Source organism: Molothrus ater, chromosome 4 (assembly GCF_012460135.2).
Source record: "Molothrus ater isolate BHLD 08-10-18 breed brown headed cowbird chromosome 4, BPBGC_Mater_1.1, whole genome shotgun sequence".
NCBI classification, from domain to species: Eukaryota; Metazoa; Chordata; class Aves; order Passeriformes; family Icteridae; genus Molothrus; species Molothrus ater.
Window position 1 is genome coordinate 27,576,678 of NC_050481.2, and position 131,814 is coordinate 27,708,491.

Here is a 131,814-nt window from a genome sequence, read left to right on the forward strand (position 1 = left end):
AAGCCTTAAAAGTTCTGGCCATTACAAAAAAACAGCTTCAGTTTTCAATGATTTAGTGGATTTGATATCAAGGCAGGCTGTGATGGACCCAGAAGCTAATGGGACTTTGAGAAAGAAAGTCCCATTGTCTAGGTGGGACACAAGTCCAAGTTTTAAACTTCTTATGACTTTTTTGCCTTTGAACAAGTAATTTCAGATTTTACTCAGGATTCACTGCAATATTTAAAAGCAAGAATTCAAACAGAAACTTGAAATGCTTTAGACGACTAAAGAAAGCTGAGGTTTCCCAGCCAGTGTCCAAAATGACAGGGTTGTATCTGCTATCTGTGAACAGAGGAGGACTGAATTTATCTACTGTGTAATTCAAATTTCAACTTAAGGTTTTTCCAATACCACATGGCTTGGTGCAATCTGTTTAGAGTATTGTTACTTTTATCTTTTGGTTAGGTATGAGAAATTAATGACTGAGAAGTAAAAGACACTGAATCTTATTCCGTGTTCCCCAACTATACTAAGACCCTCATCCATAATTATTATATGGAGGGTAATATATATGTCTATATCCCTGTATATTTTTATACAAGAATTTATTTCTTAAGGCAACAAAGTAAGCATTTCAGGGAAGAAGAGAAGTGACAGGTGCTAACATATAAAATCACGAAGTTTTCCCTTCGAAGATCTAAAATGCTACATTCATATATATGCAATTTGGGAAATGACAGCATTCAACAGAACACATCAATTTAGGCAATGACGTCTTAAAATAACGTTACAGATTTAAGATTGCTGCAGCTATTTGGAAGAATTGCCATCCAAAGACCTAAGTGCTCCTTTAGGACTTAGGAGATCTTGTTATAATTCCCTCTTTCGTCAGAGGCTCTCTGTAAACAGATTCACAAAATTATTTAGTAAATCCAAATTAATGGAATAAAGACGTTTAAAAGCATCTCATCTTCAGTGCCTCATTTTTTTCAGTGTTCACAGAAAGATGTCATCTAAGCATTCTCCCATTTCACCCGTGCTAGGAGGGAATAAATATATCAGAGAGTGAAAAGTGTTCATATCATTTGAACACATTATTTTATGTATAATAATAGGAACAAGCATTCCACGTAATTTGGAATCTTACACATGTTCCAATGCAGAGGAAATAGCAATTAGAGCCTTACTATGAAACACTGTAAACACACAAATCACGATATGGTTCTCTATGAAAGAATTCCAGTGCCAGATGATGCTCCTGCTATTATTTATGCACAGCCATAACTCTAAGAACATAAGTAGTCCATTTACTGATTTATGACTCCAACAAGTGTTTCCACAATCAAATCCAAACTATTTGATGACAGGCAACAAGTGGATTACCACCCAGACAGGGAGAAATAATTTCTGAATCATTTCTGAGCTGAAGCACATTAATAAAATCCCCTTTAAAACATTTTCATTTTGATTTCCCAAGAGACTACAAAATATCTATGCACCCAGGTTTTGATTTAACAGGATTCTAACTAGCAGTCTCCCAAATGCAATAATGGAATTCTCTAGCATAGAAGCTAATTATCCAAAATACTGCTAATTGTGACTTTTATGCTATACTAGTCAAATCAAAAAGAGTTCTAATTAATTCGTATTGCCCTGGAACTTGTCTGCACACAAGCAACGAAGGAAGATGCCATGTGGCACCAATGAGTATTGAAAGGAGAATTACAGCACCCCCAGCTGTTCATCCACAGATAAGCTCTGCTCCTCAGGACACAATGCTGCATGGGGACTTGTCCTCTGACACTTTGTTGACACCAACACCTTTAATAATAATAACACCTTTATCTTCCACAACTGATGTTCAGATGTCAAAGCCTAACAAATCTCATAATGAGGAAAGAGGCTAGGAGTTCTATTAATAAGACTCTTTACTGCTCTATTTATACTCATCAAGAATGTTGCAATCCCTAATTTTCACACCAACCTTTTCCAGTAAGACCATTTTAAAACTAACATATGTTCACATCATATAAACTATGGTCAGTCAATTTTCATAACTTTAAATGCATAGATGTTTTAGCACTTGTCACAGGGAGCTGTAGTAGTGTATTGGTTCTGCAATGCTTCAGAGACAACTCAAGAAATTCTGTAACACACAGTTATCTAGTAGCATCCAAGTACAGATGCTTACTTCAGGTTAGTTTATGTCATCAGTCACAAGGTTGTGAATTTAAGCCAATTCAACTGGCCTTCCCACAGCTTTTCATCACCAACCCCATACGCTTCACTTTCTCCACAGTTTCAAAATGCAGTTTACACAAAGCTGTAACTCAGCCTATCACATTCAGGCATTTCCTTGCTTTCCTTCCTGTCTTTCAAGTCAGGATTTCATTCTAATTCATTCAAAATACATTATTTCCTTTTTGTGGTTCCAGTGAACACAGCTACTCTAAAAATAAGACCTCCAGACTTCCATCTCCAAGTGTGAGACTTTTAAAAAACAAGCTCACTCAACTCCTGTTGCAAGATGAAACCAGCTTGTATACGTGACTACCCACTGAAAATTTTTTCACTTATATTTTTCATACTGTTGCTGCTTTTTGGGTAGACCATTAGTCTGTTCTTTTTCTAGTATTTACTTCTCAAATTACCTCTTTTCAATTAAAAAAAGTTACTGAAATATAAGGAACCAGGGATGGAGAACCATCATACATCTCAATATACTACTTCAAGGGTGCATTTTTGTAAAAAATAAGAGAACAATTACAAGTAAATAGCTTACTTCAGAGCTGTTAAGTGCCTTGACAACACAAACACACCAGGCCTTCCTTTTCCTATGTTTTCCCTCTCCCTCTTTGACAATTTTAATCTACAGACAGCTACAGAACTACATCAATGTGCAGTGTGGTCACTGCAGTGGCTGCACAGGTCAGTAAGAGAGGACCCCAAATGTGACTTCAGGACTCTCAGATGATTCAGGACAAGTTTCCCTGCCCTTCATTCTTGTGGCTTCTGCTGCACAAATCTTTGTGTGTTTAAGTATCAACAACTTAAATGTTGCTATGCTTTAATATGTTAAAATAATTACACCCAAAAGCATCAAATATATAGTATCTTGATAAGACAGGAAGTTTACCACATGAAAAATATTCACAGTAATTTTTCCAAAGAATGTTCTTGAACACATTATAAATTAAATGTTTACAGATGAAGTGTCAGAAAGCAAAACAGAGCAGAAAGGCCATAAAGGACTAGAAAAATTAAGTTTACCAAGTACAGCAAGTAGAATCTCATTTATTTCACCATTTTTACGAGATTTTTGAGCTTTCTAGTAGGCAAACAGAAACCACTATCTGATCTGGACATTTCAGAGAGCTCCTTGTTTAGTTCAGAACTGATTTCTACTGTTTGTAATTATTCCATCCAAAGATCTCAGTAACATCTTCTGGAAATACTGAGTTCTCAATATGCCTCCCCTCTTCCAGGCAGGCAGAAAACCATGAGCTTCAGTAATCAGTTACATGTAATGACTTCGCTGCATTTAAAATTCACTCCTTGCAACTAACCCTAATAAACCTTACCTGCCAGTAAGGTCAAACCATGGTCAGCTCCAATTTCTGTCTGTTATCCAACCTCCCCTGGAGTGAACATCCAGAAACATTTAAAATTCCATCCTAGCTCACTAACCAAGTGAGAAATACAAGGCCACAAAAATTGTAACTGAAAAGTAATTCAGTACTAACATTGCCAAATAATCACAAAGACCAACACAAAACTTCCACTTTGTTTTATCCATGGACAAATACAAATAAACACACCAAATATACACCATTTTAGCTGCCTGCTGGTACACCACAGTGAATAATATACCACAATACACAACATTCAACATATACTCTGGAGCAACCAATGGCAAACTCCATGCAAACATTTGGCATAATCTGACTGCTTTTGATCAAGCTGAACTGAGACTTAAAAATGTGAGAAAAAAAGCCTGTTTGTTTTTAAACACTTCATTTTCTTTGCATATATATTAAAGTCAATATGTGTTAGGTAGTCATTCAAACATGGAAATGAAATATGCAAGAAAACCTGAACAACAGAGCAGGTTGCACTCTGCTTTGACATGGCCCTGTCTTAGGAGGCATCTTGCTGAGGAATACAGATTGCTTTTATTTAGTTCAAAACTTGATAAATCTGGTAAATAGGTGATGCAATTCCCATTTCTTACACAAAGTAAAACTAAATTGAAAAAATCAAAGGTCAAATTTATGTATTAGTTTTATGTTCACGCTTCAAAGTGTAATACAACCCGAAGCTGACAGTTCTTATGTGACATACTTTTAATGTGTCCAGGGGAGCATAGAAAAATACATTATTATATTGATTTTTTTAAAATGTGTTAAATACCTGCCCACTCTGAATAACTTAACTCCATCTGGCATTTTAACTGCTGGAAAACTGTTCTGCTCTCCCCTCCCTCCATACTGCAAGGGACTTCACAAAGACAACATGAAGGAAAAGACTAACTTTCCATGAGTATGGATCAAAGCTTACTAAACTTTCAGAGTCTTTTGCTACAAACTCCACAGCAATATCTTTAGAAAGCCAAGAAACAGCATTAAAGCCATTTTCCCAAGTCACTGATAGTCAAACACAACAGCACTGGAGAAACAAAGAAAACAGTAAATCAGACTCTGTGACTGAGAAGAAACACCTGAGTTTAACACCACTTTAGCACAACTATTGACATCTCTTATTCTTTGCTTTCAGCAGCATGCAACATTTTAAAGAACCAGAACCTGAGCCAAGGGTAATGACAAAATGCTGTCATCCCAATCACATTTTGGCAGAAGGTCTTCACACCTTTTCTTATCAACTTAGCCCAAATTCTTGGCACCCTTTCTCACAGGCTCTTTTATATTACACTTCTCAGCTTGTCTACTCTTATTAAAAAGAATTATCTCAGCTACAAGCTCCAGTTGAAGGTCTCATTGAGATCTATTTGCTTTACACCACCACTGGACATGAATTCATTAATAGCAGGGATGAGAAAGCAACCTGTATGTGACCAGCAGTACTAACTGTGTCTTGCAACACTTCCACATTCCAAGGCAAGATGGCACCAGTAATATGACTTAGTAACACTTTTACCTTGTGTGGAGTCCAAAATCAGCCAGCTATGAGAAAGCAGCAAAGCAACACTTTTTTCTTCTAAGCTACATGTATAGAGAAGCAAGTACTAATAAATTTAAAAGGCTGTAGTCTACAGACAAATAAAAAAAATTAAAAAAAAAAGAAAAAACCCAACAAAACTGTTGTGTCTGTACGTGTTCTTTTGATAAAATGCATCTCTAAATTTGAAGATTTGATCAAATATCCTGCCAGCTTTACACAAAATTTGGCAAGTACAGAGCCTGAAAGCTGACAGCAGATAAAAAAATATCAGCATTATTTTGTATTTTACTCCTCTTCTGAGAAAACTCAGTTTGTATCTTCCTCGCTTGCAAACTACTAAAACCCATGAAGTTTCTTCAGGAGACTCTTCCTGGGAAACAAAAGATTCTTTTTTAGAGTAGTAGAGTACTTTGGTGGTGGGGCAGGGAAGAAACTGGATGATAGGTATGTTATTTTGAAGTTTTTTTATTCCTACCTAAGTTCTTGTCAAAACTAAGTTTCAATTTTCTAGCAATTAGGAGATTTAGGATATGTTTTCTTTCCCTTTCCTCCTCCCCAAGACACCATGTGGCTAATTTCCTTCAAGCTTCCAAGTCCTCAGCTGAGTGGCTCTGCTATGCCAAGTAAACTGTGCATAATAAGTTTATGCAGCTCAAAAGCAGTGAGGTGATCTATCCTCCCTATCCTGCAGGAAAAAATGAAATACAATGTATAGTGTGTAGTGGTTAACAAGTAAAATTTCCCTACAGCATTTCTATCTCAACACAAGAAACAGCAATCGAAGATTGGCCATGGCTCCTGGTAACATAGGAAACATGTTACCATAGGCTTTATTCGGATAGGTAGACTAGCAACCAAGTATTGATTACATTTTTACCTCATCTGTCCTTTTGAAGAATAAGCAGTTTCAGCAAAGAGACTGGTTTATTTCCAAAAGGGAAAGAAGGAGTGAAAGCTACACAAACAAAATGTGGCAGTCACTGGAGAATGACCTTATTGGGTCTAGTGTTCTTTCTGACCACACTAGAGAAATACCCAAAACCTATATTCATGGTGCCACAATATCTGTTCATTGCAGCACACTGCTTCAGTGGAATTATTTCCATGCTTCAATTTGAGTGAGGGGATGCCTGACTGATCTCTCCCAAGCTGACATTCTACTCTGTCTGTGCTCTCTGGACAGTTCTGCTCACATTAAGCCAATTGTGCTATGCGTAGCTGTGTGGGTGCAGCTTTCAACCATAGCCTGTGTACCCCTGAATGAGGGTTGTTGGCTCAGGCTCAGAGCCACCCTCATGGAAGGATATTGCTTTGGACAGCTTGAAGGGCACATGGGGTGAGACTATCTCCAGGCAAATAACACCATGGACAGAGTATTATGTTAGAGTAAGACCACAGATCTGGCAGATCTAAACTCTACTTTTCATACATCTTGCCCCACAGGCAAAACTGTACATACATCTAGAGTTTATAGATGCAAAGTCTTCCTTAATCTTGGAAAATTACCTGTCAGTCCTAGGACAAAACTCATGATGGTCTTAACTTTCTTGCTGGAAATACTAATCAATCCTATGGCTATAACTTATATATTTTTAAATTGCTACCTATCAATTGCTGCTCAGTGCTGCTCAGTGCTATCAGAATTGCAGCCCTACCCTTTGAAGAAGTTTGTTGGAACCCAGGAAATTCCTCTGGCTGGCCTGGAGGACTCGAGTCCCTGCCCAGGGGGCTCAGAGACCTTGGCACAGAGCCCAAGACCCCTGTGCCTTTGATTTAGCCCTTGAAAAAAACAATTACCAAACTTTATATGAAGAATTACAAGCCACAAAATTTTAGGTAGAATGATAGTGAAGTTACCACGGGTGAAAAATAGATTTTTGGGGGGTTTTTAGAATGGGGGTTCAGGGGGCAATCTGATGGAGGAAGGCTGGACACACTCAGATTTCTCCTTCTTCTTGGCCTCCATCTTCTGCTGTGATGTTGGCACTTACAGCTTGGTTTAGAGAAGAAGCTCACTGTCTAACATAGGTGATAGGTATTGGAAAGTTATTGTAAACATTGTACATGTAGTTTTTAGTATAAAAACATAACACCGCCCCGGGGGCAGGCAGAGTGCCTTAGGCTGTCTTGCTGAGCAGACCTCAGCTGGACAGGAGAAAACATTTTATAGATAAGGAACAATAAACAACTTTGAGACCAAGAACTGAAGAGCTCCGACTCCTTCTTTGAGCACTGGGCTGGGAAAAGAGACTTTCAAACTTTTCTCGGGGTCTCTCTGACCAGCTAGAGGCCCCGAGAGAGATACACAACCATATGTATCTCAAATTCAAGGAGAGCAGCCACATAAGCTTATGAGTCCCTGTTTGATTAAACAATCACCATGATCCACCACCACTAAAAAACTGCTAATTTAGTTTAGGGCAAGTTTGAACTTGGAAGGATCTATTACATCAATTTCTCTAAATTAGGGAGACAACATAATGCACACAAGCAAAAATTTTGGCATTGGAAAAAAAAATTCAAGAGGTTTCATTTAGCAAAAATTTTTAAATCATACAACAATCAATCAAGATAATTAAGGACCTAAAAGACCGCATTAGTGAAGCTCAGGAAAATTTAAGAATTGTTTTCTTTCAGCTGGGATTCTAAGAAATTCAGTGTGTTCGTAAAGAAAGTCAGGATCCATACTATTATCTAAAAAAAAAAAGCTTGGAACTAGAGTCTGCACAGAAGACTTAAGCTATAGGTGTAAAAAAAAATCACAGCAGTCACCTGATGCTGCTAGTGCCATTTCTCAGTGTGATGTTCAGATTAATGCCCCACACATGCAGAGAACTGAGCAAGGCAGTTCAAAATTTTTGTACAAAGCCCAGGCAGTAACTGTGCTTTTTCCTGCCACTCTGCCACTGAAGTCCTCCGTGAAGTCTCACGGGGAAAAGTATGAAAGGAAAAAGAAGATAAATTAAATAGATTTTTTTTAATTCTAGGGAGAGAGTGCTTTCTTCTATATTGATCTTCTGTCAGTGTTCTTTTATTCTACACCAATTTAGATTCAGAATCAGTTCTTAGCCCTGCCAGAGCTGACTATAAGGGAGACACATTAAATTCATTGCTGAGATTTGTAGGCACAGATGGGGCCTGACATTTTAAAAGCAAAACAGAAGTTTAGTGTATTCAAGTGCAAAGGCTTCAGGACAAGCTTAGACTTCAGCTTACACCCCAAACATCCATGAAAGATACAGCAAAAGCCTCCTCTCCTCCCCAGCAGAATTAGGGCTCTAAATTATCCTGGGAGACTATAACCAACACAGCTAAGAACAGAAAATAATCACATAATTCAAACTCAAACCAATTGAAAATGTTAGAAGGCAGATATTGTCTAACCAGAGGACAGCTGTGGACCAAAGAAAGGAAGACTAGGAAGGAATCATCAAATGAATTCTCACATCATAATGGTACAAATAAATAACATCTGGCCACCCACATCTGATTTTTGTGGAAGAAAAACATTTTCCTTCCAAATACTTTCCCCAAAAAGAATAGTGCTCCTATCTCTTTTAATGCTTCTTTTATGTTCTGTGACAGCATTCGATATTTGTACAGACAAATCAAGGATCCTCAATATTGGATTAAGAGATTATGTGTAATGGGTTTTGCAACCATTTTAATTTTCTCACTCCTATCATACCAGAATTTGCCAAGCTGATGTGGGCTGGAGGCAAGTTCAATTTCCATCTCTGCTCAGGGGAGTTATTAAATTTAGCTGATGCTGAGAAAAGGAAATTCAGTGTGATGAACACAGCAAGACTTGACTTGCAAGCCTGTGAGACAGGATTAGTACCACAAGCAAAGCAGAGCTACTAAAACACCAGCAGAAAATATGGGGACTTACGCTTAAAAATGGCAGGGGAAAGCAGGAAGGAAATAGAAATTTAATCTTAAAAAAAAAAAGAAAATCAAACCCCAAACACTATCAGCCCAGGACTTAAGCACAATGAACTCAAATCTGTATTTCAATACCAAAGAGCATTCCAGTAAAATTTTAATTTTGTGAGAATCCCCTTTAATTTTGAGACAGTTTGGAATACAATGTGAGCTTTGGATTATGTGGCTAATATGCATCTTTTAACAGAACTGAAATGGAAACCTAAGTGAGATCCACTAGTGTTTGGAGCTAATTCAAATTTTACAGGATTTATTTATTCCTGGCAATAAGACATTCAATAGCTGCCTCTGTTAGGCAGAACTATTCAAACATTTGCTTATAGCAAACTGGAATAACCTTTCCTATAAACTGAAACAGCAGGCATCTCTTCCCTCAGAGAGAAGAATGAACGCTTCAAAATTAACCATGGCACAAAAAAAAATTTCTACTCACACAGCCAACTGTACACCTTATTTTGGAGTTATATATTAGTCCAATTCCTTTTTTTTAAACTTAGATTCAACTGAGAGCACCACCTTGTTGAGACTGACAAAAAAAAAATGTACTGACCCAGCACAACCATACTCAAAAATTTTCACTATTTTTACTATTTAGAAAGAGCATGGTGTCATCTTAATAATATGATGTTATCCCTCTTGTCAGAATGAAGGATTAGAATGTATTTTCCAAGACTGAATCAAACATATGGAAAGAAGGGATTTTTTCTTTTAAACGCTGCTTTTCCTCAAGAAGGGAAGCACAAAGGTATTTTGGAATTCTCTTAGTTTTTTTTTTTTCTTTTTTATGAAAACAAGCACATCTTCTGGAGCTGAAGCCTGTTTACTTGAGTAAAAGCTAAGGAATAAAACAGGTCCAAAATTATTTAATTCAATTTTCACTAACTGTTGATTTTGAATCAGTTCAAAACTTTTCAGTTTTGAATTAGGAAAAAGATACAAGTAGTTCAGCTTAATTAAGATATAGTTGAAAATTAGATAATATTTTTTATATTAGTATAACAACTATGTCAGATACCAGCACATTAATATCAACAAAATAACCCTGTTCATCACAAACTGCACAGAACCATTTTTACTTAAAAGCACATCAATTTGATGAATTACCATCCACAATATGTATGTGCATTTGTGTGTGCATTAAAGAAGGATCATATCCACAACTAATTTACTAGGTTACTGGTTTAATAATTTTAATAGTAAAACTGTATTACTGCATGGCCCACCTGCCCTAAGCAGAGTTACATTTTGCCTTTTCATTTATTCATTTTAGCAAATTCACTTGGTATGGGAAAAAACAATTAGCAGAGAAAAGAGTTCAGTTCAGCTGCACCTTCCAGATGGTTAATGTTAATATCAGCACATTGATACTATCTGCTCTTCACTTAAGACTCAAGAATTAGACTTGAAGATGCTCGAAACATTGACCATTAATCAACCATAAATCAATTCTTGCTACCATTTTGAGAATCTTGCACTCAAGAGTAAAGCTATTTCACCTGAAACTAACAGACAAGTAACAGAAATTATATATATCGAGTATAAAATATCTTATACAACAGGAGCTGAGTATATTAGAGTATCAGTATTCTAAGTCATATAAAGAGTGTTCCGGCCATAAGTACACAATCTCAACACAAGAAAATGCCCCATGCTAACACAGGTGCCAGTTGGCCCAGCACCTGTTGTAAAAATGAATTCCTACCTTCTACAGGTAAGATGTGGGCTGGTGTTCCCACCTGCATGCACATTACCACCAAAAACTAAAGCAAATATGCCTGTAATCACAACACAAAACTACTTAATGACAAAAGGATAAGAGCTCCTTGATTTTGCATGCAGAGCCATCTCAGAAATAATGTTTGTTCTTGCAGCTCCCCAAAAGCTACAGAGTTTTCCTGACTGCCCTCTATATGAAGTTCAGAAGTACATCTCTAAAGAAATGTCTCTAATTTCTGCAACTCATCTTGTTGGAAAAGAATAAAATATTTCAATAATGAATTCTTGAGTCACAAACAGCACCATCAGTCAGATCTTTCGCTCCTTATTTTATCTCACCGGTGTCTCATCAGACAGCATCTAGATTATATGCCATAAATATATAAATCTCAAGTAACACAAGGAAATGTCCTTCCACTTTTCCCAGGAGGTTGAGTGAACTGTCCACTGGTGAGGTTTTTACAGCATAAACATTTGTGACATCAAACCAGACAGTGAGCAAATGCTGCCCTGGTGTGCGATATTTACAAAAAGATGAAGGACAGAAAACGTTTATTTAGTTTCAGATTTGCTTTCAAGTTCCAAAACTCATTCAGTCACAGCAGAATCAGCCCACACTTTTAAATCTAGAACTAGAGCTAATCCTCTACAAGGCTTTACTCTCTTTGGGGATTCAAATCTCCCATACAAATAGGCATACAATTTGCTAGCCCAGCTACTCCTTCACATTAAGCAAATGGGTAGTGTCAAATTTTAGAAAAACCCAAAACAGTGATTACAGTGAAGTCAAGGAAGGGAACTGTAAGAGCAAACATTCTAATTGGCTAAAAATCTAGACTAAATAAAAACTAAAATAAAGGCTGACATAAAATCCATAACAGGTAAACATTTTCACACATAACTATTCCCTGTTATATTTACTCGTGTGTATGTTAAATTAAGATTGAATACTTCCAAGCAGCTGATTTCTGGGGTTTGAGTTTTGGGAATCAAATAATTTATTTACTATTCATTTGTTAAAACATTTTCCACTCTTTCCCTAAAGGTATTAGCGAAACAATCTTCAAGATTTTCCTTTCAAAGGCCCTTCTTCATAGATGAGATATAAAAGCTCCATCAGGACAAGCATTTGATACACAGAAACTAATGAGCTATTATTTAACTTCAGCCTAAGTGTCAGAAGCCTAAAGCAAAAGGCTTAATTAAGATGACGTGTGCCCCAAGTCTTCTCCCAGGAAACAGGTGAATCACAGCAGATTCCCATCACTGCCAGATACATGCACAGAATTATCTGAACACATCTGTCATCAATATACGAATGGCATGACACCTCCTGCTGTGAATTCAGACTGATTACTTGTTAAACACATTTAATTGAGGCAGAAGGGAGCTTAACTGATGTTCACATAAATATATTTAAAATAATGGAGAAAAAGTACTTGCAGCATTTAAAGAGAGACTGAAGGACTGTTTGAACATCAGATCTTACACATGTTCAGATGCAACACATGAAATAACCAAATAACCTGGAAAATAATGTTTCCTTTTTCTCTTTTACTGTTGTGTACCTACTGATTTAACAGATCAGTAGGTACACAACAGTAAAAGAGAAAAATATTTGAATAATATAAACTAGACATGGTAGACCCTTTATTGCTTCTGACAAGAAATAAATTATATTCCTTCATCAAGCAATGACTGCTTCTAAACCCTATTACTTCACTCTACAGGCTGTTTACAGAAACAGATGCATTACTAGACAAAACTTATGCTCCTGAAAATACATTACACCTAACTAGAGAAATGTTTTCTAAACCTTTTGTGTCCTGTGTTCATTGCCCTTTCATTCAATCTCAGAACCAGAAGGGATCTAGCCAGCTGAAACTGAAAGACTGCAAACACTCAGTGAGAGTCAAACCAGGTCTTTTTCAATTTTTGTAAACTCACCACGATTTTGCCTTGATCCCTCTGGGAAACCTACCAGAAAAGTCTCAGCTTCCTCTCTGGTAACTGTTGTTTATGTAGAGAGCTCTGATTCAGGAAATCCATTTTAGGAACACAGCTATTGTCGCTGCAACCCCAACCTCTTTCAGCAATGTCCGCTCTACAAGTAAAATAACTATTGCCTTTATCTGCTGACTTTTAGGCACAGTGTTTCAATGTCTTCTGGAATATTATTAGTCAAATCTGTTTGCCTTTCCTGAGACTTTATCAACTTGTTGATTAGTAAAAATCCATCGCTTTTGCCACTTTAATCTTATCTGCTCATCTCAAAACACTCTTGAGCCTTCATTTTAGAATTAAAATAGGTCAAGAAAGTTGGAAGGGAAAAAGATAGCAAGACAGTATTAAGAATACCACAGATACCACAAGAGAGATTTTCATCTCCCAAAGGGAGATGAAGTTTTACAGATTGCAATAGAGCAGTTCTGATTCAAACCTGTTGAAAATAGCCTTCTAAGTACAGCTATAGCCATATAGAAATTATTACAACTATTTCTCTTCCTCTCCCTATCTTTGTCCAAAATAAAACATATAAATTTATTTCAGTTACAAACGGAACTTATTTAAATACAGTATCTTCAAATAGTGACACATTTCGTGGTTTTTTTGCTAAGAAGTGCTCTTCTGTTTTCCCCATAACTCAGGCAGTAACCTCTGTATATTAAATGAATGAAAACAGGCAAGCTTTCTGAATGATTTTTCTTTTAAAACTGGATCAAAAATCTCAAATCAGGGCAAAAGGTAATTTGTGATCTTACTGCAGGAAGAGATGAGAGAGGACAAACTCCATAACAGAGTAACCGAGCTCCCCCCAGCAGGAAATTAATTATTAAACTTCCATTCCTCTCCCCACAGACCCCAGGTGAAAAGAGCTCACAGACCCTGAGTTACCAGCTCTCAGACTCACTCGAGGGTAAGTTCCACAGTCGGGAAGAGGAGATGGAATGGAAGATAGTTGTTGGTAAATGAATTTATAGCACATGCTTAGAGGAAATGAACAGCCTATCAGCTGCAGATGGAAGATACACCTGGGTCAAGAGAGGCAGCTTTCAAGAAATGCCTAGGGCCACAAATGAAAAGGAGAGCAGGTAAGGCTTGGGAAAGAAATACAACTTCTGGAAAAGATCCAGAATTTCAGAAACTACACTGTTTCCCAAAAATTAGATCCATGGCAATTTGGCCATTACTGTGTCTTGATTCTTATTATATTTGGATTTCTGTGTTTCTCATAACACAGCCAGAAACCTGTAAAAATGTTAGGATTGAGAGATGTAAAATTCAAAGTACTAATACTTGTATTTAGAAGCCTTTTCCCCCCCATTTTTGTTGTACTTCAGTATTAAGCAAATGAAGAGAAAGGCAACATGAACTATACAATTTAATACCAGACCCGATTTTTTTTTCAGCACAACATCAAAATAATCCAGTTTTATTACTAATAATAATCCAGTTTGCTTAGTTATCAATGGTTAACTTTCTGATCACAAAATAATTTAACACACAGAGTGAAAGGCTGATTAAGAATAAATGGCAAGAGTTGCTCAATTAATAATCATACAGATCAATACAAAATCTATACCTCATTCAAATAAATTTCAAACTCTGGATTACATATTAAAAGAAGCTTTGAGTCCCTAAGATCTCAGGCCGAAGAAGTAGCTTTTAAAAACAGGTCAAGCATTCACAAACCTGGTAATGAAACCACCTGGACACTATTGTCATCTCCACAGAAAGAAGAACACTTATACAATGTGTCTTCAAGTGCTGGATAAGCTAATTCAGTGTCATATGGCGCACAATTAAACCTGTTAACTCAGAATTCCACAGCCATTATATTCTTTTGAATACAAATAACAAAGTGTCTAAACCTATTCACAAAGGTTTTGATGCTTGTCTCAAAGCAGCAGGTAAAGCAGCACCTCACAACACTCAGTAGTACTTATTAATAATTATCTCAACCCAAAGCACCAATTACCATGAGCTGTCAACAAGAGTGGAAATGCAAGGTATCAAGCATGTTGAGACTGCTGCAAGTTTTCCTGTTATGATTTATTTTCAGCTGTAAATGCACCACATTGTAAGTAAGAGGCATGGTTTTCTTTTTTTAAACTCAAAGCATCATTCTTGTTGCTTCACACTTATTTATAACTGTACAAAAAGCTAGTTTTTTGGGTTTTTTTAATGCATGAGCTTAGTATGTTCTTCTGTGAAATATCATAAATGAAAAAAACATAATGCAGATTCCTTTCAGACAAGATTTCTGAGCCATAACTGTCTCTCTGAGATAACTAAGGAACTCTACAAGGCAGTTTGGCTTTCTGAATGAAATCATGGTCACTTCAGGAAGCAAACCACTGCTGGACTAACAGACAGTGCTTGGACCTAAATTCCTTACAGAGAAGGTTATTTTATTGCCTGGACTTTTTGCTCCCCATGTTTTCTCCTTACAGTTATGACTCTATCCTGGAAAACCACTGTTGGCTGTCAAGTATTAGCACTCATTGTTTTCATCTTGTCACTGATGGTACTGCAATCTCCTAAGAAATCACTCATACCTGTAGTCCATGGTCAGGGTTTCACTTCATCAAAGATGAAAAGAACAACTTGGAATATTAAGCTAGGGAAAGGTTAGCAGAATTTTGGAGTGTACCCAAGTCCCCTCCAAGAGATCCAGTTCCCTTATTTAGATGAGAGGAATATGGTTTGAGTCTTAGCCTGAAGGGAGCCGAATTCAGGTCTCTTCCCCTAGTGAGCTCTACCCAGGCAAACAAAAAGGGTTTGTGCCCCAGCACCTGTTCTTCAGAAAACAAGCCCTACTCATTTCTTTGGACACTAAAGGAAAAGGCAGAAAGTTGCCTTCTCCTTCAGCAGAAGATCAGTAAATCTGGAGTCTGAAACAGATAATCGTGACCCCTTTCTGGTATAGGAAAGGTGACTAGAGCCTGAAGAGATGCATAATTTATAGCATACGATGACAATTTCCCAATCATTCACTTAAGCAATCCTTGCTCAGTGCATGGATTGCAATGTCTTTTTAAGTTCCGAACATTTTACCCCATGCATGTTAACTCCAAGGATCAAAGAGTTCTCAGTCTCACTCCAGACAAGTGAAATGTCATAGCCCCAAAGTTTTACATACTTAAGGGCACATTTTCCAATGCTTTTACGTTTTATTACTTGGAAACAATGCTTTTTCATATTTTGACAAAGGAATGCAAAAAAAAATTATGGTTTAATATGAATGCTTTGAACACTTATTAACACTGGCAGCTAAAGAAGCTGTTTTCATCAACAAAGCATAGATGGAAACAAGTTTCAAATGCAGGTGAGCAACATACTGTTTAGAATGGTTCTATAAATATTTTGCAAGAAAAACAGACTAATAGAATCTGCAGTACTGCAGTACTATCTAAATTCACACCATATTTTCTATGGAAAATGTATATATATGTAAAACAGGATGGAAAGACAAGACATGGTAAAGTTGTTAATATAAAGTCAGGAGAAACATCTCTGAGACACTTCATAGGTACTCTTGTTTACTTCCCCTAAATATAGTACTTTGAATGCTGATGCAAATTTTTGCTTTGTTTATCTTGTGCTTTTCAAAGAAGAGAAAAAGGACATGGTGACTAAACAACTAACTGAAAATAAAAGCTGTGTCCAACATAATAAAAAGGAAAACAAAGAAGAAAACAAAAGCAGTTTTCAAGTGAGCATGTTTGTTACTAGGAGAAGATTGTTCACAGGAAGTTCTACAAGTCTGGAAAAAAGAAAATGGGACAAAATTGTCGGCAACAATGGATACTGATCACAGACATCAAATTTACAAAGAAAGAGTATTTGAATTTGTAGAAATTATTTCCAGATAAAATGACTGATCTAATGGCATTTAGTAAAAGCTCAAGGATAAAGATGGATTTCTCTTTAGTGGAAATCAAAGTCAACTTTATAGGCTTACTTCCCCATTACACTTTGAGTATTATTTCCAATTAAGAATGCAATTGGATTATTAACTCAGTGAATACAATTTAAACACACTATTTTGAGTATAGTGCTATCCTCAAACATGTCCATTATTATGCATCACACAGTCAAAACACTGTAATATAGGACAACTTGATTGGGTGTTTATTGAAAAGCAACATGGCCTGAAAAGTTGAATTGCTTTAACGTCATATTCAGTAGCATGAATTTCATGACAGGACTGCAATATGAAAACGGATTTTTGAGTAGAATGTCATATTCATGGAGTCTAACATGGCAAGCTCCTCCTGTTAAGAATTACGTTGAACTTACATATATGACTAATGCTACTGAAATACTTAAACCTCCTATTGTAATACTTAAACCTCTTCTATATATCCCTAACTTCCACAAAACCCTGTAGCCATTTATTTCCAGTTTCCAATGGAAACAATTCCATCTACACTTCTGAAGGATTTTGGTTTTAGAATATTTATTTTATAATTATTTGATAAATAGCAAAGAATATGCTTCTCTCCTCCTCCTAACAGTCTGAAAGGGGAAAGTGTCAGGACTGGTTCTCTATTTCCCCACGATTTAGATAGTTTTGGTAAAATATTGCTGAATCCTTATACCCTGTTCTACACCACTGCTGCAGACTAGAGGGCTTACCATAGTAGGGGGGGAAATGAAAGAATCCATTCTCTCTACAATGAAAGTGCTGTGACACACAGCTAGGGAAAACCAAAATAAGGAATGAAGTTTTTAATCATCTTGAAGTACTTGCACTTGCTCAGCTTCATGTAAGAATAAAATCTTTTTACAGAATCATTGTAAATTGAACACAGTATCTAATAAATATAAAAGATGGCTCAGAAATACAGCAGAGGTTCCAGATCTGCAAAGCAAAAAGTGAACCTCCCTTCCAGTAATGACAATTAATTGACTCTTCACTGAAACAAAATCGCCAAGAATTTCCACAATGAACAAAACCTCCCCTTCCCTCTCCCATGTCCTCCAAAAAGGAGAAATTCACATGCACAGCAAGGAGAAAACAAGCCTGGTAAGGTTTCACAAGCCTTCAAGCAGAGGAGGTTATTTGAAGTTAAAATCCACCACACTACTGCTGCAGCAAAGATCCTAAACTCCCATAGTCCAGTTTTGCACTGTTGCAACACAATGATCTTTAGGATCTATATTGCTCTGAGGAACCCAACTGGGTGTCCTCAACATGAACCACAGGATCAGTTGAGGCAAACAGTCCTGCAACACACAATTATGCATAGTCAGAACTTTCTGAGGGAAAATCCCATCCTACCAAGACATTCAGAATTCTCTGCACACCAGCTGACAAAAACATGTAGCAGAAGCTGAGCTGGCCCTATGTGGATCCAAAACAGGCCCATTTGAACCCTGTATCATGTCTGTAACATACTAGCAAGAATCACTCTGCCTTTCTTCCCACCCCAGAAAGTGTCACACAACTCCAAAACCCGCAGTTGTGATCTAAGAGACTTGTAGGAAACAGACAGCTCTGAGCACCAGCACAAAGCACCTCGGCTGGCAGCAGTTAAACTCAGCATTTACTTAAAAGTTTGATGCACAACTGCCACAACCTCTTTGCCAAAAAATTCAGCTTTCTCCTCTTAAGTATCAAAACCCACCATGCTTTGATAGTACCAGCAGGTAAGAAATGATACATCAATGAAAATTATTATAAATTATAAAACACAGCATTCCATGGGACACTAATCATGCTGTCCCATGCAATTTTTAGCCAGTTATACAGTGACCAAAGCCAGAGAAATGTCATCACCTTCAGCAATAGAAATCACATACCCAAAGACTTGACATACCACAGTCTAAAAATACTATTAGCATCAACTTCCTGCACTTCTCCTAAAAAAATCCTCACCATGTCACTGCAATAACATAGTTTGAACAAAAGCTTACCTTACAACAAAGCTTTAGAACTCAGATTACCAGGTGACTAAAAAAAATTTTCCCCCTGGTCCATGCCAATGCTGCTGCCACTGCACCGCCACTTGTAACTTGTGGTGATTTTCTGAACTCAGGGAATGTAAAATACAAAATTCACACATCAGGATGCAAAGTCACACTCCACATTAACCACAGGAACTCTCCACCCTAAGTCAAAATTAAACCCAGTTTGTCTCGCAGCATATATCCTCACCTATGTTGAAACATGAAAATGAAATAACAAAGGACCTAATCTCACTTTCACAGAAGTCAACAGCAAAGCTTCTGCTGACTTCAATAAGAGCAAAAGCCAGCACTAGATCTCCAAAAATCATTATTATTTCCTTCAGAGCACCAAATGCATTTCCTATCAGTCCTGTGCAGAAGGATGATGGTCTCTCAGCTTTCCAATAATATTGAAAATCATCTCAGACTGCCAGTACTAATCTAATGTCTATGACCACCTGAGGAATACAGTTTTGACTTCAGCACACAGCCCAAAGAAAATGAAAGAATCAATCTCCCTATGAGAGAAGAAAGATGTATGCCTGCAGTAATGACTCTGTGAAAACTTTGGAACCAACAAAAAAAAGTTTGTCATATTTTAAGGAGAACTTGTATGAGTATCTTTTCCTCTCTGCACCATACACATTTAAGATTTGGGGAATAATATTTACTTTTATAGATACAAGAACTTCCTTAGATATTTAGCAGGAAATCACTATCAGAAGTGACATACAAAGAACTTTGACTCAATGGAAAACTATGAAAAAGAAATTAAAAAGTAGCTATGTAGTTAATAGACTTTTAACAAGAATAAACAAAGGTAGCAAGACAAGATCTGTACTTTTCAAGTACCTTTCCTCTTGAAGTCATTTAGAAGCAGTCAGAAAACACATAATAATTTAATCCCTAAACACAGTGAAAAGGAAAAGCTGAAGATAATCTTCAGACCCTCGGGAACTGGAGTCTTGACCACAGCATGCAGTTTGAAACCTATACCACAGGAAATCCAACAAGAACCTACTAATCATGCCACCCTTTTTAAAGAGCAGCCAGCACACCTGGCAGCTCTTTAAGAACAAGCTCTGAGCAGAAAGCAACAGCAGCTGCTTCCTATTATATAGGCTGGAATTAAGTTAAATTTGCCTTGCCAGCTACACAGGAGAGACCAGCTTCACCTCATTACTTACAGGTGCTACTTAGTGGTCTGGAGATGAAGGCATTCTTCTAAGAAGACACACGTGGGACCTGAATCTGGGCTTTCCAATTCAATACTTGTTTGCAAAGAAATCAATAGAGCAGAGAAGGATTATCAGCTGAAAAGGGAAGCTTTCTTCACTATGCCTGTTATTCCCTTCCCAGTGCAAGATTCACAAATTAACCTGTATGGAAATGCAACAGCTGTCCAGTTCTATGTGCAACTTTTTTTGGATCTTCATTTCAAAGCCAGTAACAGGTAGGAGTTCAGTTTAGGAGAAAAAAAAAAAGCTACTGAAAAGCAGAATTGATTCCACTGGACAAGAAACAATGGCTACCTGGGCACAGAAGAGACAATACAAACCTCCTTTGGAAAGGGAAAATGTTACTACTTTAGTTACTGTTCTGCTAATTAACCCATGCTACTGACAATGATCAGAGTATGATTATGCTGCAGTATTGCACATATCCATTTCCTACTTTTGTCTATCAACAAAAGACCATCATAGCACCTTGGTGAAACATCCTTCTGCACTGACGAGTTACTTATCCTGAGCCCTTACACATTTCACATGTATCCTAACTTAAACAACTGCAATATAGGTGGCCCCAGTTTTCTCTCTTTGCTGAATAAAATTGAAAAGACAAAGCATTAACCTTTTCTTCACTCAGCACACAAGCAGAAAGGTAACTTAGTTCATACGGTTTTAATAGAATTTAAAAACTAAACAAATTTTCCCTCCAAATATAAGATACATAACTGAAATAAAAAGGAATCCACAAGTAATTTGCAAGTACTGTATCGCCCTCTGCAGTCAATGGGGAAGTTCTGCAAAGTGAGCCTGGGCACATTCCTTGCAAAGATCAATTAAAAAACCTCTACAAGTAGAAACCCAGCAGAACTAACTTTTTTATCATGTCTTACCTGTTGGAATCATAGGAACACAATGCAGAAACTTTTTAGCTCTTGATATAAATGCTCCACCCGTTAAGGATGTAGAAAAGTGTCTTCTGCTGCTCCTTCACAATGGGTCAGATGCCTCAATGATACTTCTAGCATTTACTCTCTTGGAATGTAACAGAAGTTTGCCATAGCTATTTCATTTTTTTCTGGTTGATTCTAATAAATAATATTAGAAAAAATATTATTTTTATCCAAAATAAACTATACTTTTTAAAAGTTACATTAGCTGATCCATCAATGACACAGAAGTGTATTTTACAGTTCAGGTATTGCACTACTTTATTTAACACAACTTATAACATTCATAGGGCACTCAGGTGAGATTTTTACAGCACTGTATTGGTTTCACCTTGGCTGGATGACAGGTGTCCCCCAAAGTTGATTTTCTATCACTCCCTCTTTTGAACTGGAGAGAGGAGAAGAAACACAACAGGTCAAGATAAGAGCAGGAAGATCATTCACCTATTACTGTCACTGGCAAAACAGACTTGCCTTGGAGAAACAGACCAAATCCTTTACCAAAGAAATCAAAGTAGGATAATGGGAAATAACACCAATTCTTTAAACAGTTTGAATACTGTTGCAAACCCAAGTTAACTCAGATTATGGCCACCTGCTGCCTTCATTCTTCACTTTCTTGACCTGTGACAGGACTCGAGGAAACAGCATGGAGATGAGTCAGGGGAGGTTTAGGTCAGATACCAAGAAAAGGTTTTCCACCCAGAGGGTGGTTGGACATTGGAACAAGCTCCCTGGGGAAGTGGTAACAGCACTGAATCTGTCTGAGTTCACAAAGCATTTGGACAATGCACTGGGGCACGTGGTGTGACTCTCAGGGTGTCCTATGCAGGGCCAGGAGTTGGACTAAGTGATGGGCCACCTCCAACTCAGTAGATTCTATAATTCTCTTATTAACACTGATTATGCTTTCTATCCAAGCACCTTCATTCCAACTTAACTTATAACTGCTTGGGGTTTTTTCCCCTTGGATTCAGGAATAGAAATTTTTTTCTCTTAAAAGAAAAACCCCTGTACTCTATGAACAGCATATCACCACTAAAACACATGAAAGCTATGAAGGCAAATTAACAATCTTTCAAAACAATATTAAACTTTTGAAGAACCACTCTTTTGATCTCAGCAGACAGCTGAAAGACTCATACCACAAACGTTCAAGGGAAAGCATTAACAGCATTTCATGGCTTTACAGAACAAGACTGGTTTGGGTTGGAAGGGACATTAGCCATCACCTACTTCTCACCTGATGCCTTAAGCAGGGACGCCATTCACTACACCAGGCTACTCAGAACCCCGTACAGACCAGGCTCAAGCACCTTCCTTTCGCCATAACCCCATGGGTCGCTCTGAAAGTAGCGAAGAAGGGCGTCAAAGCGCTCTGGAAGGGGACGCGGCAGCTGGGGCGGGTCACTGGGCTGCCCTCCCTGCCCGCGGCCGCGTTCCCCCGGTGACGCCCCGCCCGCCGCCGCCGTTGCCGCTGAGGGGCCGCGCGGAGTCGCCGGGCCGGGCCGGGCCGCACCCCGGGCCCCCAGCGAGCCCTCGGCCAGGCCGGCCCGCGGGAAGGGCCGCAGCGAGCCCGCCTGTGCTCCGGACACAGCTCCCACGCTGCTCACCCGGCCCAGCGCGGCCCCGGGCTGCCGCCCTCCTCAGCCCCAGACTTGGGAACCGGGACCGGTTCCCTGGGAATAGCAGGAGGTAAAGTGAGGGCTGAGAAGCATCTCCCAGCCGCCCCAGGACCCGCACCGAGCACAGGAGCGCAGGGGACGTGCCGGCCGCCCCGGGCAGCAGGACAAGCTCGGTGTCGGTCACCGAGCCCCGTTGTGCACCTCGGCCCCCCAGGGCCAGCAGCGCAAGGCGCTGAGCAGCTGCAGGTGCCACCGCCAGCCATCAGCCAGAGACGCGCCGGGACAAGGCTCCCAGGGCACCGGGGGCACGGCACAGCATGGATCCGTCGCCAGAATCAGACCCTTCACACGAACCACACAGTGCCTACCTCGAAGATGCCTATGAAGGTGGCCATGGCCCTTACCAGCCACACGAACCGGGTTATGGTCTTGACCAGCCCGGATACAGCCCATATGAGGATGAGATTCCCGATGCCCAAGCCCGGATGCTGGCAATCAAGAATGCGAAAGCCTATTTACTGAAGACCAGCACAAAATCTGGCCTGAACTTGTAAGTCTGAAAAAGGATCACAATCAAATAGGGTAGGAACTATGAGTGGAGAGAAAGGTAAAAGGACAAAGGAAGGTACATATAGAATGGCATAATGTTATACATGCAATATTTCATCACTAGTGATACTTGCATGCTAGTGTCCAACATCTTTCAGAACCAAAATCCCTATTGGAATTTTATAGAGAGTTCAAAAAACAAGTTTATATGATTGAGAATAAGTTTAAATTCAGATTCAGCTCATAGACAGGAAGGGTATATACTAGAAATGGAGGATGGGACAGCTCTTAAGTATAATCAGACTAGTTTTAACCCTAATTTGCCTCAAGGCTCCATGATCCCCTTTCTTCTAACTGTTCTAATGATTTCTCCAAAGATCCAATGATTAGCCTTTACTTTTTTTACTAAAAGTATAATGTTCTAAGACTTTTGCATAGTAACCCAACAATATTTACATTTATATGACAGATATGATCATTTTGCTACTATACTAACAAAGATCCTGGATGAACAGCCCGCAAATACAGTAGACATAATTGAGACTATCAGCCAGGATGTGAAGTGGGCACAGTTTCGGAAAAAAATGGACACTCTTCGAGACGAACATCTGATCCCTCCAACATTTGAAGCTGCAGAAAAGTGTAAAGCTTTGTTCATCAAGGAAGCTGGAGAAGAAGACCATGAAGAACTAGATGAAGAGATGGTGAGTTATTATCGGAGTGAAACAGATAGCAAATATACCAGGGAAGGGGTGGGCGGATGGTGTGAAGGGGAAAGAGAAAGGGAGGAAGTTGTCGTCTCTTCTGTAGTGCTGCCTCTCCTGGCCGTACAGATAATTGCAGTCACAGCACGATGTAACCTCTTCACAGCTGAGCTCGTCCCATGTCTAGTTCCGAAGAAAAAAACCCATCTGGTTACTTAGTTGAGATTTTTTTCCTGTAGTAAATCTAATATCCTGAGCTGTTATAATCAGGGATGTTCTAGAGGTGATAAACAGAAAGTAAGGTTTGTAACATCTCCCAAATGCCAGTTCATTACGGAATATTGCATCCAAGTTAATTTCTTTTTATAAAAGGAAGGTTTCTTCACCTAAAGTGACCATAATTCTTGATACATTCTTCGATGTACATTCTTCTTTGAGGTATATTCTTATTGACATATTCTTCGACAATATTGTGCACTGCTGCTGCTGTAAAATAGCAGAATGCAGAATGTTGGGATTCTTCCAGCTCCTGGTGCAGTTCCAGTCTGTCCTTCTCCAACTAAAACAAAATAGGGTTTTAATGGACAACTAATACAATTGAAAAGCCACTTCTTAAAACAGGATTTTTGATGATTCAGTTGCTTATATGCAGAAGCATTTGTACCCAAGGAGAAATGAGAAATCTTATAATGAGAAATAAAAGAATATAAACAAGAATTGTAATAGCCAAGGGAAATCATTCAACAAGATGCTGATTTTCATATGAAGTTAACCAGTATATATTAAATTGAATTACCATTGCAGAGTACAAATACCAACCACAGAAGAGATAGTCCTTCATCTTTGCCATACCCTGTTATGTATCTTACATAAACAGTATAATATGCTGAAAATGGGAAAAAAGGGTATTTCAGAAAGGAATTCTGAATTTTTCACAATCCTATCAATCTTCCTTTGTTATAAGAAACCTGTCAGATCCAAAGAAATTCCACATGAAATTAGCACTAATTCTTCAAAATTCCCTACCCTGTCATGTCCAACTTCTAATAACTCTGTCTGTGTTATATGATAACCTGCCCCCATAAAATGAGAGATGGGTGGTACAGCAACTGGAAATACTTAATTATTGGCCTAGTTCTGCTTTCACTGAAGCCAGATGGAATCTTACAACAGACTTTGATAACAGAGGGGGCAATAGTTTAAAAACTGCAGGGAGCTGCAGTATGCCAAGCAACATTCACCCCAGAGAAATGTTGTTGCTCTGGTGCCTAAATATATAAAATCTATATTATCTACAACACGGCAACACAGTGTCACTGTTTGCAGGCATCAAAGGCCTCTTAGCTGACATGCCCTAGCACTGAATTGAATCCCTTGTAAATCTTGTGTAAGAATGCTGACTTTCCTTATTTTGCAGTAATTAGGAGTTTAAATTTTGAAACCCTGTGCTCTAAGAGCTGCCGTTCATCTTCTCTTCTTTGCCACTAAAATACTTCTAATTTTTCTAAATGATAGTAAAAAATGTAGTGACTGAATGTCTGCAAAGCACTTTGACATGATGAGTGGCACTACAGGAAAGTGAAGTATAATTATCTAACTCAGAATCTTCTTTCCTAGGGAGAGCCTGCTCTACCAAATGTGATGGAAACAGCCTTTTATTTTGAACAGGCTGGAATTGGCCTGAGCAAAGATGAATGTTATTACATATTCCTTGCCTTTAAAAACCTAATTAGTGTTCAGCCAATCCAGACCTGTCGCTTCTGGGGCAAAATTTTGGGCCTGGAAATGAACTATATTATAGCTGAAGTACAGTTACGGGAAGGGGAAGAGGAGGAGGAGGAAAGAGAAGAGGAAGAAGAGGAAACTGTTGCAGAAGAGAAAGAGATGGGTGAGGGTGAGGAAGAAGAGGAACAGAAAGAAAAAGAACCTGAACCACCAAAGTCCACCTATAAACCCCCACCTGAGATCCCAAAAGAAGCAAATGGGACTGGGACGAATAAATATGTCTATTTTGTCTGTAATGAGCCAGGCAAACCCTGGGTGAAGTTGCCTCCAGTGACACCAGCCCAGATTGTCTGTGCCAGGCAAATCAAGAAGTTCTTCACTGGTCGCTTGGATGCTCCTATTGTGAGCTTCCCTCCTTTTCCTGGAAACGAGGCCAATTACCTGCGCGCGCAGATAGCGCGAATCTCAGCAGGAACCCACGTCTCTCCCACTGGATTTTACCAGTTTCCAGAGGACGAAGAAGAAGAAGAAGGAGGAGATACATATGAAGAAAACCCTGAGTTTGAGCCTCCTCCTGTGGCTGAAATGGTGGAGTCCCTGGCCATGTGGGCACACCATGTCAAGGGCATTCTAAAGCAGGTGTGTGCCACCATAGCTCGCATGGGCCTTGGGTGCTGCTCACACTGCTGTGCTTGTGGGGTAACAGAGTGTGAGTTACACTCCCCACCTGCACATGCAAACTACTCACCAGAAATGGTGTTGGATTGAAAGATTTTTATTTGGAAAATGCATTTTATATCATATATAATACCAAAATATCTTATACATAAAACATGTACTTTTATATGTTATATAACATATAACACATATATATATATAAAACATATATACGTGTTATATAATACATAAATATCTTGCATGTATTTACATATACCATCTATTTTTATGTGTATGTATATATATATATATATGTGTGTGTATATATATATATATATTTAGGAACCCTCTAGGTTTAGTGCTTTTTCCAGTGATGTATGCTTGAGATTGAAACCTGTCTTTAAATAACAGTATGGAGCTAGGCCCTGATAGATAACAATCATTTCTTGCAATCTTTTGTATTAGGTTTTCTGTTCTGAGATCCTTATTTGATTAAAATGTTTAAAATTCTCTTTTCTTGGGTAGGATGCTAAAACCCAGACAGCTTATGGTTGTGTGCGAAATGAAATTTACATGGTGTTTTCCTCTGGTTAATTTTTTGTTTTATACTTTCTGCTATGAAACATTTGAATGAAAAAAACTTTAAAACATGTTCTATCAGACTACTGCTAGAAAGAGGTAGTACTAATTTGGTTTTTATTGCTGGATGATTTGATGGCCAGTCTACCAATTCAAGAATGCTAGTGTAAAATAACAGCAAATTGTAGGAAATAAGATTTAAACTTACTACCAGCAAAACAGTAGTTGTAAAAAATAAAATTAGTATGCAATAGAATCTTAAGAACATTCTGTTACATTCCTCTGACTGGTAGCCAAATAACAAGGCATATTTTAAAAAGAAGGAATAAGTCCATAGTTTGCAGTAACTAGTAATCTAGCAAGGATATAAACCAAACTGGCCAGGAACTGAAGAATACAAAATGACAAAAAGCTGATGACAGAGGTATAAGGTTATTCTCAAACAGTAAGCAGGAATGAATGAGGGGAATATTCTGCCTAGAGGATACAATATTTTGTTAACAATATTCCAGTTAAGGAATATGTATTTTTCTTCTCCCTATCCCTTAACTGTGTGTGAGTCTGAGCCAATTGTTTTAACTAGTTTTAACTTGCATTCTTTCAATGATTGTTACATGTATTTATTACTTTTCCACATCAATTATAGGGTCGCTGTGTTTGGATTAATCCTACTCAAAAATCAGAGGAAGATGAAGAAGAAGGTGAAGAGGAGGAAGAGGAGGAGGAAGAAGAGCACCAGGAAGAAACAGGACAACCCCTTCTTACTCTGATCTCTGAAGATGAAGGTATTCTTCATGGAATATGAAGTTTATGATAGAGAGTCACTAGGAATGTTGTCATTTAGCAGTAAATATTTGAAGTTAAACTCTGACACTTCTTGGAGCAATATGCTTTGCCTCTGTAGGGTAAACACATTCTTTTACAAAATCAATCAAAAGCAAAATGGTTAATAGTATTGACATTAAAGCTGAAATAATCAGGTTTACTAGGCAACCATCTTGTTGAGATTAAAAGGAAAAAATAATTTAGACTTGTCATGTTATTGCAAGTTCAAAACAGCTTACTACATAAAATACACTCAGCTATTTTTATCTCATCTTTTTAGGAAAAAAGAAAAATGTATGTTTATTTGTAAGTAAATAGAATAATTAATATGTACACACATACACTGATATACATTACTTGTATAAGAATTTAGATCTTTTAGCATATCACTGCAGCACGGGAATAAGGGAGCCTCAATATTAGATTACCTCAATATTTGATTATTTTTCTACTCTCCCTTCTTTAATCAAGGTGAAATATAGCTATACAATTTATCTGTAAATGATAAAAAGTCCTTGATAAAAGACCCAGGGGTGAGTGCTACTGAATTTTTTCTGTACTTGGGGGGTCTATCAGCATTCCTGTGCAACCTACCCACTCATGCAAACCACCTTTTGGAAAATAGTGCCTACACTTAGTGTTTCTGACTTCTGGCTCTTTCTGTTGTGCAACTTAACATAAACCTTGCTTGAATTCTGTGCAAGTCTTGTAGCTCAGTCTTAAGTATTTTGTAGAGGCTCGTCAAGTTCATTTATTCATAGACAGTATGTGTTTGGCTGTTTCCAGGCATGAAAAACATCCCTGCTTGGACAGCTCAGGCTTCTACAAACCTGATCCCAGAATATTCAATTGCAATCCTGCAGTCTAACCGATGGCCTGGAGCTTATGCCTTTGCATCTGGCAGGTGAGAGTCCACCTGACATGGTTACAACACTGACTGGATGTGCTACACACAGGGGCCTCTCTAATGCAGGCAGAGTTACTTTATTATTAATTCATTAACTGAGTTCCAGCTATTCCAGAGACTGATGGAGAAGGCCACTTAAATATGCACAGCAACAGTAAATAGGTATTTAAGACTGAATACAATTAATTATTGGAAAGGCTGGCATAAAGTTAATGGATATAAATGCTGAATTAGTATTTGAGCACAGTCCTTGATTTAAAACACATACTCTTGTGTTTGTGGGACTTTTTACAAAACCAGCTACATTCTGTGGTTCTAATGTTTGTTTGTTTGCACTACACGTGGTTATTACCTCCATGTAGATTTCCACTACACAGTACTGCAGTGCAGTGCAGTGACACTTTTTCACAGGCAACTTTTATGAAAAATCCTTTCTTTAGGATTTTTCCTCCTGAGAAGCTGAGAGGCCTCAGGAACAAAATGTAAACATTGATTGTCTGCTGCTGTGGAATGCAACAGGTGGATCCGTGATTGGTCTCATAGAGTTGTTTCTAGTTAATGGCCAATCACAGTCAGCTGGCTTGGACTCTCTGTTCGAGACAGAAGCTTTTGTTATCATTCTTTCCTATTCTATTCTTAGCTAGCCTTCTGAGGAAACCTTTTCTTCTATTCTTTTAGTATAGTTTTAATGTAATATATATCATAAAATAATAAATCAAGCCTTCTGAAACATGGAGTCAGATCCTCATCTCTTCCTCAATCCAAAAAGTGTTGTGAACACCGTCACAACACTTCATCATTTTAAACAGAAGATGTGTTAATAACCATTAGGGCAGTTAAAAAGAGGTGTCGTGTTTAAAATTCTTCTGCTGTAGGATAACTGCACTACAGTGACTTCTTGCAGGTTTTTAAGGATGCCTGACAGTCTCTCTGCTAATATTTTGCCAGGGAGTGAATATGTGATCTTTCACTTCTCTTTCTCAGGAAATTTGAGAACATCTACTTTGGCTGGGGTCACAAATACAGTCCAGAAAGCCACACTCCTGCACTGCCCCCACCAGCAGAAGCAGAATTCCCGAGTGAGCCAGGAATCACTGAGGCAGCAGACCCCACTGTGGAAGAGGAGCTAGCTTTCAAGTCTGCGCAGGAAGAAGCCTTAGCTGAAGCTGAGGAAGAGGAAGAAGAGGAAGGGGAAGATGATTAAAATATGGAAGAAAACAGATTGTTTTAAAAGTTTGAACATAAAAAGTGTTTTTGTAATGTAGTAATTTTTTTGCTGACCTCAAAAAAAATTATTTTTTGAGTGTGCCTTCTTTTTTGATTTCTGTAGGCTTTTCTTTGCAGCTGTCTTTCTCTCCTTCCCCACCCCTCAAACCTGTCCACACTGGCATGAAGGCTTTTTCTGTTTGTTTGACTAAGCAAACATAGTCTGCTTCTTAAAATGATGCTGCTTTGAACGAAGAACTACCACCCACAAGATGTTCACACTGTTTTTCTAGCCCTCACTTCAATACATTTTACTTAAATAAACTTTTTTTAAATCCCATGTCAGTGTCGCTCTTACGTGTAAAAGCGTACTATTCAGAGTCAGTGGGCAGCTTAGTGAGGCACTGGGGGCTGAGTGCACGGCAGTGATGCCGCTCATCATTGGCACTGGGGGCTGCACCTCCAATCCTGTGTTCTGGGCCCCTCGCTGAAAGAGACGCGGGGATGCTCGATCGCATCCAGAGAAGGGCAGTGGAGCCGGGGAAGGGTCTGGAGCACGAGTCCTGTCAGGAGCTGCTGAGGGAGCTGGGGGAGCCTGGAGGAGAGGGGGCTCGGGGGAGACCTCATCCCTGCATACAAGTGCCTGACGGCAGGGTGTAGCCGGGTGGGGTTGGCCTCTTCCCCCCAGTCACAAGCGACAAGAGTAAACAGCCTCAGGTTGCACCAGAGGAGGTTCACATAGCATATTAGGAAAAAAATCCTTAATTGAAAGGGCTCCCAGCCTTGGAACGGCTGCCCAGGGAGGCGGCGCAGTCACCGTGCCTGGGGCTGTTTAAAAGGCCGGCAGCTGCGGCTGTGAGGACAGCGTTCTGTTCCCCGGGCACTGCCGGCAGACGCGGGGGGGAGCGAAGGTGTCTCAGGAGAGCTCGGGGGCTGCTCACCCGTCTGCTCTTGGCCGCGCTTCCCTCGGCCGCCCCCCCACACCTCCCCGCCAGCTTGTGCGAGTGGTGCGCTCCACGCACGGCGTGCGTCCCTCGCGGCCAATAGGGAGCGGCTGCGGGCGCAGTTCAAACTTCGGCGGCGGTTGGGGCCGGCGCTCCTGGCTCTGTCCCTTGTCCCGGCCTCGCTGCTCCTGTCCCGGGCGGGCATGGCGGACGAGGGCGCCGTCACGGTGTGCGTGCGAGTGCGGCCGCTCATCGCCAGGTGAGCCGGCAGGAGAGGCTCCCTCCGCAGCTCTGGGTGCCGCCGTGCCCCGCAGCTGGGCAGGGAGGCGGACGGAGGGATCCTGGAAGAGGGGTTCGCGGTAAGGGGCCCGCGTTTTGGGAGCAGAGTCCTCGCCCAATAAAGGTAACACAGTGTTTTTTCTTTTAGAGAAAATGCCTCAGATAAAGTGTCCCTGCACTGGAGAAGTGAGAATAATACTGTTTCCGACGTGAGTGGTACCAAAACATTTAGTTACGGTAAGAATGTGGAAGCAATTGCTTTACGTAGATGCTTACGCGGAAGTTTGCTACTGTTCTCTTGAACGTGTCGACTGTGGTGAATGCCCTGAGCTTCTTGAAATGCCCCCCAACCTTCCCAGCTTCGTAATTCCCAAGGAGGGTCATTGGGGCACACGGGATTTTTGGTGCAGGCAGCACTGGGATGTGCTTTTGAAGTCAGCTTCCTGATGGACCTTACTTTCTCTGTTCTGGTTCATGCCATAGTGGCTTTGGAACACGTTTTATTGATCTGAAATCCAGTTACAAGTGGAGTAAACAAGGGCTAGTCCAGAGAGCATTTTGGGAGAAGGGTCCCAAAATGAGCATTTTGGGAGAAGGGTCCCATGGGAGAACACAGTCCCAAAAGTGACTAGTGTGAATGTGGGATCCTCGTAACTAACTGGCTCCCTTTGAGTCTTTTCCTACTGGTCAACTCTACTTATTAATGTGAACGTAGCCACTACAAATATTTTTCCCAAAATACACAGTAAAAGCATGCACCAGGCTAGGAGTTTAACAATTAGCCTGTCTTGTCAGGCTTACCATCCTTGTAGATAAATTAGCCAAAACCTTTTAGGATTAAATGGGATGATTGTTTAACTGTGTTCATCATTCTTAGGGTTTTTTTACTTGTCTATCATCTGTGCATTGTGTCGTTCTTGATTTTGTGTTTAATATTTATTTTAAAACTAAATTTTAAAAGCTTGCATTAGTGCTACTACAATGATATTTATATTGGAGCTAACCTGCAGATGATTATGCAAATGTACTGGATTTGAAGTCAGCAATACTGAATGACACCTTGTTTTGACTTGCAATAGAGTGGATTCACATCCTTTTTTTTGTTTTTAAGATCGTGTCTTTCACTCAAGTGACAACACTCAGCAGTTGTATGATGGTGTAGCTGTTCCAATTATACAGTCAGCTGTGCGAGGCTATAATGGTAAGTTTAAAACTGTGTTTAAAAAACTTTTGGAATGTATTTCAGAGGTACTTAGTAAAACTTAACTATCTTTCTAGGCACAATTTTTGCTTATGGACAGACTGCTTCAGGGAAGACTTACACAATGATGGGGAATGAAGATTCTGTGGGCATTATCCCTAAGGCAATTCAACATGTGTTCAAAATTATTTGTGAGGTGAGCAATTCTATTAAATTGAAGTGACTGAAAGGACTAGTAATATTTGTGATGGTTACATAAAAATTAATTTTAGTATCAAGAGGCTTATGCAGGAAATTAACTTATATTGGACTAAATGTTGCAGTTACTTTGCCAGCCTGGCAAAGATGGGCCAGGCTCATCTTTTGATTTCAAACAAAAAGCTAATGGGACTCTATTAGTTAAAATCAAATCAGAACAAAACTGAGGAGGGTTCTGAGACATGAGGAGTCAAAAAATTAACTTTGAGTATAACCTTAACCTTCCAAATATGTTAAACTGATTACAAATACAAATAGGGACTTGTCAGGACCCAGGACATCCCTCTGGCTGTCCTGAGCAGTCAAGACTCCTGCCAGGGGTCTCAGAGACCCTGGCACAGAGCCCAAAATGCCTGTGGTTTTGATTATGACCCATGGAGCAAATTACCAACCTTATATGAAGACTAGCAAGCCACAACAGTTTAGGTAGAATAATAGTCAAGTTATCACAGGGTGGAAAAGTAGATTTTGGGGTTTTTAGAATGGGGGTTCAGGGGGCAAGATGGAGGGAACTGGGTGTGTCCAGCCTTTCTCCTTCTTCTTCTTCTTGGCCTCCATCTTCTGCTGTGATGTTGGCACTTACAGATTGGTTTAGAGAAGAAGCTCACTGTCTAACATAGGTGATAGATATTGGAAAGTAATTGTAAACATTGTACATGTAGTTTTTAGTATAAAGACATAACACTGACCCGGGGGCAGGCAGAGTGCCTTAGGCTGTCTTGCTGAGCAGACCTCAGCTGGACAGGAGAAAACATTTTGTAGATAAGGAACAATAAACAACCTCGAGACCAAGAAATGAAGAGCCCTGACTCCTTCTTCAAGTGCCAGGCTGGGAAAAGAGACTTTGGAACTTTTCTCAGGGTCACTCTGACCAGCTAGAGATCCTGACAGGCAGTCACTTATTAATGTGGTAGATAAGATAATGTGAAGCTTTGTGTTTATTCTGCTATTTTAAAAGTCTGAAAAACTAACAATGAAAGACTTCTTTTTAGTGGAAGAATATGACACTATATTTACTTATTTCAGGCTTACAAAAGAATTGCTAATTGCTCAATATTAATAAAAGTAAGGAGAAAGTGTACATTAAAACAGTGATTTCCAAATCATGATTTGCAGAGTGCTTGCTTCTGCCTAGAGGGTTTCAGGTAGTTGTTACCAGTGAAGTGAAATGGTCACTGCTCCTTTAAGGATATGCAGAGTATCCTTAGAGGGTTTACAGAAGTAACTAAAGGCAAGAAGATTTTTCTGGAGTCCATTGTGCAGCCTTTCCTCATTCCAACATTCTCCACCAAGGAGGCAGGGGAAGAAGCAGCAGCAAAATAAATCCAAGCAAGCAAAGAGAAGACAAGGTATACAGAGAGGAAAGAGCCTAAGCAGGAGGAAATTGGTAATGGAAATGGCATTTAAGTAGGAGAACTACTGTCATGCTTCTGTTGGGCAATTATCTTAATGTAATAACCTTAGAAGTGGTATACCATTAATGCAGCTGGAAAGAGGTGAGATAGAAGAAAAATTATTCTGTCTTGTTATATCCAAACTTTTATCTCCAATTTAAGAATATTTGTATTAAAAGATGTCCATCGGTTAGTCTGTTAATTTGTTTGATTTTTTTTTTCCCTTCCCCTTTCAACATTAGATTCCAGACAGAGAATTCCTGCTAAGGGTTTCATACATGGAAATCTACAATGAAACAATTACTGATTTGCTTTGTGATAATAGGAAAAAGAAGCCTCTGGGAATTCGTGAGGATGTTAATGTAAGTGGATGTTATGTATAAGTACTGTATCTGCTTGGAGTAAAAGAAGTTGGGGAAAAAAGCCTTCAGAACCACCCAGTGGAAAACTTTTCTGGGACAAACTGTAATTGTATCTTCAGCATTAGCGGAAGGACTCTTGATGTAGTAGAATAACAGCAGTGACTTTGGGTTTGCTATTGCTAATTCATCTTTGTAAATCTTTATAAAAGTAGACTTAATCCTCAAGGTTTCCAGGATGATCTATTTTATTTAACTTTGACAGTAAAACCTCAAGAATTGTTTAGTTAAGCTCTATGTGTTTCAAGTTTCTGACAGATATACAAAGTTACTTTAATATCATCTTTGTATCATCTAGCAAGTGGTATACTGCTGTGATCATAGAATAACCAAGTGACTAGAGCTATTCAGTGAGATGATCACTTATAGAAAAAGAAATCTGTATTAATACCATCTTCAGTTTCTTTATAATGTAAGGTTTTGTAGGAAATAAAAATTGTTGGCATGGGTTTTGGGGTGTTTTTTCCTTTGGCTCCCTTAAATGGTCATGGTTTTGGAACATAGGAAGAAGGGAAAATTCCGTTGTATAACTATGTCCTTAGAAGAGTTACTGAGAAATATACTCCTAAATTCCCTCAAAAAATGACAAGAAGGATATTTCACACAGCTCTTCTGTTTTTAGAAATCTTTCTAAATCTATTGTTTGATTCTTGTGCCCTTAGGCAACAATTGCCTTTGACAATTTTGGTCAAAGTCTAAACTTTACCCATCCCTTGTGTTTAGAGTAAAAAGACATTCAGCTGTTGAATGAATACCATAATAATTGCTGGTAATGTTTACTTTATGTATTGAAGTGTGTTTTGGAGTTCAGTAAAATTTATTACTGTGTTTATTCTGTAGAGGAATACATATGTAGAAGATCTGATTGAAGAAGTGGTGGTTGCCCCAGAACAAGTTATGGAATGGATCAGAAAAGGAGAAAGTAAGTATTTAGACAATGTCAGCTGATAGCATTAAAAAGTTTTGGTTAATCAGGTATATTTAGAACCATGGGGTATTCCTTAGGCTTTATATTCATATACCAAAGTTTTTCAGAGAGTTTTAAAATTGTGCTTTTTGTCCATCAGATTATAAGCAGAAGTATTCTAATGTTGCTTTTTGGCAGGAAATCGTCATTATGGAGAAACAAAAATGAATGAACACAGCAGCCGTTCTCACACTATCTTCAGAATGGTAAAAACTGCTTCACTACTGGGAGTGGTTTTATTGTTTTCAAAGTAACAAAAACTTCATTGCACTTCATTGTATTTCTAGATCATTGAAAGCAGAGAACGAAGCGACCCTGCAAATGCAAACTGTGATGGAGCAGTCATGGTTTCCCACTTGGTAAATGTCTATTTAATACCTTCTTGGAGCACAGGTTAACTAGAGAATTTGCTGTTACTGCTTGTTTGAGAGACTAATGGTACTTCATAATGACTTACAAGAGCTCTTTGTTGTTAACTCTAACAGATGTTTCTTAAGTATAGAGGGAGACTCCTCTGGCATTATCTAGAGCAGATGTTCCCACCAGAGGGAGTTCAACATGAGAATTACTCATGCTGGATTGGGTAGTGTTATGTGCTATGACTTTCTTGGAGCATAAGGGATTATGTCAGAGTGCTCTTGCATTTTGTTAAATAAATCTTCCCTACAATTGTTTCTGACCACTGACAAGTCCAGTGAAATAACCTGTAAAATGGGTAACCTTAAGACTTCCCTTATCCTCAAATTTAGTTTCTTGTTAAAAGAACGTATGGCCTACATCTGCAACGGCCAAAAGAGTAATTTTTTTTAGAAGTAACCCCTCTTAGCATCTCTTTGGTATATGAAATACCACAAACTGGGGGGAGTACCACTGGACATCTCTAGAGAAATGTTAAGCCTTTTCTACAGCCTTTTCTTGATTCTCATAAAATTATCTGAAACAACAGGAATGGAATCAATATGAAACTATTTGAGCCTGCTAAAATCTGATGAGCACTCTTACTCAGAATTGGAAACAGCATTAAGTTAATCACATGCATTGTGGAGAGAGCTTTCTGTTCTGGCTTCATGTGAAAAAGATCTGGGGTCTGAGTGTAAACACTGCTCGTGCAGTATCTCAACAAACAAATACCTACTTTTTGTGCTTACCATAACTTAGGGTATCCACTCTTCCTGCTCCGCCCCCTTCTGCCCCATCTCAGTTCCAACTGACTTTACAGTAACCACGAGTAACGGGGTGATGGGAGAGGGATTTTGGTCTCCTGCTGCTTGGTGGAGTTAGTATAGGATTTTACTCCTCTGAAGCAAAAATTAATTAAAGTGAGGGCTAATTGCTCATTATGGGGTGCCATAATGTTCTAGTTGGCTTTTAACCAGGTTCAGAGTGAGGCTTTTCCTCTGGTAGTTCATTTATTTATTTTCCTTTTCTCCACAACGATAGGCACAGAGGGATGTACAGCCAGCTCAGGACAGGACACTAGATCATCTCACCTAGGCTCTTTCCCATGAAAGATTCCTACAGCTGGATTAGTAGTTAACACTTCTGTATTGAGAAACTGTTTATCTTTTTGCAACCAAGGGTAGAGGTTGTTGCACTGCGAGTTTGAAGCACTATTTGGGGTGGAATAATACAGTTCATACAAACTTACTCCACACCCTTATGTACCTTTGAAAGTATTGGTTGTGTGTAGTAGCTATGCATTAATTCCAGTAATGACAGACACTTTCCTTTTTTTTTTGAAGCTTAACTTTAGTTTATGAAATTCTTAGCGGAGATTTAGAATTATGAAGACTTAAAGTGAATTGCCTCAGAACTAACCAGTGAAATATTTAATGCATTTGCAGAACTTGGTAGATCTGGCAGGCAGTGAAAGAGCTAGTCAAACAGGATCTGAAGGTGAGTATTAAATGAGGCTCCACTGACAACAAAGTCTGTTAATTAACCCCTATGAGAAACTATGATAGGAAATTATTTGATCCATGTGCTATTGTGTTTATACTGTTTATAAATAAGGTCTTTCCCCCTTGGTAGGACAGGATCTACTCAGGAAAATACGTAAATGCTGTAAAGTGCAAACAGTTAAATAGTAATATGCCTTTTCTAGAATTGCAGGCCTAGCAACAGTCCTGCACTGAGCTAATACAATGGGGATGACTCAGTGAAGATGCACCTGTAATAACAAAATCACAATAAGCTTTTTAGGGACCTGTGTGTCAAGGTGAAGAGGGACTAGATGGCTCACTCTTTAGTTCAGAGGAAGCTCATCTGTTAACAGTGACAGCATGAAGCTGCACAAAAGTGCCTTCATCAGAAAAAAAGTGATCTGAGAGGGACACAAGTAGTAGTCTCTCTTACAGAGTGACTAACCTAAAACTTGTATCTAAGTCAGGTATGTTGTATGTGTAAATGTGGGCATTTGCAAAATTTAAACAGGAAGCGAAATTGTAGTTCTTATGGCCTCAGATGCTTACTATGTAAAGGTTCCAAATGTTTATTTTTGGTTACTGTTTTATTTCAAAATTTGGCTATCATAAAGGATTGGGTACTGCCTGCTACTGGGTCAATAGTGCATTGTGGCACTTAAGGTTTAACTCTTGGACAATCAATCCCTCTGAGCATAACATAGCACAAAAGCTTGACAGGTTGAAAATGTATCTTAGTATTGTTATAAATTTAAAATAGTACTAATAAAATGTGTGGTACCTAGGTGTTCGACTGAAGGAAGGCTGCAATATAAATCGGAGCTTGTTCATTCTGGGTCAAGTTATCAAAAAACTTTGTGATGACCCCTCTGGGTAAGCAACTGTTTGTACACCTGTTATAAGATAAGGTGCTACTAAACTAAGCACCTTAAACTAAATTAAAATCCTTTCTTTATAACCTTATGTAGATAACTGTTTCACATAACCTGTTACCTCTAGAAAATGTATTTGTCATGTTTATGCAGAAATCTGACTTTTTTTGTTGTTGTTGCCTCTTTTTTATTAGCTTCATAAATTACAGAGACAGCAAGCTGACTCGAATTCTGCAGAACTCCCTTGGAGGAAATGCTAAAACAGTTATTATTTGTACTATTACTCCTGTTTCTTTTGATGAGACACTCAGCACTCTTCAGGTAAAGCTTCTCACCTCTTCTCCAACACTAGTGATTGTAGACAGATTTAAGGAGTGGAAATGTAATCTCCTGGATCTTTAATGACTTGGATCTTCTGAAGGGCTTCTGTAAACTCAGAATTTGAAATACTTTTTTGTACACAGCATCTCTTCCCAATCATTTTGTGCTAGGTTGTCTACCTAGAGCTTTTTGGAAGTTGGAACAAAGCTCCTTCTCTGACTTTGCAGGAAGGAGATAACCACTCTTATCTCATTTGCCTTTTCCAAACCTAGTTAGAGAAGTCTTTGCTAGCACAAGATGTTAGGCACTACAGGAATTGAACTGTTAATAAACAGTATACATTCTTTAGGTAGGATTGTCCCCTTTTTTGATGACCTTTTGAGCTTTTTATTAAATAAAAAATAACTTGGGATACTCTTACTTAAATGTTATGCCTCATGCTTTAGGTATTAATATAAAGAAGGGAAAACTTCACCTTTTCAAAGCTTAGAAGACATTAAAAATAAGCTAATTCAAATATTTGTGTCCTATTACATGTTGCTCTTTATCTAATAAACTCTCCCTTTAATTCTTTTGGGAACTATGGGACACAATAAGTCTTTAGATATTTGTTCTTCAGCTATTATCCATGAAAGACTGTTCTTCCAGTTTGCCAATACAGCCAAAGGAATGAAGAATACACCAAAAGTCAATGAAGTTCTTGATGATGATGCCCTCCTGAAGAGATACCGCAAAGAAATTCTGGACTTGAAAAAGCAGCTGGAGGAAGTATGTAATAAACTTAAATAAATCAATCCTTAGTACTGATAGCTATTTGGAGACCAAAATAAATCAATCCTTAGCACTGATAGCTATTTGGAGACCAGCTGTTTTAAACCAAAACCAGTTAAATTTGGAGGAGTAGGTGAACTCTTTGAAGTGGTATTTGCCATTTTTATTGAGAGAATAAAAATTGAATAGGTGATGAATAGTCTAGAACAACTAATGATAGTCAACATCTGTGTGCAGGCTAAGGCTAAATGAGATCAACTGACAGAATTGTTAATTGGTTACATCTAATTAGTACGTTAACATAATTAAAAAATAGAAATTTGTGATGCCTTATAGCACACTTTAACTGATCAAAAGAAATAATAAATCATATAATTAATGATCAAAACAAATCATATAACTAATTAATCTAAGAAGTGATTGAATGTCTCTCTAAGATCCGAACTTCATATTATTTCCTTCCTTAATGATGTCTGACTTCAGTTTGAGTTGCAGGAAGTTGCAACTGCATGAATATCACTGACAAAATTTAGGTCATGTATAGGTGGAAGTTGCATTTAGAAAATGAACAATAGTAACTTCTCACCAAACAATGTAGTCTTTGATGTTTTTCCTTCTCTAAAAATCTATGGAGCTGCAAATCTTGCCAGTCTTGTTAAACCACAGATAATAAAACATAAACCACAGGAAAATGACAGTGCTGACCATACTGTTCTAGTGCATTAAATCGAAGAATGCATGTTTTTTATTGCAAATCATAAATATAATTTAAAAAAATTTAGAACAATTATTTCTTATTTTTAATGATACTGAATTTGCAACATGAACTTGGGAGTATGTTTTGTATCTTCTGTGATAGCAGGTAGTAGTTATATTTGGGAGAATGCTCTTTTTATACCTAGAAAAATCTGAGGCTGTGTTGTTTCTGGGAGTTTTGACCACTTTTAAATACTAAGTCTACAGTCAAAATGTAGACTAAACTGTCATTTTCATTCTTAAGGATTAACGACCTCTCTTCCAGACTTAAAGGAGTATATGTATGTAGTTGTTTTTAAGTATCAGTAATTGTGTATCTTCTGTAGGAGTGTTTTCTGCTCTTAAGATGTCAGTGTGATTACTATTCTCTTTTTGGAAGGTGTCTTCAAAAACTCAAATTCATGCAATGGAAAAGGACCAACTGGCCCAGCTGTTGGAAGAAAAAAATTCTCTTCAAAAAGTACAAGAGGACAGAATACGAAACTTAACTGAGATGCTGGTGACTTCTGCTTCCTTTGCCTCAAAAGAGAATGTTAAAGTAAGCACCTGTTCAGATCTTAACCTGATAACTCTGAAATACTTTACAAAAAGTGACATTACATACATAGGCTTAAACTGATGATGAAGAGTAAGTGTATGATGGGTAATTTTCACTCTTTTTTCATATTTTTAAAGGGCTAATTTTTAAGTTCTGTCAATTCAATGTTGCTTTGTGGTGAATAGACTGCAGGGACTTTTTTGCTTTCCAACTAATTTTGAGGAAATGGCAAAATGCTGTCTAGTTAACTGGTGATACAGGTACTGATACAGAGCTAGCCTGAGGCAACATTTACTCTCTGCCTAGTGGTTTGGTTTTATCCTTTTTTCTGTAAATATTTTTTTAAAGGCCAAGAGAAGAAGAAGAGTTACTTGGGCTCCTGGTAAAATAAACCAGGCAAACGTGAGCTTTTTTGAAGACTTTGAAAATGCAATGCCAACTGAAACAAAAAAAATGAAGTTGTCTCTGCCAGCAGTACCAGATGTGGAGGATTGTAAGTAACTACATGGTCTTTGAGGTCCTTTCCAACCCAAACCATTCTATTTCATTTTCTGTGAAATTCCCAATAAATAACTTTGCAAGCACTGCATTACATTTCCCAAAGGGAATAAGTTGAACCTTTGATAGCACAAATATTAAAAAACAAATTAATCAGACTCCAAGGGTTGATGTACACTTTTCAATGAAAAGTGCTTCTACTACCCCAGCTTCACTTGATATTGAGCTTTTAATTCTTTAAACCAAAGAGGGAGAGCTGTGAGGTAAATGGCAGGGTCTATGAACACTTGCCATGCAGCCTTCCCACACCCCCTAGTATTTTGGGAAAGTGTTCCTTAGCAGACTATCCATTTCAACCCATGTTCTCCTCCCAAAAATGGAGAGGTGTGTGTGTAAAATCCCCAAATCCTAAACAAGAATAGAAAGTCATTACTCAAAAATCAGGTTGAGACAGAGAAATTCAAGGATTCATAAGGAGTGAACTGAAAATTGGAAAAGAAATTTTCTAAGAAAATTGAACTGAAGACAAGAGCACAATTTAGCAGTATTGATGCTGAATTACATCTTACATCCTTATTACCTCTCCTGTCAAACATGTATTTGCTTGTAAGTGGATTGTTCTGGGCTTTTTTTTCTGTATGAGGGTGGGGTGCTTTTTTTTCCTTATATTTTGCAGGGTATTGTTGAGTGGTTCTTTCCTTGACACTCAAACTTCTCCTAGTCTGTACTTAAGCATATATTCTGGATTTGATTTAGACTTCATGATGAGATGGTCAACATAAGTATAGGGATTGGACTTTAGTGGTGTTCCCTTTCATAACAGAAAATCATGAGAGTCAAAAGTCTTATCTTACTCAGTGTGCTGTGGTTTTGCCATTGAATGATTGTTTCCAATGTAGTAAAATTATTTTATGAGAAAATTTTTGATGCTCAGTTTAAAATCTACTGGTACTTTTGTTAATACATCTTTCTTTTCAGCTACCTTAGAGAATTCTGGGTATGACAGCCATTGCCTGATGGTTCCTGATCAAATTTCAGAAGCAGAATGGGTTGCTGGTCCTAACATGAATTGGGTAACATCATAATCTGTTTTGACTTTTTGATACTTCACATATGCCTAATATGCTTCTCAGTAAGATCAGCCTTACTCTTGTGTAGAACAGCAGTGTTCTGTGTCTGCAGAATTATTGAAACTGGCTAGAAAGTCTCTTGGAATCTCTGTGAAGCTGTGGTATGGTTCTGTGGTTCTGTGGGCAAATGATCCAGTCAACGTTGGTCTTTAAACAGAATTAGCTATGTGCTTTACAATCAACAAGGAATACAATAGTCCACTTGCTTGATCTTGTAGATCTGCTAACTGAGGGTGTTTCTTTATCTAGACCCAGAAAGACTTTGAAGAATCTGTGCAACTCTGTGAAGCATTAGCACTAGAAAAGGTAGGTCTGTTCTGAATTTTCTAGAAATAAGGCTGATATTGCAGCAGCTTCTAAAGTTTCTTGTGCCACTTCTTCAGGATATTGCTGTAAACGAGGTCAACATCCTGCAAGCTAACTTTGATAATCTAGTGCTGGAAAATGAGCAGTTGAAGTCAGAAATAAATGAACTGAAAGAGAGACTGAAGGAAAAAACAGAAATAGATGAATTTGAAGCACTGGAAAAGCAAACACAAAAAGATCATGAGGTAAGGTGCATTGAAATAGAGAGAGATGAATCCTCTATGCTCAAATGCTTTCTGGAGTGTATTCAATGTACATAGCCTTGCATGCTGATTCACAAACAGATGGTGTTATAAGCTACATTCAGCAACAGAATGAATGAACGAACCCAGCATTTAAACTGGATTTACTTGGAGTGCAGAATTCAGACAAATTTTTGGAGAGTTACATACTGAAGCCTGGTTAAACATGTATTTATGTGTAGATGTTATTTTTATAATCTGTGATCTGAATTTCACTCTAGACTTCTGTGTGGCAGTTATTTTGCTGCTTAAATACATTTTAGAACTGTTTTGAAGTTCAAGTATGGTTGCTGAACCATATTTCTTGTATTTCTTGTGTGAAACATCTTGTCTTAAATTCCAAGATAGTTCATTTTGGTAATCCATGAACTACATGAGCATTAACTTTGAACATATTATTTAGCTTAGTCATGAAATTATTTTAAAACAATAGTAAGAACAGCAATAGTAAAATCAAACATTGTATTTTGTGCCAGGAAGCCATAAAAAATGTGACGTTATCTACTGGGTAACTTAGAATATAGGAAATGCTGACTTTCAGTTCTCTTCACTCTTAGTGTGGTTACTAGAGCTGTTCCTTGTTTATCCAAATGTTTATGTTCTGATTCTATAGCCTAAGATAGTTACTACTTGTATTAGGTTCTACCTGCCTAAAGGCTGGACTGTGAAATAAGTTATGGCAAAAACGACCCCAGACAAAACCAGTAACTTGAGGTCTTGAGACATGGATGTATAGTTCCATTTCTTTCCTGATACCTTTGCTGGACATTACTTGTGCACGTTAGTCTGTGTAATATCTTCTGATCATGACGCTAATGTTGAAGTTTGTTACATCCTTTTGCATTTTTATTTCAGGTTACAATTTAAAAATGCCACTGCTTATTTGCATTGTGTTCCCTACAGTGATTTACAGATCTTAAAGAAATTGGCTCTATAAAATATTACCATTTAGCTTATATTTAAGATTCTATTTAGAAGACCCTTTGTATGTGCTATCTTCTTTAGCTAATGTTTAACAAATCCTAAGTTAGTTTTCCCTGCAAAGTTTTTGGGTATCTAATAGATACCGAAAACCAAAGTTTTTGGGTGTCTAAAGTAGCTTCCATTGCAAGAACTGCTTTTTGAATTATTTGTTTGCAGATATCTGAAGACAGTCCATAGAATGTAAGCATTTATTGATACCTACGTAGTAGATTACTTGTAGCAATACTGATAGGTCACATACATCACCAAATACATTAGATTAAATATATCAGTTTATACAGGTAAATGACATAGGAATACTCACAGGAGGGTGCTTGTTTTAAAGCTTTTCACTAATATTAAATTTGCAGATTGCTTTTCTTACCTTTGCTCGTGACTATACATAAGTATTTGTAGATGAGTGCTCATTGTAAAATTTTCCTAACAAAGACCAATAGAAAGAAATGGAAAAAGCACCTATCTGGTCTTCTACTTGTGACTTCTTTCAGAGAATGCCACTGAATGTTCATGGCTTGTTTTAGTTCCATTTTGGCACCTTCTCATTCCTGTCAGTGAATAGATTAAATCATAAATATCTGCACTGTGTCATAAAAAAACTGCTTAACATGACTAGAATTTGAAGTGTCGTATCTGTACAATTTCTGCATTAATTGCTTTGATCACATTGCTCTTGCTTGTCAAACTATTGCAGATTAAATGGTACTTGAAGCCTTTCTAATTACTGGGGAGCTAAAACACAGAGCTTTGCATCTCACATATCCATTTTGAAAGAATATGTAACACCTTGCTTTGTAGCTGTTTAAGTAGGTGTGAGTATATAGTAGTAAAAAAGAAAACACAAGATAGACTGGCTTGTTTTCATGGTGTTGGCAGCTAAAGCTACTGGTGTGGGTGCTTTCTAACAGCCTCTGCAATTTTGCTTTAATTTGCTCCACAGATTCAACTAATGCATGAGATTACCAACTTAAAGAATCTAGTTTCAAATGCTGAAGTGTACAATGAGGAACTTGAGGTGAGCCTCTCCATGAATTTACAGATAGTAAGACTTGTGTGAAATGTGCTTGGTTTGTTTAGCTTGAAGTACCACATCTGCTGATGCCAAGCTAGACATTGTTGTGCTCTGGTTAATCTTACCAGCTGTGAGGAGGATATGTCTTAGAACCATGAATGCTTTCTGTGTAGGTTTTGATAAATTCAGATCTGAAAATCCAAACTGAACACTCCAATCTTCTTTCCTCCTTTCTTCCCCTCCAACTTTTAGGCAGAAATAAATTCCAAACTGGAACAGCTGAAAGAGAAAGAGAACAAAATAAAAATATTACAGAATCGTGTGGAAGAACTACAAAAAGCAGAAGTAGAAAAAAAGGAGACCTCTTTTGCACTGGTAAACATGAGTTTTCTACTGGGTTGAGAGACTACTTTGTTCTTCTGAGTTGGATTAAATTTAGGTATAGCCTTAGTATGATGAACATCTGCTTCACTACAGGTCTTGGGAAATTTTGTTTTACAAAGTTTAAAATGTTAATTACTACATATCATACAGCAGTAGTCTGGAGAAGTCAAGCTATGAGAAATGCTGCTGTTTATCCTGTCTCTCAAACAACCTACTACTCTTCCTCTTAAAGTAAACTTACTGAGTTTTCTAAGCCTGCACTTACATTTTAGCCACATTAAAATGAACACATCAAGTTTATTATGGCTCTATCGTTTTTTGCTTCTTTGAGTGTTGTCTTTTTCAGGGAGATTGTGATAAACTAACTGAAGAAATTCAGCAGCTGAATAAATCCCTCTTAGACAGTGAAGCCATAGCCTTGGATGCCAAAAAGGAATCTGCTTTTCTCAGAAGTGAAAATTTGGAATTGAAGGAGAAGATGGCAAGTACATGTTGAACTGCATTTATAGCTGCACCAAATGCTGTTAAGGGGCTGTCTGCTTCCAGGCTTGAGAAGGAGGCCATCAGTGTGGTGGAACACTCATCATTAGCTTTCTCCAAATACTCTTAAGTAATACTTTTATGATGCAATTTGTGCAAAATGGGTCTTCAGGAAAGAGATAAAAAGAAAGTAAAGGCTTTTTCCATAGGAGTGGGTGGTTAGTTTTAGGTTTACCAGGAGAAAGAGATCGAAGAAGCAGTCTTTAGTGCATTATTAGGACATAAGATTTCAGACCTAATTTTACCAGAGAACAAAGGAGAATAAGACATGTGGACTCAGAAGTAGGATGGAGCTTACTTTGAGCTTTCCAAGAGTAAAGACAAAGTAGTAGCAGCAGTTATGGCCCTGAACTCTAAGGCAGGTTTTCTTAGAGGACTCTGACAGGAATGCAATGAAGTTGTGCCTTAGTCTGCCATATTTATCGAGGTCAAAGCTGGTCAGGGTGACAACAGAAAATGTACCAGATGCATTATTTAAATGTCAAGTACATAGACTTTTACTCTGTGTGACTTACATGTTGTATTGTTTTCCTGAAGAATGAACTCTTAAATAACCATAACCAAATGCAAAAGGATGTCCAGTTATATCAAAGCCAAATAGAAGCGGGAAAAGCCAGTTACCGAAAAATGCAAGCTGACTTGCAGAGAGAGCTGCAATCTTTATTTCAAGAAAATACAAGACTAACTTCACTGATGGAGGGTAAAGTTCCAAAAGGTACTGTTCCAGGTGGTGCCTTTTCCCTGCTCCCTCTCTCCTCCCCTTGCCCTATAATGGTGGGAGGATAGGCAAGGCTTTGGCTCATGTCTTCTTCAATATATGGAGACTCTGGTTAGTATAAAGCAACCAAAGTATCTGGTATTGCTGGCATGGAGTAACTACTTGAGCACTTCCTTGAACATTCTGGAAAATTGCAGCTTGCAAAATATTTTGCACTGTCAAGTTAATGAAGATTGTTAGAGAGAATCTAAAATAAACTGGATATCAACCTAAGAAGTGCTGACAGATTTTCTGACCAGGAGCTTAGTCTTTTAATTGTTGGCAACAGTAAAATTACTTTTCTGGAATTAAAATACTATAACATCCAGAATGAAATATAAATATTTTGCTTAAATTAAAATATGCTTTTTCCTCTTGCACTTGCTTATTAGTTTAAACTTCATTTTCTAGATTTGCTTTCTCATGTGGAGCTGGAAAAAAAGGCAGCTGACTTAAAAGGAGAACTAGAAAATGCTTTGAAAGAGAATGCACTTCTACAGAAACAAGTAAATGAGCTATCAGAATTTCAATCGCTACCAAATACTGTTGAGATGCAAAAGAAAGAGGTAAAAAAAAAATCTAACCTTTTTTCTTGGTTTTGTATTGTTCTTCACTGGTACTAATGGAGGCCTGTTGGATATAAAGCTTTAAAGCCAAAAGTTGTCATGAGTCAACCTGAGATTTTACATTTAAGTTTGTTAAATTGTTGCTTCTCAGATATTTGTACTGAGGAATAAGTTTGTTTAGAGACTTCCTGGGCTGATTCAGCCCTCTGATTATTACTCACTGCTGATACTCCAGGCTGGCAGTGATGAGATTGAAGAGGAGTGTCAAGGCAATTAGAAAGGACTTCAGGGTACTGGGTCAGGTAGTTGATAGGGCAGGAGCACAGGTAGTGTTCTGCTCAGTCCCTTTGGTGGCAGAGGAGAATGAAGAAAGAAACAGGAGAATCCGCATCATCAACAAGTGGCTTAAGGGTTGGTGTCATCAGCAAAATTTTGGATTCTTTGATCATGGGGAAACTTTTACAGCATCTACTCTGCTAGAACCAGATGGGGTACATCTCTCTGTTAAGGGCAAAAAGTTTTTAGCTCATGAACTGGCAGACCTCATTGAGAGGGCTTTAAACTAGGTTTGAAGGGGGAAGGAGAAGCAGCCGAGCTATCTGGAAGCAGGCCCAAAGGGTTGCAAGGCTAAGTCAGGGGCAAAGTCAGTAGCCCAGCTGAGGTGCATGTATACCAATGCACACAGCTTGGGCAACAAACAAGAAGAGCTGGAGGCCGTGGTGCAACTGCAGAGCTATGATGTAGCTGCCATCACAGAAACATGGTGGGATGACTCGCATAGCTGGAGTGCTGCACTGGATGGATACAAGCTCCTCAGAAGAGACAGGAAAGGAAGAAGAGGAGGAGGGGTGCCCCTTTATATTAAGCAGACTTTCGATGCTGTAGAAATTGAAACTAAGGAAGATGGAGTTGAATGCCTATGGGTAAGAATTAAGGGGAAGGCCAACAAGGCTGACACCCTGCTGGGAGTCTGTTACCATCCACCCAACCAGGAAGAAGAGGTAGATGACTTATTCTATGAGCAGCTAGGTAATGTTTCAAGATCATCAGCCCTTGTTCTTGTGGGTGACTTCAACCTACCAGACATCTGCTGGGAACTTAATAGAGCAGTAAAGAGGCAGTGCAGGAAATTCTTAGAATGTATGGAGGACAACTTTCTGTTGCAGCTGGTGGGTGAACCCACCAGGGGAGGGGCTATGTTAGATCTGCTGTTTGCAAATAGAGATGGGCTGGTGGGAGATATGGTGGTTGGAGGTCGCTTGGGGCAGAGTGATCATGAAATAATAGGAGTTCTCAATATTTGGTGAAGTCAGGAGGAGCACCAGTAAGACTCTTACACTGAACTTCCGGAGGACAGACTTTGGCCTGTTTAGGAGACTTATTCAGAGCATCCCTTGGGAAACAGCCCTTAAAAACAAAGGAGTTCAGGAAAGGTGGGCATGCCTCAAAACAGAGATCTTGAGGGCACAGGAACAGACTGTCCCTGTGTGCCGAAAGATCGGTCAACAGGGTAAACGTCCAGCCTGGCTGGGCAAGGAGGTTTTGGAGGTACTTAGGAATAAAAAGAGGATGTATCAGGATTGGAAGGAGGGTCAGGTCTCTAAGGAAGTATTCAAGAAGGCTGCTGGAGCATGCAGAGAAAAATTAGGGAGGCCAAAGCTCATTTTGAACTTAGAATGGCGACTTCTGTAAAGGATAATAAAAAACGTTTTTACAAATACCTTAATGCTAGAAGGAAGGGTAAGACCAGCCTTTGTTCTTTATTGGACAAGGGAGGGAACTTAGCATCTGCAGATGAGGAGAAGGCAGAAGTGCTTAATGCCTACTTTGCCTCAGTTTTTAGTGGGAAGATGACTTGCCCTCAAGACACCTGCCCGCCTGGAATGGTTGATGGTGTCAGGGAGCAGAATGGTCCCCCCATTATCCAAGAGGGGGCAGTCAAAGAACTGCTGAAATGCTTGGATGTTCATAAATCTATGGGACCAGATGGGATCCACCCCAGAGTAATGAGAGAGCTGGCAAACGAGCTTGCAAAGCCACTCTCCATCATTTACCAACAGTCCTGGCTCACTGGTGAGGTTCCGGATGACTGGAAGCTGGCCAATGTGATACCCATTCACAAAAAGGGTGCAAAGGAGGATCCTGGTGTAATTATAGACCAGTCAGCCTGACCTCAGTACCTGCCAAGATAATGGACCAGTTTATATTAAGTGCCATCACACAGAATTTACAGGATGGCCAGGGTATCAGACCCACTCAGCATGGGTTTAGGAGGGGTAGGTCATGTTTGACCAACCTGGTCTCCTCATATGACCAGGTAACCCGCCTAGTGGATGCAGGAAAGGCTGTAGATGTTGTTTATTTGGATTTCAGCAAGGCCTTTGGCACTGTCTCCCACAGCACACTCCTAGACAAGCTGGCAGCCCATGGCTTGGACAGGAGCACTCTTTGCTGGGTTCAGAACTGGCTGCATGGCTGGGCCCAGAGAGTGGTGGTGAACAGTGCTGCATCCAGCTGGTGGCCTGTCACCAGGGGTGTCCCTCAGGGGTCTGTGCTGGGGCCAGTTCTGTTTAATATTTTTATTGATGACATGGATGAGGGTTTAGAGTCTTTCATTAGCAAATTTGCAGATGACACTAAGCTGGGAGCGTGTGTCGATCTGTTAGAGGGACGGAGGGCTTTGCAGAGGGACTTGGAACAGTTGGATGGATGGGCAGAGTCCAGTGGGATGAAGTTTAATAAATCCAAGTGCTGAGTCCTGCACTTTGGCCACAATAACCCCCTGCAATGTTATAGGCTGGGGACAGTGTGGCTGGACAGTGCTCAGGAGGAAAGGGACCTGGGGGTGCTGGTTGGCAGCCAGCTGAACATGAGCCAGCAGTGTGCCCAGGTGGCCAAGGAGGCCAATGGCATCCTGGGCTGTGTCAGGGATGGTGTGGCCAGCAGGAGCAGGGGAGGTCACTCTTCCCCTGTACTGGGCACTGGTGAGGCCACACCTTGAGTGCTGTGTCCAGTTCTGGGCCCCTCAGTTTGGGAAGGACATTGGGGTGCTGGAGCATGTCCAGAGGAGGCAACGAGGCTGGAGAGGGGCTTGGAACACAAACCCTGTGAGGAACGACTGAGGGAGCTGGGGGTGTTTAGCCTGGAGAAAAGGAGACTCAGGGGTGACCTTATCACTCTCTGCACTCCCTGAAGGGTGACTGTGGTGAGCTGGGGGTCGGTCTCTTTGTCTGGGCAACAACAGAGAGAACAAGAGGACACAGTCTCAAGCTGCACCAAGGGAGATACAGGGTAGAATTAAGGAGGAAGTTTTTCACAGAAAGAGTGGTCAAATACTGGAATCATCTACCCAGGGATGTGGTGGAGTCACCATCCCTCGATGTGTTTAAAAAAAGACTGGATGTGGCACTTGGTGCCATGATCTAGTTGAGGTGTTAGAACATGGCTTGGACACGATGATCTTAAAGGTCTCTTCCAACCTAGAAATTCTGTGATTCTGTAATATGTTTAGTCACTGACTACTATAATTATGCATTATTTTCTAGTCCAACCTTTGCATGTCTATTTGCTGTGGTCACCACTGACAACTGAATGTAGAAATATAATGGTGTTATCCTGGGCACTATTTTAGGACTGATTTGGTTTTTTTTGTTTTTTTTTTTTTTTGGTTTTTTTTTGTTTGTTTTTTGTGTGTGTGTGTAACTGGGCAAAGAGAAAATGTCAAGATCTCTTAGCAGAAATTCTGCTTGAGAAGTTAGAGATGTACCTTGCAAATTCTGGAAAACTTGTTAGGAAACTTTTTTATTTCCTAACAGGTAAGGGATTAGTAGACTATGCTGTAAAGGTTTTAAAGGTTTAAAGGGTTGGTGTGCAAACACTTTCTAGCTTTCTTTGTTCTAAGAACCGCTTGCACAGTGAAAATTATTCAGGGCAAGTAATCTACAAACTCATTAATGCTTTGTCTACTCCCACTAATCAACAAAATGTAATTAAATGTTAACAATTTTCTCTCTGTTGATGCCTTAAGGTTTTAGCGTTTATATTGTTCAGATTCTGTACTGCATTAGTGTATAACCCTGAACTCTATATGAAACACTAGTTAGCTTTCTTCACATTTTGGTCAGACTGAACAATCCTTCTGGGCTTGGGAACCAAGGTCACACCATTTACCTCAGGCCCTGGAAAATATAAACAAAAGTGAATCAGGGAGGGGAGGGAAAGGCAAACCAGGGGAATGTGACTTACCTGAAGCTATAGTTGGACAATTAACCTCTGATATGCAAACAGACCAAACTTCTATCTGTCTGAGAAAACTTGTGACTGTTGTTCATCTTGGGTGTAGCCTCTGCCAGTCCTTTGCACTGCCCAAGGTGAATCCTTCAAAGGCCTTTAATAAATACCTACTTTATTCTCTAACTCTGTCTTGCCTCTGTTCTAGGTAGCCAGTCCAAGGCATCAGTATCATCAAGAAAGTATTGATAAATGTAAAAATTCAGTTTAGGAGTCCAGTCTTGGCTCAAACATAGGAAATAGGAAGTATTGAAGAACATCTAAAGAGTTAGAAGAGAGATTTCAGGACTTGGGAATCCTTCTCTTTTAAGGATTCTTTGCTAGACAGCTCTCTCCCAACAGAGCAAAACCCAATGTATTGTGTATGTTTGCCTGTACTTTATTTCCTACATCTTCACATGTACCTGGTTTTTATCATTTACTTCTGACAAATACTGATTTAGAAACCGCTATATATTAATATTGTTTTCTGTTGGCAGATTGTTGAAAAATGTGAGGAGTTACGCTTATTAAAATTGGAAAATGAAAAGCTGCTTTCTGAAGTAGCTGATAATGAAATGAGACTTAAACATATGTCTGAAGAAATTGAAAAATCACAAGACAATCTCACAGATTTGCAATTGAAATATACAAAGTCTGATGACGAATATGTAGCACTTAAACAGCTCCATGAAGAAATAGAACAAAAATACGTCGCTGCATCAGAAACTAATGAACAAATGAAGCTCCAAATAGAATGCCTATCTAAAGAAGCACAAGAGTCTAAAACAATTTTGGAGGAAGTGAAATTAGAGGTCAGTGTCAGCTTGCTCCTTTTTACATATGAGACTTGAGGAATTAATTCATAGTGCTAAAAAAACTGTATAAAACGTTTTTGGAGAAATACTCTGAAAGGTATAAATGACATGATCACTGGCTTCCTCTGGCATGAGTGGGTGCTACTTACTCTGTGCCAGGACTATATTGAAGGCTTAGTCAGTTCAATGGACTCCTCTTGTAGGAAAAGAAATATAATTGCTCTAGATTCTTCTGTAATTGACCTTTTAATTCTTCTTTTTCCATTCTTAAGTAATACCTTTATTATGTAAGTTTTTTTCTATCAATGCTGCTCTCACCTACTCTATATAAAAGCATAGAAACAAAGTTTCCTCATTGGGAACTGGAGACCTTTTAGAACCTGAGTTCTTTCAAACCAGAGAGAGTAGCAACAGAAATTGACCATTTGGCCAGAATAGAAAAAGAAATACAAAAAAATTTTAAAGAAAGGGAAGTGAACCATACATATTTTTGACAAAGCTTTGGGCACTGCTTTGGTTGTCATATTCCAACTATGGTTTTGATAATTCCTAAGCTATGCTACAGTTTGATGTGTATGTTTTAGTAAGACTTCTGCTACTAAGGAGCCATCACAGGAAAGTTCCATAAACAAATGCTTATTTATTGTGGGCAAGAGTATAAGTAATGACTTACAGAGAAATTATGACCTTGCTAGCTAGCATCTTTCTTCCTTTCTAAGCTCATAAAAGCTCATTATATGTACTGTGAGAACATGTACATATAATGGAGCTCTGCATTACAATGCGTCTGTCCTTTTCCTTTGCAAACTAAAGCTCTCTAGCAAAATGAAAGAACTGGAAGAAAAAGAAGCAGGGCAAAAACAACTTCTTGAGCTAAGAGAAAATCTTGTTCGGACTCAGCAGAAGTTAAACGAACTGGAACAATTAAAAGAGAAGGAAAGGATTAGTGCAGCGAGACTGGAGGCCAAAGATTTGGAGATCCAGGCAGTCTTGCAGCAGCTTACAGAATGCCAGGAAGAAATAAAAGCTCTAACCCAGGAAAGAGGTGACCTGAAGCAAAAAGAAGAGCTTCTCCGAGCTGAAACAGAGCAACTCAGAGAGGATATAAAGGACACTGTTTCAATGGTAGGAGAAGGACTTTTAAACTGTATTAATATTTAGGAGAATATAGGAGTGGGAGTTTGTGTGGTTATTTTTAATCAAGGAATGCTTACTAATATTACAAAATACATGTATTTTCTTTGTGGATTTTCTCTCTTGTATTCTAAAGAACATCTTGGCACATGAAGATCTGAGAAATACACAAAATTCTCTGAAGGAATCCCAAAAAACTGTCAAGAAGTTGGAACAAAGTATTTCTGAAAAAGAATCTCAGATTCTGAGTGTGGAAGAGGCACTAGGGAAAACCATTAAAGAACTCCAAATACAGGTAAAACTTTATGCAATAATTAAAACAAGCTCAGTTAATCTGCTTCTAGTCTCTTCTGCATCTCTCTTTCTTAAAAACTTTCTGGGCTCTTGATAGCAAGTGGGCAGGAAAAGAGTACTGCCTAATCCAAGTCTTGACCAGCTGCTGCTGTTTCTGTAGAGCTTCAAGGGGTAATGTACATCAAATTAACTTGCTTAACTTGTGTGCCCAATGGTTGTGGATTTGAGTGGTGGCATTGGATAGGAAATGGAAGAGGAGATGAGAGTTACTTAAGTGTAGAAATGAGGCTGATTCATATTTAAAATAGAAATTTCATTATTTATAACAATCCCAATGAGAACTGCAAGCCAGGATTGTCGATGGCAATCAGATCCCATCCCAATGTATCACAGAACCCTGTTACAATATATACTGTAGGAGAGTGAATCAAACAAAACTTTGGCATTTAATTTTATATTGAATTGATGAAAACGCTGTCTTTGCATATTTTTTTAATAGATCTCAGAAATGACAGAAGAAATGAAAATCATCACATCAGAGAGAGATCAGCTTGCTGAGGAAAAATCAGAAAGTAATACCTGTAGAGAAAGTGATCAGCTTCAGGTGCAAAAGGATCAAATCATTTTCCTTACACAAGAGAACCGTTCATTGCAGGAGAAGCTGGACAGTTTACTTTTGAAAACAGAGAAGTTTGGGGAAAGAACTTGGGTAATTATGCTAAAGCTGTAATGGGAAGCTTGCTTATTTAAACTTTTGCTTGAGTGAAATAATTGCAAAACACACAGCAGAAAATGGTCGTGGTACTTTACTGCACCACATTAAACTCCAAGTTTATTATGGTTTACTTGAGATATAGGCCACCCATATCGTTGACATAAATATGTATATATGTACATATATGGACATCCAGTAGGAGAATGACTATAAATAGAACATTAACTTGATACACGATAGTAATGATATGTACGGTTCTGCACAGGAATGTTCTATAATTAAGTAGATGAAGCTAAAAACTCATTTGAAAAGGGTGGAATAGCTCTTCTAAAGCAAAGGTAGAACTTGCTTTTTTACTGACACTGAAAGGGATATTGCACAGATCACTTCTTGTAATTGTAATTGGATGTGCTGATTGCACTTCTCTGTGTGTGCTTTTATAGCAATGATTCTGATTGTTGTACATAATCAACCTGTCAAAGGTGTCAGATACGTTTTTCCTAAAGCTGCATTCTGAATATGTTTATTTGAATCTCTTACAAAATAGATACCACCGATTCAAGGACAATCTATGGAGCAAGAGTTATTGCTTCTGAGAGAAGAGCTGAGCCAGGCACAACAGAAATTGCATGAAATGGAGGAAGCAAAGGCCAGTGAATATCAAGGGGAAACTGAAAAAATGGAGAGAACAGATGTTATTCCAAAACCACATGACTCCCAGGAAATCAGCATCCAGACTGAAAGAGATGATGATGAATTTAAAATGCAACTGGAAAATCTCCAGAATGAGAGAGACCAGCTAAGAGAAATGCTACAGGAGACAATTAGCAAGGTAATAAAAGTAGCTCTCTTCCCATAGGAGAGCAGCTCTAGTAGATTTCTTTGATTTTTTGCAAGTGTGGTTCAGGTGTCAATGTGTTAATGTACTTTAATTGTGTCCAAAGAACTCAGAGATGCAGGAGGAGTTGAGATGTACTCGTGAATCTCTCGCACAGCATCAGGAGAAGATTGTGGAGCTGAAAGGAAGTATTTCAGAGAAAGAAAACCAGCTCTCAAAGGTGCAAGATGCACTGAAGGAAAAAACTGATGAGCTGCAGCAGAAGGTCAGAAGCAGTTTTGTCAAGAAAATTACAAGTTCTGCTGGGTTTGGTACTCCATGTCTACTGCAAACTCCAGTTTGTAGGGCTCCAGTAGATGTACTAAAGGAAACCCAGTATTTATAACTGAAGATGTCTTGGTGCTAAATGAATGAATATTATTTAGAATCAACAATGCACTTTAACTTCTCTCCATTTTCCTAGTCTTAAATTTTATGCATTCCAGTAATGTCATTTAGCGATCTCATTCTGAAAATCTGTGAGCAACTTTAGGAGAGCTTAGGTCCTGCTTATTAATTTATTTACTCTATTATCAATTGGTTCTCCACTTTTTGTTTTCATGTCTGAAGCCAGTGTGGATGGTAGGCTTCAATTTAATATATAGAAATGTCTCCTTTCTACTATGGATAGAGCAACTGAGGCATTTTTATGGATTTAGAATGTCTTGCATGTTTTCCCACATTTTACTTTTGCCTTCCACTGAGACAGAAGCACTGACATTTGATGGCTCTTAAGCAAAATTGGGTATTTTTTTGTTTTTGGCTTACTATAGCTGGAAACCACTGGGGATTAAAACAATCAATTTACAACAACCCATATGTACAGACACTGCTTCTGAAGGATGATCCAACAACACTCTTCAATCTAAACTTCATTGCTGGGACAAGAAACCTTAGGAACATATAACGTTACTGGTTGTATTTTCTCCAAAGCATCAAGTTATTTTTGCCTGTGCAAGAGGTGATTACAAATACCAATCCTGCTTTGGATTTGTTCTTTCCAGCTCACTGAAGTCACTGAAAGCCTGACTCGTGTCTCATCTGAGTATGGTGACCTCCTGGCAGAAAAGCAGCAAACTGAAAGGGCAATGAGTGAGCAGCTTGAGAGAATCACTTCACTTAACAAGGAGAAGGATGAGCTTCAGCACATGGTAGAGACTTGTAAAGAAAGGGAAGAACACTTGTTAAAGGTTCAGAGGCAGGCAGAGATTTTGAAGGACAGCCTGACAAACAAGGTGAGGAGTTTTGCTGTTTAGTCACTATTTTGTATTCTGATGTTTTCTCAATGGTGTGCCAAATTCTTGCTCCACTTAAATCCTATTTAATTCTTAATTCTGAGAGGATCATCTTTGTGTTGGCAAGCAAACGTGAACCATGGGCAAAGGATTTTCTCTAAGTTTGTTTTCTCCTGATATTTAGCAATAACATGCTCAACTTGTCTCAGCCTTGTAACCCATTGCATTGGTCCTTCTTTGGAATGGATGTGAATTTGCCTGAGTGCCTATTCAGTACAATAATCAGTAATTGAACGCATACTCCACCTTTTTAAAAGGCACTGTGTAGACAGCATGAACCAAACAGGGTTTTGAATCCTTAGTGCTTTGCATGCTCTTTGAATAACAGGTTTGGTTTGGAAGTTGTTCTTCTTTGGTTGTACTGGTTTAAAGTTAAGAACACTGTAGGAGAGTGAATCAAGCAAACTTTGGCATTTAATTTTATATTGAATTGATGAAAACGCTGTCTTTGCATATTTTTTAATAGATCTCAGAAATGACAGAAGAAATGAAAATCATCACATCAGAGAGAGATCAGCTTGCTGAGGAAAAATCAGAAAGTAATACCTGTAGAGAAAGTGATCAGCTTCAGGTGCAAAAGGAACAAATCATTTTCCTTACACAAGAGAACCGTTCATTGCAGGAGAAGCTGGACAGTTTACTTTTGAAAACAGAGGAGTTTGGGGAAGGAACTTGGGTAATTATGCTAAAGCTGTAATGGGAAGCTTGCTTATTTAAACTTTTGCTTGAGTGAAATATCTTGTAAAAGCTGCAGACCATTAAAGAGCAAATTTATTGTTCACTTAAGATATAACTCCCCATATATTTATGAATGGACATCTAGTACCAGAATGTGACAGATGTTTTTGTCAGTAAAGTATTGACTTGATTTCCATGCACATGGATATAGTTCTTATAATCAAGTAAGCTGAAGCTAAAATCTGCTCATCTGTAGAGTAATTCTGCCTTTTTAAAGCATAGCTAGAACTGACTTTGTCCTTTTTCAGTGGAAGGGACATAGCAACCAACACTTTGTATAACTGCGTGTGCTGATTTTGTACATTTGTGGGCAGGGTGGGTGTGTATATATATATACAAACACAGGCACACACACACATATATATATAATGTAAACTTCAAAAGAAAAGTATTGTATGTGCATTTATTTTAATATTGAAGAGGCTGTGGACAAATTTCAAGTAAATAATTTTCTGGGCCAACCTAGCATGTTATACTTTTGAGACTACGAATAAGGATAAGGTCTCTAGTTTTAAGATGGGAGAGGTTTGTTGTTGGGCTTTTTTGTTGCTGATATTCCCCCTATGCTTAAACTATGACAGTGAAATACTACTTCTGATAACTTCTAAAAGAAATTTTTGCTTCAAGTTTTATTTTCACATGTCTCTTATTTTATTCAAGAACCTTAAATTGGATATGGACTTTGGTCAAACTGTAATATTCTAAAAGAAGTACTAATCTGTCTAAAGCAGTGTTGCTGTCTGTTGTACATAATCAACCTGTCAAAGGTGTCAAATACGTTTTTCCTAAAGCTGCATTCTGAATATGTTTATTTGAACCTCTTACAAAATAGATACCACCGATTCAAGGACAATCTATGGAGCAAGAGTTATTGCTTCTGAGAGAAGAGCTGAGCCAGGCACAACAGAAATTGCATGAAATGGAGGAAGCAAAGGCCAGTGAATATCAAGGGGAAACTGAAAAAATGGAGAGAACAGATGTTATTCCAAAACCACATGACTCCCAGGAAATCAGCATCCAGACTGAAAGAGATGATGATGAATTTAAAATGCAACTGGAAAATCTCCAGAATGAGAGAGACCAGCTAAGAGAAATGCTACAGGAGACAATTAGCAAGGTAATAAAAGTAGCTCTCTTCCCATAGGAGAGCAGCTCTAGTAGATTTCTTTGATTTTTTGCAAGTGTGGTTCAGGTGTCAATGTGTTAATGTACTTTAATTGTGTCCAAAGAACTCAGAGATGCAGGAGGAGTTGAGATGTACTCGTGAATCTCTCGCACAGCATCAGGAGAAGATTGTGGAGCTGAAAGGAAGTATTTCAGAGAAAGAAAACCAGCTCTCAAAGGTGCAAGAGGCACTGAAGGAAAAAACTGATGAGCTGCAGCAGAAGGTCAGAAGCAGTTTTGTCAAGAAAATTACAAGTTCTGCTGGGTTTGGTACTCCATGTCTACTGCAAACTCCAGTTTGTAGGGCTCCAGTAGATGTACTAAAGGAAACCCAGTATTTATAACTGAAGATGTCTTGGTGCTAAATGAATGAATATTATTTAGAATCAACAATGCACTTTAACTTCTCTCCATTTTCCTAGTCTTAAATTTTATGCATTCCAGTAATGTCATTTAGCTATCTCATTCTGAAGATCTTGAGCAACTTTAGGAGAGCTTAGGTCATGCTTTAATTTATCTACTCTATTATCAATTGGTTCTCCACTTTTTGTTTTCATGTCCGAAGCCAGTGTGGATGGTAGGCTTCAATTTAATATATAGAAATGTCTCCTTTCTACTATGGATAGAGCAACTGAGGCATTTTTATGGATTTAGAATGTCTTGCATGTTTTCCCACATTTTACTTTTGCCTTCCACTGAGACAGTAGCACTGACATTTGATTGGCTCTTAAGCAAAATTGGGTATTTTTTGTTTTTTGGCTTACTATAGCTGGAAACCACTGGGGATTAAAACAATCCATTTACAACAACCCATATGTACAGACACTGCTTCTGAAGGATGATCCAACAACACTCTTCAATCTAAACTTCATTGCTGGGACAAGAAACCTTAGGAACATATAACGTTACTGGTTGTATTTTCTCCAAAGCATCAAGTTATTTTTGCCTGTGCAAGAGGTGATTACAAATACCAATCCTGCTTTGGATTTGTTCTTTCCAGCTCACTGAAGTCACTGAAAGCCTGACTCGTGTCTCATCTGAGTATGGTGACCTCCTGGCAGAAAAGCAGCAAACTGAAAGGGCAATGAGTGAGCAGCTTGAGAGAATCACTTCACTTAACAAGGAGAAGGATGAGCTTCAGCACATGGTAGAGACTTGTAAAGAAAGGGAAGAACACTTGTTAAAGGTTCAGAGGCAGGCAGAGATTTTGAAGGACAGCCTGACAAACAAGGTGAGGAGTTTTGCTGTTTAGTCACTATTTTGTATTCTGATGTTTTCTCAATGGTGTGCCAAATTCTTGCTCCACTTAAATCCTATTTAATTCTTAATTCTGAGAGGATCATCTTTGTGTTGGCAAGCAAACGTGAACCATGGGCAAAGGATTTTCTCTAAGTTTGTTTTCTCCTGATATTTAGCAATAACATGCTCAACTTGTCTCAGCCTTGTAACCCATTGCATTGGTCCTTCTTTGGAATGGATGTGAATTTGCCTGAGTGCCTATTCAGTACAATAATCAGTAATTGAACGCATACTCCACCTTTTTAAAAGGCACTGTGTAGACAGCATGAACCAAACAGGGTTTTGAATCCTTAGTGCTTTGCATGCTCTTTGAATAACAGGTTTGGTTTGGAAGTTGTTCTTCTTTGGTTGTACTGGTTTAAAGTTAAGAACACTGTAGGAGAGTGAATCAAGCAAACTTTGGCATTTAATTTTATATTGAATTGATGAAAACGCTGTCTTTGCATATTTTTTAATAGATCTCAGAAATGACAGAAGAAATGAAAATCATCACATCAGAGAGAGATCAGCTTGCTGAGGAAAAATCAGAAAGTAATACCTGTAGAGAAAGTGATCAGCTTCAGGTGCAAAAGGAACAAATCATTTTCCTTACACAAGAGAACCGTTCATTGCAGGAGAAGCTGGACAGTTTACTTTTGAAAACAGAGGAGTTTGGGGAAGGAACTTGGGTAATTATGCTAAAGCTGTAATGGGAAGCTTGCTTATTTAAACTTTTGCTTGAGTGAAATATCTTGTAAAAGCTGCAGACCATTAAAGAGCAAATTTATTGTTCACTTAAGATATAACTCCCCATATATTTATGAATGGACATCTAGTACCAGAATGTGACAGATGTTTTTGTCGGTAAAGTATTGACTTGATTTCCATGCACATGGATATAGTTCTTATAATCAAGTAAGCTGAAGCTAAATTCTGCTCATCTGTAGAGTAATTCTGCCTTTTTAAAGCATAGCTAGAACTGACTTTGTCCTTTTTCAATGGAAGGGACATAGCAACCAACACTTTGTATAACTGCGTGTGCTGATTGTACATTTGTGGGCAGGGTGGGTGTGTATATATATACAAACACAGGCACACACACATATATATATATATAATGTAAACTTCAAAAGAAAAGTATTGTATGTGCATTTATTTTAATATTGAAGAGGCTGTGGACAAATTTCAAGTAAATAATTTTCTGGGCCGACCTAGCATGTTATACTTTTGAGACTACAAATAGGGATAAGGTCTCTAGTTTTAAGATGGGAGAGGTTTGTTGTTGGGCTTTTTTGTTGCTGATATTCCCCCTATGCTTAAACTATGACAGTGAAATACTACTTCTGATAACTTCTAAAAGAAATTTTTGCTTCAAGTTTTATTTTCACATGTCTCTTATTTTATTCAAGAACCTTAAATTGGATATGGACTTTGGTCAAACTGTAATATTCTAAAAGAAGTACTAATCTGTCTAAAGCAGTGTTGCTGTCTGTTGTACATAATCAACCTGTCAAAGGTGTCAGATACGTTTTTCCTAAAGCTGCATTCTGAATATGTTTATTTGAATCTCTTACAAAATAGATACCACCGATTCAAGGACAATCTATGGAGCAAGAGTTATTGCTTCTGAGAGAAGAGCTGAGCCAGGCACAACAGAAATTGCATGAAATGGAGGAAGCAAAGGCCAGTGAATATCAAGGGGAACTGAAAAAATGGAGAGAACAGATGTTATTCCAAAACCACATGACTCCCAGGAAATCAGCATCCAGACTGAAAGAGATGATGATGAATTTAAAATGCAACTGGAAAATCTCCAGAATGAGAGAGACCAGCTAAGAGAAATGCTACAGGAGACAATTAGCAAGGTAATAAATGTAGCTCTCTTCCCATAGGAGAGCAGCTCTAGTAGATTTCTTTGATTTTTTGCAAGTGTGGTTCAGGTGTCAATGTGTTAATGTACTTTAATTGTGTCCAAAGAACTCAGAGATGCAGGAGGAGTTGAGATGTACTCGTGAATCTCTCGCACAGCATCAGGAGAAGATTGTGGAGCTGAAAGGAAGTATTTCAGAGAAAGAAAACCAGCTCTCAAAGGTGCAAGAGGCACTGAAGGAAAAAACTGATGAGCTGCAGCAGAAGGTCAGAAGCAGTTTTGTCAAGAAAATTACAAGTTCTGCTGGGTTTGGTACTCCATGTCTACTGCAAACTCCAGTTTGTAGGGCTCCAGTAGATGTACTAAAGGAAACCCAGTATTTATAACTGAAGATGTCTTGGTGCTAAATGAATGAATATTATTTAGAATCAACAATGCCCTTTAACTTCTCTCCATTTTCCTAGTCTTAAATTTTATGCATTCCAGTAATGTCATTTAGCTATCTCATTCTGAAGATCCTTGAGCAACTTTAGGAGAGCTTAGGTCCTGCTTTAATTAATTTATTTACTCTATTATCAATTGGTTCTCCACTTTTTGTTTTCATGTCCGAAGCCAGTGTGGATGGTAGACTTCAATTTAATATATAGAAATGTCTCCTTTCTACTATGGATAGAGCAACTGAGGCATTTTTATGGATTTAGAATGTCTTGCATGTTTTCCCACATTTTACTTTTGCCTTCCACTGAGACAGTAGCACTGACATTTGGCTGGCTCTTAAGCAAAATTTTGGCTTACTACAGCAAGAAGCAACTGGGGGTATTATTTTCCCTAAAACAATCCATTTACAGCAACCCATATGTACAACACTCTTCAATCTAAACTTCATTGCTGGGACAAGAAACCTTAGGAACATATAATGTTACTGGTTGTATTTTCTCCAAAGCATCAAGTTATTTTTGCCTGTGCAAGAGGTGATTACAAATACCAATCCTGCTTTGGATTTGTTCTTTCCAGCTCACTGATGTCACTGAAAGCCTGACTCGTGTCTCATCTGAGTATGGTGACCTCCTGGCAGAAAAGCAGCAAACTGAAAGGGCAATGAGTGAGCAGCTTGAGAGAATCACTTCACTTAACAAGGAGAAGGATGAGCTTCAGCACATGGTAGAGACTTGTAAAGAAAGGGAAGAACACTTGTTAAAGGTTCAGAGGCAGACAGAGATTTTGAAGGACAGCCTGACAAACGAGGTGAGGAGTTTTGCTCTTTAGTCACTATTTTGTATTCTGATGTTTTATTACTCATATGCTAATCATTTGCACAAACTCTTTGATTTTTATTCTCAGCCCATCAGCTTTATGGTTGGTAATCATACATGAACCATGGGACAAGGATTTTGTCTACGTTTCTTTATTGATTTTTAGGAATAACATTGTCCACTGCTCTCAGCCTCGTACCCCATTGGGTTGGTCCAGTTTTAGAATGAACTTGAATTTATCGTATGTGTGCATTTTTAATATAATTATCAGTAATTGAACATGCCTTCCACCGTTTTTAAAAAGCACTGTGGTAGACAGTGTGGACTTAACTGGGTTTTGAATAGTTGGTGCTTTGCACACTTTCTGAATGCCAGACAATGTTTGAAAGTCTTGCACTTAGTTCTGGCCTACTCATGCTTTTCATAGTGTTTACTTTGCAGCTTTTCACCCATCAATTTTTTCTTTTGTAGATCAAAAAGTATAATTGAGGATTGCTTCAGTTTAGCAAATATTACTCTCCAGTTGAGGCAGTATAAAGATATTGTCCGTCTTTTGTGCTCATCTTCTATTTATTTTAATTTTCTTATATAGACATAGGTTGCCTTTTCCTTTGATTCCACTTGAACTTTGAGAAAACCAAAGTTGACTGATGTTAACTTTTTGGGTGTCATGCTGTTCCTCTTCCTTGTAAATTTTTTTCTATGTGATTAGAACACCAGAATTATTTTTCAACTTTTTTTTTTCTGCTAGTATGAATTTTAGTAATTAAGAATTCTGATTTTTGTATTTGACACAACTGATTTTACTACTTCATAGGGTGTATAAAGACCACAACCACCAAATTGTTATTTGCATTTTTCTCCACTGTTCACTGTAGATCCAACAGTTAACTGAGACGTTAAATAGTGTCTCATGTGAGAAGGACCGGTTATTAACTGAAAGAACTAATCACTATTTACAACTTAAAGAACAAATCTCATCAGTTAATCGAGAAAAAGATGAGCTACAAAAACTTCTTCAGGATGCCAGGTCTGAGCAGGACCAGCTCAAGACAGAATTGCAAAGAAATTCTGAGATGGTGAGTGTTGCAATTTGCATACTTGAGTTATGAATAACTTCTCATCTCAAGTGGTACTTAAATATGTGGTTTTATTTTAGTGTGTTGAAACAAAGGCACAACTGGAAGATGCTTTAGAACAACTGAAGCAGAGTAACCTGAACAATAACTCCATTCAGGTAAACCCAGTGGATATTGCAGAGCAGGTGGCCAATGACAGCTTGACAGACAAAACCTTGAAAATTAAGGTAAGCTTATTTTTCTGTTTGTTTTAAGGATGCACATAGAAACTTAATGACACTTGTCATGGAGCATAAGCCTTTTGTGCATTATGTAAAACGTGGTTAGAATATCTTGCTAAGACGCTGCCTACCATGGGATCAGCTGATTTGCTGTTGTTGTTCAGTAGTTGCACATCAACTTAATGCTCACAGAATATCTCACTTGTTTTCATTACTGTGCAGCCACCCCAATGAAAATAACTAGTCATACAGGCTCATAGAATCATTTAGGTTGGAAGAGACCTCTTAGATTCTAGATTTCAGCCCTTAAACCAGCACTGCCATGATCACTGCTAAACCGTGTCCCTAAGTGCCAGGTGTACACATCTTTGAAGTAGCTCCAGGGATGGTGATTCCACCACTTCCCTGGGCAGCCTGTTCCAGTACTTGGCAGCCTTTTCAATTCAGAAATTTTTCCTAATAACCAGTCTAAACCTCCCTTAGTGCAACTTATCACATATTATTGAAGCGAAGAGGCTGACCCCCAAAGAGGGCTATGCCCTCCTTTCAGGCAGTTGTAGAGTGATAAGGTCTTCCTGCAGTCTCCTTTTCTCCAGGCTGAAGCACCCCCAACTCCTTCACCCACTCCACAGGACCTGTGCTCCAGACCCTTCCCCAGCTCCATTGCCCTTCTCTGGACACTCCCCAGCACCACCATGTTCTTTTTGTAGTGAGGGGCCCTGAGCTGAACACAGGATTTGAGGTGTGGCCTTGCTAGTGCTGATCCCTTTCACAGTCCTGCTGGCCACACTATTCCTGACACAAGCCAGGATGCCCTTGGCCTTCTTGGCCACTGGGGAACACCCTGGCTCATGTTCTGCCAGCTGTTGACCTGCACTACCAGTTCCTTTCCTGCTGGGAAGCTTTCCAGACATTATTCCCCCAGCCTGTAGCACTGCATGGGGTGTGTTGTGACTTTGCAGTTCAGCTCTTGAACCTCAAACAGAAGCACTTTGCCTGGGTAATTATCTGGGTTTGTGCCTGGATTGGTGTTTTTGTCATATCCACATGGCAAGTCAAAACTGAAGTCTTAATCATAATAACTTTTCCTGTTGTAAAACCAGTACATACTGTAGGGGTTAGTCCTGGAGTCAGGTAATTTATTTTATGTTTCTGTTTATAGCTAATCACACTTTTCCTCATTGTGAACAAATTAATTTGTTTCTCTTGCATTTAGGAGCTTCTTGAGAAATTCCCAAGTATGGGGAAGAGATATGAATGTCTCTCTACAATGTCTCTTAAGCTAAAGAGTGAACTGAACAGGCAGAAAGCACTGATAGCTGTGATACTGCCTCAGCTTACACTGGAGCAGAGTAAACAAGTCAAAATGCTTCAAACTAAAAATGAGGAAATGAACACTCGTCTCCAGAAATTATTGACCAAATTGAAGGTATACCAACTTATCATGCTGAATATGTGGATGCTTCATATTGTTTGGATTTGGGTTTGGGGTTTTTTTTAAATAAACTCTCAATGGTAACAGCTAGGATTCTATATACTCTAGCTTTGGGTTTTGAGAATCCATACATTGGAGAAAATATGCTGAGAGTAATTGCTTTACAATCTTAGAAAATGTAAATCAAACTTAGTTTTTAACTGTAGTTCAGCTGCTTTGCACAGAATTATTTCATTAATATTATTCAATTTTAATTGGAAAATGGAATTTCCTTTCTGTACTCTATAAATCAAATAATAGATGACTATTTCTCTGTGGGGGAAAGAGACATGCAAGGTGGCTTGGAGATGCATCCTTACTCTGCAAAACTGCCCAGGTAGTTTGATTTTACAGCCTTCCCCAGTTTGGAATCAGTTTCTCCATTGGGATAAAATTATTAGCAAAAAGGTTAAGGGTAGTTGGGGAAGAATTCCTGTTAACATATGCAGAAGTACAGTGAATGACAGAGTTTCTTCTGTTTCTTTTATTTACCATGAAATATTAAGGCCTGGGTTTTTTTTGATTGGAGCATGGAAAGGAAACATGCACAGGCCTAGAGAGAGGGGCTGAGGTTCTTGAGAGTCAGTCATGTCTACAAATAACCATTAACTTGGAGGCTGAACTAATATTCCAAAGGGTCTCATTTTATAACTTAACACAGCCATTTTAGGTTTAATTTTTTCCATAGCTGGCTTTTAACTTTCATGGTTAAAGATGTTTAAGATTCAACTAGTGAGCTCTGCTAGAATAAAGTTTTAAATCAGCACAATTACAATATTCTTATAGATCCATCTGCACCTTTCACAACTCCAAGAGAAAATAAATATAACAAAGAAGACTTTGTTTTTCAAAGTTTAGATTTGTGTAAGACTGTCTAGGGCCTTTTAGACTTCTTGGCTTTTTTGGAGTCTACAGCAAAAAGCATACTGGAAAAGTGCTATATCAGCTAAAAGGCTACATGTCATTCCTATAATGCACATGTGAACCTGCTTTTCTTAGTCATGTGTTAGTTATCCTGGACATTTAGAGGCTCAGAGACTAAGTAGAATGAATTATAAAATACTGTATTTTAGCTGGATGCAGGGTACCATTTTAAAACAGGCTCACTGATAGATTCTGTGCTTCTGCAACAGCTTCTGTTCAGCTCTGTTTGCACAAAGAGAAGAGAATATCACACTACTGTTCACAAGTATGAAATGGAATTGCTGGAGGAAAAGAGCAAACAAGGTCACCTACAGTCCCAGATTCAGTGTCTCAGAAGATTAATTTGAAGCAGAATGAAGTATCATCTCAAGAGTTAAACAGCTGTGAAGGACTGCAGAGTTTCCACTTGGATGCAGAGGTAATATTTTGGGGAAAAAAATAGACAATAAAAACCCATTCCAAGGCATGGGGTCATGTGGTGGTGGGAATCTAATGGCATTGGCTTTATCTGGCATTCTGGGAATCTAATGGCATTGGCTTTATCTGGCATTCTGGGAATCTAATGGCATTGGTTTTAACTTCTCTTAAGGGCGGGGGGGGTGAAAGAATAGAGATATTTTTTATGCTGCTAGTTCTATAATAAGAAGGTTTTGCTTCATAAAGCAGCTGAAAATAAAATTATTAGGTTAGAAAATAGTTGGGACTGTTATTTACTTATTTGCCCTCTACAATGCATACTATTCAATACCAAGATGACTTGTTCTAAAACAATGGAATAAACTTTTGCTAATAAGCACGTTTTTTTTCCCCTCCTTTCCACCTGCCCCAGGAACATGGATTGTCTTCTTGCTTTCCCAATAGGGTGTAATTTTAAGTCTAGCAAAACTCCTTTTATATGATAATTAGATGCTAAAACAGACTTCCTGCTATACTGATAAGTGAGAGGAAGAAGGTATATTTAGACATGTGATAATCAAAACAGTACTTAAATTTTAATTCCCTTTTTTTTTAAGAGCATTCTCAAAGATGTATCAGAAATGGAAAACGAACTTCTCTGCATAGAAGCGGAGTTAGAGCAGGAAGAAAGTGCTAGAAAAGAAACAATACAGTTCTGGGAAGCTTGTTCAGGAACTCACTGGGATACAGAGGAACTGAAAGAAGAACTAAAGAAAGATAATGAAATACTTCTGCAAGTCTTTAAATTCTGGACGCCTAAAGTGAAGGTAAAATTAAATGTTATAGAATCAGAGATGTATTTTGTGTAAGCACTCTGCAAATGCCTATGATTGAAAACAAAACACAAAAAAGGCTCTTAAATCATCATTGATTTATTATCAGCATTTACTCATACTTAACTGTAAAATGTAGGAATATTTAGAAGATTTTCAAAGATTTTTTAAACTTGAAAAGTTGCTTTCTAAAAGACTTTCTAGATAATAAATGGGAATAGGGTTGTTTATTTGGGGTTTTATTACTCTGAATTCTGGAAAATGTTGCTTTTCTTGCCAAACTTTATCAAAACTACTGTAGCCATTTTTAACTCAGTCAAATTTCTATTTGCATTCCTTTCTTTCTCATGCTTACTGCTTGCCTCTTTTGGAAATCTGGAGAGCATTTTTCAGGGTTTAGTGCACTATGAATAGGATTTCTCAATATTTCATCTTTCTGATTAAATCTTAAGTTTAGCCTATTTTTAAAAGTTTCTTCTGTAGAATCAATAGTCTGTCTTGACATTTTTGGGATTTTGCAGTGTTGGCAAGGTTTTCACAAGAATTCCCTACCCTAATATTATGTAGATCAAAGCTATTAACAAACAACAATCTAGTAAACATTGTCATTTCCTGACAATTGTGAAGTTTTTATTTATCTGTCATGTTAAACATGTGGGTTTCTAGGATAGTCCAATGTGTAGGTTTAATTTCCTTTCGTCAGTGAATACATTCTAGTAAGAAAAATCTGTGAATAATTATGGTTTTCTCTGGCTGACTTTCAAGAAGTCTTCCCATTATAGTTCATTTTGTTTCTTTAATATTAGAGTTTGAGTTAATGCAGAAATACTGGTAAACCTGCAATACATTATCTTGTCTTGTGCCCCTTCCTGCCTCCTGTTCTTCTGTAAATGAAACTGTTCTTTGAGTGATAATGATAGTATATCTGACAGCAAGCATTGTCAAATGGGACACTGAAACAAGAATGTGATAATAATGCAGGCTAAGGTACTTCCTGTTTCTTCACTTGCCATATTTCTAGCAGATTAAAAAATTGTTCTGTGTGATGCTTCTGATTTTCAGATACTCCTTGAACTTTCTTCAGAGCTGGATGCCAGAACTGCTGATTATAGTAAAAATGCTGATGTTGAATTAAAACAGAGAAAAGAAAAAAATGAAGAGTTGCTTCAGGATCTAAACACTCTAAAAGAAAAACTGGCCCCTGGTGGCTCTGCCAGTCTGGCATTAGAAGAAGAAAATTATAGGCTTCATAATAAATTAAAGGCTGCAGAACAAGATAAAAAGGTACCAATACTTGCTTCTAAGGAAAGCTTCTTTAATGCTTGCTTTCTAAGGAAGAGTACTCCAAACTGAAAATAAGGATTGATGGCAACTGTAAATCTATGCCACCACAATACAAATAGAGTACACTTTATTTCAGTAGCTCTTTTATTTCCAAAGTGGAATTTTGAGCTCTTGCCTGTAACATGATTATTTTAATGTCCTGATTTCTGTACACAAATAGATGTTGAATTTAGAAATTCATATGAAAGCTTTTATTTGCTTTTGAAGTATTGACTTTAATAGGGTGATACTCTTGATGCTTCCTGTAAGTATATGGTATTCACTATACATGAAGCTGGAGAAGAATTCTCTATTTAATCACAAGAATTGAGAATTCATTTTCTCTCTTTTTTTATGCCACAGTTACCCTTCTCCAAAACACTTTTTCTTTTCTTAGACTTGAGTGTTCTAGACTATTAAAAGGTGACATAAAACAGTGACTTGGACATGAAGAGTTGCTATAGAGTTGGAATCTGTAGTGTTGGAATTTTTTGTGTGGTTTGGGTTTTTGCTAGTTCTTGCTAAGAGTATGACCATGTGCTTTTACTGTTACTGCTCATAACTGATTGATTGATGTATCTCAATAGGCTATGGAAGTAAAAATTCAGAAGCTAGAAAATGTAATAAATGAAGTGGGAGAAAGTGTCAAAGAGAGAGATGACAGGATAAGCAAGTTACAAGCACAGATAAGAATAAGAACAGAGACAAGTGAGCTCACCCAACTGCAAGCCAGACTGAATGAGGTGGATAAATGCCTCAGGACTGCCTTAACAGAGAAACAGAGTCTTCAGGTATGAGCAAAATACTTCACTCTTCTCTTTCTCCTCTGATTAAAGACACAAAGCATGCTTGACAACAGTTGTAGGTGAAACATAGCTCTCCATATCTCCAGTCAATGTATTTGTTCTGTATGGCATTCCTAGAGTAAATTCCACTTGCTTGTTTAGCAGCCAGTTTCACATTCTACCAGTGCAACAATCAGTGGCAACATTTAGAATCCATATTACAATACTAGAAACTAAATGTGTCACTTGTATGTGATGCATTTCTGAAACACTTGAAACATCTTAAAACTTTTTAAACTGAAGCATGAGCTATTTACTCAACATTTGCATGCTAATTTAGAATTCCCAGATTTATATCTCTACAGAAGTCAGCAAAACTTCCTAAAATATGGTAGCAGGTATAGTGTAGGATACCAACTGCTACTATAGTGCTAGTTGGTAATGTGAGCCACCTTAGTGGAAAATAACTTCCTGCTCCTAGTCTTGTCCTGCAAAATCTAGCAGATCATAGTAAAGATACAAGGTAAACATCCCTTAATTTCATTGCTAAGTAAAAAGCCCTTATTTGTACTAAATATTTTATTTTCAGGCAAAATTAGATAAAGGTGCTGAGCTGTACAAAGAAGAAATTGATCATCTCAAAACACAATTGGTAAAATGTGATCTGGAAAGAATGAAACAATCCAACTCCTTTGAAGTGAAGTAAGTTCAAATTTTATCTTACAATTCTCAACTACTTCATTCTTAGCTTCTACTTTGCTCTTTTCCTACATAATAAGTAGTAAGCATTCAGCTTGAGGTGTTGTAAGTTTTTATAGTGGTTAGAGAAAGTAAAATCTCTGCATACCTTGGGTTGCTTACAAAACTTCTTCCCTATACACCCACCAAAATTTCTCAGTCAACTGTGTTCAGCCATAAATGAAATAACTGTTCTCACAATAGAAGGTAAGGGGACAGCAATAACTGAAAGCACTCTCTACTTCACTAGAGAGAAGGATACACCAAAAATAATTAGTCCAACTTTTGGGTGCACTTTCCAAAATCTAACTGACAACCAGGTTTATCTAGTTTTTCTTGTAAAACATGGGTGTGTCTTGTATTTGATAGCTCATTGGAATTCAGCTGAAACTGTAATAACTATTAAACTGAGGTTTTCTGTGTTTTTTTTTTCCCCTCCCTTTCTGCTTCATATAGACTTGCTAATTATAAAGCCCTTGCAGAGCACCGAGAACAGCAGTTAACAAAGCTAAAAGAAGAACTGAGGAGAGCACACCAAGAGCAAGATGTTACTGGTAAATTCAAGATAAATAGAAGGGACTCTTTCATGTTAAACTCTGAGCTTTGAGGCTAAATCTTTGAAGACCAGATTGAGATGCCTAGTACTCAAAGGGTATGAGGAGAACTGGGTGCATTGGAAGATGAGATGGAAAGTAGATTCCATCAGCTGCATATGAACTGCATTACAATCACAGCAGCTCTTGTGTTTTTCTCCAGCCATGTTTGCCCTTGTGGAGGGATAAGCTGCAGTGGTGGTAGCTCATGTTCCCACTTTCTCCTTGACATATGAATACCTAGTTCTAATCAAAGCTATGACATACCTGGAACAATAACTAGTTTACCTCTAAGTGGCCCAGTGAAGAATCTGTCATGTTTCTTATTATCTCCCTGGCAGTGTGAATAGTGAGTGGGAGGTGTATTTTTTGTAGAAAAAAGAGTAAGTGTTGGAATGGCACTTGTAACCCCATGAAGTTTGACATATAAGACACAAGAAGGAATAGGCTAAAAAATGTATTATTGGTTTGATTTTAAGCACTCTCCAAATTATGCGCACACATATGTATAAATCTGTTTTCTAGTGCTGAAAGAAGCAGATCCTCAGCAATCCCAAATACCCCTTACTTGTGGTGGTGGCAGTGGTATTGTGCAGAGCACACAAATACTTGTTCTAAAATCTGAACAAGCCAAGCTACAGAAAGAGAACTTGCAGCTGAAGAAACAAAATGACCTTCTATTGAGGTAAGTGGACAGCTGACTAGCAGCATGTCAAATCATTTATGTACACTTATGTATTTATTTATTTATTTATTTATTTATATACATTTATGTATTTATTAGTGTTTGTTTCTAGGAGACCTATGGAAGTGAGTAACCATTAATTTTGTATTCCACGTCATAAACTTTTATTTAAAGCTAGTATTTTATGGCTTATAAAGCCATAAAGGCCTTTTGAACTTTAAATTGCTTACTTTCTTAAGAATCTTTTAAATGATGGAAGCTACACTTGAATTGTACATTGGAAGGAATTTCAGTTTAAAAAAAATCCTCTGAAACCAAGACACACAACTATTGTACTGCCATGTCTGTCACACATCATCTGAAAATACAGGAACTCTCTGTTCTTCAGGAATTTTTTCTTAAAGAAATTGCTGTAAACTTTTCTTAATTGAATGCTGGGGTTCTTTTCTTTGCAGTGATGAACTTCAACTGAAAGAGGAACTCAGGAAATGGAAAGAAAGAGCACTAAAATGGAGAGAACGATCCTCAAGAGAAACTACTCGAGAGACAATACCAAAGTCTCCTAAGAAGGCAGTGTCATACTTCTTTAAAGAGCAAATGCCTTCACCCTGCAAGGAAACTGTTTCTCAGGAAACAGTGACTCAGAACCTATCAAAACCTCTGCCTCTGACTTGTCCAACAAATTTCTTTGATAATTCCAACTTGGGTGTGCTAACAGGTACGTAACACAGTGGTAGTGTCCTATAAGATTTTAAGATGCAAAATGTAAGGGATGGCTTGAGATCTGAAACTTGCATGATAACAGTTTTCCTGAATGGTTTGTCATATGACTGTTGAAAAGCTGACCATCTGAGCTGTAAAGCTTCTGTATGCTCTACAGAATCAAAATACCAAAATGAATCCTTCACCTGCAGAAGAATGTACAAACCTTTTTTTCCTTTTTTGCAGTGGAAGTGTTGATGAGTGACTTTTAGAAGTGAATCAGCAGAATATTGTTATTAGATAACTGGTGCTCTAAAATGTTTTGCTTTTTTAACTTTACATTGGTTAAGCACAGATTTTTGGTAAAACTATATAAAGTTAACTGGTTAGCTTTTTTCTGAAGTTTTTCAAGATGGTAGACTTCAGCCTTTGATGTTGCATTTGCTACTCTGCCTGGTCCCAGCTGCAATAATAGCTGTTTTGATGAGAACTTCTGTTCCTCAGCATCACTTCAGATTTCTTATATCTGGCCTGATGACTTTTAGTGACCTTCTGCCCTCATGCTTCTCACAGCTTTCAGAAGGCCCCAGCAGACATGTTGAAGAGTAGCCAGTTTTTGAGGTATTAGTAGCAGGCTTCCAGAAAGAACATGACTCATTATTTGGTTTTGTGATGGCCAACTTGGTAACAGCACAGCTTTCCTCACAACACAAAGCTCCCCAGAGGGAAGCTTTCATAGCTGACAGACAAAACACTAATCAAGATTAAATTGCTGTATTCCTGCTGCTTGTCTAACTAAGAAAGGCTTTAATGTCCTTGTCTTCTGTACAGATACACGACCTGAGGGCACAGAGTCCACAGAAGAACATCTTAGGCACTTGTTTGGGACTTCAGACAGAGATAAAGCCCCTGACTGCAGCACCCAGTAAAGATGCTCTGTTGTAAGCTGCCCTTACAGTGCCTACAGCCAGGATCTGCATATACAAAAGAAAACTGCTTCAGGTTATAAACCATCAGCTGCTTCCATCTTTGCTGTCTTGGAGTTTCTACTTCCCACAACTGGGAAAGCTGGAATATGAGGACAAAGATGGAAAACCAGACGTTGCCCCACAACCTGCTAAGCTGCTGATGTTCTACTTTGGTGTTTTGGTGTGGATTTTTTTCATAGGAAAGAGAAGCTAATGTATTGAAAATAAAAAAGGAAAAAGAAATGGATCACAAACTAATCTACTGTGAGACTTCTCAGTCTCAAACTTTTCATTCTGTCATTCCTAAAACAGCCCTTTTCTGAGGTGTTGATATTTCTATCTTCAGAGTGCTGTTGACTTGGCAAGAAATATTCTTTTTGTTTCTTAGCATGTGGTTTTTGTACCACATGTTCTTTAGGCTAACAAAAACTGCATTTTCACCACAATCTTGACTTCTTTGGTCACTGCAACCGAAGTTACTGATCTTGTGTTTGTAGAGCACACAATCAAGGGTTCCTCCTAAACTCCTTAAAAGTTTCTGCAGCTCAGCCAATTATGGTACAGTGAGTAACTTTGAATTTTGCATAATTTTTTAATATACCTGTCTGAAGTTGTCTATTGGACTTTTTTTAAATAGTAAGCAATGGACTTCACACTCTTCTGCTTCTCTAGTGAAGGGAAAACAAACCAGATCATTGGGGCAAGATGGACTCTTATTAACCTACTTATTTGTATTGTGAGACCTACATTTTGTATGTTTTATGTAAGAAATTTTAACTTGACAATAAAGTTTATTGTGTTAGATATGTAAAAATGGTTTTGCTGTTCACTTGTGCTATGATCCAGGGATGCTGACTGCAACATTGTGTCTAAATGTTACCAAATTAGTCTTTTATACTGATTTCATCACTTCCATCATTATTCTTCTTCTTGTCTCCATCCTCTATAAACTTCTGCAGTAATTACTTGTGCAGAAATTTACTATTGTCAGAGTTTTATTTAATTCTTTGGGTCTATCAGAAAATGGTTGAAGTCTAAAATATAGATCCTCCTCTCTTTCCTGCCCTCCAGTACCAACTAAACAGGAATTGGGCACTCAGAACCTGTGATCAACTCCATTAAGGATGAAATCATCACCGTGAGATGAGAAAGGATACCTAAGGAAGATACCTGCATCAAAAGCATCATCCTTATTTTATAGGAATAAATCTCTGTGATGCTAGGTCCTGTTAGGCTCACCCAAACTGACAAGCAGATGGCTCCACTGACATGTTCCTGAGCATTCAGCAGTTACTGGAACTGGAGGAGGCACACAAGGATTATATACCTGATGGAGGTACTTCTTCAGTAAAGAATCAACCTTCTATTTACTTTTAATGGCTGAAAACTGCCACCTACTGTACCTGTAAGTTGCAAGGATTTATCTCAATCTCTGGCCTGGAATGTGTTTTGGAAAGCTTTTAAAAGCATGATGATATACAGGTTCCAATACCATTACAGAGTTGGGCATGGCAATGTCTTCTTTCTGACCACAGCCACAGGTATTTATTTCCTGACAAGGATAAGGATAAATGCAAAGTGCTGGTAGGTCTGTGGTGGTTTCTTTTTTTTTTTTTTTTGGAGTTTTTTTTTTTGGAGGGTTTTGTTTTTTTTTTTTTTTTTTGAGGTTGGTTGGGAGTTTTCTGGGTTTGTTTTGGATTGTTTTTTTTGTTTGGTTTGTTACTTTTTTTTCCCACTATGATGAACGAGATTTCCTTTGGCCACCAGCATTTTGTTGTTCTAATAAATGAATTAGATTGATTTTTTTTTTTTTTCTTCCAGATTTGGGAATGAAGGTGTATATATAGATCTACCTCTTCTATATACAATTTCCATTGGGTTTTTTTGTTAATTATTACTTGCTTGGAACAACTAGGTTTGGTGATTTTTCTGGTGATTGAACTAAAAAAAGCAGGAACTTATTGCAACAGGTGGCAAAAGCTTAGGGGCAGAAGGATAAATGCTTTTAGCAAATTAGGTTCATTACAGGTTTTGTTTACTGGGGAGCTGATTTAGAAAGCTTTAAAAAGAAAGAAAACCTTAGCAGAAAGACAGGATAAACTGAACTTTTGTGTATGTGTGTCCCATTTTATCCACAGAAGTGGCTTTTCTGAGAACCAACTGATGTTTAGGCAGGACACTAAATTCCTTAATAATGCTATCAGGTAGCTTTAAGTCTGGTGTGAACTTATAGCTAAATTAGTTTGTTCTAGAATTTTTCAGTCTAATGACATTAATTCTGCTTAAACATATGCAAGTTAAACCACTAGAAACAAAAGATAAGTTGGCAAATCTCCAGTTTAGCAACAATAAAAAAATAGTCACATAAGTTTTGTCCTGGTTTGGAATTTGATAATTTACATTGCAGAAAGACATTGCTTGGAAAAACAGGTTTGTGGCCTTTCGGTGGAATCCTACTGATCTCTTGAATTCCCATTGTAAGAGTCAGCTAATGCTGGTGATACTTTTGTGTCCTTTCGTGTGCAGGAGAAAAATCACACTTTTTTAAAATCCTCGGTTTCACTAGATGGCAGCATCTCAATATTTCAACAGGAAATTACGTTCGTCTAGAGAAACTTAGCAGTTGGACTACAAATCCCAACAAGCACAGGGGGAAAAAAAAAAAACAACACAGAACTTCCCTTTGTACAAGGGCCGGTGAATATAGCAAAGCTGTTCTAGATCTCTTGGTGAGTGACTGTATTAATATTTATTTGTAAAGGCTTCATAGAACCAGTATGGCAAATGTTCATTGAAAAATGTATTTATAATGCATTTTGCTTCCCACGTGTCAAGGCATTTTGAGGAAGTACTTGAATTGGTCCAGGTGGCTTTTGGAAAGAAAAAAAATTCTTCCATTACGTTGCTTCAGAAGTCTCATTTGTTGAATGTGTAACCTTCAAGAAACAGTTTTGGTGCAACTTTTGTTAGGAAAAACATCTAACAAAACAGAATTTCTGATCAAAATAAGAGAAAAGAATAATTTATTCAAAAAGTAGGATACTAAATTTGACTCAGTAATCTGAGTCGCAGCATGGATTTGAACATATCTAGAGGACAGCACTGGCTGCTAACATAGGGAAGATTATGGTACCTTTAATTTCCCAGTGAAGTACTTGGTGTGTTGGATTTATGTGTATATTTAAGGACTTTGTTCTTATGACACCTTTCTACACCCATATCTACATAGACGAAGTTGCTTGGAGGAGTATGAGAATGCAGCAGTTTTGCTTATGGGGAACCCAATTAACAAACTCCAGATATTTCACTGTGACTAGAACACAGGGACCTCACTTTTTAGGAAGTTCTTTGAGATTTGGTATTTGTTTTCACTTGTATGCCTGCATTTTTGTATGCTGTATTTTGTTAAACCTAACACAGCACTTGAACAAGGCTGTATTTTGACTTTTGGCTGCTCCACCTAGGCTAAGGTAGCAACTCCTAGAGGTTCCCTACTGCCCCAGGCACACTCAGTGTTCCCTGAAAACAGGGAACAAGAGGCAAGACTGGGGGCTTCACTCCCCCCTCACTTTCCTGCCTCACTGGGACTGGGAGCCTGCTGTGCTGGAGGATTCCCAAGACAACTGAGGGCAGATACCAAGGCCAGGGCATTGTGTGGAATGTATTGCAGTCTAGGACATGGAAAAGTTTGTAGAGAAACAGAAGACAGACCTGCTTTCTGAGAATACCACGGATAGTGGAAACACTAGATGATGAATTATTGTACTGCTGTTTCATCCTGGCTTTTTTTTTGCGTTTAAGAGAAAATAAAATCCAATTTCTGTTATAATGAAGCTTAACTTCTGAGCTCAAATGCCTTTTGACTTCTTGAAACCTTTATGTACAACTAAAAAAAAGAAATAGATGGGGCAGCCCTGCCTCTCAGAACTCTGGAAAACTGAGGGTCACAGGATGGCAGAGGTACACCCTGGATTGTGTCTAGTTTTAGAAATGTGTTTGCATCTGATTCCAGGGGGCGGGGAGAGGCAGTGGGGATGGTGTTGGCCTCTGTTTGTTAAATGTCTGTGCCATCCCGTGCAGGTCAGCACCATGGGGCGGCTGGATGGGAAGATCATCCTGTTGTCTGCAGCAGCACAGGGCATTGGCCGAGCAGCTGCTATTGTAAGTTGGAAAATGTTTGTTCTGCTGTGCCTGTGCAAGGCCTCTCATTCTAGCTTGTCCAGTGACACCTGCACCAAACCAGTTCTTGAATTAATAAACCACAGATGATGCTAGAAGCACACAGTGAAAAAATCAGGGAATAATGTAGCCACTATGCTGTATCATGCAGGCTTTGTGCTGTTTCAATTTATGAAAATCTTCAACTCTGAGTGGAGATGTTAGACAAGGATAAGAACCAGATTTGAGGACAGCTGCATCTGCTTTTTTAACAATATATGGTTGGTACTGCCTGTACCTTTTATTCAGCATCTCTGTTGCTTTGTTCTGGGAGAAAATAGAGATGATAGTGGGAATATTTCCTGGTCCAAGGCTGGTTACTGTGAGGATCCCTTACAGTAAAGCCAAGGTATTTTACCTGTATTCATGACTGAAATAACCAAGTTCACATGATACTAGCACATTGTTCACAATGAGCAACTGTAAGAAACCCTTCACGAATTTTGTTTGATTACTGTTAAACAGAATTTAAGGTATGTATTAACTTTCCAGTTTGCTTTTAACTCCTCTTGACCAGTTCTTCTCCTACTACTTCCCTTTTCCATGGCAAATAAAAAACCCAGTAGAATCATCTTGTTATCTCTGTAATGTAATTAACAGCTCAGGAAAAGCTCCTGTAGCATTTTTGCCAGACTGGTTAGTTTCTCATGCATGTGGCTGAGAACACAGAAGACTGCTGATCTTGGATCTTACATGAATTACTCAGTCCAAGGAGCAGGTAATCCTCCTGATGGTTTCACTTTGTAAATACCCAACCAACCATGGAAGGCTGGTATGGTTAATGTCACTATGCTCTTAAGCTGCACCTGGGACACCTATTTTGAAGATAAGGGGCTACAGTCAAGATGTCAGAGTACTTTTGACAGACTTCCTTAGCTGTTGATTTATCAGTAATCACAATAAAAAGAGGTTTTTGAGGAGTCTGTCAAGAATGAACCGGTGTCTCTGGTTAAATATCAAAAGTCATGCTGCTTTTAATATTGTTCTATTCCAATTACTTGGATACAAATGATTTTGTTTTAAAAATCCTGGTTTACAACTTCTGCCTTTACCTGTCAAATTTTGTGACTTTTAATTTAAATCTAACAATAGATTTAGATTAGATTTAAATCTAACAATACAGACAGTTCTAGCCCCATTGCTTACTACTGCAGCTAATAAGGACATTAATAATTTCCATTATCTTAGTCTGGTTACTGTTCTTATACTTTATTTATGGATTCCTTCCTTTAGGGAAAACACCTTAAATCTGTCTTATCACAAAGTTAAATAGTTGTCTGCAACTCCCTGATATGCCCAGAATGAAAACTTAGAGATCAGCTGCCTTCAGCTTGGCTTGGCTCCTATTTCAAGCCAAAAAGCACCTGAAAAGAAACAGATTTTATTTCTGGTATGACCTGGAATATCTAAATATAAACTGTTTCTGTGTTCTCCAGGCTTTTGCTAAAGAAGGAGCCAAAGTCATTGCTACAGATATCAATGAGTCTAAACTGCAAGAACTGGGGAAATATCCAGGTAAATGACCCTACATCAGGCATTAGTTCAGCTCTTACAAGTTTTGTGTAGGCTATCTGAGATACATTTTGAGGATAGGAAAGCTTGAAAAAGACAGGAAAAAAGAAAAATATCCAGACTAGTTTTTTCTGATGTTTGCATTGCTTTATCCTGCGGTGTGAAAGAACAGAGATTTGCCATGTAAAATATTACAACATCAGAGTATTATTCCAGACATGTGGAATAACCGATTTTCTTGTGTCACAGAAGAAGTTGATGTTTGCTGGAACAGCACCCATTTCAGTTACCTTTTGCCTTCACTAGGCTAATTATCAGGTGCATCACTCTGGAAGGCATGGGATGTTTTTTTCTCTGATCAAGAGAACAGCCCATTATACAAAAAGGTAGACCTAGTGTCTTGCATTTCTATGGTCCATACTTGGCCTGTCCTTTTAATGCATTCCTTACTGTCCTATAGAATCCATATGTCTTCAGAAATGTAATTCTAGCAACACTAGATATGCCTATTCTGTTGGTATAAATGTTCAGGCCTGAAGGTTGTTTTTGTACTGCCACCACAGGAACATGCTTCAAGGAGCAGGTTTTGCACAGGTGTGTTTCTAATCACAAGTGGAATATTAGGTTAAAAAGTATTTTTTCAATATTGAAATAAAAATAAGACTTGGGTATAGTTCACAGCTCACAATGCTTCTAACTTGATTTGAGAGAAGAAAGTGGATTTAAAGAATTCCTACTAAAGGCTGACAGTAAAATACAAAAAACCACAGCGGGCACAACTTTTAGCATGACTATGAGGCTCTGCCAACTGGAGCTCACAACAAGAAATCCCTTTGTAATTGTTTGGGAACTTGAGGGCCTTTCAGGTTCCTTCTGAGGGTATTTGGGAAAATGTTATGTTTTTTTCCTCTGCTAGTATGCTCACAAGGAAAGAAGTAATTTTCCATATACTCAGAGCCATTTCCATCCTTTAGACATAAGATTAGTCAATCTATAATTCATCAAGACTTGTCACTTTGAGGTCTTTGAATTTTATCCAGGAGAGGTAATTCCAATGTGATGTTAATCACCAGCCTATAGTCTGATCAAATGCACAAATCTCTTCAAAAGTGTCTCTACATTTAACTAAGGCACAGAAAGCCTTTTCATGGAAACCAAAGCTTGTTGCTTTGGTTTCAAAAAAACCCAGGATTTTATCCATTTCAAATCAAATTCTCCTTTGACAGTACTCAGATGCTTTACAGACAGCTTTACAGTGTTTCATGGAATCATATCTGTTGGGTTAGACTTTGGGAGGCTGTGTAGTTCCATCTAGTGCTCAAAGTGTCACTGGTTAGAGCAGGTTGCTCAGGGCTATGTTTAATTAAGTTCTGAACATCTCTAAGGATGGAATTTCATCTGCAGGACCCTGTTCCAGTGTGACTGCCCTCATAATTTTAATAGTTTATGCAAAATAATTTTTATTAATTAAATTATATAAAGCTCATTCATAATATCATCAACTACACATGAGAATGTGGCATGTAGTGGGACTGTAAGGCACATGTAACTAGTTCCAGGTGTTATTCTATGGTAATGAGTGTGAAAGTTTATTATGATTATATAAGTTCTCTAATTCTTCTGTGTGAGACTATAGTGGAATTCAAACTTATTTGGAATGTTTTTATAGTAAATTAAGCTAGCTCATCTGCGTGTCATGCTGTATAGCAATTAAAACAGTTGATCATTTTAATTCTCTCCTGAAATTTTAAATAGCATCATATGCTGTCCCAGATTAACCGCTGCACTAACTTAATCATTGAGTGAATTGAATTGTAAGTGCTATCCTCAGCACGTCAGAAGAATACTCAGCTAATCCTCAATTAAATACATTGAAACAAATGCTGTGTTTTTTCTAGGCATTCAGATACGGGTTCTGGATGTCACCAAAAAGGAGCAGATAGAAAATCTGGCCAAGGAGATTGAAAAGATTGATGTCCTCTGTAACATTGCAGGGTAACCAGAATCTCTTTGCTACTACTGTTTTTCCAGTTTTCCCTGTCCTCCAGAACTACTTTCTATTATTTCAATGCATTTTATTTGTTATGTTTTAATGGATTTTATACTCTTAATAGAAACCTCCATGTGTTTCCATCAAAACTGAACTTGTTTGCACAGCCACATAACCCAGGCCAGTATAGAACAGCTCTGGAACTTTTGTTTTCCTCACTCTGTGGGTACCCTGTACTGATGGCTTTGGCCCTTCTAGCAAAACAGTGAACAAAGCCTGTCAGTCTGCTAGTGTTTTTTTTTTTTTTTTTGGTTCTTCTGTTGCCAATCATTTTGTTGCACATATTGAGTCTGCTTTGTATCCTTGATATTTACCAGAAGAAATACACTGCTGCTTGCATTCTTCAAAGGAGCTCTTATCTCCCTCCTTTAAAGGTTGGAAAAGTTAATTGCTACAAAACAGCGGTGGGAAAAGAGTCACAGAAATGTAAGCCACAGACAGTAATCCACTTCATGCACTCATTCTAGGTTTGTTCATCATGGAACCATTCTTGAGTGTGAGGAGCAAGACTGGGACTTCACGATGAACCTCAATGTTCGCAGCATGTACCTGATGATCAAGACATTCCTCCCCAAGGCAAGGCTTGGCTGCCCATGACTTTTAGTCTCTGCTGCATTGTTTAAAGTATGACAGATCAGAGTTGCTGCCACTGTGGCAGTGCACAAAATACAAGCGTGCCACTTTGGATAGGGGGGCCCTTAGAGTATAGTAATCCTACTATTAAACATTCTCTTCATTGCATATTTCAAGTAGACAATTTATCTAAAGGATATGGTAGAGAGGATTTATCTGGGGAGTTGGCATATGTAAACTAGCTAAAATACTCAGACTTTATGCAGAGCAGTGATGGAGTCATTGCAATACAGTGCTAATGTATTCTACTACAGCACACAGCTGCACAATGCCACTGCTACAAAGTATTAATAAATCATCTATATTAATATGAATTTTGTACAGCTCTGGAGACTATCTTGTGAAGAAATTCAGGGATGCTGATTAGAGCACAACAGCCCAGTGAATGTAGCAGCTCCAAGATGCTTCTTGGTTTTTCCATAATCACTAGGTTTGGGTCTACAAAACCTTGTGCACTGGATGAGGTGCTTGCATTCCCATAAATGCAAAGGCCAGATTTGAAAGCTGTGACTATGACTGGATGACAACTACTATTTTCAGTGTTGTTCCAGTTCTTTTTGCTTGGTTGGTTTAGTTTTTAGTTTGTTTGGGGGTGGTGTTTTTCTTAGCTGAACTTAATTTTCAAAGTTTGGGGGTTTTTAAGAACTTCAGGCATATCAGATTTTAGGATGCCTAAAAAGGTCGTAAGTTGAAGAAAATTACAATTCATAGATGCTAGAGTGCTAGAGTGTTGTGCTTTAGTCTTCTCCAAAACAAGAAGAGTTTGAGTGGGATCAGTGAGTTGCTGCATTGGTAGATGGTATGGGCAGATGTCTGTGTGGTGTAACTTCTGTCGTGACAGAGGGCAATGACTGAGAGGTGGCAACCTAGGAAAAAATCCTTTCCTGGCATAGTGTTCAATCCTGACATGGCTCAGGGGAACTGAGGGAGAATTTCAGATTCTGCTTTACTGCTTCAGTCAATGGCACCTACCCATGCCAACTGAGCTTTGTTGCCCTGTGTATCAAGTAGGGCTGTTCTGGGTGTTGCTGTGGGCTGTTTTGCTGAACCTGCAGATGACAAAACAGTTTGCATTTGAGTGACATAAGTACTCTCTTTGCAGATGCTTAAACAGAAATCTGGAAATATTATAAATATGTCTTCTGTGGCATCCAGCATCAAAGGTCAGTAGCTTGCTAGAGTTCCTTATATAAATATGTAAATTTATATAGAATTCCTTATATAAATAAAGGTGATGGATATACAATATAAATATTGTGCCACCTTGAACTTAGAGGACATTCTAAATTCAAAGCTATTTCTAAATCCTGTGGAGGGATCAGTTAGGAAAAAAAAAAAGGGAACACATTCAACTCAAACATAAATGCAAGGAGACAGAAAATTGTAGACACTCCAAGATCCTTACCTCTGAGCTTTTTTAATATTTTGTAGCATCCTTTTTACCAGTATGTATTAACTAAAAAAGTATTACTTCCAGTGATATCTTCATACATATGTTCTTCAGAGATATAATGAAGAAATGACAATTATATATAAGTGCTGTAACTCTGCTTTCAAAAGAAGCCTGATCATGACTAACAGATGGATTTCTACTGTTCCTAAATCTTTGCTGCTTGTTACATTTTCTAGACAAGTCCCCAGGCTTACACTATTGAAAGATTGTGTGCTTTCCTCTGGTCTATACCTGAGTAGAATTCTGGCAGTTGGCATTCCAGCTAGCCTGCCCTTATGGAGAGGCTACGGCTGCTACAGGAAATGCTGGAGTCCAGAAGCAGGTGTATATTGAACAATCTTGGCTCTTTTCTTCCTTTATAACTCTGTTTCTGTGCTGCCTTGACATGGACCTTCTGTCAGGAGTTGTGAACAGGTGTGCCTACAGTACCTCAAAGGCAGCAGTTATTGGGCTAACAAAGGCTGTGGCTGCTGATTTCATTGAACAAGGCATCAGATGCAACTGTGTATGTCCTGGTAAGTGTTCTTACATTATCCTGTGAACGAGTCTGGCTTTTTTAACAAAAAATAGACTTGCAAGTGGTAACTGATGTTACCAGCAGTCTACAAGAACATAGCAGGCTTGAAAGGCTTAATATAGAAAAGTTGTTGTTCTGTGGTTAAACTGGATGTTTAGTCTGATTAACCTAGTATCTGCACTTTACACATACATTACACAGTAATTGAATGGTTCTTTTCAAAGATGCAGTCTCAGAAGTTAGAAGCAGGCAAGAGCTAGCTAACAGTATGACCATTGTTTAACCATACAAAAAGTATTGAAACTAATTCTCAAAACTCTTGCCTTCTACAGAAATTTAAAACTCTGTGCTCTGTTGGTGGCTTTGTAGTCTTTCTCCTGAATTATATTGCAAAGTTACACATAGGTGTTAAGACATACAAATAGAACAAATAAACTTTTGTTGTGATTGCTGATGCAGTTGATTTTTAACACTGAATTTAAAATTTTGCTTAGGAACTGTTGACACACCATCTTTACAGGAAAGAATCCAAGCCCGGCCTAACCCAGAACAGGTGAGAAAGCAATTTATTAGCTTGGTCACAAGTATATATGTTTAACTCTCTTTTAAAAAAGAACATATAGTTGCACTTCTGCCCATATTCAAGAATGTCCTCAATTTCAGAGTACTGTGGATAACTTAACATTGCTGTCTCCTTTGAAAGTGTGGTCAGCTTGAACGCGAGACAGAAGCCTTACAGCCAGCCCAGAACTGAAGCCTCAGAAGGATAGTATTGGTTAGTGAATGCACAGGGGATCTCATCCAGGGAAGCAACTTCAAGTGTTGGTTACAGTATCCAGTGCAAAAGCAGAGGACATTTTCTATTGTGGCATGTGTCAGCCACAAGGAAGTGCAAAAATAGCACAGACAGAGCATTCTGGCCTATGCATTTCCACATTATTTGGGATGCTTAACCATCATTATTAGATAATGGTAAGTTCTCATTTGAAGGACATGGGAATATCTACCACCAAAGGAAGAAGGATTTAATGTTGGCTTTATTCTAGAATCAGAGATTTTGCTGCTTTCTAAAAGTCTCCTTATATTTTTCAACCTGAAATTCACATCCCTGTTGATTTTATGTTTTTCCAGCTTTAATTCCCTACTTAGTGCCCTAAAGGAAGTTATGACTAGAAGCCTGTTTCCAATACTGCTTTGTAGATGTCAGTAGGTAAAAATAATTGGGTTTTATTTTTGATATACCAAATGCTCTTGCATATCCAGGCACTGAAGGACTTTCTGGCTAGACAGAAGACTGGCAGGATGGCTACTGCGGAAGAAGTGGCCCATCTCTTTGTGTACCTGGCCTCTGATGAAGTAGGTATAGACAATGAAATGTCCTGTCATAGAATCCCATACTACTTTGTAACTTCCCAGTAAAGAGGGTATTTGTTTCAGGACAATTTCCATTCTCTTTGAGCTGGATTATAACAAAAATAAAAACCAAACTATGTTCTTTTACTGAGTTCATCCTGCAATACAAAAGGTGTTCAGAATGTTGACAGTGATTGCAAGGCATTATGTATTTGGTGCCATAGCCTGGTGGTTGCATATCACCTGAGCAAACTGACTGACCCCAGGTCATCCTGAACGGCGGACAAAATGAGCTTGTCAGCTTTACCAAGCTTGCACCATGGCTAGATCATGTTTTAAGGAGGTAAAATTAGTAGAGCTGCTGGAGATTTTAGCTAATGCTCAGGGTGAATCTGCCATCCCAGCATAAGGAAAACAACAGACCCACTGTGGATGTTACACACCAGATTCCAGATGACCACTGCAAACAGCACCAACACTAACGAGCACACACCAATGTTATTTCAGCTGCTATGAATTTACTGAGACTAGAAACTGGACTGGATTTGTCTGGACATGTCCAGCAGTCCTAATGTCCATGTCAAAATACTTCAGTGGATTTAGTTCAGTATTAACGTTGCTATCTATCAGTAGTCTGTTTCTCAATTTCATCTTGGGTTTAGTATTTCCATAATGCTAATAATTTTTCCAGTCTCCTCATAGGGTTTTCAATGGTGTGTAAACAGAATTCCATTTTTTCAATGTATTCAGCACGTTTCAGCAGTGACATAAGGAAGAATGTCAACAGTTCAGTTGCTTACCCCACTATCCATATAATCTAAGTTTTTAGTTAGGTCCCATTATAATTATTGGCTGACCTGGTCAGATTCTGCTCAGCTGAACGGACCTAATAACATCACAGTGTGAGGTATTCACGACCTGCAGGTAAGATATCTAAAGTCTAGCTTTTTTAAATTTGTACTCTCAGGATGCATTCTCATCTTAATGCCTCTAGTAATACTTTTGCCACACTTCCTTGAATTAAGTAAAAGGCTTCAATTTCTGTTTGTTTCTATTTAGATATTATATTACTTACTCAGGTATTTTTGTAAAACAAAAAAAGCATATTTTTTAATTTAAAGAAAGTGTTTCCCTATAACTAATAGCCATGAAAAATTACTTGAAATCATTGTTTATTTTATGTAATTTCAGTCTGCCTATGTGACTGGTAATGAGCTAATCATCGATGGAGGATGGAGCTTGTGATTGACTCTACCTGCAAATGGAAATTCATGCTATGATGGGCAAAAAATGAGGATGGTGTTTCTTGCCAAGATTGAGATCATGCATGTGATGTCTTTCCAAACAAATTTGCTATTTCTAGATTGATCTTACTGATTAACTTTTCCTTAAATAGAGAAATAGTGGAGTAAAACATACTTCACGTGGCTTCAAATTATGGCAGCTCCAAAAACATGAAAGAACAGCAGTTTAATGTTTAAGATTTCAGGAAGCCAAAAATATTGTTCAAGTTACAAAATCTGAGTTGTGTTTTAAGCAAAAGCCGAGTGAAAGGAATTAACTATTATATTTAGTCTCATCTTACTAGGTATTTGGAAGCTAAATACTCACAATTAAATACTCACAAGAACAACTATGCAAGGGCAATACTCTAGCAGGTATAGATGGGGGTATATGTGAGAGGAGTACTCTTAAATATATGGGTGGATTTTCAAGAATATGCTTGACTTGAAGCACAAAAGCAAAAGGAGTGGATTTTACCACTCTAGATAGAGCCAATATATTTGTCTCCAAAATGATGAACTAATATTGGACAAATTCTGTAAAATCTGTTGCTAGGTGCTACACTGTGGTGCTCTATGCCTTATTCTCAAGTACCAATACAGCTCACACTAAAGCACAAGGCAAAATTTCTCTGCAAAGGACTGTTTCTACAAGAGTGTGTGCTGATGTTTTTATTGTGATAGCAACATGGTAGCTTTGATTCATGAAATAGAAACCTATTATTGTCAAGTTTCATACTCTGGGGAAAAAACATATGTCCTGTCCCAGAGATCTAAGGCAATGAATAACCTGAATTCACAAAGCATTTGTTTTGCTAACATACTGCTTAAAACCAACATGAATTACATGGTCTGACTGTGATGGTTACCTTTAACATTTATCTAGTTCATAAATGCAACTCTATGTAATTTAATACATATCTTCATATATATTATAAACATATATATGTGAGGGAGCAATTAAGGACTAAATGCTACTTAATATGATTCATCAGTAATCAAAGCACAGGGAAAATGTACAATGTTGTTTGTGTGTTTCTGTAACAACAACTGCCATGTTTATAAAATTATTGCTTAAGCTCTTCAATATCAGCTGAAACATTAATATAAATTACTTGATTTCAAAGATAATGAAACACATCTAGTTAACATCTTGCCTCTTATTTTAAAATTATTGTATGTAAATCTAGATTTTACTAATGAGAAAAATATTGTGAATGTTGGCTTCATTGGGCTTATTATGGGCTTAATGTTTACCTTTAATCATGGTTGGAGCATTTTGACCTTGTGTAGTTTGTTTATAGGGTTTTAGAGAATCTAATATTTCAATCAAGTGACCCTGGCAGCCAAGCAGGATCAAGTTGGGGCACAAATCCAAAATGGCTCCAAAAATGTTCACTGACATAAATGCAAAATATTAAAAATTGAGGCTGGCAGGACACAATTTCAATGGTTTCAGAGTTTAATATGAAGGCCTAAGTCCTTTTGTAGTAGGTGCATAGGCTTACCTTGAAAAGAGAATTTCCCTATTGCAGTAACACAGGGAACATGTACTGTGTATTCTGAAAATATAATTAAGAATATGAGAGAAAATTCATTATACTTATTGCACATTGACCATCCTTATTTAACATTTCTAAATTCACTTAGAATCGTAGTATAGGGTTGCAATGTGCTGCTGTTGTTGTCAAAGTACTTGTGCAAGAAAAAAAGTACCACTTGCTTTTAAATTGCACTGAAAGGCACAAAAGGGTTTTTTTAGTGGTAGGCCAAAAATCTGGTGGACCAGAAAAGTATAAATCAGCAGAGCTTGCTGCCTCTTGCCTTATTAGCAGTGCTTTTCATGGAGGTGTTAACAGTTGCAAGTCTGAAATGTGTTCCAATGTCATGAGGTTTTTCAGCAGACTTGCAGGAATTATTAAAGGAAAATGCTTCTTAATGCTCTCATGACCTAATTCCCTGGTCTGTTTTTAATGGAACTGGGAATTCTCTTTGTTTTCCTTCCACCCCAGTGATAATATAAAGAGGCTTTTTGACTTTTCAGATTCTAGGTCAAACTTTTCTCTTGTGGGGGCAGGAGAAATAGACTTCCCTAATTCTGAGTCCTTCTGGAAAATTTAATCTGATCAAAAATGCTTTCATTTTCTCTTGGATTTGTAGTCAGCTTAGTTCTGTGTGATGATACCAGGAGCAAACTAGCAACATGTGGCATTTGACTCTGCTTTCACATGGACTGAGTGCAGCTTGCAAATTTAGAGTTGAGAAAAAGAGAAGGTCTGAGAGAACATCTCAGGTCTGAGAGAACATCTCATTACCTCATGTGCACTTAAAAATGGTGTGGATGAACTTGCTTTAAGAAGTCAAAATGCCGGGATGGGAACAACATAAATACGCAAGTTGTGTTTGTTTGGGGTGGTTTTGGGGATTGGTTGGTTGGGTGGGGTTTTTTTTTTAATCTCCTGCCTGCCCCAGTGCATTTTGTCTGTGCGCACCCAGAGCAGACTCAGCAACAGCTCCTTACCCTTTCCTTGCGCCTCATCTCCAACCTCTCCAGTGGCGAAGTCTGGGTTAAAGGATGGTGTGTAGCTTCCCTATGCATTCTCCCACAGTCATCGGAAAGGCAGCACAGAAAGCCTTTTTCGTGTGTAGCAGATGCAGTGAATCTCATGGGGGACTGGCTACAAAAGAGACAAAAATCTTCCTCCTGGGTGCCCTGACGGCTGTCCAGAGCCTTGGCTGGGCTCAGGATCGGACCCATCGCTCTCACCAACCTGACAGCACGGACCATGGCCCGTCTCCTGCCGCCTTTCCCGCGGTGCCCCATTCAGCAAGGCCTGCGGCAAGCCCTTGGGGGCATCCCCAGCTGCAGCTGCCGGCCTGGCGGAGCTGTGGCGGTGAGGGGAGGGCCTGTTGCGCCAGCAGCAGCATTAGCAGCGGGGGAGGAGGAGCCGCAGCCGAGCAGCGGGGCTGTCCCCGCTCGGGCCACGCCGGCAGAGGCTGAGGGGAGCGGGTCCCTGGCTGAGGCCCCGCTTTGCCGCGGGTGAGTGCTGTGCCCCCCTGGTCTCGCTGCAGCCCATCCCCTGAGCAGGAGGGGTGACCGGGGGTGCGAGTGGAGAGCGGGCTTGGCCGGCAGGAGACTGCTCCCGGGTCTACTTGGCGCCCTTTTGTGGATAATGATGGTTTGGGTGTTTTAATCGTTGTTTACTCTGAGTGCCGGTTGCTGCGGTGGGGTTTGCGGTATTTCGTGTGCGTGGCTTTCTGTACTTGCTGTGTGCAAAGCAGAGCGCTGACAGTCACCGACAGCTCCTGCTGTAGGCGTGCATGTGCTGTCCCTGTCAATCAGCTCTCCCTCACTACCCGTTCAAAAAGAACTGGAACGAGCGGATCTAGTGCAAACCTTTCCGCTCTCCATACGAGAAAAGTGTCTTTTACAGAGAGGTACTAAAATAGGTCTCTTACTGGCTGGTTTCCATGGGATAGGCCTTAACGCTGAGATAGAAATTCCTCTCAGTGATTTCTCAATCACTGATTTTTGTTGGCATAGAAGGTGGAATTGAAAAACCAAAACAACCTCCCTACCCCACAAAACACCCAAAATCTGTGAGTTTCCCAAAGACCCCTGCTGGCATAAGTACAGTAACTACTCACTTTGGTCCTGTTGATCCAAAGGACAGTTCTTGGAGGTAGGTTCTTGATCCTGCCAACAGGGTGAAGACCTGCCACAAACCAGATAAGGACGGCACTGTCAGGTTCGTCATTCATTCCCTGAAGCCATTCTTGTTAAACAGAACATTCGATATCCCTGCTTAGTCCATCTTGCCTGTCCCACACACTGCTGTGAACAGCACTTGCAGGAGCTGAAGCTGTGGCGAGGTGGACTTGCTCTTCTCAGAAGTATTAATTAACCAGTTAACTCTTAGAAGCATTAATTATTTTTGTGTCAACAGCTACGTGACTGATCTGGGATGTTGCCTGTGCAGAGCTGGATGGGGAATGATATCCTTCTGTCCTTTGCTTGCACACAAACCAAGTGCAAAATTAAGTATATAAAACCACTCTGGGAAAGTGGTCAGTGAAGGGAAGGAGGGAGGCACTGGTAGCTGGTACTTTCTGTTCCAGTTAGGAGGATTGGCATTTGTGGATTCCCAGTCCCAATGAGAGGATAAAAAAAACCAAATCAAAAGTATCACCAATGTCATTAAAAAGCCTAAAATTCTAAAACCACAACTATTTGGTTCTGCAAGTATTAATTAAAAATACAGAAAAGTACTGAAAATTGAGTAAATAAGCACTTTACCTTTAAATAGGAACGAGGGAAAAAGCAAAACTATTAACTTATAACACACTGAAAGTGTTTGCCTATAGCTCTGTATTCTGCTGTGCCTTGGTTATGCCTCAGGCCAGAGGCATAACCAAGTTGTTCATATCAGAACAGCTCAAACAAAACCTCATAGGTGTTAGAATGGCCCTTTTCTTTATGGTATCAGCCCTTCCCAAATATCAAATATTTCATTTTAAACTTGAGGCTTGATAATTGTGAGAATCGGCTCTGACTTCCTTCCAACTATCTAGCAAGGAAGGAATTTCTTGGCTCAGAAGTTCTGGGTAACTTCGCTGATGTTTTATATGGCCAGAGGAGTTTAAAAGACTTCAAAGAGATTTAGCTGATGGAGGATATGTGCCAGGCTTTGCTGTAAGAAAGAACACTATCAAGTCTGTCTCCAGATATATGTCTGCCCCCCTTGATGGCTCACACTTGTGAAACCACAGTAAATATGTGCACCAAAAAATATCTGACATACAAAACAGTGCACTGCCATATTTCTTGTTAGAATCTATGGGACAAGTAGTGGACCAGTTAGAGTTGAGCAAATACAATGGTAACTATCCACAATTGACTTGGATCTTACTTCCTACTCTGAGAAGTACCTCCATGGGATATAATCAGTAAAAAAAGAGCCATGTTTCTTCAGGCTTCAAGCTGTGAAAAGTCCTGATCTTTATTCAAACAGTCATCTTCACTTTCTTAGATACTCAGTCAATGTGTTTGTAACTAGTAGCATCTAGAGAAAACACATTGTTAAAATTCCTCTGAAAATCAACCAGGATCAATCAGGCTTAATTTAGGGGGAAAGTGTCCCCTCTTGAAGTTTTAGAAGCTATAGTTGTTCTAATTTCATTAAATGGTCACTTGCACTGATATGTACACAGGACCTGTGACACTTACAGAATGGTCCTAATGGTCCTGCTAAGTGGACAGCAATAAGCAAATAACCTTTAATATGTGCTGAAAGGAGGCACAAATAGATAAAGATTACAGCTGTGGTTTTAAGAAGGAATGAAGAGGTTAGCACAGATAATTGTGATTCTAAAACTTTTTTTTTTGGTTTTGTGGGTTTTTACTGGGGTTTTTTGTGCTTGAATTTCTAAGCTTAATACAGTTCTTCAGTTAGTTTCTGTCTCTTGTTCTTAGGCACAGCATACAGAGGGACACAAAAATCATTAAACTTGAAATTTGATGGGCTGAGAAGATTTTTCTACATGGTCTGTGGGAAAAGACATCACTGAGAAGTCATCCATTTGGAAAACAGTGTTTATTTGCTTCTCTGTAACTTTTCCCCCTTTATTTCTTTCTCTAGGTTTGCAACAATGGTAAGGGAAGATGTAAATGACGGTGAAGATTCTGAACCATCAGTGTGTGAGGGAAATGGCATGATTCCCATGCATGAGCAAAGTGAGGTAATTAACTAAGATCCCAAAGTATTATTCTAGTCAGAGAGAACTCTGCTTTCCTTTTCTCCTTTTTTAAGAATAAAATTCTTAATCTAAAAGGCGGCACTTAAAAGTAAGCATATAGTATTGAGTGTATCTCATAGAGATGTCTGTATGGCACATCTTTATGCACATGGTGATCACAGAATCATGGGGTAAACAAGTCACTCCATTCTGAAAGCTCATGAGATTTGTGTTCCAGTCATGACACTGAGTAAGGAAAAAAAAAAAAGATACATATATATACAGAGAGAGAGGGAGAGAGGAAAGAGACAGAAAAATAATCAGAAATGTGGAACTACTACTGGAGAAGAGCCAAACCACATTATAAGCAGAATTCCATGTCTACAGTATGACAATATGCTGACATGAATAATCATACAGGAAGGGAGATGATTAACTTGTCAAAAATAATGCTAAAATTAAGTGAGACATATCCAAAAATGGTCAAAAAGTGCTTTGCTTATGAATATGGATAAGTAGATGTACAAGTATAAGAGAACAGCTTCAAGGGAATGACTCCCAGTTACAGTATTTCTCCATCTCTACTTTGACTTACCAGCTTGAGCCTTCCAGCAATGGATCATGTGAGTAAAGCTTGTGCTGGCCAGCTGTGCTGTTTCTTTCATCTTTGTTTTGTTATTTTGGTTCCAGACTTTGCAACAGTAGTTATTAAGGAGTTATATTAAAAGTACCATCTCACTGGAATGATGCTAATCATTAATTCTATTGTGAAATCCAGTCTGGAAGCAGAATATTAACAAATTGTAGAAAATATTAATAAATGCTTAGTTGTGTATACAAGACAAGCTGAGCCTGGCCTGCTATTATTGTTTCTTCATCAAATATGCAAATATTTTTATTGCACAGGTGCTATATCTGTTGGGATAGGAGCCCTGTCAGGTGCAGATAAAAAGGCAAATGTCCTGCAATTTCTCACATACAGTTCTTGGTGCAATGCAGAAAAACAAACACAGGGCTAAAAATGCCAGAATTACATCAAAGCTGGGCATTCCTATAGTGGTTGTTCAGTTAATGTGGTTGCCTGTAGCCAGTGTGGATCCAGTGCATCTCAGCAGACTTCAGGTTGTGCTCACTGCTTCAAACACACACAGTGCCACTTCTGAGGGAGTCTCCTTGTTTGCCTTCAGCAGGAACCAACAGCAGGTGCCAAAGGTACTGATGGGAATGCACAAACAGAAGAAACTGCTCTCTTAAACCACTGCACTCAGCAACCTCCAGAGCCAACAGCAGGGTCTTCAATACCTGCAAGAACATGGAGGCAAATATTTGCTTGTCCTCCTCAGGGTTTACTGGCCCAAACAGTGACAAATGGTAGGTAAGAGACACAGAGTTTAATTAAAATGAGAAGTGGCGAAAGAAGTACTTGTTTCTCTGAATGGGATGATATCTGTCCACTGTCCTTGAAAATAATGAATGGAAATAGCTGTGTTTTACTTATCACACCATTGTTTGAATGTTTGAGCCAGAGGGGGAAAAAAAAGATGAAACAAATGTTTGAATGTACAGTTTTTGTTTCTCCAGTCTCATATGTTTACTATGGTAGGAATGTTTTTGCACTGCAAACTATTTTTATCAGAAGAAAGACCTCCTAATTTTTGTCTTGATAGTTTGTCCTTAGTACTACAGGCTTGCAAAGGCAAACTGGTCTATTTTATTTAGAATTTGTTCTAAACTGAGAACTCCCAAAAGAGATGCCTGGCTAGCTAATTATTTGAGATTTTTCCTAACAAAAGACATTTCACGTGTCTTTGATTGCTTCCACAGCCACTTGGAATTCTTAAGCTTTTATGTTTGGAAATCTACTGGTCTTCCTTTGCCCCCTGTCACTCTCAAGTAAGATTAAGAAAACTCCAATTTGAAAATGCAGGACATTTATTCAACACATTTTTTTCTTCTCCTTCAGTCTCCTGTTTTTTATGTATGCATGCCTGTTCTCGTTGGGCAACTGTTGGAACAGATTTGTGAACCTTGAAAGAGCAAATGTTTTCACATATTTTATAATATTTTCACACACTGTTCCCATAATATTTTTCAGGATTTTTCCCCCTCTGTATTATCCTGCTTTGATTGCTGTATCAAGGAAAGTATTTGTACTCCAGATGTCCAGAGACATGACCCTCTTCACAATTTTTTTCCCAGGGAAAACAATGTATTGCACAAACACATTCAGCCAAATAATTATGCTTCAATTATTTTAAAAATTAGACTGGAGCTGCATTCATCAGCTTGAAGATAGAGCCAGGCTATTCAACAGTAGATTTTACTGTGGTTCTGAAGTAGCTGAAAGAAGATAAGCAAATTCAAGATAAGTTAGTGAAAGTCTTTGCTTTAAGTTTGGAACCTGTGAAGTGCTTTTCACAGCAGACAAAGGCTCACTAAATTTATTTAATGATGTTCGTGTTGTTACCAATTTTAAAATACTTTAGCATCTATAAAATCAGAACATCAGTTTGGGGACCATCAAAGATTAACTACATTGTTATGAGTAAATTAATTTTTAAGGTAAGTTTTATTTCTAAAAGTCATGGCTAACGTTTTTCTTCAATAGCAAAACAAATATGACCTAACAGCAAAGTTGTTGCTAAGATATTATTAAGTGTTAATTATTTTTTGTTTTGTTCCAGTTGCATTTGTGGTTCTGGTTTGGGCTGTGGTTTGGTCCATAACTGGGGCTGAGTGTCTCCCAGGTGGAAATCTCTTTGGAATTCTGTTTCTTTATTTCTTTGCTGTCATCGGAGGTAAAATTTTTGGATTCATTAAAATAGGAACACTACCCCCTCTCCCCGCTCTTCTGGGTAAGACATCCTTCCTTCTTTTCTTCCTGCATATTTTGTGTTGTCAAGTAGTATCTGTATGGGTAGATGTGTTTGGATTGGGAACAAACAAACTGTGTCACATTCAAAATCTGTAGCATTTCCAAATGACTTTTTCTGGTCCTCCCTGAGAAGGTGCAAAATTCCCCAGACTGGCTCAGGTAAAATTACCCAAGGCTCTCTTCTTAATTCTTTGTGGGTCAGAGAACTGCTTGCCTACAGACTTAAAGTTTATTGTCTTTGGGGTTAATAATACCAAACAGGAATCTTAATCCAGACATCATTTTACAGTAATCTCTTTGTAAAATTATTGCTGAGCTGTTTCTTTAGTATCTCACACAATGAAAATGTTTCCCAAAGAAAACTTTATGACAATTCCCTGCTACTGGTAGTCCAAAGGATTTCTTTCTTCTCCTTCATCTCAAGATAATTGAAACCTGAGAAAATAAATTCACAACAAGGAATAGATCTTCTGCAGAGAGTTATTCTGATTAAATCATAACTTTTTTTTTTACATCAACACCCTATTTCATGTTACATAGAAATGCAAAATAGAAATGGGAGATGAAAATAATCCTAACATCTTTAGAATCTTTTCTGGTTTCTTTCCTAGAGGAGGTTTTATCCTCTACAATATTTTGAAGTGCTGTGATGTCAGTGGAGCTGGAAATGAAGCTCCAGGTTCTTCTCCACAGCTGTATGCTGTCCCCTTGCTGTGTTTAGTGCATAAATGAGTAAAGCTGCTGACAGACAGTAAAACTGCTTGGCAGGGTGGGCCAGGTGTGGCTCTGTAGCCTGCACAGCTGGTGCTGTGCCTCACACAGGAGCTCCTCACATGGCTCTGTCCAGACAGCCTGTGCACTCTTGTGCTGTTTAGTTTCACCAGAGGAAAGAAATTCAAATGAGAGGGAGGGAGGTTTTGCATATGGCATGCATGCCTGCAGTACGAACACGCAATGTCATATGCAGGGAGTCTGCCCTTTCTAAGTAAACACCCCTCTTAAACAAATAAAAGTATTTCTGACCATTTGGGTTCTGCTTGTTTGGGAGTTTTTTAATTACATCTGTATCTGAAAGTTACGAGTTGAGCATGAAACTGCTTGTCAGACAGGTAATACTGGACAGCAGAAACTTCAGCATGACAGCACATGTCTCTTGGGTTGTTTAGGACAGAGTTCATAGTTCTTATCCCCAGTCTTTGAGGAAAACTGGAGAAATCTATGACTCAGAAGACAAGCAGACAATGTCTACAAATATTCTGATTTTACATTAAAAATTCAAACCATATGCTCTTACATGCCTATAATCCACTTTTGCTAGGTCCAGTAGAGTGTAAGGTGGCTGGCTGAGCACTTAAGCACCTTATGGTGAGCCTCTCTCAGGAAAAAAGGAATGATATTGGTACTGAAACAACCATTTTAGGTGCACATTGCAGAGAGGTTTCTGCAGCAGGAGCCATGGAGCAAATCAATTAAGATATCCTTTGAGGTGGAGATTTTTGCTTTGTTAAATAGATTCCCGGATCAGGGTAGCTCCAGTGACTTGGACCTCATGCAAATGTTGCAAACAGCACGTGATCACACTGCCAGCCTCATATAATTGTCATAAGGTACCACAAATTAATTATGACACTGTTTTTTTTTCCCAAGATGTGGTGGAAAGAGCAATGTCTGAAAGTTTAGTGTCCCAGGACAAATCAAGTTCACAGTCAAGGCTCACACTGAGCTGGGACCAACCTGAGCACAGTGATTTGTTTTTGGGTTTTTTTAGTTTCCTGTTTCTAAACATGACTAATATAAAATTATGCCACAAAAATGTACCTTTGAATCATCAGGACTCACAATGAATCCTCTGTAGATCCGTATTTGAAGTCAACTTTTCCAGTACTTTTCCATATACTTCCAGAGCTGTGGCTTCAATAGCTTTGCAGGAAGTCTCTGCTTGGATAGTTTTACTAGTATTTGTAAAATGTTGTGTCTTTCAAGTAGCTCAAATAGAGAATAAAACAAAGTTTCTGATTTCCCTTCCCTTCTTTGTCCCCTCTTTGTGTAAGAGTCCTATTGCCAGAGCACTTGAAAATGTTTAAATTAGTCCATGATGAGCTGGTTTAGATTATATATCCTAGTGAATGCAGCATTATGGTTCCTGTGTTACCTGCATTTCTTATGCCTAAGAGGATTTTTAACAATTCCCAACTTCTGAGATAAATGCACAATATTAGATGATCTTCCTATTTTTATATTAAAATAAGCTAACAAGAAAAGAATCTAAGAATGCAGAGGTGTCTTTGCTTATGCTAAGTATGACCTGCACCTGGTAAACAAAGCTGAGTTCTTTTGACTCAGACTAAAGCTGTGGATCAGCATCTTGCTAATTTATTAATGACTAATTTATTAATTGATGACCTGCTGGGTTCTGAGGCCACTTTCACTGCTTTAAATGTGTTTATCTCTTCTCATGCCTCAGTCCCATTGTTAAAACATGGCTAATAATTTGGGATACAAATTATTTCTTTTTCTCTCATAAAAACATGATATGGTGTCTGTTTAAGTGTGCTTTTCTTGTGCAATAAAAAATAATTTGACAAGAGCTTATTTGTTTTGACTTAAGGGATGCTACTTGCTGGTTTCCTAATCCGAAATACCCCGTTCATCAGTGACTTTGTCCAGATAAACCTACGCTGGTCTGCAGCACTAAGGAACATCGCTCTTTCCATTATCTTGACCCGAGCAGGACTCGGCCTGGATCCAAAGGTATGGCACCAGCCATTTGTGTGTGGCAGACTATACAACAGCAATCAAAAAAACCTGAATAATTGGTTCCATTAAAAATATTGAACTGCTCGGTCTTGGAGCATCTGGAAATTAGATCATTACAGAAAGCATAATTACTGTTGTATAATTATATTCTATGGTAATATTGGTAGTTGGATTTGTACAGTAGGCAAGCAATAAAAAAAAAAACTGAAGAAAAAAATTTATTATTATTTTAATTTCCTGAATTTTGTGAGTGGAACATATGGAGGATGTGTGCACTGTCAAGGTCTGTCAGGAAGAGTTTACATTCCCTGACCAACTCTCTGTTAGTTTATATTGACAATTTGAAGCAATGCAAGGGATCCCCAGTCCTTGAAAGACAATGTTTTTGAAATCCCAACCAAACAAAAAAGTCCCCGTGGGACTTTTTTATACTTTTTTTTTTAATCATTGCCATTTTAATGCAAATATGTTAATTACAAAGATGAATCCTGCTGCACTACTGAAATAATGATTCTCATCACAATGAAGCCAATAGCAGTCCTGTGAACAAAAAAAAAGTCTCTGCACCCTGAGAAACATGATACTTCATAAATTGATGAAGGCAAGGTTTTGCTTATTTAAAATGAGCTGGCTGCAGTAAAGCTGTGCCATACTGTTGAAACAGCCTCCCTGTTGAAGGAACCACTCAGAGTTTATATAAAACTTAGATAAAGTGTGGTAGTTTAGAACATCTAAACTCATTTCTCTTAACCAAGAAAAACTACAGGGAAAAACTACATTTGCTACAGTTATTTAGGAAAATAAGGTTTTGTCAATATTGAAAAATATCTGTTGTCCTGTATTATCATCATCCTCTTTTCCAAGACATTGAGGCTTGTAGGAGCATGAACTCTGTGTTGTTAGACACAGTTTGGATGCCCAGTTCTGTGAGACTGCATTTCTATTTATAACAACTTTTTTTGCTGAGGGAACTTCATTTTTGACTTCTTTTTCTTCCATGTGGTAAGAAAACTGTTGCTTGGACTCTGTATGTGGCAATGCTTTGATGCAGTTACAATTTTTCCTCATGTAATTGAAACTCTGAAGACAAAGAAGTCAGTTTCTCTTCTCAGTCCTGATTATGCTGGGATAAACTGGACTGGTAAAAAATGGAACTCACTGATTTTTTTATTTCTTTTTTTTTTAATTTCATATCAAAATTAGGGACCTGTCCTAGCAGACTCATGTTTGTGACTGACAGTTAAAGCCAGCTGTTAGAAGCAAATATCCCAGTTTAGAAAACTTTTTTTTAAAAGTTGCTGAGCTCAAAAGGAGCTTAATTTCTGAATATCAGGTAAGAGACAGCTGAAAGATTCTTGGCTCCTTGTTGATGTAGTTCTATAACTTTTCATGATTTGTTCATAGATTTTGGGGCAATTTTGGGGGCTGCTCATGCAACTTCTGGGATTATAGTAAAATCTTTTGTGGATGGAGCAAATTACAAGAAGCCAAACAGAATTTTCTGTTACTCTTTCCTGTGACATTCAGGAACCTTATCAAACCTAGATTCACTGCCACACTTAAAATTTTATATCCAAATCCGGTTGGGCTTGGGCTTATCTCTAGTTTAGGCCATGTCATGTCCTATAGTGCAGCTCAGACAGGATTCTTTAACAAGCCATGTCAGATTGTAAATGTTTTTCCTCTCTGTAAAGCCAAGGGTTCTGACACTGTTGTGCCTGTATGATTGCAGGCTCTTAAGAAGCTCAAAGCTGTCTGTTTACGGCTTGCTTTTGGACCGTGCCTCTCAGAAACAGGCACAGCTGCTGTCCTTGCCTACTTGTTCCTGCATTTGCCATGGCAATGGGGATTTATATTAGGGTAATGTACTGCCTTTTCTCCTCTCTGACAAAAGCGCTGGTTTCCAGGCTGCAGCTCAGTGATCCAACTGTGGTTAGTTCTCTGTGCCAAGCAGAGACCTCAGTTCAGTGCCATTTGGGAAGCTGCACTCAGCCCCTCTGGTCTTCTGCTTACCCTTTATGTCTGGCTCTGTGGCTTATTTAAAGGTCATATTTTCAGTCTGCAGAGGAGTACTTGCATCATTACTTTTCTGTGTTTGTGACCTGAGCACTTGAAGAAAGAAGGATGGTGCAATCCGAGTCTTGAACCACATCAAAGGGGGCTTTTAGGGACAGCAAATTATACCACAGTTTGGACAATCTTCATACTGGAATTCAGAACTTCCATACAGAGAGATACACATAGGACAGCCTTCCTGTCACAAGTCAAGGACAAGGATATGGCATAATACATTCTAGAGTAACACCCTTGAAGAGAAGACCTTTTCCATCTAGTCCTGTCTAAATTGGTGGAGTTGGGCCAGACCCATACACTAGAACAAGATGGGTGAACTCCTCCTCTGACACATGCTGAATTTTATGAGAAGGAACTGGGCTGCTGAGTCATAAGCATGTCTAGACCAGGTTTCCAAATGGGACAATCCAGGCGTCTGTCAGGGAGCATAACTGGCCTGCAGTGGAAACTCCAGTTTTATCCTATGGAGCCTTTTACTTTTAATGTTACTGAGTTGGGCAGAAAGTAAGAGCTGATTGCAGATCTGCATAGAAATATCCCTGCGTGTAATTAGAGGGGAAAGGTTAGGAAAATGCTTTACATAAAGGTCTACTTATTTATACTTCAAAAGAATTAAGGTCAGAACATTTTGAAGTTTTTTTTAGTTCAGTGCTTTCTTTTTGAGATGCTGAACCTGTGTTTTTTCAGTTTTGTTCTAGGTGCAGTCTCCCCTGCTGTGGTGGTTCCCTCCATGCTGATTTTACAAGCTGGGGGATACGGGGTGGAGAAAGGTGTCCCAACTTTGCTAATGGCAGCTGGCAGCATCGATGACATTCTGGCTATCACAGGCTTCAACACTTGCCTTGGGATGGCTTTCTCTTCTGGTATGCTGGTTAATCTGTACATAATGAAATGCAGAACAGTGATATTTTGGAGAATGTGTGCTCTGTTATGGCTGACTGGTTTAATGGCATCTCATTATAAAAGTCATGTATAGCCTTAAATACTGAGATGGAAATTACCCATGTTCAAAAGTTGGTGTAACATGGTCAGCTCTGAGTTGTGGGTCACAACAACTTTTAGAGAATATTTTTCCCTGACTGCTCCCTTACTTGCCAAGTCTTGGCCCTGCGTGCCCAACATGATGCTTTGAAATTTCACTGAGTTTGGCAATGTTCTTACAGTGGCTCTTTCTCTGACTTCTCTTGCACACTTTCTTGGCATGAGCTTTCAGAGAAAGAAAGTTGCACCATCCAGTTCCTTCAGGCCCATAGGTTCCCTCCTGAACTCCTTTGCCCCAAGTAATTTAAAGCAGACACTGTCCTGGAATCACCTCATAGGTCTGGAGCATGGTTTGAGCGAAGCTCTGTGAATGGCTTACTGAATGTGTTTTCCTTTTGCAAAATAGGTTCTACTCTGTACAATGTGCTCCGTGGAGTGCTGGAGGTCACTGTTGGAATAGCAGCTGGGGGAATTCTAGGAATGTTTATTCGATATTTCCCAAGCCATGATCAGGTAAAAACCTAGTTTAAAAAAAAAATACAATCAAGTGATTCTTTGCTAAGGGATTATTTTCTTTAGTTATTAATTTCCAACTTCCTGTGAAGCTGGTTTTGGGGAAAGCTTTTTACAGTGCTAGCAGCTTCCAGATTGCAAACCTATCAAGTGAGGATGTGTTTTAAAGGTGATTATTTATTTACTGCACCAATAATAATGTATGATCTCATAGTCCTCCCTGATGGAAGTTAGGAACCCAGCTCACCATCCTGCTCTCATTGAAGGTAGTGGAAATGGAGGAAGGGTCTGATACCCATTTCAGACAGTAACATAATTCATTAGATTGATAAAGACACATGTACTTCTTTAGGATGTATCCAGTAGGATTAACAAAGCAGATGTATTAGAGGTTTTAAGTGATTGAACATATCGTAAGTATTAATTACAATGTGTTACTTTCCATAAAAATTACATCTATAGAAAGTGCTAGATGAATTTTCTATTGAGGGGTAATTAAATGAACAGAAAATTGTGGAAGAATGTAGATACACTCTGGACTACCAAAGTTGATATTCAGAGCATCTATTGCCCTCAGTGGCATCAAATTTGTTATTAAATAATGTAAGAAGTGTGATATGAGAGCTAAAGAGTTAGATAGAAATGAGGAACAATGGCAGATAACTGTCTGCTGTGAGACTGAATGAAATAAAACTAGATTATTCCTGGCAAATGTTTGACTTGTCCTTAAAAACATCTGGTGGCAAAGATTTCACCTTTCCTTGGATAAACTTGTAATACTTGACTACACAGGTAGAAAATCCTGCTATCAGAGAGTTGAGGCAGAGCTGCTGGAACAGAGCATCATGTTCCTTGTGATAAATATAGCCTAGTGGCAATAAGAACTTGGGTGTGCAGAGGGAAAAAATTACATTTTCAAAATTTGTATTCTTAGGAATTAATGTCTGAAAAAAATCCTCAATCGAACTGAGCAGTTCAATTCTACTTGGAAGCTTTGATTCCTTCAGAATTATTAATTTTTAATTTTCTTTTCAAGTTCTTAATTTCAAAATTAAGAGGAGTAACTTTTTTCCCCCATTTCTGGAAGAAATTCACTTTTTTCTCTTTTTCCTTGGCTGCAGGCATCTTTGGCATGGAAGAGATCATATTTTATACTTGGACTGTCCATGTTTGCTGTTTTTGGCAGCATCTACTTTGGCTTCCCTGGATCAGGAGGACTTTGCACATTAGTCTTAGCTTTTGTTGCAGGTGTGGGATGGTCTGATGAAAAGGTGAATGTTTACATAAGAAGCATACCATATCCAAAGTCTGGTGAATGTACAGCCTGACAGGAGCTTGAATTTCTGTCTGGAGTGGTAATGGTATATTTGTGAAGCGGTAGAGGGTGTACAGATTTAAAAAACAAACAAACAAGAAAAAAAAAAAAAACAAAACCCCACCAAACCAAGCAGCACATTGTACATTTGTTTTGGAAGTGTTTAGCATTTCCTGTGACAGAAAGTGACCATGTATGTCAGTAGAGCATTATGTCTGCCAATACAGAGCCTGGTGTACTGATTGAGAAATGCTCAGCTTTTCTTAGACATCTTAAGCCATATGAAGGAGACTTAGGCACTTGACAGTAGCAATCCAAAGCTTCAGTTCCCAGCTCTGGGAGTGTCTGTACACAGTCACTTTATGGTTAAGTTTACAAATGGGTGTCCAAGATGCAGTTGTGTACATGGCCTGAATACCCTGAGGGTTTGTTCCCTGTGGTTTGGAGGAGGTGAAATGAAAAGCAGTGATTAACTATCCTCTCTCATCTTTCCCAAATCTCAGCCAGCGTAATTTGGATAACTTAGAGAGCAGGGTGCACACAATAAATGATGATGTAAGGCCATACAAAGGACTGCTTTTTATTCACTTTCTCTTAGGCCTAGCCTACTTCATCTTACTGCTGCTGCCTTGCTATGTCTGACTGCCTCTTTTGCTTGATCCCATCTACATTTAATGTTTTGAGGGCATCTTTCTCTCCACAGCAATAGCTTTGTGACATTCAGTAGAAGGAGGGGAAGAAAAAGGAAAGGGGGTTAGATATAGTAGAGTCCATGTTATTATCCCCATCTTGACCCTGACTTTATAAAGATACCAAGGTTTGTTATAACAATGAAAAGGAACTAAGATTGTCCAATTTTAAAGGATGAAAAGCTCTTCTTGGGACTTAACTAGTTAAGGACATTACAACTGATAAAGCTCTCTACTGAAAAGCTTTTAAACCATTATAGGAGGAGGAACCTTAAAAGAGTATATGCAGTCTGTAAAGGCTTAGTTTAAATTCTTTTAATCTGTGAATGAAGCTTCATGACCTTAAGTATATTGATGTCAAATGCCTTAGCTCTTTTTTTCTCAGATAAAGATAGAGGTGCGTGTGTACTCAATATATTACCGAGGTTTTCCTGCTGAACTTCTCAAAGGCCACTGCCTCCCACTGTCCATGGTGGAAGGCACTTGACAAACACGGTCTACAGAGAACAGTGAACATTGGACCTATTCCTGTGGCAGTCAAATGGGCAGTAAATAGGCTGAAATCCCTAAAGAGGAGATTTCTGGGGGCTCTTTTTTATTTTTTTAAATTTAATTTTATTTTGCCAGAACTGAAAAGGGGGAAACAACAAGGAGAAATGAGGCAAAAAATGTTTACATATATATACACACACACACACACACACACATACATATATATATATATATTTCCACCTCATTTTCTCTATGGTTACAGAAGTTTTTGTGTTACTGTAACCTACCATTCCTTGACAGAAGAGCAAGAGGTGTTGCAGGATCAGTCCCAAAGAGAATACCAAGGATGGGACATGTCTATGCCCTGGATTAATTACTAAGTGACAGAACACTGAACTTATATTTTCCACACGCTCCTTCCTGAAGGTTCATTTGTTATTGTAGAACCCACTTAATTGAAAGACAAGTGCTATTTGATATACTATGTGTACCTTGTCATGGAAGTGGAAGATTCCTGTTTACTCTGGCAGCAGTTGTTTTAGGAAAATTGTGTAAAGTTCAAACGTGAGGAGAAAAGATGGGTTTGCCTTTATACACTATATTGCAGTGGAAAGTTCAGCACTTGTTCCTGCTATGTGATTTCAGACTTTTTCAGGCTGACTTTGCTCCTGCTGACATGGAGAGAGGCCTCTGACTGAGTGTAGCACGAACAGAGATCGTGACTGAAACTTGGGAGAGTCAGACTCTGCTCAGCTACAAATGGAAGAACATGTTTAGACATGCAGTTCCCAAAGGCTCAGAAACTTCATGGCAAAGCTGTTGAAATGACATCTTTCTAAATACTGAAAATCAACAATGCTTTATTTTCTTCCTCTTGTCTGCAAACTGCTCTCTTACTGTTCAAACACCAGTGCTTTTTATTTCTCCTCTCAAGACATCAAACATTTATTTACTAGGACAGCCAGACTCAGTCTGACCTTCAAAAGGTGTGCAACTGATTTTGAATGTTTTAGTATTAGGTCAAAGAAAGTTGAGCAATTCTGGATAATCTTTATGAAACATTTTCACTTCGTCCTATGATTACTTAACTGTTGTGTCTGGTTGGCCATCTTTATGTGAATTTACAGATTCATTTTGTTTTTATTGCAGAGAGAAATAGAAAAAATTGTGGCAGTTGCATGGAATATCTTTCAGCCTTTTCTTTTTGGTTTAATTGGAGCAGAAGTATCCATTACATCTCTTAGGCCTGAAACTGTTGGTAAGATCATTCACAAATTATTATCATTCATTCATTATCCAGCTTTCATTACTGGCTTCGAAAGAATCTCTATAAAGAAATCTAAAACAAAGCAGATTATGGCTGACCCCCCCAAAAAATAAAAAAAACCAGAAGCACCTATGCACAAAAGCACTGAGAAGTGTTTGTCTGTTGCAGGGCTCTGTGTTGCTATATTAGGCATTGCCCTAGTTGTGCGAATCATAGCAACGTTCCTGATGGTGTCCTTTGCTGGGTTTAATTTCAAGGAGAAGGTATTTGTCTCACTGGCATGGATTCCCAAAGCCACTGTCCAGGTAAACAATCCAACATCACTTTCATTCCAGGCTAAATCTATTTTCTTTAGCAAAGCTCCCTAACTAGTACAGCAGTAAGCGGGAAAGGTTCAGGCCCAATGAGAGCTGAATGTAGAATATTGACTGTTCATACTCGAAAACACTCTAACTGCTTGAAAAGTGTGTGGAGAACCTTCTGTGTGCAAGTGTTTTGCTTGCATCCTGGGCTTACTCTTTTTAATGACAGTGAATTGTATATATACCACAGGAAATGTAACCACTTCTCAGCCATTGCTGATTATTGTGCCTTCACATACAGATTCTGAGAACTCTCAAAGGTAAAAGCATTTCCCTCTTACACATAAGTGTCTGCAAGGACAGTCACATCCGAACTCAGAATGGGTTTCAGTTTGTGATTATTTTGGTAAGGAGTAGTCTGAGAGCCATATTAACAGAGATGCCTCTGGCTGGCTACATTCCTGCTCCTTTATTTCAGTGATTGTCATGTCATTTGGACTTTGCCTCAATAGCATGATTACTTGCAAACAAAAGTTAATAATCAAAACAGGCAAGGCTTATTACATTATCAGTGATATAAATTTTCAGAAGCTGCCACTAATTGACTATTGTCAGGATACATTCTCCAAGTGAGGCATTTTCACAACTGCAATACACAATATACTGGCCTGTTTAATTAATCACACATTCCCCAGAAATGTGGATAAAATGGCAGCTAAGTAATGTTCTTCACAGGAGGAAGCCACACAGATAAACTCATTAGCTTAGGAAATTCCAAGCATAGGCAAGTGAAAATTGTCCTCACAGGTGTAATACAATGTTTACTTCGCTATGTACAGCCTAAAAACAGGTTGAATGTATTAAAAATGTCAAATTTCTGTGAAATGTTGACTAATGATAGGTTTGCTTTTTTCCTCATTCAGTACTAAAGATTACTTTCTCCATCTCAGTAATGTTTTCTTCCCTGCAGGCTGCAATAGGTTCTCTTGCCCTGGATACAGCAAGACAACATCAAGATGAGCAAAAGGAAAAGTTTGGAATGGATGTACTGACAGTAGCTTTCTTGGCTATCTTGATCACTGCTCCAATTGGAGCCCTGGTTATCGGCTTGGCAGGGCCCAGACTTCTGCAGAAGGCTCAGACAAAGAGCAAGGAGGATGAGGAAGGTGCAGAGGTTGGAGAAGAGGCAGAGGCCTGTGAACCTTCGTAAGACGGACAACTGCAGCAGTCTGGTCCTTCAACCCTGACACTTCTGCTGTGTAAAGATGGCATGTCTGATCGTGCTGGAGGAACCTAAAACTATCAGTCACACCTGCTATTTTTAAAGCAGCCCTGGTGGAGTTCTATGAAATATTTTTATGTGAAGATAATGCCTTGAGATGAAATAGCTGAACATACAGTGAATAAGATGACCTGGCAGTGAGTCACTGAGAAGTTAGCAGTCAAGAGTTACTTGAAATGTGTGGGTGGTGAGGCCAAGGAGAGGGTCAGAATTGTTGAGGTGTGGAGTGGAGTCATGAGGCAGAATATAAGCAAAAAAAAATGGAGACTAATGTGAATAACTTCTTGATGGTTGAAACTGGGCTGTGAGATGACGAGTTATACAACTCAAAGAAAGCAACTTCAAAGTAAGTGGTTGTTGACACATAGTGAACAAGTCCTGCCATCAGTTAGTTAATGATTGGTGATTGATCAGTTGGTGATTCTCTCTCCTTCCTCAGTTGTGTTCCAAAACTTGTCTTTCCCTATTGCTGTTCTTCCTCATAGCTGATGCACTCCTTTGTGCCTTCAAGGACTGTCAGCTCTGGTCGTACAGCAACTGGTGCTCAAAGAGACAGTTGGGGTCATCATAGACTGGTAATAAAGATGTTGGTGCCAGCAGAAAAAAGGACGGAGCCTGATAATAAGATGAGGGTTGTGGGATGGCTATAAGGCCTGGGGGACGGTTGTATGGGATTGGGATTGCTGCTTCTTCACCTGTGTACCTCAGCCTTCACACAACATGATGTCAAGAGAGAGATGCTGTTCTACAGCCAGGAGTAACCTCTGTTGATCAAAATCCTACTCTTGCCTTTCAGGTTTGGTATCACTTGACAGATACCAGCAAATCTGTCTGGCTTCAAGGAAGTTGTTGGTAACTCCATTCTGAGGCACAGGGTCAGTACAGCATCCCTCAAAAACTGGAACTTACTGTGTTATTTTTTGGAAAGGCTATTAGATTGTGCCTGTAACTGAGGTGGACAACACTCTCCTGCAGATTGCTACACTACAGTTCACTGAACTCATTACTGCATCCTGTGTAGAATACATTTGATGGTGTATAGGTTTTGGCATTAGTAAGAACAAATAATTGCTATTTTAGCTTTTAGATTTTTAATATGCAAAACAAAAAAGATGTACAAAAATACTTTTAACTACTTAAATACTTCTAATGTTGACACTGTACTATTTGCGGAGAGTCATATGCCATACAGATGAGCTGTAGATGTAGCTTTACATGAATGCCTTTGTATAAGCCTTACTCTCTAAGCAAAAAGAAAATTTCCTGAGAAATACTTCAATTTCATAGCCTGCAGTTCCAGCACAATGATAAAAATGTCAGGAAATTATCTGTTAAGTTTTCCCCTAACAGTTATCAAGTACATTATATTTCTCTAACTGTGCACACTGCTGTTCTCTCTGCTTCCTCGGGATTGTACCATCTTCAGTTCACTTCAAGTTTGTCTCCTGACCCAAAAGGAAGATGCTTTCAAACTGCACCTGATGGGTTTGAAGCTGGAGCAATGGTTAAGGGTGCTGTGCTTGGTCTTTATTGTGACATACCTGGCCTCCTGTGCCTGTTCTTGCCTACTTCACGTGCACTCCTGGTGTCCACCTGGCCCAGTCCTGTTCAGTATCTTTACTGATGATCTGGATAAGGGGATTGAGTGCACTCCCAGCAAATTTGTGGACAACACAAAGTTGGGTGGCAGTGTTGATCTGCTGGAGGGCAGGAAGTCTCTGCAGGGGATCTGGACTGGCTGGATCAATGGCCTGAGACCAGCAGAAGGAGGTTCAACAAGGCCAAGTGCTGAGTCCTGCCCTTGGGTCACAGCAGCCCCAGGCAGTGCCACAGGCAGGGACAGGGTGGCTGGGAAGCTGCCCAGTGGAAAAGGACCTGGGGGTGCTGGTGGCAGCGGCTGAACATGGGCCAGGGTGTGCCCAGGTGGTCAGGAAGGCCAAGGGCATCCTGGCCTGTGTCAGCAGTGGTGTGGCCAGCAGGAGCAGTGACTGTCCCCCTGTACTGGGCACTGGTGAGGCCACAGCTCAAAGCTGTGTCCATTTCTGGGCCCCTCACTGCACCAAGGACATTGAGGTGCTGGAGTGTGTCCAGAGAAGGGCAATGGAGCTGGGGAAGGGTCTGGAGCACAGGTCCTGTGAGGAGTGGCTGAGGGAGCTGGGGGTGTTTATCCTGGAGAAGAGGCAGCTCAGGGGGCACCTTAGTGCTCTGCAGCTCCCTGACAGGAGGGTGTAGCCAGGTGGGGGTCAGACTCTTCTGGCATGCTGCCAGTGATACGAGAGGAAGAGTCGTAAGCTTTACTAGGGAAGTTTTAAGTTGGACATTAGGAGGAATTTCTTCACAGAAGGGGTTGTTAAACAGTGGAATGGTCTGCCCAGGAAGGTGGACTCATCTTCCCTGGAAGTGTTTAAGCAAAGACTGGACATGGCACTGAGAGTCGTGGTCTGGCTGACATGGTGGTCATAGGTTGGATTCAGTGATCTCAGAGGTCTTTTCCAACCTCATTGATTCTATTTTGTGAAATGCATGTAGTTTTAATAGGAGGCTAAATAATTGGAAATTGTAATGTTGGTAAAGTTAATTGACAAGGTGAGGAAATACAGTGTTCAGTTCATCAGTAGCTGTCTATAAAATAGTTCGACTTGAGTAAAACTTAAAGGAGTTCACTTTTTTGTAAAGCTTTATAAAAAGTAGAATCCTCACAGAGGGATCACTATGCCAAATTTGGAATGTGTTCAATAACAGAAGTGTGATGTTGTAAGGATTACAGCCCTTTAAATTTGGACACAACCTTAAGTACAAAAGCAAACCTCTGATGAAGAGCTCTTGTTTGTGATAGCCTCTAATACTTCCTCCCTGGCAAAACAGCATGTCATCAATGGGATTTGACTGTTCCTGTAACCTCAGTGTGCTCTCAGTTATACATTAGATCACTTCCACAATTCTGAATGCCTGAATAAGCTATACCAATGAAAACTTGCCATCTTTTTGTTAATCTGAGATTGAATAGATTTTTCTTTTCTTGCCATTTTATGTCCATATTTCTCATGAGACTCCTTTCCCCCAGCTTTTATTAAATCTTCAAAAAGTATCAGGTTGGAATTATTATAGGGACCTGTAGATCTAAAAATAAAAGCTTTAATGCTTTATAATGTTCCCTCTCCTTATCTTCCAGAAAGAAAGCATCTTTTCATTAAATGGTATGTCAGGACTAAGAACTTAAGAGACTGGGGTTTTTTAGTAAGTATCGTGACAGTTTCAGCTGCTTTTGAACAGCAACTAACTTTGAGATTAGATTTCAGTAAGAGTACAAGTGAAGCCTGACATTAAAGAACACCTCCTTTTTAACAAAAAGCCTTGAAAATCATTAATGAATAAGGTATAAATTCAAGCCAATTAAATAATTATGCCATGGTATTCTCTTATTTGCAGGAAATAAAATAAGAGCACAATGTGCAGTAACTGATAAGCCAAGTCCCGCTGTCATGCAGACATAATCACAGGCATAGTGTGGGGGAAGTCTGAGTCTGCTGTTCCAGAAGGTTCACAAGAACCTCTGCAGCAGAAAGGTCTGACAGCAGAAAGTGTTCCCAGCAGCCAGCATCCAGCAGTTACAGCAGGCAGCATATGGGAAAAGACAGAAATTGTCTATCTATCTGCAAGCAGGGAGTCCAGCAGGCCAGGGGATGTAATGATGATGTGATTATAATCACTGCTTACTCTCTCTTTTTCAGCCAAACTGAGCTTTTTATGGAATTTAAACTGAATTCTAAAATTAACTGTGAAAGAGTCATGGTGTAATACAGCCACAAAATGGATGATAGTTTCTGTATCTTGCTTTTTAAATAGAGTGCAAGAGATCAAATTTTTGGTCAATTGCACTTCAGTTATATTTACTTTGTCTAGTAGTTGCCCCGAGTCAGACACCTTTCTCCAAACCTATTTTACAAGTTTATTTGTATTCTATTATAACCATGTTCAAATTAATTATGAAAAGACAGGAAAACATTGCTGTTCTTGTAGAGTAAATAGGTGTCACAAAATGCTGATTTCAATTTCCCCAGATTTTCCATCAACACTGAAGACCTGGTCCTATGACCTCCATTCCAGTCTTTATTGGTATTTAGGGCAAATTTATTCCTGTGTATGGAGCTTCCCAATTAGATTAGAAAAGTCAGATAATTAGTTCAACTTCTCAGTTGCTGGTGAGACACAGAGTTGTACAGGCACTTCAGCTTTTAGCTATCTATCTCTGACTTCAGATAGAAAAGATTAGTAAATTCTTTGAGATTTTCTATAGGAAGTTCTGTGGACATGAGAGAGTATTACCTTGACAGATTTTGAAATCCAAGGAAACTATGACTTATCTTGCTTGTGATTCTTATTAAATTATCTTGTGGAAATTATAAAGTGTGCTTTCTACAGAAGAACTGTGACTTGCTCTTGCAACACTACAAATTTGTTCCATGCCCTTACAGATATAAGCACAAACAAAAAACTGTCCCTCTTTATCCTATAGCCATGTCTGTAGATTGCTGTTAAACTATCTCATCTAAGAGCAAGTAGGGAGAAAAAAAAAATTCCATCTTTAACACAGCTTGATTAAGTAATGAAGAGGTTAAACCTTGTTCTTCTCTTCAAGGAGTTTTTAGGGAGAAACAAAACCATGTTGCTGTATTACTCACTTTAACAAGGTTTCCCTTAATTTAACAGGTTTGGTTGTGATTTCAGAGGAAACCAATCTGTTTGAATACAGAAGTATCCTGATAAAAGCTGGAAGCACGTACAGGCCTGTGTCTAATAAGTCTGCTATAGTAGACTGTGGTTTTTAGACCCTGAAAAAAATGTCAAAGACAGGGCTTTACATTTCACAGTAATTTCTTCACCGAACCCAAGAATTGGGGATTGGTATTCTATATACATCTATAAGTGAAAACAGTATAAGACACTTACCTTTATATATTTTTCTCTGTTATAAATGTTCATATCCTAATACATTTATGGTTTGCTCATCCATTAAGGCAAGACCACCATGAAGCATTTAAACAATAAACATTATACCATGGTAGTGTTACACACTTTGTAAAGGCAGGCATTTAATACACAGTCACATCCTGATCTGCCATCTTTTGCTGCAAGGCAAGAGGTTTTAGAACCTAGAACTACAACTCTCACAAATGGAGGAGGAATGATCTACCTTAACTCTGCTGCTGCTGCAAGAGCCCTTCCTTATGTGTGAGAACAGCTTTCTGACTCACTTTCTGTTTCAGCACTCTGGTGATCACCTTTGTCAACAGCTCTGGGGCTTCCCACCTAACAAAGGGTCAAATGAAATGCTGTTAAGGAATGGGTGAGATCTGTCATGGTACCATTGTCTAAAACTGGAGCATGGACCAAATTTTTATTTTTAAACTCATGGATACACTATTTCATGGGAGAATTAAGCACTTTAGAATAATTAATTAGAAATCCAGCTGTTAGGTAAGTAGTAATTATTTGCATCTGAATTTAAGCCTCAGCACAGCAACGTTCTGACTTGCCTAAATAATAATTCTGAATGAGTAACAAGCCAAGAGAACAGCTCAGCTCTGCATCCTCACTTCTGTCTCTTAACCCATTCATCCCTTGAAAATTCCCAATGCAAAAAGTAGTGACTGTAATGCAAGGGAACTTGCAAGAGGCAAATTTGTGTCCTTACCACCAAAATAGGGCCCAAAATACAGGGTTAATGGTGGCGGGTGACCTGCTCAATAAATTGGTTTATATATGGCCTGGAACTGCCAGCACTCCACCTGGGATGCTGTGTGAAACTTTCCAGCAGTGTGGGGTTTGTCTGAGCTGGGCTGCTTTGTGTAAGACCAACAAACTGCCCACTTAGACACCACGCAGGCCAGACCTTCAGCTAGCATGACTTAACACTCATCTGCTGCCTGAAAATACATTCACAAAGGAGAAAGTTGGTATCTTTTTCTCCCCCACTTAAGTACACTTAAATTTGTTCCTGAATAGCTGAGTAAAACATGATTTCTCAGCAGAACAAATTCAACAGAAAAGTGCACTTGAAATAGTGACAGTTTTATAATTGTATGTTCATACAAAAAAGGCTTAGTTGTAGAAAGTCAATTTATTATTGAAATAAACGACTTATTTACAGAGATAGGTACTTTACAGTTTTACAAAGCAGGCAAAATTCTTCTCAGAATAAGGTACCAAAACAGTGACAAATTCATCACTGTCTAAATGCAATTTCTTCCAAAAAGAAATCTACAGCAATCATGAAACTAAATAATACCAATCACATAACAAAATGCTGTCCCTTGCAACTACAACAGTAGAAAAGACTTTTTATCAGTCATGACCTAGATTAAGCATCTGCTATACTTCTTTCTTCTTGAGTATTAGTGGACCTACATTATCTCCTGTTAACTCATTGTGCTTGTTGTGGGAGCCATCACAGACAGGGAACTGAAAACAAAAAACCAAACACAAGGAATTAGCATAATTCTGTACAGCAGTTGCATTGTAGAAATACAGTGCATTACAGAAATACAGATGATTTCTGTATTTCTTCCTAAGCCCTGAGTGCTCTGATAATGTTGCTAGTTCCTCCTGTGATGTCCTGGTTCAACATCAAACTCCCTGTCTCCTATCAGACACAGGATACTAAGGGCAACAAACACAGTTAATGGGTAACTAAGTTTGGGAGATCCTAAAATAGCTGTTCTTAGACACAGAGTCAGGGACAAAGCCTTTTCCATGAAAGAACAGCAAACAAAACAGCCATCACAGCTACAAATGGACTTACTGTGCAACTATTAAGAGTGCTCTTAATAGATTTAGTCATTTGCAACCAGAAAGTACTTTTTTAAGAGAAGCTGAAATACTTGGCTGAAGTGATTAGTCCAAAGTGAGAATAGCTGAGTTAAGCTTCTTCAGTTCAGGGCAGACTTTTTTGTTTTTATTAAAAAGGAAAGCATTTGGTCCAGGGAAAACAAAACCAGACTGTGGTCAGGACATTCAAAATTGAATCAGGAAATGAAAATTGAGGCAAAATGAAATACACTCATTTACATCTAGCTGATTTGGGGGATATGGAATATCCCAACCAGTCATCTCACTGCTCTGGACCAGACAGGAATCATCAACACAGGCCCAGGCTTATTTTCATTCTAATATGAACAACTTTCTAAGCATTGTTCTTTGCAAAATAAGAGTAGTTATCTCTTAATTAGTTGCAATGTATTTCCAAATAGTAAAACAGGTTTGCTTGGTTTTATTCTTACTCACATGTGGTCACTCTCTAAACATTTTTAGAGAAACCCTACTGTGTTTCTTTCAAGTTTCTACAGTTGCTTTCTTCATGTAGACAGGTTTGTGCCATTCTACAAAGTTCAGGAGCATGTTCCAATTCCAGACAAATGCAACAGCTCAACACAGAGCAATCCACCACCAAAAAATATGCAAGTTTCAATCTCTAACCCTACAGTAGCACAATGTCTTACCGTCTTCGAACGCCAACACCTGCAGTAAGCTTTAGTGAGGCACAGATCTTCAATGTTGATCTCATTCACTACTTTGGGATTTTCCTTCTGGATCTTGAGGTTAATCAAGCTATCCTTCTGCTGTTTCTTCTTGGAGAGGAAGGGACGGACAGCAAGGTAACCGAGCAAGGCCAGCACGCCCAGGAAAGGCAGTAACCGCAGCCATTCTGAAACTAGAGATAAGGCGGGATTTAGGCTGGCTTTCGGCACCACTCCAGGATGGTGCAGCAGCAGCTACTCGCACATGAAGTATGAAATGGGGCTCAGCAGGGCCCTCAGGGAAAACAAGATTCCATTGGTGAGTCTCAGGGAAAAAAAAAGAAGACCTAGGTTAAGTCCTAGGATTTACTCCAGCCAAAGTAAAAATCTGACTCCTAGAATTTATTGAATTGAAATTAATTGATGAAATTGCATTTTATCACTCTAGAAGATGATTCAATGGAAGAATATAAAACATATAGAAGATTTATTGAAATGGGCAACACTAAGGTACTGGTAAAACCTTCACCAATCTCTTTGGTTTTATTTTTCAGACCTCTGCTCAGGTATCTGCAATCAGTTTCTACAACATGGAGAAAGAAAGACACCTAAGACCAGGAGGTTAAGTCACAGAAAATTGCTTTTTACCAAGGTAAGGAACTTCTCTCAAGTACAGTTAAAAAATAAAAGTATCCACTGCAGATCTGGCTCCCCTACTGCTACATCATTATAAATCTTCTAGGCATACTGGTGAGAGAAGACTTACTGGACTTTTTAAGAAATGCATCAATAATTGGCATTTATATAAATAAGTGTATCTACTTTCTTCCAGCAGAACATGCTGTGAAGAACATGCACCCCAGTGCAATTTAAATACCATGGTGCACTAAAGGTTGAGAGCATTTTTCTAAATTTCTGGAAAATAATTAAATCTAAACACTCATACAGAAGGGAGTTTAAAAATATTTTAGAAGAAAGAAAAAAGTATAACAAGCTGGACCACAAGTAGCTGCACAAGCATTTTTTAAGACAAGACACTAATCAACTTCTAAATAATTTAAGATCAGAATATAGCAAGATTCTGCTCTACAAATTGTTTTTTGAAATTAAGATGTATGAGAAAGAAAACACAACAGAGCAGGGTAAGTCTGCCAGGTGGGTTGTAACCCTAGAAAAATACAATATTCTGTATAGCCTGATTTAATTTGTACTAGTAAAACACAAGTTCATGCTAATATTTCTCCAGTTAGAATCCAATGGATTTTTCTTAAGGATTTGAATTTTCTGGACCCAGACCACGTAATGAAAATAATTTGTGGGATTAATATTTTGTTCTTTGTTGCCTTTGATGTGACAGCCACATTTAGTGCATTTATCTGGCAATGCATCACAGCTGCATAAATGCTAAAGGCACTGCAAGAAGTCTCAGCAGTCATTCCCCAACTGCACCTGCAGCAGTCCCTACAAACCACAATTCACCACATTCACTAGGACTCACTGCAAGGCATTAATCTCTGGTGCTCTTTACTTAGTTCCTCCAACGAGCAGCAAGCCCTAAATAATAATTAACACTGAGATACTTAAATGTTTTCAGCTGCACAGAATCCTGAGTTCCTGGACAGCAGTGCCTGTCTGCCTTTTCTATCATTACTTTTCCAGAACACTCCATCAATTCCATCAGGAATCCAAATACACTTTCTTACCTTACCTGAAGGACTGACTTGGAATGTATTTCAAAAGAGAGGTAAAGTATTTGGTTACTGAAAAAAAAATTCCAAACTTTGTATTTAACCTGACTGTTGACAAAAATGTGGATCTCTACAAAGCCACTCCTCTGAACTCCAAGACAGAACAGACATTCCAAGGGGCACACCAGGACCAGGGCATCTGTCAAGTGTGTGGTGAATATAACTGGGCTAAGACTGACACACAAGAAGGACAGGTCTCACACTCTGATACAGCATCAAAATGAGAACAGTGGTCATGTCTCTGAATGGCTCACAGCCAGCTGGGTTCATACAAGTGAAAGAGGAACGTGATAGCTGTAACCTCTGAGAAGGGAAATTAGAAATAAACATGAATAGGATGTACAAGGCTGTTGTTTAGGATGGTTATTATTTAATATTTGTACCAAGATAACTGCCGATAAATAGTTTTGTCCTCACTAGCCAGTAAATTCTGTGCTTACTTCTAATCTGGGAGTCTCTGGAAAGCCCCAGTTACATTCATGTTACATTCACTAACCATAAACTGGCTTGTTATTGCCAAAAGACTGCCTGAAGCTCCTGTGTTTAAACTGAAAAATCAATGTGATCATGTTCTAAGGCATGAGATACAAGACACTGTCAGATTTTTAGGCTGGGTGAGCAGGGATGGTAAAAACCCTTCATCCACACTAATGCAATGCCTTCCTACAAGTGTAGACTGCTCTGGTTTTGAAGCCATGCATACCTTTCTGAAGCAGATGTAGGGCAATTCACAAGACTTTATTTTCACAGCTGACAACTCAGAATTCAGCCATTACACTGATTCTGGAGATTCTTTATCGGTTCTGCTGCATGGGGACAGGCAGATTGTGGAGACAGAAATGAAGAGTAGTGTATGGAACAGGTCAATCTTCAGACTTGTGTTAGATAGAGACTAATCCCAAAGATAAGTCCTGGAAAATATCAGAAACCAGAGAATTCCAAGAAGCTGAGGCAATGGATATTTTCAAGGAGAGGTGGTCTTAATTTTTACAAGAGTAACATGTCCAAAACCAAAAGAAACACATACACTATGAATAAAGGTACAGACCAGCCACTGAGAGGAAAATCAAAGCAGGTATTCCCTGCTTATCTTCCATCAACTACTCCTTTAGTATCTTTGATTTATGTTTCAGCTACTTTTTGTGGAAATAACCCTATGCAGACCCAAAAGCAGCTTCTTACAGTAACAGCTCAACTACAAATCAAAATTTTAACAAGTATTCACTACCAGTCAAAAGGAATATTGGAACTGTGCTTGTATGTCCTCTAAAGTGATGGCATTCTTCGTGCAAATTCGAAGTACCTACTAATTACATTCTCTTCAGAACTAACAAGCAGATCTATCCTGGTTTTGGTTGTTTGCTATTTTGAGGTGAATCTCTATGCCATTTTATTGACACCTTCCAGGGCAAAAAGCAATGCTGGCATGAGACTGCACTGTTCATTTCACTGAACTTGAGAAGACTAACGAAGCAATTGCAAGACACTGGAAGAGGCTTCTGAGCAGCACAGCATGATAATTTTCTTTATTGTCTAATAGTCTTTCCTAATGATAATTCACTGCAAAATAACCCCAGGATTGGGAATCCTCTGCTCTTAGAGGGTTTAGGACAGGACAAAGACCACAACACAGAAGAGGCAGCACTTGCTCAAGCAATCATTTTCTCAAATGAAACTTAAGACTGACAGCAGCTCTGCAGGCAAGCAAGCACACAGCTCTTCACCGAGCAATGACGTTTCAATGACTCTCAATAACCTTTATGCCCTAAGAAATGATAATTTTCTACTGTAGGTGCCTATGATGCAGTGTCCTACAACATCCTTCTCAAAAGTCTCACTGTGTTGCATTTATCCTATGCCATAATGCCATAACTTGAAGCAGCTGTACAGTTTTGCTTTTTTCCCCCCTTTTCATTCATATTCACCCTGGCAGGAAGAGGTATATAAGCATGGTGGCAGATACTAGTCTAGTATACTATTGAAAAAAAATTTAAAATGTAAAAATGTTCTCTCTATAGCCATGTATTTTTAAATATACCTTTGTCTCCTGTTTTTAGAGTCCATCCAAAAAATCATTAAGAACTAGAGGCAGTGGATTTTTCAGGTATGCTCATTAAATCCTGCCAGTTCTCAAAAGCAGTTTCCGACTCAGCTCCTTCTTTTACTTTTGTTTAGTATTTTTGGGAATGACATTTCACATGTTTGGTCTACACTTAAGAAAGCAGTTATTTGCTTCTTGTCCTCTCTCCAAATTTGAGGAAGTACCTTGAAGTCAGTGGGGTAAATAATGTGACAACAAAACAGTTCTCCCATGCTGATCACACTAGGTAAAAACCCCAAAGCCCTGATTCTGGTCTACAGACCAAACCTTCCAGAGGTTTTTCAGAATAAATCATATTACTACTACACATTATGAGTACAGAAGACTGCACAAATAAAATCCTCTTACAAAAAGACATAGTTAGACAAGTAAAGCAGTAAGATACTAAAATATTACTAAGCTTAACAAATTTTAAGTCAAGTTGTGGTTACAAGGCAATTGGCTTCATTAATAAACTGACAAATAATAGAAACAGGAGAAGTTGCATTGTTCTGTAGTTTGTTCTATCCTCCCTTACCTCCCAACTCTGTAGCAGCTGAATTTCTCTATTTGGTAAATATAATTAACACCTTTTTCATATGAGAGAGTACTTGTGGAAGAAGAACAGTTAATTTAAAAGAGATTTGCTTGTTTCTGAGGAAGATAATGAGACTTGCAGGTCACAAGCAGCATAAACATGCTGGAAAAAAAGAAGTGCTCAAATCTGGTTTTAAATAAACTGTGCCTGTTCTAAATTTAACAATTTTCCAACACTATTACAGTCTTGGTACTAGTGCTGCAAGATATAAGGTTGATTATGCACTTTGATAACTTTTTCTACTTCTACTTTCTGTGGAGAGCGCTCCTTCCTTCTTGTCACCGAACTAATCCTGTCACTTGACCCTGCCTGAGGGCCCGCCTGTGTCACACGGCCGAGCCCCGGTGTGCAGAGCACTGAGCGCCCACAGAAGTTCTTGTTCACTCTGTCACAGAGCTACAATCAATGAACTGCTGTTTCTACTCCCTCACGCAGAAAATACTTACAACAATTACTACATTTAAAAACTATCCTAACTTTATGTATGTGGCGGGTTCCTAGAAAGAGATTTTTTTTGGTTTAACTCGGTTCAGATGCTATCTTTGAGCTGTGAGGAAGACGAAGAGGCCGTGCTTTAGGCCTCCGGCTGAATCCCGATCCATCCCGGCACACGGCCGCTGGCCCACTGGCCTTGGTTCCCAGAGGAATTTCAGAGGCGAACGTTTCACTCTGTCCCTGCACTTCATCCCCACACCTCCTGTCGGGTCATCCTCCTGCAGCAACAGTTCAGGGGTTCGGCGTTCCCTGTTCTGTGCCGCGGCCGGCAGACAGCGAGCGATGCCCAGAACGAGGGGGGAGAGCCGGATCCCAGGGAGGACCGACCGCGCCGCCGGGGCAGGAAGGGGGTCCCGCTGCCCCCGCCTACCTGTGAGACGGATGAAGCCGCCGACGCTCTCGGGCAGCGGCAGGCGCTTGAGGTACGCGGGCAGCTGGACCTTGACGATGCGGGCCAGAGTCTCCAGCACCATCGCCGGCCTCTCCCGCCGTGCCCTCGCGCGCCGACCCGGGGTGCGCCCGCCGCGCACGCGCCACGGGGCGGGGCCGCGCACGCGCCCGGCCGGCCGGGCCCGTGCCCCCCGCGCGCCGCCCGGGCCGCGCTGCCCGCCTGCGCCGCTAGGGGGCGCTGCCACGGGACCGGGGGGATCGGGAGCGCTCCGGCCGCCAGGGGGCGCGCGGGCGGGGAAGGGAAGGGAAGGGAAGGGAAGGGAAGGGAAGGGAAGGAAGGGAAGGGAAGGGAAGGGAAGGGAAGGGAAGGGAAGGGAAGGGAAGGGAAGGGAAGGGAAGGGAAGGGAAGGGAAGGGAAGGATGAGGGACTGTATTTAATAATATGTGGCTTATACTTTACAGGTTTTATGTAATTACCTGTCATCACCCTGCTGCACTCGAGTTGTACTCCATGTTGATGGTCTTATAGATATTGAAGTAAAAAGATTGAAAGTTTTTCTTCATGTGAATGAGGTAGGTTAATGTGAGTGCTAAGAGGTTTAAATTTACAGGAAGAGGCCCATCCGCCTCGTCTTTGGCAATAATTTGCACAGAATAAGACCTATCACATATGTTTGTTTCTTTTTTTGTTTTCACTTTATTTCATTGTTATGTCTAGGAGACTGGACGCTTTTTGGCATAGACAATCCTCCCTGTATAGGCAGATGAAAAAGTGGGAAGCATGTAGCCATTCTGGGTCAGTTTAGACAATCCATCCAGACCTGGAGACTCTAATGTTAATCCCTTGGACATGACAACACCATTTGGTTCAAGGTGCTTTACTACCATAAGTGAATCTATCAAGTGCTAATAGCATATAGCACAAGAGTAAGCTGAGCAGGAAAGCTGAAGCAGCACAATCCTACAAGACCTGTCTCCTTCCTTACATGATCCTGACTGAAGCACAGTTCTCTCTCCTCCCTCAGTGTACTGAAATCCCACCATATCTACCCAAGTCAACTGTGTGCTTCTCCTGCTGGAAAATATTGGGAGCTAAGTTTAGGATAAATCAAATTTATTTGTGCTTCTGGCCTATTACTTTTCTACCTGTGGCCCTACATTAACATTTCCTGATGAATCATCATCTTTAGCTAGTGGGAATATTCCTGTGATCTCAGAGTATCTAAGTCCCTACCTCACCTAAATTTATTCACCTAATGACTGTGTCTGATGTCCTAAGATGATTCCTTCTTGTCTAGGCAGATGCCAGCTATTAGACAAGATAATGAAAGAGTAAAACACTTGGTTATTCCTGTAAAAATTATACATCAGATGTCGTGATGTGACCTCCTTTGTGAGACTTTCTGAGGGAAGAATACATAAGGTAAATCCTCCAGCCCTAAATCAAGCAACTTCACACTGAGGTTGAGAATCTCTGTCCTACCTTCCTCCTCCCCAGATTCTTCTGCTCTTCCAGCCTCCTCTGGATGCTGGGAGCACAGCTGACATTGTGGGGAAGCTTCTGAACCCTGCTGTGCTGCCTTTGATCAGTGCTGCACTCAGCACACTGCAAGTCCATCTGCACATGTTGCAGAGAAGAATTGCTCTCCCTGTGTCCCTCCTGTTGTGTAGGGATCAGCTGACATGAGTCACACATGGGTTTGGTTTATCAGAGTCTGAAAGTCACAGATTATGGCAAACCTATAAAGAAAATGAAACCTGGATGAGATCTTTAACCAAAGCAGAAGTGAAAAGTGTCTTTAGAAACCCAGTTTGAACTGGAGCACAGGAGATGCATGTTCACCCTGCCATTTGGTTGCAGACTTCCTGTTTGCTTTAAGGTGGGAAATGTAAGCTTCAGGCTTGCTCAGTCCTGCAGGAAAGAAGCTTTTACAAAGTAATCCATCTTTAGAGACAACATTATGGGTTCAGAACTTAGTCAACATCAGGAGGTTTAGCAGGCAGGGTGTGACATCTTCCCTCTGTTACACACGTTTAACACCCTATGTGGATATTCTTATTCCAGAGGCAGATTTCTTCTTCAGGATTTTATCAGTGTATTTTTCAACTCAAATATCAGATATTGTTTGCTATCTGGAAAATGTTCTCATTTTTTTGTGGAGAGAGTAACATGCAACAATTCATTCTTGTATATTTAGTCTCTGTCTGTGAGCTGTTAAAAAGTAGAGATTGCCTCTGCTTGTGTGTTTCATGCTAAATTTGGCCACTGAAACTCTGGTATTGGAAGGATATGTAGAAGTTGCTGTAATAAAAGAGCAGCACAAAAAGCTCAGACATAGACACTTGAACAGAACCTAGGTCACCTGTGTGGAAAGATGAATATTGCTTTCAGCACTAGGTATCCTCTATCACTGGGATTTTTCATCTAGCAAGAACATTACAGATAAAATGGAGCACAGAGCCCACATGAAGAGGTCTCCATCCATAGGGCTAGCTGAGGTCTTTGACATGGAATTCCCCAAGCATTGCCCAAATGAGAACCAGCCCATGCTTTGATAAGAATGGGAGAAAAGTTTATGGTGCAGATGATGTTTGGCAGAATTTGTTCTTGTCACCACAACATAGCTGCACTGGTCCTGCTCACAGCAGAAATAAGAGCTGCCTTCAGCATCCACAAGCTGGTTGGCCCTGGTCCAACAGACTGAGGATAGATGAAAAGAATCTGTGTTCCTCCTTATGTTACCCTTTGAAAATTGCTCTGTTTCCCTCTGCCCTTAATTCAGCTGTAAAATGAGATAATATTTACTGCTCTGTCTAGAACATGTGAGATTTGCAAAGGAGAAGAACATTTATAAATTCCATATATTTATTTTATTCTACCAAGTACACAACAGCAAGGATAAAAGATAAAAGGTTCTGAGGCAGCAGACACACAGTTGTTACATCAGTAAAACAAGCCTAAGTAGCACAGTAATTTGCTCAGTACTCTTTCATGGTAATGAGCTTTTCTATCAAGAGGATGTCTGGTGTTGTTTCAACCATTTTCTTGGAACTGGTATTGCCATTTTCCAAACTGACCACCTGGAATAATGTCTGCAGCAGGCTAAAGTACTACTGCCAACTAAAAGGGCTGGCTTCTGTGATCAGCAAACACAAGTCTCCTAAGAGGAGGAAGCTAGATCTGTCCTTTTGTATTTGAATCATTTCACAATGGGGTGAGATTAGCTGCTGTTCCTACTGTATGCAAAGATCTCTCTCTCTTCCACTTCCCCAAAAGCAAGTGAAATCATTACACCCCAAAAGAGCTGTAGGAACTGTGATTCACTTCATGCAATATCTCCATCAGCTAATTATGCAGCACTGTCAACATCCAACTATTAAATACCTGAATCTCAAAAACTAAGCAGACTGCCTTAAATTTGGATATAAGACCACAAAGATACAATTACTTTTCTGTATTTTATGCATAATAACATTGTAAGCAAGTTGCAATTGCACTGCACACAGGTTGGGTTTTTATTTCATATTTTTACATCCAGAGGTTTAGTTGCCCAAAGAAGAAAGCTGAGAGTGTTGGGCTTTCACTTGACTCTGAGACCTGGCACCTTAAGTGGCTTCTGCTGGTGTTTACTGAAAATAGTGCCCTACCTGTCTGTGGTGGGCAAAGTGTTCAAGAGAAAAATAAGTTAAGGAAACAAATCACATTTATAACAAAATCAGTGGGCTAATCGTGTGATACCATAATGTTCATATTATAAAATTACTACTAAATGAGCATGGCATTACTTTCGAATCTAGCTAATGTCCAAGAATTTTACAATGTAACCATTGTGTTTTGAAGGGAGGTGCTATCGTAATTGCCAAACTGCAGTGTCCCACTAACAGCATGTATTATTGTTGAATTTTAAAAATCCCTGTAGCTTAGAATGGCATTTATTGTTGGAGATTGTAGGGAATTAATTTTGAAGAGAATGAAAACAAGCATGTAAAAAAAAGCTGCAAGATTTCTAAAAATTGCATCAGGTTCCAACATGGCAACTTTGTACAGGAGAGAACAGAACAGTAGACACTGTTTTTATTTATTTGAGAAAAATACATGCTTTGATCTCTCAGCCATGGGTCTTACACTTTAATTACTTTCTCTGATTGCTACTGCTGGGGAGTGGGAAATGTTAGCCATGAGTTGGGTATAAAACAAAGTTGAATAAATCCCCTGCTCAAGAAAAAAAGAAGTGTATTCAGTGCTAACTTCCCAGATACCCCCAGCCAAAGTTCAGTTACTTTCTATTTACATTGTATGGGTTTTTCTGAGTTGGAGCTGTCTTTTTATGAAGTGGTTATCACTGGTAGTGATTTCTACAGCTACTCTAACAGCTGCAGAAATAGCACAAGATGAAACTAAGAATATCCACTCTATTACCCTCAGTTGAAATTGCATTTATTTAAAGCACAGAAAGCAACAAGTTGTATGACACAAAACTGTTGTAAAAAACATCAGTCAAGTAATACTAAAAATGCACAAGAAAGTACACAGTAAATTTAATATTGCAATCAGTTTTAAATTTTGACCCGTTACAAATCACCCAGTTTTTCCATCTGCACTAGGTAGCTGATCCAGAATGTACTGCTCATGAGGATCCAGAATGATCTGATTGCTTGTCACATACAGACTTGCATAGATTTGGAACTTCACTGGCTTCCAGGGAGCTGCTATTTCACAAGTCTTACTCAAATCAGAATAAGTATTTTAGGATTCACTAATATGTTCATAAGAGACCAGATATGTTATTGATTTGTAGCAAGTTCTGCCTGCTTTGTTGCAATAAACCAGACTGCAAAATCCCTGATTGTTCCCTGGGAGGAAGCTGCAGTGATGGAAAACAGATACATCCTCCCCTTCACTAAAGGACCTACAGAGGACAAAGCTGACATAATCTGGGAAGTGCACACTGTTAAATGAACAGATGTGAAATAAAACCACTATCAAAACACTGCAAGCTGTGATCATGATGGGAATTGTGGGGACAAGAAGATATATATATATGTGTGTGTGTGTGTGTCTGTCAGTATATTCTCAGCAGCAGACCACTCACCTTTCCTTTTTTAAACTGCATTGATGAGTGAAGATCGTCTATTCTTGACCAGATATCTGAGGATATATTTTTCCCTTAGTGCCTTGCTCCCTTGGCATAAGAGCTGTCACTGGAAGAGATTTCCTTTATTTTGGAAGGCAAAGGTGAGAATGCCACAAGACTAATTCCTGTGACGCAATGTGCATTCTTTGGCACTGGCTAATTATAGCACAGAAAAAGTACCAGATCCCTGCTGAGGACAGAGTAGATGATCTCTGCTGTAGGACTGCACTCTGCTCTTGGGTTCTTCCTGTGTCACAATGCCAATGACACTGCAGTGAAAGGGCAGTTTGTCATCCCTTCTCAGACAGCTGTGTAACAGCAGCACTGAGGAGATTTCTGAGCCTGGCTCCCCTTTTCAAGGTTAGCCAGGTCTGGCACTGACAGTAACCCATACTCATTCTCTGTCATCTTACAAGAGTAAAGAGGAGCAAAAGAAAAACCTCAGCCCCCAAACACCATGCCTCTTTAGTTTAGACAAGTGTATGTCCAACAGATGGAGATGAAAGCCAGAAAAAAGTGGCTATCTTGATTCCAAGGCAATGACATGGAACAGTATTACAGCTGGTAAATAAGATTAATACAGCCTCACTTATGCCTATCTTAATGCTTTTTCTTTTCTATTCTTTTCTATCTTAATGCTTTTTCTTTTCTATTTTTTTTTCCAGACATTCCCCATCCTCTGGACCATAATTCAGTTTATAGCACAGTGCACTTCTAGATCTACACAACTGGCTATTCCCTAGATCTTTAAGTTACTTCATTTACTTTTAAAGATATTGCCAGAAATTTATATAAATTCTGTACTACAGCCCAGTGCACAGAGCTGTAAGGTCTGTAAATATTTTTGAATAAGATGCTTTCTCTGCTGATTCAAAGGGGAAAAAAGTAGTGAAAACAAAATGTAGGATATAAACATATCACCCCCAAATTTACAGAACTTACTTTACAGGAAATGTAATCCTAATGGCTGTGAAAGGTACATGATAATTGAGAGGCATTCATGTTGAACAACATGCTAGGAGAGTGCTTTTGGAAACTAGGAAAAGATCTTAGTGCCCCTTTTTATTAGAACAGAAAGGCTTTTATTGAAAGCTAATGTTGTGATAGTGTCTAGTTAATTTATTAAAACACTTGAGAATGTTTTAAACTGTTTTCCCAAGAGGAATTAAATTATTTTTGGTTAGGGTTTGTTTTTTTTTTACTTTCGTGTGAGTTACTTTGACAGTTTCAGGGGCAGAAATGTTTTGATTATTCAGGAAACGAGTATAGTAGAAACCACTGATGCACATAGTCCCTCAAATTGCCTGTCCATCACGATTTGATACTGTCAAATATCCTGAATGATGAAGGGTAAGGGTATAATTTAGTCTCCAAGTACCTGAGTCCTCCATTTCTATTGTAGCAGTGCTTTTCTTATATGGGAGCTAAAAGGAGATCATAAAATCATTTAAGATAAGCCACCAAGTAGTCAGGAAGGAAATTATCTTTTTTGCTGTTATTTTGAATTTAAATCACTATGACTGAGAAAATTAGTATCTTGGATTCCACTACCAACTCCTTAAGTGAGTATTTTTCAGGGGGTATTTTTTTTTTACAAGATGATATCCCATTTTTCAAAGCAAAACAAACCAGAGTATTTGCAGTCCTTATTGTCTTTATAAAAACAGTTTCACATTTACTGCTTGGAAAGGTGACAAATCCATGCAGTATTTCTTGAACAACTGAAAAGCATGCTTGACCTTGAAGAATAAAAGTCAGCAGGAGTACAGAAGTCAGGTTGCCTTTGCTTTATGATTTGCAAAACTTTCAGCAACTTGCCAACACCTGGCCATATTTCATTACTACCATGTCTGTCACAAACCCACCTCCCCAGAAATACTGCCCTGGTCCATCCTCCTAACCATAATGATGAAATAACTGGCTAATTTCAGTATTGGTGACTTAGAGTCATCTACAGTATTTGCCAAATTACAATAGGACATCAAACAAGAATAATATGCCATCCTTCTAAGAGATATATTTGGCTGTAATTACCTGGATATTTGAGGTCTAAGTAAGCTCTTGAATACCCTGTGGTTAACTGGAACATAGCAAAGAAAAGAGCAGGCAAATCTTTAAAGATGAGATTGCTCAAAAAGACAGAAAGAAAGTAAAAGGACTCCTCATTCCAATGATAGTTGGCTAGTTAAATCCCTTGTCTAAATAAACAGCATATACTCCTGACAGTTCAAAGACAAACCAACCAAACAAAAAACCTGAAGTATTTCTGTGGAGTTTCTTACTTTCTTAAATCATTAAATTAAGTCAATACACCATCAAACAATTAAAACACAGCACTCTACAAGACACTAATAATTTCCCCAGAGGAACATACCATTTTTCTGTAAAAAACACAATGAGGGGGAAAAAAAGAGAGAGAAAGAATGTTCAAGAAAAAAACCCCTCCAAATGAAGAGTGACAGCAAATCAACCTGCTGCCTCTGCTGAAGTGTAGTGTTTATTTAGTTACAAATATGTGAACAATTCACTAGCAGGACTGCCTCAGAAGAAGGAGGCATGGCCAGGAGAAGTAGTTTGCTGCAGGCCATTTGTGACATCAATGGTACCAGGGCTTCTAGTTCAGTGAGGGTCTCTGTCCCAGGTCTTCTGGAAACACTGGCTGATGTCTGCAGGGAAACCTACTGAGATAAAAGATGGTTTCTACTTCAGTGTATGAAGTACACCATCAGTGTCCTGATTAGCTCAGGCTAACTCATTCCCTGTACCTCTAGTCAAACAGTGAAAACTGTATTTTGCATATAGCTGGGCAGGTGAATGGAAGCTGCACTTCAATCAACAGAGCCTGCTGTGACCCCTGAATAGCCGTGCCCATACCAGGGAGCCTGTGAAACACCTTAACCGGCCTGTTTGAGTAATTATAAAAAAAACCCCAAACCTTTAAGCATTAACATTTTATCTGAACTAGCAACTTTCAAAGCCCATTAGGCACACTGCTCAAATCCTTTCTTAAACCCAAACACTCCTCAAAGCTTGTGGTTTGCTTAGTACATTTGCATCCTGGAACAAGCACTGGAGTGGCAACCGAATTAGGATGGTCCAAATCTGGCTAGTAATCAATTACATCAAAGTAATAAAAATAGACATATCTTGAAAGCGCTCCAGAGAATCCTTTCATGTCTCCTTTAGTAAACACAATAGGTCAAATTACCTACTGCTGAAAACTGCTGTTAAGAGCTTGGTCATTTTCAGTAACAGTGTAACTCACGTAGACTTAGCTTGCAGTCTGAAGGCAGCCTGAAGGGCCAAAAAACAGGTATAACAAGGAAAAGCAACCACCTCCAAAGGGATAGGGTAAAGTAGGTCACCATTAAACACCTTTTTGACAAGGTCTGCAACCGATGTACCCTGGCCTCCTGAAACTGATAAAATTCCTGAGTTGCTCCAGAGAGGGGTTTTGCCCGCTGAATCCAGCCTGTGTTACCTTATTTTAGCAACAGTGGATAATTGCTTAGCCCTTCACACCCCTCCTCTTTTGCCATGTATGTTTATATTATCTATGTTTATTCAGGCATGTAAAGAATTCATACAAAAGAAGGAAACAGAGGTAGTTAGTAATTGCACGACAACAAAAAATTTCAGTTTTCAAATTTGGCATCATAATTACACCATGCACATGCTCATCTGACTTTCATGCTTCTATGTCCATAGAGCTGAATCAGCAAAGAAAATGAACATTCTTGTTGACAAAAACTACTGGTGACTTGACAGGGATATATTTTTCATCTAGATCAAATGGTAGTTTTGCTGGGAAAAAAAAAAAGAGGGATACTCTGTATGCATACTAATAAATAACCTGTAGTGATTTTCAGAGATTCTCTTGCTTAGGTCTGTAAAAAAAGCATAAAGAATTTTATGTTTTCATATGTTTATTCTTGTAAAATAGCTCTTATTTTCTGGAAGGATTTCAAGAGAAGAAAGAGAAGAGAAAAATCTGTAACTGAAAGAAAACCGTGTTGTTGCTATGAAGATAAAAAAGTGTTGAACAATGAAGTGTTATACAAAATCCTGAAGACCAGAAGATTTTGTGGGGGACTTCAGTCTATTTATTTTGGTGTCAGTTACTGAAGTGTTCTATGCTCTTGTGAATCCCACATGACTGTGCAAACCATGAAAACTTAGCATACATTCAACAAAGCACTCCAGGTTTTCTCTGGGAGTCATATGTAGACTTAAACTCTAGGCTTTCTAACACCCTACACAAAGCTTCAACAACTTAAAATGGATTGATGTAGGGACTCAGTGTTTTGCACTTCTAATTCAAAGGAAATACGGATTAGCTTGGGAATTGTTTCAGTGAAAATGTCAGAGAAGCTGTTGAAGAATTGGCCAAGTTGGAATATCAAGAAAGTTACCTTTTATCTGGTATTTCTTAAAAACTAACTGCTGCCTAACACACTGACCCTTGGGCTTCACTCCAGATGTGAAAGGGGGTTGCCTACCTCTTCTTCCTAACAGAAGGAGACATAATGGTCACAGATGCAACAGCCAGGGAACTAAGCATGCACTGACAACTGTGACCTAGTCATCCTCATTGAAGGGGAGGAGCCCCAGCTACACAGAAAGGCCTGCTGGTCTATGGAATTTGAAACAGATCAAGTGGAACCCAATGGCATCCCCAAACCTGTTTTTTTCCACTGTCTTGTCACGGTGCTTGGCAAATTCACGCTTTTTGTTGTTGTTTTGTTAAAAAAAAGCCAATGAACCAATCTTATTTTATCAGCTTTCTCCTGTGATCTTATTCTTTGTGGTATCCACTGAATCAAAAGGGTCCTCAATAAGGTGAGTTTTGCTCAGATTAAAGAAGGATTTGGCTGCAAGCTTGATTTACAGTAATTAAAGGAAAAACAAGTTGGACAGGATGCTGAAGAGAAAATTGAGGCCTGGTAATACATGCAAACAGGGAGAAGCTGTTGTTGTTGTTGTTGTTGTTGATCTTAGTTCTTTGTTTTCCAGCAGCATGAGCTGAAGTGTTCCAAACAGGAACTAATAGTAATCTATTGGATGGTTTAGATGGAAATCTTGCTTTTGTTGAAGTAATTTTGTTTTTGTCTCCTAAAATGGAAAATCTTTTTGGAAAACATTTGCATCTTGTTTCCCCCTTTCCCCTCAGATATATGAAGCATCCAGTATGGAATGCTGCTTGGTTTCCAGGATGCTTGGTTGCTCCACCTGTTTTGAAGGTAGGTAGAATAGCATTCTCCAAATATAAAACTGGCTGGTCTCAGGCAAGCAGAAGTGAAAAACCAGCACTGATGTACAAGTAACCTATGTTAACCTTTACACTAAAAGGCTGGGCTGCTTTTCCCTCCAGTTCCCGAGGGGCAGTGCTGTAACAGCCAAACAAGGCAACCTTCATTCATGGCTGGACCATCCATTCCTCTGTTGGACCATCAGGAAGCAGCTGAAATGGACTGCTGAATCCAGCCTTTGGAAGCTGTTGATCACTTGGCCACACAGGGCTCTGGAACACCATACTCGAAAAAACAAAATTTAAAGACAGGGTTCAAGAGAGCTGGTTTGCTCTCAGTATTTTTGTGCAAACTGTTTATTAGCAGGCCACATCTACTGAGATATTTTGCATAAAAAACCTCTAAAAGTCTAACCCGACTCCACTACTGTGGAGGATTAGACATGGTAATACCTCTCTACAGCCACTTCTGAGGATTAGCTTCAAAAATCAAATTAAAATGAAACAAACACAAATAGTTCCACAATAAGTTGCAACACCCTTATTCAGTAACCATCATCTGCACCTCTTGCATTTTATATTACTGTATGAGGATTCTATGCAAAAGAAAAAAATGCTGTGTGTGGTAAAGCTGAAAAACTCTGCATGGGCACATCACCATATTCAGGTTTTGCGGCCTTGCTTGCCCAATATTCCTAGTGAAGTAAAAAAACGAATTGGTTTTATTTATTTCCAAATACTGAGGAGAAAATGCATGATTTTTACATCACAATTTGAGGAAAAGGAGGTGAGAGTGGAAAGGATAATGTTCTCCAAGAGGAATTGTGTGCTGTGACTTGCAGAACTGGTCACAGAATTGTGACTGCATGTCTTGTTTTTCATTCCTACACAAGCCGTAATTTTTTATTATTTTTCTCAAAGGTCAGTATTTAAATGGGCAGATTTGTTTTTCAAAAATGACCAGCAAGTGCAATGAAGTGTTTGCCTAAACAAGTATACTAAACTAAAATTTGCAAATCTGTTTCTGAGCAATGGCTATAAACAAGAGCTATCCAATAAATTTTAAATTCTCTTAGGGGTCAAATGCTAATAGACATACTGAAATTAACACATAACAAAACTTGATTTACCAGATTAACAATTCCAGTTGTCTTAAACTAGCAGGGAGAATTACACACTGCCGACAGTATGTTTGGGCTGTTCTTAATTTCCTTCATTATACAGAAAATGTGAATCACAAGTCTGATCAAAAATGTTAATATAAAGTCATATTAGAGGTCATTAATCTCAAATAATAATTACAAAATGTAGAACTGGAATACTGCCAAGTATCTAAATCTCCTGAGATGACAAACCATAATGAAGCTCAGAAAGTTTGTGAGCAATTTACAAGGCAGAGGTTCATGTCTGTGGTACAAAGATAGACACGCTGGTGACTTGGAGCAGTTTAATAGCATCCATAATCCAAAGCTGGAACAGCAAGGTGTTCTTCAGCAATATTCTTGACTAAGATGATAAGAATGAAAATCAAATCGTTTGTAATTACACTTCCTGAACATGCTGTTCAGTACAATTAAAAGAATAAGCAGAAAATGAAGACTACATAAGGAAGTTGCTAGGATTGGTTTAGGAGATCATAGCAAGATAACTGGACTTTACAAGTACAATGCATTGTTTACTCTTTCGCTTGTAAAAAAAACTATGGCAGTCCTACTACTGTGTTATTTTTTAAAGTAATAAAAAACCCCCACTGCTCTCCTAATTCACTGCTGCCTATTGTCAAGCTTCATACTGAAAATGTTGTTACACAGTAAGCTTTTCTGAATATTCTGCCTTCTCCAGACCAATAATAATTAGTATCCTAGACAGCAAGACAATTGAGACTACAGCACTATAATGAACACAAACAGAGTCCAGTGCAATTATGGGGACATCCCCCCTGGACAGCAAATGCCATGTTTGTCACTCTGATACATCCCATCATTACAGCAGAACGGCAGTCAGGCAATCTTTCTCTTCTTGTTTCAC

At 38.8% G+C, this 131,814-nt stretch overlaps 5 protein-coding genes across 5 annotated transcripts; 4 read left to right on the forward strand and 1 right to left on the reverse strand.

The window, feature by feature from the left end:
* The first annotated feature begins 22,489 nt into the window (after positions 1-22,489).
* On the forward strand, positions 22,490-30,059 carry LOC118686223 (radial spoke head protein 4 homolog A-like). The gene is made up of 6 exons (XM_036382298.2): positions 22,490-23,128; positions 23,597-23,831; positions 25,449-26,195; positions 27,439-27,577; positions 28,404-28,521; positions 29,509-30,059. Exons 1-6 carry the CDS (start codon positions 22,896-22,898, stop codon positions 29,726-29,728), a joined length of 1,692 nt encoding a protein of 563 aa, XP_036238191.1. The 5' UTR covers positions 22,490-22,895; the 3' UTR covers positions 29,729-30,059.
* An 818-nt stretch (positions 30,060-30,877) lies between these two features.
* CENPE (centromere protein E) lies at positions 30,878-73,354 on the forward strand. Its single transcript, XM_054514573.1, is given in 46 exon segments — positions 30,878-30,933; positions 31,102-31,190; positions 32,065-32,154; positions 32,232-32,350; positions 34,049-34,168; positions 35,066-35,147; positions 35,331-35,398; positions 35,480-35,551; positions 37,037-37,088; positions 37,900-37,987; positions 38,181-38,307; positions 38,956-39,075; positions 40,214-40,372; positions 40,721-40,865; positions 41,849-41,943; positions 42,250-42,306; positions 42,384-42,551; positions 44,530-44,604; positions 44,854-44,976; positions 45,332-45,466; positions 46,063-46,240; positions 46,694-46,848; positions 51,618-51,932; positions 52,749-53,060; positions 53,206-53,364; positions 53,863-54,072; positions 54,626-54,910; positions 55,023-55,181; positions 55,960-56,190; positions 56,717-56,926; positions 57,821-58,105; positions 58,218-58,376; positions 59,153-59,383; positions 63,432-63,632; positions 63,713-63,859; positions 65,070-65,282; positions 66,461-66,590; positions 66,593-66,669; positions 67,265-67,474; positions 68,543-68,764; positions 69,391-69,594; positions 70,178-70,290; positions 70,783-70,880; positions 71,445-71,604; positions 72,060-72,322; positions 73,138-73,354. Coding segments are annotated over 46 exon segments (7,065 nt in total). The 3' UTR covers positions 73,236-73,354.
* A 2,581-nt stretch (positions 73,355-75,935) lies between these two features.
* On the forward strand, positions 75,936-87,442 carry BDH2 (3-hydroxybutyrate dehydrogenase 2). Its single transcript, XM_036381762.2, has 10 exons — positions 75,936-76,003; positions 77,355-77,435; positions 78,929-79,007; positions 80,903-80,999; positions 81,522-81,630; positions 82,790-82,850; positions 83,542-83,655; positions 84,152-84,210; positions 84,921-85,013; positions 86,202-87,442. The coding sequence occupies exons 2-10, from the start codon at positions 77,364-77,366 to the stop codon at positions 86,253-86,255; spliced, it is 738 nt and encodes a 245-aa protein (XP_036237655.1). The 5' UTR covers positions 75,936-76,003; positions 77,355-77,363; the 3' UTR covers positions 86,256-87,442.
* A 1,759-nt stretch (positions 87,443-89,201) lies between these two features.
* On the forward strand, positions 89,202-110,975 carry SLC9B2 (solute carrier family 9 member B2). The gene is made up of 12 exons (XM_036381761.2): positions 89,202-89,333; positions 91,933-92,032; positions 93,217-93,400; positions 94,714-94,884; positions 97,513-97,655; positions 99,394-99,521; positions 100,422-100,597; positions 101,122-101,228; positions 102,350-102,499; positions 104,874-104,982; positions 105,160-105,296; positions 106,264-110,975. Exons 2-12 carry the CDS (start codon positions 91,943-91,945, stop codon positions 106,501-106,503), a joined length of 1,635 nt encoding a protein of 544 aa, XP_036237654.1. The 5' UTR covers positions 89,202-89,333; positions 91,933-91,942; the 3' UTR covers positions 106,504-110,975.
* Positions 110,976-112,677: 1,702 nt separating this feature from the next.
* CISD2 (CDGSH iron sulfur domain 2) lies at positions 112,678-119,533 on the reverse strand. Its single transcript, XM_036381763.2, has 3 exons — positions 119,384-119,533; positions 114,075-114,286; positions 112,678-113,037 (listed from the first exon to the last, which is right to left on the reverse strand). The coding sequence occupies exons 1-3, from the start codon at positions 119,484-119,486 to the stop codon at positions 112,948-112,950; spliced, it is 405 nt and encodes a 134-aa protein (XP_036237656.1). The 5' UTR covers positions 119,487-119,533; the 3' UTR covers positions 112,678-112,947.
* Between the last annotated feature and the right edge of the window lie 12,281 nt (positions 119,534-131,814).

What these genes read in the sequence shown, in the direction of transcription:
- LOC118686223 (XM_036382298.2), top strand. Translation starts at nt 22,896, where the DNA reads ATGGATCCGTCGCCAGAATCAGACCCTTCACACGAACCACACAGTGCC. An exon ending in ACAAAATCTGGCCTGAACTT is followed by an intron (nt 23,129 to 23,596) that starts GTAAGTCTGAAA and finishes TTTATATGACAG; the next exon opens with ATATGATCATTTTGCTACTA. An exon ending in TCTGATCTCTGAAGATGAAG is followed by an intron (nt 27,578 to 28,403) that starts GTATTCTTCATG and finishes GGCTGTTTCCAG; the next exon opens with GCATGAAAAACATCCCTGCT.
- SLC9B2 (XM_036381761.2), top strand. Translation starts at nt 91,943, where the DNA reads ATGGTAAGGGAAGATGTAAATGACGGTGAAGATTCTGAACCATCAGTG. An exon ending in CCATGCATGAGCAAAGTGAG is followed by an intron (nt 92,033 to 93,216) that starts GTAATTAACTAA and finishes GTTTGCCTTCAG; the next exon opens with CAGGAACCAACAGCAGGTGC. An exon ending in CCCTCTCCCCGCTCTTCTGG is followed by an intron (nt 94,885 to 97,512) that starts GTAAGACATCCT and finishes TTTTGACTTAAG; the next exon opens with GGATGCTACTTGCTGGTTTC.
- BDH2 (XM_036381762.2), top strand. Translation starts at nt 77,364, where the DNA reads ATGGGGCGGCTGGATGGGAAGATCATCCTGTTGTCTGCAGCAGCACAG. An exon ending in AGAACTGGGGAAATATCCAG is followed by an intron (nt 79,008 to 80,902) that starts GTAAATGACCCT and finishes TGTTTTTTCTAG; the next exon opens with GCATTCAGATACGGGTTCTG. An exon ending in TCAAGACATTCCTCCCCAAG is followed by an intron (nt 81,631 to 82,789) that starts GCAAGGCTTGGC and finishes CTCTCTTTGCAG; the next exon opens with ATGCTTAAACAGAAATCTGG.
- CISD2 (XM_036381763.2), bottom strand. Translation starts at nt 119,486, where the DNA reads ATGGTGCTGGAGACTCTGGCCCGCATCGTCAAGGTCCAGCTGCCCGCG. An exon ending in CGGCTTCATCCGTCTCACAG is followed by an intron (nt 114,287 to 119,383) that starts GTAGGCGGGGGC and finishes CCTTATCTCTAG; the next exon opens with TTTCAGAATGGCTGCGGTTA. An exon ending in GGTGTTGGCGTTCGAAGACG is followed by an intron (nt 113,038 to 114,074) that starts GTAAGACATTGT and finishes TTTTGTTTTCAG; the next exon opens with TTCCCTGTCTGTGATGGCTC.